Source organism: Lygodium microphyllum, chromosome 22 (genome assembly GCF_053477565.2).
Source record: "Lygodium microphyllum isolate KBCC chromosome 22, Lygodium_microphyllum_v1.1.10, whole genome shotgun sequence".
NCBI classification, from domain to species: domain Eukaryota; kingdom Viridiplantae; phylum Streptophyta; class Polypodiopsida; order Schizaeales; family Lygodiaceae; genus Lygodium; species Lygodium microphyllum.
The window spans coordinates 128,183,733-128,327,911 of record NC_141156.1 but is presented as its reverse complement, the minus strand read 5'-3'; the positions used below and the strand labels follow the sequence as shown (position 1 = coordinate 128,327,911).

Genomic DNA, 144,179 nt, shown 5'->3' with positions numbered 1-144,179 from the left:
TTACTTCATTAACTTCACTTTTGAGGAAAAAACATCTCTAGGAGGGGATGATTTGTAATGAAGCAAATTATCAACATGAGAGTTGAAGCCTATTCCAAGTATAAACTTTGTAAATATTTGAGTCAAGAGAAAAGAGGACTTAGGGTTTAGTATAAAAAGGCAAGAAGTGCTAATGTAGCAGCATTCTTTAGCATTATCAAAATTTCATCCTTCTTGTCTTTCACATACTTGTACTTGGTTGATAGTCCATGGATACTTTGTGCTATGGTAATGGAAGAAGTTCCATGGCATGGCCATGCTAGAATCTCCATTTGGTTTATTTCTTGTTATCTGCAGCTTAGAATATTTTGATTTCTTGTTCATTTCCATTGTTAGATTAGACTTATTTAGCATTATCAAAATTTCATCCTTCTTGTCTTTCACATACTTGTACTTGGTTGACAGTCCATGGATACATTGTGCTATGGTAATGGAAGAAGTTCCATGGCATGGCCGTGCTAGAATATGTTGGAAATGAACAAGAAATCAAAATATTCTAAGCTACAGATAACAAGAAATAAACCAAACTAAGATTCCTGGAACTTCTTCCATTACCATAGCACAATGTATCCATGGACTGTCAACCAAGTACAAGTATGTGAAAGACAAGAAGGATGAAATTTTGATAATGCTAAATAATGCTACTACATTACCACTTCTTGCCTTTTTATACTAAACCCTAAGTCCTCTTTTCTCTTGACTCAAGTATTTACAAAGTTTATACTTGGAATAGGCTTCAACTCTCATGTTGATAATTTGCTTCATTACAGGATGTCTGTCCAATCTTGCTCTTGTTCACGGTAGGGGATGTATTTGTTAAGGGGTCTTATCATAGGAGCACAATTCATGTCTCCTTGGAGCATGCTAGAAATAGCATCCAAGTCAACATGCATAGTTTTCCAACTTTCCATTTCTATTTTTATTGCTTCACATATATTACTTAAGAAGAGCAAACTATTGCCGTAGTCCTTGATTAGTCATGCATTTTGCATCCATGGGTGACCATGTAGTAGATCTTAATCTAACCCTTTCATGACCATGAATTTTTTTGTGAAATCAATGGCAATTGTCTTAACAATCCAATCCTTCAATACACTGAGACTTTGAGTCCATTAGCCACCATAAGGTTGAAATGCACACTCTTGATTTGTAGGTTCCCCCATGCCTCTAAAACTTACTTATTAACAATACTCACTCTAGCTCTTCTATCAATAATACCCTTTCTCAAGTAGTCACATAAAGACAAAATTGGGAGAATCACATGACATCAACTCCTTCCTAAAATGTGCTGACTTTGAATGCTCTTGGAGATGAAATTGAAGCTTGAAAGATGGTGTTGTTCTTTTGTAGACTATGAAATGATTGCTCCAAGGGCTTGATCTTTCCCTCTATCTAGATTTTGAATGTTTTTTAGAGGTTTTGACTATTCCTAAGTAGCATCACTAGAGGCATTATCACATTGTTTAAGGCTAGTATAGGATTGACACTAGATTCCACTTCCTTGTATTGGAACTTGTCACTTTTTCCACCATGATTTTGTCTTAGCTCCATCAAACTTTAGCTCATTGTTTATTCTATTGGATTTGAAGCTAGTCTTTCAAGGTTATGTTCTTCTAATGGATTCAATGATGATCCTATGTTGGATAGCCATATCACGCTCATGGCATACGTGGCTTCTTTATCTCCTTCTTTCACTTTTGCTTCTTGTACCCATTTCTTGACCTTGTCAATTATTTCAAGTTGGTGTTCATCATTCGGGCATCCTTTTATTTTTTTCCATGGCAAAGAGGATCCATTGTTGCACTTATTGTAGTGTTCTTGTCAATAATGCGGTGTCCACTAGTTTGTAGTTTCACATTGACTTAGACTCACTTTTTAATCTTCTTAAAGCTTTTCTTCCCTATAGTTGATCCATTTGTAGTGGATGGTCCAAGTATGCTTATGCTTACCTTTTTGCCCTTTGCCAACATGATGGCATTCACAAGGATGGGTGCAATGTCCTTGTTATTTATCATTTCTATGCCAAAGAGACTAAAGGATACTAATGGGACTATTTCTTTACTTGTGTTGGATTTTCTCTTAGCACTATCAGAGTACATGTGTGATATGCCACATGTATAGCATTGTTGATACACTCAATTTTCTTTAGATACCTCTAGTTTTTTATTGGCACTTCATGGACACGTGTCTAGGTTGCCCATAGTCCTAACATTGGATGGTTACCTTAGGTTGAATTGTCCATCATCCTCATCCATGCCCTAACATCATGATAGGATTACATGGTTTCCCACAATTCTAACATTGGATGGTTCCCTTAGGTTGAATTATGCCTCATCCTCATCCATGCCCTAGCATCATGATAAGAATACATTGATAGTCCATAACAACCCCGGGGGGTCCATTAGGGTTTACCATATGGTACCACGTGAGTGTAAGGGAGGGGGGTTATTTAAGGGAAGGAAGGTACATTTTATAAGGTAAGGTCCCATAAATAGGGGGTAGATAAGGGGTATTTTCATATGTTTCTTGCACGCAGGTGGCGTCTCCTTATTACTACTAGTGAATCCCTCGTGATAACAACAACCTTGCCTTTTCAAATGTAACATAGGGGTCATATGCTCCTCTTGCTTGATTAGTTTTTCAATATAATCATAGGTGCTAACAAGACTATTGCTTTACTTGTGTTGAATTTCCTCTTAGGACAATCAGAATACATGTGTATTATGCCACATGTAGGGCATTATTGATTCGCTCAATTTTCTTTAGGTACTTCTAGTTTTTGTAGGCACTTTGTGGACAACTGTCTAGGTTGCCCATAGTTCTAACATTGGATGGTTCCCTTAGGTTGAAATGTGCCTCATTCTCACCCATGCCCTAACATCATGGTAGGATTACATTGATGATCCATAAGGACAACATTGCCTTCCTTGTCAAATGTAACATAGGCATCATATACTCCCCTTACTTGATTGGTCTCTCAATGTAATGCATAGGTGCATACTTGGAAGAATGACTATTGGACTAGGAGATCTAGATATTCTTGATGAAGGTTAATCTCAACCCTTTCTATCACTGGCTTTTGCTCAACAAGTGCTAGCAAAGCTAGTCGTTGAGACCTTGGATAGTACACCCCCTATTCTATTATTAATATGTGCTATTCATGTAAGGATTTGATTAGGATAGCCTTCTAGGGGCTCTATAGAAAGCTATCTCATGCCCAAAGCATCCATATTTGGCACATATTCATGGGGACCTTGAATGCTTAGAAGATAGATGGTCACCTGAACTTTGTATACATTGGATATTTTGATGGTATAGTCATGGTTGCTTCAAGACATCTACAAGCTTGGACATCTTTAGCCTACTATTACTTTCCTTTTTTATATATGTTTCTCTCTTGATGCAAGTCATCAATATGGATGGCTTCATCAAGGATCTCATTAATATTGGACCTATCTAAAGTGGATTTGCTAGCCATGGCTTCATAAATTCTTTTTTCTTGGAAGCAAGAATCCTTTTGTATAGGCTTCCGACCTTGGAGACATAGTCTCTTATATTTTGTCCTTGTGTTAGTTCATGAGTTGTATGATGAGGCTATCCCCATATCTAGCTTCTACAAATTGCATGATGAATCAATTCTTACATCGACAAAGAATTGGAATTTATTAGTTGTCTCTAACCTCATGAACCATGATCTTCCCTTATCATCAAGGCATAGCTTAAACCTTGTGCCTTTTTGGAATTCCAGGTGAAGTTATTAGCTTCATGTATTTGTTCAAATTACTCTATAAAGCTATAACAACCATGTTTTGATAGTGATGTGTGAATATAGTTAAGAATGCCAATGTACTTTTTTTCCTCTTTAGGAGGAATTTTCCCCTAGGCCTTGTATATATACCTACTCAGTTTTGTGTCATACTTAGTCTTGTTAATACTCTCTATTAATACTTCTCAATACACTTTTGGGTAGTGCTTTCTCAAGCTTCTTCTCCAAGTTGTGTACTTTCTTTCTTGCAATCCTAAATCTAGCAATTAGGATCAAAGTTGGCTTCAACCTCTTAGGAAAATTCATCAACACCCTCCACTTTTTCCCTCCCTTTACACTATTATTAGTAATACACATGTTATTTTGTCTTTTTCACTACAAGATATAGGCCTTATACCGACGTTAAAAGTGACAAAAATGTTCATAAAGAAATTTTCCCCCATCGTCGCAAAAAGTGTCGTTATTGGTGATGCCATAGAACAATCGGTATCAGCATCGATATTTGCGTCAATATCCGACGCAAATAATAATGCTGATAACAATGCTTTGCGACGCATTTTACGACGCTAATACAGGTGTAGTAAATTTGTGACGCTAAATAGAAACGGTAACAAGGGAAAAAAAATTGTGGCAGGGCAGCAAGCTGCCCTGCCACATATAGCACTATGTGCTTTATTTGGGCCATATAAAATATTTTCAAAAATGTGTACACTGCTCGTATAAATAAAAACAAAGTGTACTTAAATCATAACACTGATACATGAAATAAATACATGATCGCATAATGAAAGCGACCGGTACCATCATGGCAAGATACTACTACTACATAGAAAATGTCTACACAGATCACGTGACCAAAAAAGAAGGGTGTGTAAGCTCCAAGGATCCAAGGGCGAGCTATAGATCATCACTATCTGAAACCTCATCCCGTCACAAAGGAGCATCGAACGAACTCTGCAAAAAAAGAAACAACTACACATCAGTCTACCATACAATAATGCATTCTAATTAAACATGGTAACTACGGACAAGAAAGATGAGTGACTTACAGGGCTACCCCGTCCATACAATCGGTCGATCAATGCAGTGAGACTGTGTCTCTCTGCATATCGAGTCTCAAGGCCGGTGGGATCACTATTTGTAATGGAGTGGTGCAAAGAAAACAAAATACAACTATTAGAAACACAAGTGTCAGTACAAAGGATATTGCAAAAAAATAAGCAAGAAAAACTTACAAAGTCCTCCAAATATGTCCTGTGGCCGCCACTCCCAAGATGATGCACCACTCCAGCCTCTAGTCGTGCCCTCGCCGCCTCGCACTTTGCCTCCAACATCCTGGAGAATCTATAGCCTCCTCCTTGAGTCGGCCCCAACATCTACCTCTAGCCACTCGAGCTTTGAAGCCCCACTCTTGAGTGCCTTGCATGCATCCGATCGTCTGTGTGACATATATGCATGCATGCACTTCATCATCCAACCCGTAGAAAAACTATCTGATGTGGCTGGTACCAGAAACTTTTCATGCAAGGATGCTACTATGTAGTCCTTGCTCCCCTCTGGCATGTTCTTCCAATGATCCAAGACGTGCCAAAAAACTTGTTGGCACAACTCTCTCATGTGAGCCATCACCCTCCTCCCCTCATCATTCATGATGATGGCTCCTGACCTATCATCTACAAGGTAGGCATACCATTATAGGGTATGCCTAAGATGGGTTCTCTCCCACCTATGACCACACTCCTGAGCATATCCAGGAGACCCCTGTACATCTGATGTACCTACCGGGGTAGTATCTGTTGGAGTAGCACCCATAGGGGTGCCACCTGCGGAAGATTGAGCGAAAGCCAAAGTGAGTGGAGTAGACATCCCCACAAGTGTGACAAATCCCGAAGGTGACACAACTCCAGTAGAACGACGAGACAGAGACACCGTGTCCGTGTCTCCACAGCAACCACCTAAGCCACGCTCTCTTGAATTGCCACGAGAGCAAGGAGTAGCACATGTATCCCGAGCCGATTGCGGGCTCACTGTATCCGAATCTCTGCAGCATCCCCCTGAACCACTCCCTCCGTCTGGCCCAAGTCTGCAGCATCGACCTCGTCTGCTAGAAACTGAAGCATCAGATTGTGCCAAAGTAGATCTAATAGAGCGGCCTGACGGTGTCTGAGACAGCTTTTGGTCTGCCATGTCTCTAAATCTCGCCATCTAATCTAGAGACATACGCATGAAGATCTCCTGCAGCTCCTCATCGCTCATCCCTTGACTCATCTTGATGATCTAAATATCCACAAAGGTCACTTACACAGACAAAAAATGATGTTAGCACAATCAATATAAATCATACAAAGCACGGTAATATAAATCTTTAAAAAATGATCTTACTTAAAATGCATATCTTATGTACCCTTATAAGTGAATCGTCAACGAATTGAGTAGGTGGATGCTCCAAGTATGAAGTATCCTATGGTCCCATGTCAATCTCCTAACACAACTCCGCATACACTGGAAGGTCAATAGACATGTCACTATAAAAGGATGAGTCCACCTCATTCTCAAAGAATTCTTGGACTCCTATATTTTCATCATTGTTACCTGATGCTGGCTCCTCTACATGCTCCAAGCTTTTGGTGGCCTCCACCCCTTGCAATATCAACCCCTCTATTTGCATATTGTCCTCATCTATGCTCGGAACATCTCTTTGATTATATATTCTCGCACTTCGGGGAGCTAAAGTTATAACATACCACCATTGAGATTGTCGGGGGTTTGGATAGAAAATTACATGTTCACAATCACGTACAAGAGAGATTTAACTATTGTGACATGTACCATGTCGTAATACAATTAAAAAATACATGAGTTCATGCACCTGTTCACAATGGGCCGGCAACACAAACATGTCGCATAAATCGATCCATTATTTTTCGGAATCTATTTCAAGAAATCCAGATGGACCTCATCGAACTATTGCTTCAGCTCCTTCAAGTACCACTTTGAACCACTGCACATCGAATAGGATCATGGAGAAGCTATTGTAATCCACCGTGACAATACTTTGCAAGTTTTCAAAATACTCCATCTCATCTATAACCGTGTTTGGATCCGTTGCTCATCGTCGTCTCTCTTGCTTGAACCTTGCCATGATACCACAATCTGTTGTGGAGCGCATTTTGTCAATACGCTCCACGTGGAAATGCCGTCCGCGCAACCATGTTGCACTATATATTTTGTACTGTACATTGAAACACTCAATTAGTTGTCGCATATAAAATATAGATACAACGAACCCTAAACATGTCATCACCTTTGAACTACATCCCCTCAAGAATTCCCACTCCTCGGTTGAGACCTCCGCCCCTTCGCGAGACGTTGCAGTCAAAGCTCCATGCAACCATCGCATTGACATAAACTGCGGCATCTCCTCCATGCCCTCTGGATATCGAATCAGTCAATGGTGTGTACTATGTCGAAATTCAGATCGCGCTTCCTCTCGATCTTTCCTAGCTTGTTGGTACCTAGCGAGCCACGTCTCCATAGAGGCATGGTGCAACATACAAAAGCGATTCACTTTCTCCTCTATTGCAGCATACATTCTTTTTTCTACCTCATTTCCAACCACCACATCTCTGGTCAGTCTATCATCATCCTTCAGTGACCATAGCATATTGTTGTCTGAAATCCACCGTTGGTAACCATTGTGAAATATGCACTAGTGCCTCAGACACCAACCAACCTTTAGCCATGCTACCTTCTGGCCGAGCTCATTGTCGCGCAAAGCCTTCATGAAGCACTCCAAGAAGAACATCCATCGCATATGGACAGGTCTAGCAATCTCCACTTCATCTACAAGATGCACAAGAAGGTGGATTTGTATCATGAGCATGCTGGTAGGCACGTATTTCTCAAAGAGACTGACCATCTCCACTACTCCCCACCTCACGGATTCAATAGAGGACGTCTTAATCTCGTTCTGTGAGATCCATCGCACTAAAGTCGACAACATGTAAATTGCCCCGCGTATTTCTGGAGTAAGGCATCCTGTGATCGTGATCAGTAGTACAAACTGCCACAAACGAGAAAGCATTATGAACAACGACTACACTCCAAATAGCAAAATACGCAAGCCACTTACAATCCATTCATAGTACAAACCTGACATATCTTATGCCAATCATGGGATTTTAGCCCTGATAATTGGTCGTCTTTAGAAAATGCAAACCTGAGAGAACGCATCATACCCGTCGGAATGCGGATAGACTTGACTATTTGCTTCACAATGCGCTCTTCTTTAGTGGACAAAACCCAAGAAGTGCGAGGTAGTTGGAAGCGACCATCAACACTCGACTGCGGCCAAAGCGCCTCCATCTTGCCTACATCCTTCAAATCCATTCATACCCCTATAGTGTCTCTCTTTCCTATGATGTGTTCCCATAGCAAGCTGCCCACGTTCTTGAAAATATGCATGGGATCCAACAAGTGGTTGATCTATAAGTGGGTCCAATATGGCAACTTGTAGAAAACTAAGAACGGTCGTATTCCATTTGGATGTAACTCCGTGTGGATCATTTTCAGCTCGTACCAGCTTTGGGCATTCATACGTGCTGGAGATCGTCCAAGAAAACCTTCCTTGAGTTCATGACCCTCTAGCAAGAAAGGGGCGTGTCCTTGATATACCATCTTCTTCATGGTTCGTGACACCTTCGAGAGTCCGCATAATGGACATGCATGATAACCTGAGGTAACCAAACGTGTCCCAACACCTCTATCCAATGAATACAAACTTGAACGAGCTATGATAGATATTACCAACGAGAATGGAAGCCTACTTACCTGAGCATTCTCCAAATCCCGAAAAGTCATACATCGTCCACATGAGAATGGCTTGAATATTGGTGGACCGTCGACCATCGCGCTTACTAATATCTTGCACAATGACCCCCTCCCCCCACAAAAACTTAAGCTCATCGACTAATGGATGAAGATACATGTCTACATTTTTGACTTTATAGCGGCCGGGAATGAGTAAGCTAAGGATGAGATGTCCTTTCTTCGTAGAAAGCCATGGAGGGATATTGTAGTTGACAAGGACTATAGGCCACACACTGTAAGAAGTTTAGCACAGACCGAATGGGTTCATGCCATCCATTGCAAGACCAAGCCGAAGATTCCTTGGCTCTCGGGCAAATTCTAGGAAGATAGAGTCAATGTGGCTCCATGCGCATGAATTCATAATACTTGTTGAACTCCATTTATGGACCTATTCTGCGCATGCCACGTTGTCAAGCTCGCCATGCCGGACGTACAAAACACGTGGTTTATGCGGGGGATAAGCGGAAAGTGTCTAAGAACTTTTTGAGGGATGGTTTGCCCTTGCAAGTCCTATCAATACTTGTGAGCACCACACTTTGGACATGTCTCGTATTCTCCTTGAAATAGTATGCAATCGTTGATACATGTATGGATGTTGTTGTAGTCCATGCCAAGCTTTCGTAAAACATGTCGTGCATCATCACAAGACTCAGGCATGGTATTTGCAAGTGGTAATATATGATACTTCAGTAACCTGAAAAAAAAATCATAAAACACCTTGAAAAAGCACAAATGTTTTTAATGATAGTGCCGAAAAGAAATCAACGAAGGGTACGTACAAGGTACCTGATCAACTCGGTCACACTCGCATCGCTCCACCTGTATTTTGCTTGCACACTTAGGAGTGCAAGCAGTGTCTTCAGGCGAGATACTCGCACCCATCATATAATGGTATGGATGCTTCCTCTTTAAGTGGATTAGAAGTCCGACATCCATGGGCATCAATGCATCGATCATTGCCTCCATCTCAGGCTTCAAGATTGTAGATAAGTCTCGAAGGCTACCTGTCTCCTCTGGTATTGGTAGTATAGATTGGGTAGTACCTTCCAAGTGGTGGATTGGCTTAGGCACTCCATCCATCGCACGCCCACGAACTCTTCTAACTGGTCGCAAAGGGTGTACTCCTCCTTGGGACGAGACGTCACCTCCCTAGATAGAAAATTTGCCAGCCACACCCAATCTTTTTGTATATGGTATTCAATTAGCTTGCGAATACAATGCATGATTGATATAAACTTTTCTTACCATTTGCTCAAAATCTAAGATCGCCTGATCAATGATCTCAGATTGAAACTCGCCAAAGCATCATACGTGTTCTATAGACAATCGACGTTTTCGTCTAATTGCCATTGAGAGCAAGGACATGGGACACACTGATTAAGATACGCCTCATGATCTTGAACATCACAACCTTCATTATTTTTCATTTTGTCTACGTTACGACAAACAATTTGTTTTTGTTATCATTCTTTTTTTCTTTCTTAAATTGTTTGAGAAGGGATTTCTTCTCTTGTAACTCAACAAAAATTAACATATGTAAAGTCTCCACCCATCCACAAATTAACATATGTCGGAGTGTTTCTCATCTCATGGAATTGCACTGGACCTCACCGGACCTCGCCACCACACTCTCTTTGTTTTTTATACATTCATTCTCTTCTCTCCTTCCATCTCTCTCTCTTTCTCTCTTTCTTTATTGTGTTGTATGTTTATTCCCTCTCTCTCGTTCCTTCTTTCTTTTTCTCTTCCTCTGCCTCTCTCATTTCCTTTAACAAAACATCTCTCTGTCTACTACCAATTTCCTTTGACAAAATATATATCTCTCTCTACCACTACCAGTACCTCTACCACTACCACTACCACCACCACTATAATAAATAAGAAAATAAGAAAAAACAACAACAATAACAACAACAACTACAAAAAAAAAAACTACTACTACTACCACTACTACAACAACAACAACAAACAAGAAAACTAAACAACAATAAACAAGAAAACAAAAGAAACTATTACTACTACTACAACAACAACAAACAAGAAAACCGCTACTACAACCACGACTACGACTACGTCTACGACCACGACTACGACAAACCACTACCACTACCACTACCACTATAATAAACAAGAAAAGAAGAAAAAACAACAACAACAACAATAAACAAGAAAACTAAACAACAATAAACAAGAAAAGAATAAAAAACTACTACTATTACTACTACAAACAAGAAAACTACTATTACTACTACCAATACTACTACTACAATCGTGACTACGATGATTACGACCACGACTACGACTACCACAACAACTCTCTCTCTCTACTACTACCATTATCATGACAATAAACAAGAATAGAAGAAAAATCAACGACAACAACAACAACAACTACTACTACTACAACAACAACAAACAAGAAAAGAAGAAAAAACTATTACTACTACCACTACTATAACAACAACAAACAAGAAAACTAAACAACAATAAACAAGAAAAGAAAAAAAAACTACTACTACTACTACTACTACCACTACTACCACTACTACCACTACTACCACTACTACCACTACTACCACTACTACCACTACTACTACTACTACTACTACTACTACTACGACAACGACGGCTACCACTACCACAACAACAAACCACTACCACTACAATAAACAAGAAAAGAAGAAGAAGAAGAAGAAAACAACAACAACTACTACTACTACTACTACTACAATAACAACAAACAAGAAAAGAAGGAAAAACTACTACTACTGCAATAACAACAACAACAAACAAGAAAACTAAACAACAATAAATAAGAAAATTAAAAAAAACTACTACTACTACAACAACAAACAAGAAAACTACTATTACTACTAGTAGTACTACTACTATAATCACGACTACGATGACTACGACTATCACAACAACAACAAACTAGAAGAGAAGAAATTAAACAACAACTACTACTACCACTACCACTACCACTCCCACTACCACTACCACTACCACAAAAACAACAAATAAGAAATTAAACAACAACTACCACTACTACGACTACGACTACAACTACAACTACAACTACAACTACGACTACGACTACGACTATGACTACCACAACAACAACAAACAATAAAAAAAGAAAAGAAGAAATAAAACAAAAACAACAATAACAACATCTCCCTCCCTCTCTCTCTCCCTCCCTCTCCCTCTCCCTCTCCCTCTCTTTCTATCTTTCCCTATTATATTTAATGTTTTCTTCCTCTCTCTCTCTCGTTCTTTCTTTCCTTTTCTCTTTTCCTCTCCCTCTCTCAATACACATGATTTTTAACAAAAACAAGTAATAGAAAAAGAGAAAAAACAAAAACAAAGCAAGAAGGAACAATGCACTCACCGTAAAGGCTCGAGGATGGATTCGATGGCTCCTCTTCGCCCTCCATACACTTCCTCCTCTTCTTCGCGAACGGCGGCGGCGATGGTGAGAAGCTTTCCTTCTCCCTCTTTCTCTCTTTCTCTCCCTCTCCCTCTCAAATGCAAGATGGAGTTCGCTCTCCCTTTCACTCTCTCTTTTGTTTGTTCGCGCAAAATAACGCGCTCGGGTTTTGGCCCGCGTTTTTTTGTCTGAGCACCGTCCCTATTAGTGTCACCGCTATTTTGCTTCGAAAAGCGTTGTCGCTATGCCTCTGTATCCTTGTAGTGTTTGTGTAGACTTTTTGACACTAATCAATTGCGCAAGTAAGAACCCTTATAGTCTCCTTTACTATGCTACATAGCATAAATTTGTTTTGTGCATATTTTCCTTTATACATGTAACTTTTGCATCAAATATAGTCGATGGCCATGGCTAGAAACAATTTAGTCGATATTATGTTGGCTATTGAGGATAAGTTGGATAGAACCAACTATCTATATGTGAGCTTTTATGATGTGTCACATATTGGTTGCAAAGGGCATTTGGAATATTGTACATGGAATTGAAAGACATCTTACTGTCTCAAAAGTTGCAAGTGCAACAGAAGCAACAAAAACAAATGATGTTAAGGATGTTGTAAGTTCTAGTTTTACTCCACTTAATGTTATAGCACCAGTACCACCTATTCTTGATCAAATTCATTTGGATGGCAGAGATATAGAGACTCATGATTTGATTGCATTGTTTGTTAAATGTTCCATGATCTGACATATTCTCACACGTAAGATCTATTGATGCTTGGGATACTCTTACACACTTGTATTAAGGAGGAGATGAGACCTGTGTTGCTTACTTGTATAAGCAATTAAATAGTGAACATATAGATAAAGGTGACTCCATGGACAATTTTTTGACAAATATCAAAGATATTAAAGACTAGTTGATTGTTGTTGATGAGATTTTTCCAAGACATGTTACTTGTGCAAATTGTTCTCAATGGTTTTCTTGATTATTATCAAAGTTTTGCATCTACTCTTTGTTTGATGATGAATGAAAATTTGAATGCTTTATTATTTGATGAGTTTGTTTATGTTTCTCTGTAAGAAGAATAATCTAGACAAAATACATACATTGTGCATGTTGTAGACAAAGCTTTATAACTAGTTAGAAAGATAAAGATAATGCTCCTTTTCTACTAGTAAGCAAAAATCTGTAAATTCTATTCACACTAAGAAGGCTAATAAGAATAAGAAGAAAAAAGAGAGCCAATTTTTTGCACATATTGTAAGGATGAGAAGAAATAGGCTTGTATGGCACTTTGTCTGTATATGCCTCTCCTTTTAAGTCAAAATCTACAAACATTGTACAATATACAAAATGAGCATATTGTGCACAATGCAATTATGATGCTTCTTCACATGATTCTTACATGTCAGTTGTGGATTCAAATGTATGGTACTTGATAGTGGTGATATGAAGCATATTACTTCTACATAGTGTGTTCACTTGTTTTGAGCCTACCCCTAAGGGCAATACAATGACATGTGTCAAAAACTTTTCTAGTCCTATCAAAGGAGTTAGAGAATTTATGTTATGGCTACTATTAATGATAGTACTTTCACACATACAGATGCTTTATATGTAGCATATATTTTAAAAAGTTTATTATCAATTCCTATACTTGCCAAGATTGGCTTGATTGTGAAGTCTATTGATGATAGATACACAATTCATCATCTCTCTTATGGTGATACTACTATCACATCTGGTTCACTTTATCATAAGCTATATGCTCAATAACTATGGGAAATATGTGCAATTATAGATTTGCAGGTAGTTTCAGATGCAAAACCTTGGCATGTGTGCTTTGTCATCTGAATTTTACTAGTTTACTATGCCTATGTAGAAATCTAATATGGTTCTTCGTTATCTACTCTTGGGCACCTAGTAAAAGATTTGTGAAGGTCATATGTTGGGTAAAATACAACATGCTTCATTTCCAAAAGATGGTTCAATCAGAGCTATTTACAAACTGCAACTTGTGCATTGTAATGCTTGTGGTATCATGCAAATACCCTCTTTTGGCAACCATTTATAGTTCGTGACTTTCATTAATGATTACTCTAGGCATGCATATGCATATAGTTTAAATGTTAAGTTCGAAGTATTTTTGTACTTCAAGAAGTTTGTTAGCATGGTTGAATTTTCTTAAGATGTAAAGTGGACACTCTCTATTCTGATTGGGGGAGGGGGGGATGAATATATGTCCAATGAATTTAATGCACAACTCCTTGAACATGGGATAAAACACCAATATACAATGTTGTATATGCCATAGCAATATGATGTAGCTAAGAGGAAAAATAAATCATTCATGGAGGTGGAACAATGAATGATTAAGAGTCACGGTTTGCCGCATAGTCTTTGGCTTGGAGGTATCACTAAGGCTTTTTAATCTATCACACTATATGAGGCTTGGCATGGTAAAAAGTTGTTTGTGGCTCCCTTGTAGGTTTTTGATTGCTGGGCTTATTCTTTGGTATCATTGCAACATTGCAATAAATTGGATGACAAGTTTGTAAAATGTATTTTTGTTGGGTACAATAATAAAAGCAAAGCTTATAAGTTATACCATCTAGAATGTAAGCACATCTTGGTGTTGAGATATCGAGCTCCACTCATGATATGCCAGGGTGACCATTGTGCATTTATGTCACCGACTTGTTAGGTGCAGATGCGGTTGGTACACCGCCCATGAATAATAGCTAGATGATAGCTATCCTTATCTACTCTAGTTCGTGGCTCAGTTAGTATGCCACCTTAGTTAGTTAAGTTTGGTTTGAAACCCACATATAGGGTTCTTCTATTTCTTTTGTACTTGAGTTCTTTTGCCTTACACAACTAAGAAGAGGAAAACTATTTTCAGCCTCCACATGTGTGTGTATTCCCCCATTGTGCAAGCAAGAAACCTACAAGCGAGACTCCTTCCTTCTCTCCCACAATCGTAACATGGTATCAGAGCCTGGTTCGTGGTAAGGAGCTCAAGAAAGCAAACCAAGTTCGCGGCGTTCTGGTAAGAGGACCTGTGTTTGCTTTCATTTTTCGAGTTTGGGAGCAAGTCTCTGCAAGTAGCACAGCCGGAAAGTGCAAGAGTGCATTGTCTCAGATTGAGACGCCCTTCGTGGTGTAGCAAGAGGGCAGTATATGTTGTGGGTGAGGACTTTAGCCCTCAGTTTCCCTATTTTTTAAATTCAAGGCCATTTCGGGGCCTGTTTTGGAGGCGGAAGTTTTCTGCATGCACTCAGGAAAAGGCCCTGTTTTTTTGCTGTGCGACCACTGTTCTACAGGTCGGTGAAAAGTTACTGTAGGAAAAAAGAAATACCTGTCGGATGTATTTCATGTCTCGAATATCACCAAGAACCTGGTTTTTGTTGGTCAAATGGTGAGCAGGGCTTGCAGGTCAGATTTAATTCCCATGGATGCTTTGTTGAGGATATGAAAAATAAAGGTCGCTTAATAGCAAAAGGAAAGAAGAAGGGCAGAATGTTTATGTTAGATGCAGACATGCCTGAATTGAGTACAACAATGTTTGCACATGGGACCGGTGTAGTTGCAGATATTGATATCTGGCATAAACGCATTGGTCATGTTAATGTACAGTGACTTAAATCAATGCAAGCCCAAAATATTGTTGCAGGATTGCCTAAATTCAAGGTTGCAGAAATGCATAAGGTATGTGAAGCCTCTCAATTTGGAAAATAGGCAAGGAAACCATTTCCTAGACTTGTTCAAGAGAGTAAGAAGCCATTGGAATTAATCCACTCTAATGTGTGGACTACTAAAGCTGCATCTATTGGAGGCTGTCATTATTTTGTCACTTTTATTGATGACTATAGCAGAAAAGTTTGAGTGTATTTTATGAAAAAGAAAAGTGAAGTTTTTGGGCATTTCAAAACTCTTAAAGCTATGATTGAAAAAGAAACGTGCTTGCAAATAAAATGCCTAAGGTCAAATGGAGGGGAAGAGTACCTCTCAAATGAGTTTCCAAGGTTCTTGCAGGAGCATGGCATAAAGCAGCAATATTCATGTAGTCATACCCCACAGCAAAATGGAATTGCAGAAAGAAAAAACAGGCATATTGGAGAGGTATCTCGTGCCATGCTCAATGAAAAAGACGTGCCAGATTTTTACTCGGCTGAGGCAGTTGCTACAGCAGTCTAGATAATGAACAGGACTCCCACTGCAGCAATACATGGGATGACTCCAGAGGAGAGGTATACTGGTAGGAAACCAGATATTTCTCATTTGAAAATTTTTTGTTGCATTGCCTATGTTCACGTGCCAGATGAGTTGAGATCCAAGTTGGATCCAAAAGCTGAGAAGTGCATCTTTATTGGTTACTCTCTACAGCAGAAAGGGTATAGATGCTATAACCTTCTACTCGTAAGTTTACAGTGAGCAGAGATGTTATTTTTTATGAGATGAGTAGCTGGTATAAACCAGTAAATGTGATTGATGGTGTAGATGCACAAAATGGTAATGCTGCACAGAATTCACAACAGCAGTCACAAAATATTAGTGGACCTGGAGTGTCCTCTAGCAGTGGTTCACATTCTTCGCCATGGACAGGTAGATTGAGATCAGGAGAATCTCCTCAAAGCAATACAGATAGTGGTATGCAGGTTTCACGAAAAGGAAAAGACAAGGTAGATCGGCCCATGTTTGATGTGAATGCAGGTCACTCTTATGTGGATGGTGAATCCAGTGGCTCAGAACAGAGCATTGATGATGAGTTAGATATTCCTTCTATTGTTACACCTAGAGTAAGGAAGACCATGGATGTTTTGAGAGCACCTGGGAGTGAACCTACTTTGCGCAGGTCTACCAGAGCTAGATATCCTGTGGATAGGCTGAAATATGATGGATTTACGGCCATTCACTATGCCTATATGGTCAAAGTGATACAGGAACCAGAACCCACTTCTTTTGAGCAAGCCATGGAAAAAGAAAAATGGGAGAAAGCCATGGATGAAGAAATGGATGCATTGGAAGCAAATGCTACATGGAAATTGGTACCTTTGCCTAAAGATAAGATTGCAATTGGTTGTAAGTGGGGTTATAAGGTGAAGCACAATGCAGATGGTTCTGTGAACAGATACAAGGCAAGATTAGTAGTCAAGGGGTATGCACAAACATATGTCATTTATTATAAAGAAACATTCAGTCCAGTTGCAAGGATGGCAACCGTAAGAGCAGTCATTGCTATGGCTGCATCAAAGGGATGGTCTTTACATCAGATGGATGTAAAGAATGCCTTCTTGCATGGTGATTTGCAAGAAGAGGTCTATATGGAGCAGCCACCAGGTTATGTGCATGTTGTTCGTCTTGAGTTTGTTTGCAGGTTGAAGAAAGCCTTGTATGGCTTGAAGCAAGCACCTAGAGCATGGTCTGACAAGATAGGACAGTATCTTAACACTATTGGATTTCAGATTTCCAAGGCGGATTTCTCACTTTATGTGAGAAAAACAGAGAAAGGTATTATGCTGCTAGTCATTTATGTTGATGATTTGATTATCACAGGTGATAGTGATGAAGATATCCTTCATGTGAAAATGCTATTGAAGCATAAATTTGAGATGAAGGATTTGGGAGAGCTGCATTATTTCTTAGGCATTGAGGTGATTAGATCACCAAGTGGGATATGGCTCTTGCAGAGGCAGTATGGATTGGACATGCTGTCCAAATATGGGATGACAGGCTGTAAGCCTATTTCAGTTCCTTTGGAGTAGAATGTGAAGCTGAGCACAGATGCATGTGAGCTTCTGGAAGACCCTACTATGTATAGACGCATAGTAGGAAGTTTGATTTATATGACTATTACGAGGCTAGATTTGAGCTATGCTGCTGGATTGGTAAGTCAGTTTATGCAGGCTCCAAGGAAATCGCATTTGGATGCGGCTAAACGCATACTCAGGTATGTGAAGTCCACATTGCAGTATGGACTATTTTATGACTCGGTGCCCCCCTTTCAACGCAACACGCACTAGTAAAATTCATGGAAAAGAATGCTTTATGCACCATTCACGATGCTGATTTTTCTTTTGTTTGAGCACATAGCCATACACGATTTGCATTAAGCATAATAATTAGAAGGTATCAGAAAAACCTCCTGGATGCATGGCACCTATTTTCCTTAGGTTGTGACCAACAATGAGCGTGAGAGGATGTCCTAAGCTATAGGTTAGTCGTTGGGTCCTAAGGGGAAATTGTAGTGAGGAATGGTACATCCTGGAACGTAAAATATTGGTACCTTGAGAGGAGTATGTGTGGAAATGTTCTATATGTCCAGCAGCGCATCAAAGGGCCAATCCCTGCGATGTAGGAGAGCTGCAGTGGGGCTCCGACTATTAGTCGGTGGAGTGCCTCCAAATGTGTGTGATCGTGGCATTGCCAATGTGTATGGGTTCTCTCTCTGAGGACTTTAAGGGAAACGTTGGACTATAAACTATAAACGCATGAATTAAGCTTTAGGGCAGTTTTTCCTTCAGCATTAGATTGACACTCCTAGTCCGCGAGGCCATAAGGGTGTTTGTGTGTCATGAGCATGAGGTCCAGCTAGTGCTATAGCCAGTGCCGGCCCATTTCAGGTCCCATCATGAGGATTGGAGCATCGACTCCTAGACGGCGGTTGCGGCTGCTTAGGCTGCCATTGAAATCTAGGCTGTTGAGCCTTAGGTTTTGTTGTTATGGACTATGATTCATGAAATCTGGGAGGTGGCAGCCACGCACTACCCCCCTCCTTGGACTTGGTTATGAATATTTCTACCGGTGGCGTTGCGGACAGTGATGAGGTCGTGCAGCCCTTGCTGAAAGCTGTGACAATGCGAACGTTGCCTATTGCAAGGTGGATGCGCTGTGACTCATAATCAACATTGCAGTGAGTCTGCTTTTTGAAAGTTCGCCCTAGCAGTGACTCCATGCCTGCGTTTTTAGCATTTGGCAACACGTAAAAAATCATTGGGACAGTCTCAGACTCGATAGAAACAGTAGCTTTGCACTTGTCGAGAAGTGCGTAGGAATGGGTCCCATATGGGCTTAATTTCGCATTAGTGGGTTGAAGTGGTGGTCTGCCAAGTTGAGTCCAATGATCATGAGTTAAGACATTGAAGTCTACTCCCTCGTCGATCAAAGCATTGAAAGCGCATGTTTATTTTGCAGCGACCATGATATGGAGGTATGCGGGCTCTACGGCTTCCTCATCCTCATCATCAATCTCAGTGATTGTGGGGCCACTCGTATCTTGACAGGTGGTTCTAACATCGGGGGCTCATGTAAAGGATGGGTAGGAGGGTAGTACTTCTTGACACAACTGCCATTGAAGAAGCCTATGCCCTCACCGTCTAAGGTCTCGAGCTCGACATTGCCTGTGTAGCTGATCGCACAAACTTTGAAAGGTCCAAGACCTCTAAATTTCATTTTGTGCTTATGCCCCTTAACTAAGTAGAGGAGCACTAAGTCGCCCTATTCAAAGTCATGCTGCTTAACATGCTTGTCAAACCAACTCTTGCATCGGGCCTTCTCACATATAAGCGCATGAGTGGCTAGAAGGCAAGTCTCTCAGAGGCGTTCGAGTTTGACCAGGTGTTGCATCCATGCCTCCTTCCCTTCGCATCGTTCTTGAAGTGCTATTCTCAGGCTAGGAACTAAGAATTCTAATGGTAGAACTGCTTCAGTTCCATAGGTCAGCCTAAAGGGGGTTTGACCGACAGTCATTTTATAAGCTGTGCGGTAAGCCCACAAAGCTGCCATCAGCTTGTTGTCCCACTCACTGCCTGAGGCTGAGACCACCTTGGCCAGGACATTGACAAGAATCTTATTCGTGGATTCTGTCTGACCCTTTGCCTGAGGGTAGTATGGTGAGGATTTGCGATGGATGATGAGAAAGGTGGACATGAGATGCACTATTACTTCGTTGATGAAGCGCGTGCCTTGGTCACTGACCAATTCGATGGGGCAGCCGAATCGCGAGATCACTTGATCCCATAAGAACTTGGCAGTCATCCTAGCGTCGTTTTTTCGTGTCGCTCTTGTCTCTGCCAATTTCTTGAGGTAGTCCGTGGCCACAATGATATACCTGGCCTGTGAATACTGTGCCGCAGGACCGATGGATCCTATGAAGTCAATTCTCCATTTTTCGAAGGGTTGTCGTGCAATAACTGGGTCAACTCCATCTGATCCTTGCAAATTGGGACTTTTGTCCGTTGGCACTCGTCATAATGCTCAACAAATCACGCTGCATCGCTAAAAAGAGTGTGCCACCACAGTTGAGATTGCAACACCTTTCATGCTGTCGTATCTCCGCTAAAATGCCCTCTAGCAATGCCTTTGTGTGCCTCTGAGAGCACATCGTGCATCTCATGCTCACATATGCATCTACACAGCAATCCGTCTTGCCCCAGCCTATAGAGTTGGCCTGCAATCAGCTGATAGGGCTGGATCTTAAGGATTAATCTCCTAAGTCGGGCTTTTTCTATCGGTCGATCAGGCCGTCCGTGTTCAAGCACTTGGACTATGTCATCCGCCCAATATGGCGTTAGATTAGCCTTGAATAAATCTCTCTCGCTGGACAGGTTAAATAGATGGGCGTCGGGTAATTTGTCAACAATGCCTTGTCCAGCGGCTTCTCCCATGGGAATACGCGACATATGGTCAGAAATGTAGTGTTGCTTTCCTTTTCGTACAACCACGGAGAAGTCAAATTCCAAGAGCAGAAGGAGCCACCAAGCTATGCATCCTATAGCGCAAGGTTTGTTTACTAGATAGAGCAGGGCTTGATGGTCCACAAAAAAGGTAAAAGGTGTGGCCAATAAATAGTGCCGAAATTTCTTCACAGCAAACACCATGGCTAATCCTTCTCTTTCTATCGTCGAGTAGTTCATTTCCGTCTCAGTGAGTTGTCTACTAGCAAAGCTCATTGGATAGTCTAAGTTGTGTTTGCCAGGTTGACACAACACTGCCCCCACGGCAAACTTAGAAGCATCGATATGCACGTGGAAAATAATGGTCCAATCTGGGGCTCGTAGAATTGGTGCTGTGGTTAGAGCCTTTTTCAACTCTTCATATGCTCGTTGGCATGCCTCGGTCCAAAGACGATCAGCAGCTTGTACAAAGTTCTGGCGATCAATGCATAGTTTAGTACAAAAAACCGCCGATAGTATCCCGTATGGCCTAGGAAGCATTGAACTCCCTTGTAGTTGATTGGGGGTGGAAGGTCAACAATAACCCTGACTTTCGAGAAGTCAGTGGCAATGCCGCTCTTCAACACCACGTGCCCTAAGATGCATCCATGCTTTACCCAAAGCTGGCACTTTAAGGGGTTTAAGGAGACACAATATAAGCGACCCCGCTCAAAGACTGCGCGGAGTTTGTCTAAGTGCTTGATCCAGGTCGAGTTGACACAGAGGTCATCGACAAAGACTTCCAACTCCTTGCGAAGCATGTCTTTAAAGATGGTGTACATGAGGCGTGGGAAGGTGGCAGGGGCATTAGTTAACCCGAAGGGCATGACTATGTAAGCAAAGACGCCCTATGCAGTGGCAAAGGCAGTCTTGTGCCTGTCCGCAGGATGCACTTGCACCTGGTTGTACCTTGAGAAGCCGTCCAGAAAACTGTAGGCTTCCTTGCCTGCCACTCTCTCAAGCATGTGCTCGGTGTACGGCAATGGATAGTTGTCCCTCTTAGTAGCAGCGTTCACCTTCTTGTAATTGATGCACACTCGGATTTTTCCATTCTTCTTCATCATGATGACTATGGGTGATACCCAGTCTGTGTGTTCAATTTTGTAAATGAATCCTGCTCTCATCAGCTTATCAATATCCTCTTTGACAGCATGAGCATGTTTTGGATTCATAGGGTACGGTTGCTGCTTAACCGGCATTGCGTCTAGCGTCATGGTTATGTTGTGAGTCACGACACTCAGATCTACCCCCTTAAGCTCTTCTAAGGACCAGGTGAGCACGTCTATGTACTCTCGCAAGAGAGCGACAATACTCGTTTCTTCTTCCTCAATCAAGTCATCAACAATGAAGACCGATCAGGGTGTTTCCCCTTCCTGGGCTAGGTTCACCTGCTTGACCTTGGCTGGTCCCTCGATCGGTTCACTCATTTTCCCTTCACACTTGGCACCTAACAGAACTACTACCCTATCCCCTTTTTTGAATTTCGTAAATCATTTAGGGAAGTCCTGCGGTTTTCCTTGTTCTTCCGTTTGTGTATTCCTGAGTTGTTTTGCCTTTTTCTGCCTTAATCGTCTGCGCCTCAGGTGGATGGGTAGGTCCCCCTTGGTGCGTCTAGCCGTGGGCGGCCTAGGGATTTCTGGATCACTATCTGAGCTAACCTCCGACTCAAAGTCGACGAACTCCCCGTCCTCGCTAGAAGAGGTGGTCTCCCTTGGTGGGCGCAGTTCGGACAGTGATTCTGTCCTAAGCACTGATGTCGTTCCTGGCTAGGCTAGGCCTGCTTGCTCAAGGTCTATGGCTCCTACATGTTCCAACCAGGCACGATCACATTCCATGCACATGACTCCTCGCTCTATCCTGAAGATACTCTTTTTCTGCGGCTTGGAGTCTCCTCATATTTGCTCTATTTCTTGTCATTCAGTGTCGTATTCCACGGTGTCTACCTCACCCTCACTTTCTTCACTGAAGGATTGGCAATCTTCGTATTCGTCGTTAGAATCCTCTTCATCAAACTACTCGTCATCTCCTAGGGCTTGGTATATCTTTTCTCGTTGGTCAGGAACTAGGGCCCAGTTATGCATGAGGTTTAAGTCATGCACTCTGGTCCATTGCCACTTGGATTCATCTAAGAGATCCTTGAGTGGATTGAAGTTTGCAGCTGGATTGCCAGTTAGCTTGTCCGATAAGTATTCCAATATCTCCTGGAGTTCCCTTTTGTTGATTGGGACTTGGAAGTTGACAGGCTTAGGTTTCCCACAAAGGGTTCCTGCCATCATGCAGACTGGTACGGAGGGTGTGTCATTAGACTTGCCGATTGTTTTGATGGCTTGCTCATACGCCTCATGATCTGAGAAAGGCAGGTCGATTGTAGCAAGGACGTGCATCCAATCCCGCTCGTCCTCTAGGCATGGGAGATACTTGGTCAAGGGCCCATAGGACTTCTTGACCTGGGTGTTACCCTTGAGCATAGCAGAGATGGCATCTAAGTTGACTGGTGAGGTCTTTCAAGTGTCCATCTCTATTCTCATGGCATCCATTCTATTTCCAAGGAAGGTCAAGCCATTACCTCAATCTTCGATGACTCTAGCATTGCGCATCCAGGGTCGGCCTAATAGGATATCGTAGTCCACTCCCTTCATGACTATAAAGTCCATAGAGAATTGGACACCTGCGATCTTCACTGGCCAATTCTTAAGCACCCCGAATGGCTTGACTCTCATACTGTTTGCTAATGTGACATTAAACCTAGAAGTTTCGACAGGCAGGTTTCCCCAAGTCTGAAGAACCGCGTGGCTAAGCACACTAACCCCAGCTCCTGTGTCCACGATTCCCTTTCTAGTTGTATCGCCTAGGGCTAGAGCCAGTAAGACCACATGCATGTCGAAACCTTCCCAAAGGCATTGACGTGTAAGAATTTAGGCATAGAGTGCAGCGTCAAGCTCGATATTTGTGTCTCTGCATCATGGTCATGAGGGTCTGACGTGACCTGCTCTCATGACCCTTCAACCCACTGCTTAAGATCTTGCCATAGGGTGGGATGCTGCCTAAGTAGATCTCCCAGGCTAAGTGTTACAGGGATAGTCACCAACGTGGTCAGGAGATCATTGGGTGCTTGTCTTTCTCCTAACCTGGAATATCCTGGCCAATGGCCGTGACTGATATGCGGCCCTGTAGCATCAAGGCTTGGCCTTAACGGCACTGCTTGTGGTGCAGTTGCTTCTCCCAACTTTGGTTGAGAAGGTGATATTGGCATGCTTATGCTGGAGACATCATCAATCTCGTCCTCTATGATGGGCTCAGCGTCTTTTAGATGCTCTTAAGCCTCCTTCACTTTTTCTATGGCCTCTAACTGTCGCTTTGAATGGGGGTATTCCCCTACCTTAGCACTTCCCTTTTCGGCCTTCTTAGGGGCTGAAGTCTCTGCCTCTGCGTCAGAGACCTTCTTTCCAACAGGCAGAGTTATAGCACTCTCCGTTTTTAGTGCGATTTTAGCTTGCGACCTCTTCTTCTTCCGCCTACGACTTTTCTTCCCTATCGAAGCTGCGTCAAGGTTGCTAGGTCCTGGCAGTGATATGCCGGCCTGCTTTGTCTAGGCACGGGTCATGACCCGCAATGGGATAGCCTCCCCATCGAGGTTCTCGACCCCAAACAGCCCCAATGGGACAGATGGTACATTGGCTGAGCTACAAGACGGCTTTCGCTTTGGGCAATCGATGAAGAGATGAGTGATTCCGCACTCAGCACACCTTTGGTCAGCCTTGTCTCTATTTTGCTGCTCCCTTTCAGGGCACCGTGATGAGACATGACCTGGGTGACCACAAGTCCAATAGGTGATTGGATCCTGCGTCTACCCTCCTAGGCCTCTACCTCGTCCTCTTCCTAATGCCATCACCGGCACGGGGCGATAATCCATGAGGACAGCATTGCCCTCATCGTCATGCGAGACGTAAGGGCATATGTAAGTTTCTTCCTCATTTGGTTCTTCCACGTAGTGGACTGGAGCATCGCTCGATGGATGGGTCACATAAGGACCAGGTGGTCTGGGTATGCCTGTAGGGTTTATGTCCATCCTAGGAACAGCTAGCTTAATGTCGTTAGGCATAAGGAGGGCCAATGGGGCTCCCCTTCCGAACAATGGCTGCGGCCTATTCGCTAGATAAGGCTGGCCATAGGGTTGCGAGTACGGAAGTCTTCTTGGTAATGTACAATGCGCGATGTCATGACCAAACCTACCGCAGTTAGCACAAGATCTTGACCTAGGGTCTTGACACTCGGATGGCAAGTGGTTTTCGCCACAGTACACGCATTGGATGTGTGGGTGCGTTGGTCGTCTCAACATGTCTTGCAACTTGGCTAAATCCATCTTTACATCAGCCAAGTCTTGGTTCATCTGGGTGGCCTTCCCCTTATCTTGGGATGATGAGACTGATCGCTCACTAGAGGCTGACACTCTCTCTGAGCTTCATGAGTTTGTCTCTTCTAGGTTCGAGCTCCTAGAGCTCCACTCTTTCAGCTGATCATCGACTCTGATAGCTTCCTCAAACACTCTAGCTAGCATATCTCATTGCAAGCTCGAATTGCCTGCCAAAGCCTTATATAACTCCTCGTCTCGAATTCCGCTGATAAATACAGTCGAAACTGCTATTTCAGTCGGTCACTCGCCCATAGGGATTCTCTTGAAGAGACTCCTCACGTGGGTTACGTAGTCGCAAATGTCTTCCTTCTCTTTCTGCTTGACATTCATCAAGCGTACTAGCAGATTATTGGAGTATCCAGGCTTGGCAAATCTCTTAATGAAGAGATCCTTGAGGCCACTGAAGTTGGCTCGTTCTGCGGCATCTAGGCTTGTATACCAAGTCCTTCCCTTGTCACCTAAGCAGAGCCCGAACGCTTGAGAGCATTGAGTTAGGTCGTTGAGGCCGTTGGCTTCACAAACTTGCTCGAATTGCTCTACAAAGCTGTATGGATCGTCATGGGGTTGGTATTTGTCGAGTTACTTGGCAACAATAGGGATTTTAGATTGGCTCCTTGAGCCTTTTGCTCTGCTGCCATGTTATCTAGCAGTCGCTTCATGAGAAGCTCGCTCAACGTCAAGTCTCCTTCTAAGGGTCTCTTGTGATCTGTTCGATTTCTACCTGCTAAGTTCAGCACTCAATGTACCTCACGCAACTCCGTGCTTTGCCTTTGGCTCCTAGCCTACTGGTCTCTATTGTATTCGACTATGCTTTGCAAAGCCTTGTGGTCTAGTTTTCTCTCTTCCTCTAGGTCTGCGATGATAGCATCTGTCGTCCTACCACGGTGCTCGTACCGAGCGTGTCCATCGTAGTTGCTGACCAGCCGTCGCTGAATAGCCTCCATGAAGATGTTCAAGTCGAGTTCCTCATTAGACCTATTGTATGAGCCTCCTTCTGCCATATTCTATTGTCGTGCTCCACCAAGTTGTCGATCAAGTTGAGTAGATTTGTCAAATCCACGTCGTTGCTTGCTTGGTCCTACTTCACGCGTTGATGATTTGTCTACGTCTTGGGTCCTCTCCTACTGGTGGGTTCCTTGAGTGGTTTATCTGAGTGAGTTCCTTCAGTTATTGAATACAATCCTCAATTTATGGTCACTCAATGTGCATGTTGCTTCTCGTACACTTGTGCTCAATCAGGCTTTCAATTTTCTTAAGTGCATTCAAGTGAGGAAATTCAAGGTGAGTGCAACAAACAATCTCAAAGTGTCTTACGCACTCTCGCTTTGTTTTGGGCTTGATAGACTTGTTGAAAGGTGAGAAGGATCGAAGCTTGCACGCGAGCTATAGCAAGAGAGCAAGAGCAAGAAAGAGAGAGACAAGAAATGGGAACTCCAACAGTCACAATGTGTGACCGGGCCTTCCTTTATTTACTAGTCACTAAAATGAATGTAAAGAATAAAGTGACGTGACGGGCGCCCGCCACCTGCAGTGTGTAGTGGCGGGTACTGTTAATGTAGTAATACACAGGGCCGCACGGCGGAGGCGCCTTTACCCCAACAACCTCCCACTTAAAGGCAAATCTACCCCAGTGAGAGAGAAAAGAAAAGTAAAAAGACAGTACAATTGTACATAGATACAAGGGATGAGGAAAGGCAACATCTCATCCAACGCCCATCAATCTCCTAAGGAAGGCAAAGTGCTTAGTAGTGAGGCTTTTCGTAAGCATGGCATGACTCCAAAGGAGAGGTATACTGGTAGGAAACCAGATATTTCTCATTTGAAAATTTTTGGTTGCATTGCCTATGTTCATGTGCCAGATGAGTTGAGATCCAAGTTGGATCCAAAAGCTAAGAAGTGCATCTTTATTGGTTACTCTCTGCACAGCAAAAAGGGTATAGATGCTATAACCCTTCTACTCGTAAGTTTACAGTGAGCAGAGATGTTGTTTTTTATGAGATGAGTAGCTGGTATAAACCAGTAAATGTGATTGATAATGTAGATGCACAAAATGGTAATGCTACACAGAATTCACAGCAGCAGTCACAAGATATTAGTGGACCTGGAGTGTCCTCTAGCAGTGGTTCACATTCTTCGCCATGGACAGGCAGATTGAGATCAGGAGAATCTTCTCAAAGCAATGCAGATAGTGGTATGCAGGTATCACGAAAAGGAAAAGACAAGGTAGATCAGCCCATGTTTGATGTGAATGCAGGTCACTCTTATGTGGATGGTGAATCCAGTGGCTCAGAACAAAGCATTGATGATGAGTTGGGTATTCCTTCTATTGTTACACCTAGAGTAAGGAAGACCAGGGATGTTTTGAGAGCACCTGGGAGTGAACCTACTTTGCGCAGGTCTACCAGAGCTAGATATCCTATGGATAGGCTAAAATATGATGGATTTACAGCCATTCACTATGCCTCTATGGTCAAAGTGATACAGGAACCAGAACCCACTTCTATTGAGCAAGCCATAGGAAAAGAAAAATGGGAGAAAGCCATGGATGAAGAAATGGATGCCTTGGAAGCAAATGCTACATGGGAATTGGTACCTTTGCCTAAAGATAAGAATGCAATTGGTTGTAAGTGGGTTTATAAGGTGAAGCACAATGCAGATGGTTCTGTGAACAGATACATGGCAAGATAGTAGTCAAGGGGTATGCACAAACATATGGCATTGATTATGAAGAAACATTCAGTCCGGTTGCAAGGATGGCAACCATAAGAGCAGTCATTGCTATGGCTGCATCAAAGGAATGGTCTTTACATCAGATGGATGTAAAGAATGCCTTCTTGCATGGTGATTTGTAAGAAGAGGTATATATGGAGCAACCACCAGATTATGTGCATACTGTTCATCCTAGGTTTGTTTGTAGGTTGAAGAAAGCCTTGTATGGCTTGAAGCAAGCACCTAGAGCATGGTCTGACAAGTTAGGACAGTATCTTGTCACTATTGGCTTTCAGATTTCCAAGGCAGATTTCTCACTTTATGTGAGAAAAACAGAGAAAGGTATTATGCTACTTGTCATTTATGTTGATGATTTGATTATGACAAGTGACAGTGATGAAGATATCCTTCATGTGAAAATGCTATTGAAGCATAAGTTTGAGATGAAGGATTTGGGAGAGCTGCGTTATTTCTTGGGCATTGAGGTGATTAGATCACCAAGTGGGATACGGCTCTTGCAGAGGCAGTATGGATTGGACATGCTGTCCAAATGTGGGATGATAGGCTGTAAGCCTATTTCAGTTCCTTTGGAGTAGAATGTGAAGCTAAGCACAGATGCAGGTGAGCTTCTGGAAGACCCTACTATGTACAGACGCATAGTAGGAAGTTTGATTTATATAACTATTACCAGGTCAGATTTGAGCTATGTTGTTGGATTGGTAAGTCAGTTTATGCAGGCTCCAAGGAAACCGCATTTGTTGCGGCTAGACGCATACTCAGGTATGTGAAGTCCACATTGCAGTATGGACTACTTTATGAGACTGGGGTTCAGATACAGTTGTATGGATACACTGATGCTGATTGGGCTGGTAGTATTTCTGATAGACAATCTACCAGTGGATATGTGTTCTCTTTTGGGAGTGCTGCAGTCACTTGGAGCAGCAAGAAACAGCCTATAGTTGCCTTGTCGAGCACAGAGGCTGAGTATAAGGGCGCAGCAATGGCTGCATGTGAGGTAGCTTGGTTGCATAAGCTACTTTATGATATGCATCAGCCTACAGATGGGCCAGTTGTCATTTATTGTGACAACATGAGTAGTATACACTTAGCAAATAACCCAGTCTATCATGCTAGAACAAAGCACATTAAGGTGCATTATCACTATTGCGGGAGAGGGTTTTACTAGGTCTTATTGATCTAGTTTACGTCAGCACAGAGGATCAGGTAGCTGACATATTCACGAAGGCATTGGGCGCAAAGAAGCTATGCAAGTTCAGAGACTTGCTTGGTGTGCAGGAATTGGGATTGCGCTCGAGGGGGAGTGTTGAGATATCAAGCTCCACTCGTGATATGCCAGGGTGACCGTTGTGCAATTATGTCACCGACTTGTCAGTTGCAGATGCGGTTGGTATACTGCCCATGAATAATAGCTAGATGACAGCTATCCTTATCTACTCTAGTTCGTGGCTCAGTTAGTATGCCACCTTAGTTAGTTGAGTTTGGTTTGAGACCCATATATAGGGTTCTTCTATTTCTATGTACCTGAGTTCTTTTTGGCTTACACAACTAAGAAGAGGAAAATTGTTTTTAACCTCCACCTTTGTGTGTATTCCCCCATTGTGCAAGCAAGAAAGCTACAAGTGAGGCTCCTTTCTTCTCTCCCACAATCTTGACAATCCCAAGTCTCATTCTTATGCAAGGAGTCGATCTCAGACTGCATAGCCCTCTCCCAGGAGTGACTGTCACCCCTGCGTATAGCCTCATCATAAGTGAAAGGCTCTCTTGCATCTGTAACCAAAACATAATGCGTAGAGGGCTGAAATCTATCAAGTGGACGTCTGTCTCTAGCAGATCGTCTCGTTGTAGGCTCTTCTGCCTGCCCAGCTGCATGTCCAACACCCTGACCATGAGCATCTGCTGCGGCTGTAGGCTGTCCAACTAGCTGTGTAGGAGCTCTAGGCTCCTCCTGAAAGATCACTCTGCGGATCTCAATCACCTTCTCAGGCTGCCTGTGCATCTTGTCTTCATGGAAGACTACATCATGGCTGCGTACTATTTTCTGCTCCTGCGGATCCCATAGGTGATAGCCCATCTCTCCTGAATCACCATAACCAAGAAAGATGCATTTAATACTCTTTGGATCCAACTTACTCCTCTTGTCCTTGGGCACATGGCAGAATGCCTCACATCCAAAGACATGGAGATGCGCATAAGAGGGTGGCTTACGAGCCCAAACTTCATCTGCAAACCTGAAAATCCAATCCACTAGAAGGCAATCGGTTTATGACATGCACTGCCGTACTAACTGCCTCAGCCCAAAAGCTCTGTGGTAGGCCTGCATGGCTAAGCATAGAGTGGACATGCTCTTGAATAGTCATGTTCATACGCTCAGCCAAACCATTCTGGGCAGGGGTGTAAGGGGCGGTCAACTGACGCTTAATACCCCTGTCATCACAAAACTACTCAAAAGCACATGAGACATATTCTCCCCCATTGTCAGTCCTAAGGCATTTCAGCCTATACCTAGTCTGGTTCTCAACAAGAGCAAGCCAACGCTGAAAGACTGCCAAGACATCAGACTTTTGCTTTATGGGATAAGCCCACACTTTCCGAGAAAAATATCAATGAAGGTAACAAAGTACTTCATGCCACCCATAGACATATACGGCATGGGCCCACAAACATCTGAATGCACCAAAGCCAAGGCCTCACTCATGCATGGCCAACCCGATTTCTTATGCGTAGACCTATTCTGCTTACCATAAAGACAATGATCACACGAGTCAAAACGTGCATAGTCCAAAGGCGGAAGATACTGCAAACCAGATAACATTTTCATTCCCTTCAAAGACATATGCCCCAAACGGGCATGCCAAAGTGATACATGTGGGATAGAACCCACTGCCAAAACATGGTCTACAGAAGACCTAGATACAACAAGAGGATAGAGGCTGCCAGCCTTGGCGCCTCTAGTAAGCACAAGTCTGCCTCTGGTAATCTTCCAGGCAGAATCCCCAAAACAGACATGAAACCCTACATCATCCAACTGTCTTGCAAACATAAGACTGTGCGTAAGCACAGGTACATGATGTATATCCTTGAGCGAAAAGGAACTGCTAGTGGAAAACTGCAACTGAATATCTCCATAGCCCACAATATCAAGAGACCTGTCATCTCCAAGTCTGACTGATCCAGATACAGTACAGTAAGAGTGAAACCACTCACGGTAAGGCGTCACATGGAAGGATGCACCTGAATCCAATAACTAGCATTGTGCATACATACTAGGTGTCTCAGTCAAGTGTGAGGCATCAGAAGAACTAGCTGCAAGTATGAACTCATCACCACCATCGGAATCCTCAGTCTGCGTGACATTAATTTCCTCAATCTTGACGCTGGACTTCGCAGGTACTATGCTGCGATCAGAGGACTTCTCCTACACTTTCTCTTTCCCCCTATCCTTGCACTTCTCATTGCGCAACTCATGACACTGTGGTCTGATATGGCCCTTTTTCCCACAATGATGACAAGTGACATTAGTGTTGTGCCCACGCGACTTACTACGTAACTTTCCATGAGATTTAGACCGACCCTTCTGAGAGTCACGGCCACGGCCATTCCCACGTTCATTCCTGTCATTCCTGCCTCTAACTGTCAAAGCATGTGAAACACGAGAGGCATCCAAGTTTTTGCGATTAACCTCTTCCTGCAGAAGAGCACTCTCAACATCATTCAATTTCAGAGTAGCACTAGAGGCACGTAGGGCAGTGCGGAATACATCCCATGACTCATTCAGAGTCCCAAGCAAGAAAAGAGGAGTTACTTCCTCTCCAAAGGTGATATCCTGCGAAGTCAGGTTCTTTAGTATAGCATGGAACTGGCTCAAGTGAGCAGACATAGTCGCATTATTCTTCATGCATAGATCCATAAGCTGCTTCAACCAGTACATCTGACTTGCCGAACTTTTCTTATCATACAGATTCTTGATCTTATTCCATAGATCCCATGCACTCTGTGCTTCCTCAAATACATTGTAATGTACTTGTTCAGTGAGAGACAATACAATCGTGGACTTGCATAGCTCATCAAGTTCAAGCCAGTCATCATTGTTCATAGTTTCAGGTTGCTCCCCGCTCAACCAAAGTGGCTTAATCTGAGATTTCTGCACCAAGACCTGCCAAATTTAACTCTTCCAATAAGAGTAGTTGGTACCATCCAACTTTGTGATGTTAAATATAGCATTATCAGTTGAAGAGGACGCCATAATGCAGGCTAGAAATGCACAGACAGTCTAAAACTGCTTGCTGTTTTACTGCAGAAAGTGCCCAAAATCCACTAAAATGAGCTCTAAATGGCGAGAAAAGTGTGCCAAAAGATGCTGCCCACTTAGTACTAGGTGCGATACACCAAATCAGGATATTTCAGCATAAAAAATACTGCTCAGTCCACCAATAAATGCTTGCTGTAATAAATTTCAGAACTGCAATAATGAGAGCAAACTGTCCCAAAACTGGATCTAATATCAACTAGATAATGCTAGGTCCAAAGCCGGCATAAAGAGGACAAAGAAAAGCCAAGTGACAATGAAAATACATGAGCATAACACCGAGAGATGTCAAATAGCATCTGCCAGTAAGAGACACCCCCATACAATCTAGGCAAAATGTACCTGCAACTACCAAAACCTGACACAAATAGGTATCTGCTCAAAAGAAAGCGGATCCAAAACTGAGACTCAGATCATAAGCATCCTATGAACCAAGACATATACTCAATGCAACATCCAATTGTTGGAGTATAATCCCAAAGTCTCAATACATTTGTAGCTCAATGACATAGACTACTCCAATACATGTAACTGCTCCAATAGCATGTAATCCTTGCTCAAGGTCAAGTAAGCATGCAAGATGCTCCCACTGGCACAAAAGGCATACAAATGAGCTCAAGGGCTCAAGCAACCCAAGACAAAGTACCAGTGACAAGTGACCAAGTCAATGCGTCATACGCATCCCAAGAGCATGACATACATGAAGCAACTGATGGAAGCAACCAACAAGCAATACATAATCCCAAAATAAGATCTCTGTCAACTCAATGGCATCCGATAGCAACCAAGTAAATGATCAAACTGAGTCGGAAATGCTCAAATACATCCAAGGCAAAGCTCCCAATGTCGGTAAAGCATAGACGAACCAAGCGGCATATATCACGAACCAAAGCATGTAATGTATGAAGCCTAACTATCAAGCATAGACATGAGGCATAAGCGGTCCAAGAGCATGCCAAGTCGGTCCAAATGCCAGTGAATATCAACCAAGATGGAGCTTATGCGTAGCTCAAATACATTCCATAGATTCAAACATGAGCTCAAAGTCGTCCCCAAATGTCAGATACATGATGGCAAATCCCAAAGCATACATCCGGTACCAATAGGTAAGTGACAAAGCATCCAAAGTACCTTCAGCCCACTGTTATTACAGCCAAGTTTGACTATCAAAACTAAGAAATTTCAGCCAATATTTCAGGCCAAAATCATGGCATAATCATGTCATACATTCCCAAGGCACTAGGCATCATGTAGGCCGCATATGGGCATCAAACAAGGTAACCGGAGTAGAGTATAAGCATCAAATGCCAATGCCAAGTGTGGCTGCCCTGTTTCCAGAACTGTATAACAGTAAATGACAGTCCCAAATCAGCCAATATTTCAGGCCAAAATCATGGCATAATCATGTGCATACATTCCCAAGGCATTCGGGCATCAAGTAGACCGCATACGGGCATCAAATAGCACAACTGGAATGGAGTGTAAGCAACAAATGCTAATGCCAATGGTGCTGCCCTGTTTTCAGCCTGTTATGATAGTTTATGATAGTCCCAAATCTAAAGAAATCAGCCCCGAATGATCAAGACCAATGCGCAAAGCTTGAATGACATCAAACATGAAGTCTAATAGCCCTCTTGATCAAGGTAGAGAGCAAGAAGCAATGGCCAAGTGTGGAGCTGAAGTAGACGAGTGCTAACAGCCTGGAAAAAATGGCACAATCTGCCCTGTTGGTGCTGAACTTGCTGTTGCTCCACATGGGCTGAAAGGGGGTAATGGGGGGCTCAAGAAGGGCCTATCAAAGGCCTATGACAAGCCTCTTTGAGCCTTGATAAGTGTAAGGCACAATATGAGGGGAATAAGCTTTAAAGGTTTGAAGCCATGGCTTCCCTTGCTGTTTGCAACCTGTAGACTGAAATAAAACCATAAAAGAATGATCAAATACCTCAGTACCAATGCCTTGAAGGTGCCTCAATAGGCCAGGAAGGTGCTCAGGAAGTCGGGGAGTGACGTGAGCTCGAGGAGATCGGATATGGCTGCCGGGATGGAGATCCAATGCGTGAAGGGAGTCGATGCGAAGGTAGAGAAGCACCAAGTTGAGCTCAAGCAAGAAGAAGCCAAGCTCTGATACTAGTTGAAAGGTGAGAAGGATCGAAGCTTGCACGCGAGCTATGGCGGAAGAGCAAGAGCAAGAAAGAGAGAGACAAGAAATGGGAACTCCAACAGTCATAATGTGTGACCAGGCCTTTCTTTATCTACTAGTCACTAAAATAAATGTAAAGAATAAAGTGACGTGACAGGCGCCTGCCACCTGCAGTGTGCAATGGCGGGTACTGTCAGTGTAGTAATACACGGGGCGGCACGGCGAAGGCGCCTTTACCCCAACACTTGTTGGTCAATTTTCTGGCCGCCTTGACAGGGTTCAGGGTTTTTCTAATATGTTGCCTCGTTTGTTTTTGGCCAATCAAGTTTTAATTGCTCAGCGCTTTGCATCTAGGTCTCTGGGTCTCGCTGCTGCCTACTTCAAGCTGCTAAGTGGTTGCTCCCTACGATTTCGTCTATTCCGTGTGCCAGAATCAAGTTCTGAGCGTCAAAAGGACTTTTGACAGTTTGCGCTGCTGAGCTCTAGCCGAGTCAGGTCAAATTTCTAAGAATTTGATAAAAATTTACACTCGGCCCAGCTAGTCCGAATTGCAGGGTTCGAGTGGGTCACTCGGACGGGCCGAGGTACATGGGCCGAGGGCCGAATTCGTGACTCGGACAGGGTAGACTTGGATGGGCCGAGGTGCAAACTCAGACAAAGTCGCTCGGATAGGTTGGCTCGGACGGTTTGGCTCGAACGGGGCCAAGGGTTAAATTAGTCGATGGTCCGAATGGTCAACTCAAACTGGCCGAGTAGGTATGGGCTGAGGGCCGATTAGGATTTCGGGCCGAGTGGGCCGAACGAAAGAGAGCCGAGGGCTGATTCTGGGACTCGGCCCAGAAGCGACTGCTCGGACAGGTCGAACGGGGCGCGACGACGACAGCGAGAGGTCAATTTTACTCGATTCTTGCGATTTAATCAATCATAGCAAGCATAAACCTCCAAATCCTATCTAGGGGGATAGGGGAAGGGATTCATATACCTGAATAGAGCGGTAGGCTCGTCGATGGTGCAATCAGATCGAATCTCTCTCTCTCTCTCTCTCTCTCTCTCACTGAAATGGTCACAAATGAGCTCTCCCTTGGCCTCTTGGCTCTTATACCCCTTCCTGGGTATGGTGTTGATGTCCCCAATCACTCACTTGCCGATCTTAGGCATCACAAGCGAGCTTTTTACCATTTTTTGCACGATTTTTGCCCTGTTTTGCCATGTTTTGCAATAGTAAACCCTACCCTTCTCTGGTGCGATTTCCTAATCCTAACCTACGCTAAATGCAACAAGAATCAAAAGCAAAAAACTGAAATAATTTCTCCATGTTTTCTAATCATCAAACAAACAAAATATCCCAAAATACTTACTTGTTTTGAAGATCAAAAACACCCAAACTTCCTACCTATCTCAAGCTCCATTTCGGGGATGAATCCCTTACTTCGATGCTCAATATGAGGCACGCCAATGCTCAAGCTTGAATCCGTTGGTCCCGGCAAACGGAAACAAAATGTATTGGGAGCTCACGCTCAACCGCTAAGACCCACGGACCGCTTATTGCTTCAAGCGTTTCAAGCAAGCTCTAATGGCTATCTCTCACCTAGCCGACGCGTCGTCGATTCTATAAGTGCAGTGAGCTTACCTTGATGCCGATACAAGTTGCCTCCTCTCTCGCACACCCCGGTAGCTCCACGATCCTAGATGCGAGCTCAAGCATCCTCAAGCCTCCTCCATCTCCAAGCTCCATCCTCCGTTAGCTGCGTGCGAGAGAAAAGAGAAGAGAAGAGGAGTGTAAAATATTACACGGCGCAGCGAACAGAATCTGAGAAAGAGATAGAGAGTACACAACAGATAAGAGGAGAATCAATAACTTCTTTAACTTCAAACAACTGATACAAAGATGGCTCTGTCCACCCGTGCGCTTCCACTAAGTGAAGCTTAGATGGTGATCTAGACAGAAGATAGGTGAAGAGCTTAAGGCTAGCTGGAACAACAACTCTGACTGGGTGAAAGATGAGTGAATGATGGCTGCGAAGGGGTTTAGCTTTTATAGCCCGCGAAGGTCGTTAGGTCGCCGACCTACCATATGAGCCTCCACTAGTCGGCCAGGGAATATTCCAGGGAATATTCCCTTTACCATCGGGCCGGGGGCGCTGCCCCCGGACCCCCGCCATCCACGGCCCCCGGACCCCACAATAGGGGCCCCTTTTAACTCCCTTACCACGCAACTCAATGCAATGTGCCTCGAGTTACTACCAGCTTAAGCACTCTGTCTAACCCAAAGATTAGACCCACAACAGTCACCTTTTTGCCATCCGGTCACATAGACCTCATCTGATATACAAGTCAGGACTCAACCAATGTCCGGGCTCACATTTGGCTTCTCCTCATAATGGGGGCCTTACAACTTTGAGCACCATGGATCATTGGTAGCACCTAATGAGGGTGGGGCATTGATCATATCTAACACCCCCCCTCAATGTCCACCCATAGGTGAACTATCTCCTCGGCCCAATGCCGAGTCTTTGAAGATGAACTTGAAGCAGATCCTTCGTAAGTGCTTTGGTGAAGATATCTGCTCCATTCTCCTCTGTTGGATAGTAGACCAACTCCACTATCCCATCCTCCATCAAATCACGCACATAGTGATACTGGATCTCTATATGTTTGGTGCGTGCATGAAACACTGGATTTTTGGCAATGGCGATGCAACTTTGATTGTCACATCTCAGCACAGTTGGTTCTTCATCCTGCACTCCCATATGCCATAGAATCCTTCTCAACCATACGGCCTCACATGCAGCAAAACAAGTTGCCTTGTACTCTGCTTCGGTAGAAGACAATGCCACTGTTGGTTGCTTCTTACTAATCCAAGAGAAAATTCCTGAGCCCAAAGAGAAACAATAACCAGAAACTGACTTCCTGGAATCAATGTCTCCTGCCCAATCTGAGTCACAGTTCCCCGCAAGACAAGTTCCGAAACTGTATGTGATACCATAGTCAAGAGTTTTCTTCAAGTATTTGAGCACCCGCATCCCAGCCTTCCAATGACTCTCATGAGGTTTGTTTGAGAACCTGCTCAAAACACCAACAGTAAAACAGATATCTGGTCTGGTGTTACACAAGTAGATCAGACTGCCGACCAACCTCCTATACCTCCCAATGTCTGCTAGTGCTGATGTATCCTCGACGGATAACTTTGCATTCACCTCCATAGGTGTAGCTATCTCCTTGCACTCGGTCATGCCAAATGCCTTCAAGATCTACCATGCATACTTCTTCTGAGAGATGAATATCTTTCCTGGCTCTTGCCAGACTTCAATCCCCAAACAATAGTGCAGCAAGCCCAAGTCTGTCATTTCAAACTCAGAACTCAAAGCCTTTCGAGTTTGGTTGATCATATCTTCATAGTCACCTGTAATAAGAAGGTCGTCCACATATAGGACAATCACTATAGACTTTTTACCATCCCTGTAAACATACAAGTTAGCATCTGAGGCACATCTTTTGAAGTTTAGGTTTAAAAAGAACCTATCTATCCGCTGGTACCATGCTCTGGGGGCTTGTTTCAGCCCATACAATGCCTTCTTTAGTTTACACACTTTGTTCTCAGAATGGGGGGCCTCAAACCCTGGTGGCTGAGCCACGTACACCTCCTCCTTGAGGTCACCATTTAAGAACGCTGACTTAACATCCATTTGGTACACTGGCCACTTCTTATGGGCAGCCACTGCAAGTACCGTGCGAATAGTGCTCATTCTGGCAGTTGGGGCAAATGACTCTTGAAAATCAAACCCTTCAACTTGTGAAAATCCTTGGGCAACCAGTCTAGCTTTGTACTTTTCTAAGGTACCATCAGCCTTGTACTTTACCTTCCAGATCCACTTGGTGCCAATAACCTTCCGCTTTGCTGGTCGATCCACTAGCTCCCAAGTGTCATTCTTCATTATGCTGTCATACTCCGCCTGCATAGCAGCCTTCCATGATGGATCTGCAAGTGCTTCTTCTAAGTCAGTTGGCTCCTTTACTTCTCTCATAATCTCAACCATCAAGGCCATATTGACTATGTGAGCAGAAGCCCTCCTTTGCTTCTCTATTCTCTGAGACCTCCTTGGTCCGTCTGCCTTCTCCTCAACAGATGCAGGCATAGGATTATTGTGGTCATAGAGCTGCTTCACCCAGTGCGGCAATGGCTTTTCCGGTGGGGTGATGTCAGGTTGGTGAACTTTTTCCTCATCATCTGAAGATGATGCTTCCTCCTCCTTAAGGATAGGGATAGCTCTCGGGATAGGTTCATAGTGGACTACTTCTTCGCTTGATGATAAAGTGGAAGAACTTGCCTTCTCCTCCTCCACTATATGCGGCTCCTCCTTGAACACCACATCACGGCTCGCGATGATCTTCTTTGCCTCTTGGTCATATAATTTGTAAGCCTTCTGCTCATCACTATAACCCAAGAAGATACATTTTCTGCTTTTTGGTTGTAACTTGTTTCTCTTCTCATCTGGAACATGTGCATAACATTCACATCCAAAAATTCTGAAATGTGAGACAGATGGTTTCTTACTAGTGTAAGCCTCATGAGGTGTTTTTCCCTTGAGAGCATTTGTATAGCTCCGATTTAGAATGTAGACTGCAGTATTAACAGCTTCAGCCCAAAAATGGTTAGGCAATCCCTTGCCCTTTAGCATGCATCTTGCCATCTCCACAATGGTGCGATTCCTGCGTTCCACAACAACGTTTTGCTTAGGTGTGTGAGGCGTCGTCAATTGACGCTTGATCCCTTTGCTCTTGCAAAAGCCTTCAAACTCCTTTGAGTTGAACTCACCACCACCATCTGTTCTAAATTTCTTCACACTTTTCCCTGTTTCATTCTCAACAAGTATTAACCATTCTTTAAACTTACCAAAAGCTTGAGCCTTATCATGAAGGAAGTACACCCACATCTTCCTACTGTAGTCGTCGACAATCAACATAAAATAAGAAGATCCCCCCAAGGCCTGTGTAGGCATCTTACCACACAAGTCAGCATGCACCAACTCTAGAGGAGCCTGTGCTCTATTCTTGCTTTCTTGTGGAAATGCCTTTCTCTGTTGCTTGCCCATCATACAAGCTTCACATGCTTCCTTCAATTCAGTTATTGTAGGTAGGTGAGTAACCATACCTTGCTTTTGCATCTCCTTCAATACTGCAAATCCGATGTGTCCAAACCTTTCATGCCAAAGCTTACTTGTGCCCACTCCAGCGGTGGCTGTAAGAGCACTTAGCTCATACAAGTTGTTCCTTCTTTCTCCTTTGCCAACAATTGTGCCAACACTATCAATAATTTCTGCACCTGTCTTCTTGAACCTCACTTCATGACCAAGATCAGTTATGGCAGTAACTGATAAGAGATTTCTCTTGATTTCGGGAACATACAACACATTTGAAAGCTTTTTGACTTCACCATTTGCAGCAACAAAAGAAATAGTACCTGTGCCCGCAGTAGGGCATTTAGCATCATTTCCAACCGTCACAGTGATGGATTCTTGTAGAGGCTGCATAGAACTGTATAGACCTTTCTTGTTGGTCATGTGACCAGAGGCCCCACTATCCAACACCCAAGAGTCAGTGGTAGATTCTTCTTGCACCGAGGAGCACACTTCCTCAATGGTCGCCATGAATAATTCCAACTCTACTTCAGCCGTATTGGCTGTCTCTTTCCCTTTACTTTTAAGGGTACCATTCTTTTCATCTGCCTTCTTGACACGACAATCTGCAATTGCATGTCCTTTCTTCTTACAGTAGAAGCACTCTCCTTGAAACTTCTTCTTGCCGCCCTTCTTCTTTTTGTCACCATCATTTTTGGTGGAGGAAACACCTTTGCCTTTTGCATTGGCAGAGAATGCAACATCTCCATTGTTGCTTCCTTCTCGGGCTTTCAGCCTCAACTCCTCCTCCATTAATAATGCACAAAACTCCTCAAAAGTCAAAGCTTGAGGTCTCACCTGAGTATTAAGGGCAGTTACTAGTCCATCAAACTTTTGTGGACAAATCCGAAGACACCTCCGAGCTAGTTCTTCGCTAGTCTTTTGTATCCCAGCGCCAGCCATCTGGTCGCGCAGATTCTTAATCCGAGTGATGAATGCTTCAACCGTCTCTCCCTCAGCAAACTTCTCCGCTGCTAGTTGATTCTCCAAGTTTTGAATTCTTGTTTGGTTTCGTGTTTCATACTGACTCCTTAGTACATTCCAAGCCTCTGACGCTTTGGTTGTATGCTGAATCAGAGTCAAAACACTGTCAGAACAGCTTGTAACTAAGGCACACAATGCATCTGCATTCCTTCGTTTCCAAGCTCATAGAAGATCTGCATTCGGAGGAATCATCACACTAGGATTTGATGGGTCGGGGGTAGGCTGTGGTTCTGCATCAGTCCCCAACACAGTCTCCAGAAGCTCATAAGAATCAAGGATAGTTGTAATTTTGAACTTCCACAAGGTGTAGTTTGTACCATATAACTTGCCTTCGCTGAAGGTTGGTGGACGAATCCTCAGTGTTTGAATAGCCGGTACAGCAGCACTACCTCCTGCACCGCTTCCTGATGTGCCAGAACTGCTTCCCGGAGTCGACATCGTTTCTCTTTGATGTTGAAGCCTTTGCCTCTTGCACGCTCTCCGATCTCTAGAGCCCCCTGGGCTCTGATACCATGTAAAATATTACACGGCGCAGCGAACAGAATCTGAGAAAGAGATAGAGAGTACACAACAGATAAGAGGAGAATCAGTAACTTCTTTAACTTCAAACAACTGATACAAAGATGGCTCTGTCCACCCGAGCGCTTCCACTAAGTGAAGCTTAGATGGTGATCTAGACAGAAGATAGGTGAAGAGCTTAAGGCTAGCTGGAACAACAACTCTGACTGGGTGAAAGATGAGTGAATGATGGCTGCGAAGGGGTTTAGCTTTTATAGCCCGCGAAGGTCGTTAGGTCGCCGACCTACCATATGAGCTTCCACTAGTCGGCCAGGGAATATTCCCTTTACCATCGGGCCGGGGGCGCTGCCCCCGGATCCCCGCCATCCGCGGCCCCCGGACCCCACAATAGGGGCCCCTTTGAACTCCCTTACCACGCAACTCAATGCAATGTGCCTCGAGTTGCTACTAGCTTAACCACTCCGTCTAACCCAAAGATTAGACCCACAACAGTCACCTTTTTGCCATCCGGTCACATAGACCTCATCTGATATACAAGTCAGGACTCAACCAATGTCCGGGCTCACATTTGGCTTCTCCTCATAATGGGGGCCTTACAACTTTGAGCACCATGGATCATTGGTAGCACCTAATGAGGGTGGGGCATTGATCATATCTAACAAGGAGATGGTGAAGAGCTTCACCCTCTTGATCCCTCACTCTCACACGCTCACTCCCTCACACTTTCACACTCCCTCTCTCAAGAGCACACACAAGCAAGAAGATGAGGAGAAGAGAAGAAGAAGAGAGCTCTTGTTAGCCACACACCAAAGAATGAGCTTCCATTCATTTTTTGAACTTTATATACAAGCCCTAAAATCCCATGGGCACCCATCCCTTTTTTTACATGACCGGCCATTGTGGCAAGGTCCTTTTTCCATTTCCCTCTTCTAGCCTTATGCCTCTAGCCTACACCCATCTAATATTTTACAATTGGCACAGGAGGGAGCCTAGCGCTCTTTTACAAGGGTTTTCCAAGTTTTTTGAGGCGCCTTTCACGTAAAATTGCGCTTTTTGCCCCGGCTTAGCTTTGGAGGTCGCATGCGTGTCTTTGCTCTTTTTCCATGTTTTTTTCTACTTTTTCCTTCCTTTTTTCACCATCTCGACTTGGGGTTAACAGCAACCATGCAAGTCCAATGGTACACCTATACCATAGAATAAGGCATACTCCAATGTGGACTTGACATAGCACAATGTGCATTGCACTATATCTAAATGTGGCTTCTATGGAAGCTGCATAAATTGACACTCCAAACCAATTGTATAGTTTAGGTCTAGCCTAGTGATTGTTAAATAGATAAGGCTGCCCACAATCTTCCAATTCATAGCGACATCCTCAATCAAGTCACCCTCATGTGCACTAAGCTTAGCATTAAAATCCAAAGGCATAGAAATATGCTTGCAATCAACCATACCATACTTCTTCAATATATCTAATGCATACTATCTCTGTGATAACCATATACTCTCTAGAGTCCTAATTATCTCAATGTTAAGAAAATAGTGTAGCCTTCCCAAATCCTTCATCTCAAATTCAATCTTGAGAAGACCCTTCACATTGTCAATCTCTATCTCATTATCACCCACAATGATTAAATCATCCATATATATAGTAATGACCATAATACATGCATCACTCTCATAGAGTGAGTGATTCAACCTATGCTCTATGAAATCCAATGCTAATAAGATATTTTGCAATCTTGTCATGACATGCCCTAGGTACTTGCTTTAGCCCATATAAGGCTTTAGAAGCCTGTATACATAATCTAGATGACTCTCCTCTACATAACTAGGTGGTTTCTTCACATAAACTTCCTCTTGCGACTCCCCATGCTGCAAGAAGGCATTTTTTACATACATTTGATGCATGATCCAACCCTTTGCTACAGCCACTGCTATGACAGCACTTATAATGGCCATTTTAGCCACTGGAGCAAAAGTCTCATCATAATATATTATGAGTCTGCACATATCCTCTTTGGCAACTAATCGTGCCTTATAATGCTCAATAGATCCATCTAACTTATGCTTTTGACCTTGTAAACCCATTTTAGCCAATATCTTTCATACCTTCATGTAAGGGCACCAATTTCCATGTATCATTATCCATAAGTGCAGCCATTTCTTCATCCATAGTAAGTTCCTAATACTCATTATCCATTACATCCTCAAAACAAGTGGATTCCACATCTTGCATAACCTTAGCCATGTATGCATAGTGATGAGCTACATAGCTATCATATAACAATCGATACATTGGCTTTCTCACTCTACTTGACCTATGTAAACCTGGATCACTACTAGGTGCTTTATAATCATGTGCCTTCCACACACTAGTTATTTTAATAGAGCAATCCCAAACTCCTCATCTAAACTCTGATCCAAGCCATCTAAATCAACATTAACATGAGAGAAACTTGATGATACATTTGTCACAATAAGTAAATCCCCAACTTTCTCTTTACCTTTTCTTGACATCTACTCAAGAGAATCTTCAATAAATAAATAGTTTTTTACTTTCAGATCCAATTTACTATGCAACTTATCAACATATGCACATAAGCAATACATCCAAATACTTTCAAATGAGATAGATTTGGCTTTCTACTCGTATAATTCTCTTCAGGTGTCATAAGCAATAGGGGGGTGTCTTGTTCATAATGTATACGATAGTAAAAATTGCTTCAGCCCAACACTAATTAGGCAAGTTTCTTTTTTATATTAGTGTATGAGACACCTCTACAATATGCATGTTTTTTCCTCAACAAATCCATTTTGCTGTAGAGTATATCTACATGTATAGTGCCTTTGTATACCATTTTTCTACAAAAAATCAGAAAACTTATTGGAAAGATATTCTCCCCCTCCATCTGGCCTTATGCATTTAATATGCAACCGTCTCCTTCTCAACCAATGTTTTAAATATTTTTAAGTAAACACCTCACTTTTCTCACACGTAGAGTAAACCCATACTTTGCAAGTATGATCATTGATGAAAGAAACATAATACCTGCAACCACTCAAAGTTGCAATCTTTGTAGGACCCCACACATTAGAATGTATCAATTCAAGTGGCTTCTTGCATACATGCTTTTCATGTGAAAACGCATGCCTTGCTTGCTTTCCAATTTGACATGCTTAATATACTTTATGCATCCCGTTAACCTTGAACTTGGACAAGTCATCCACAATCTATTTTTACTACATATCTTTCAATCATCACTACACATTCACATGACCAATTCTCTAATGCCAAATTTCAATATTAGTCACAACACGTGAACCTTATGCAAATTTGGCAACATCCATTTTAGGTAAACTTACATCAAGAGTAAACAATCCGCCAGCAAATTTTGCTTTTGTAATCAACTTGTAATCATTTTTGAGATCTTCTACATAACAACCATCGAACTTGCAATACTTGTTCTACCATCTAACCAATAGAAACAAAGTTTTTTGTAATATTCAGTACATGAAACATATCAACCAAGTACCTAGTTTTGCCATCCTGCATACTCAAAGGAATATTCCCAACATGATTCATGGGGTGAGCTATTTCATCCCTTATCTCTACATAGCCTAGAGACTCTGGACTCTGCACATCTCTCTAAACCACTCTCCATGAGAAGTTATGTGGTTAAAAGGCATATAAATCTACATACCATACATCATTCTTTGATGAACCATCAAAGCAATCATAATATTCATAAAGTTTTGCATAGCAAACAAATGTTCACTTTTGTCATCATTGTTTCTGCTAGATGCATAGTTACCTTGTTGCTTTTTTCCATTTCTAATTTTAGTCTTTTTTTAAAATCAAATTTTGGAAATGTGGCATTTTCTAACTACAATGCTAGCACTCACTACTATCACTAGAATTCTATTGCCTATTAGAATCTACAACTTGCCCTCTTTGACTCCCCCTTCCTCACAACCATCCTCTGCTATTTTATTGTGCATCATAACCTTGACCACGACCACCACCTTGGACTTTGCCACGACCTCTACCTCTACTAGTAGAGTAAAAAACCTATTAAGACTTGTTTTACTTCGAGAAGAAGAAGAATCCAAGCAAAGGTCCTCCTCAAGTATTAGCATAGAAATCAAGTCTACAAAATCAAGGATATCATCCCTTGTATTCATAGAGATAACCTAAAGCTCTTGCATTCATCTCCAAGACTATCTAAGCATGTACACACAACATCATCGTCATCAACTACCACACTAATAGATTTAAGAGCTTCTATAATACTCTTGATCTCAAGGCATAATCATTAATGGAAAGATTTCCTCTTTTCACTTGATTCAACTCTAACTCAAGCTACAACTTTCTAGCCTTTGTATTTACTTCGAATAGCCTTGCCGAATTCTTCCATGCAATAGCAAGGGTTTCAAATTCATGCAAATAGCTTGTCATGCTATATGTGACACTAATAGACATCCAATACATGACTTTACTATGTGTGTGCTCCTAATATTTCTTAGCCTTTACATATTCTGCATTAGCATTTTGTCCAGGAACTTTAGATGTTACTGCCATGTCTCCTTCAATGTAATCCCAAACACCTTTGCCCTTCAAGAAATTTGTTATCCTAAACTTCCATGCTCAATATTGTGCACCTAGGAAGGTGATGTGTGCAACCCTAAGAATGAATCTTAAGGGATTGTGCAGTTCAATCTTAAGGACTAGATCTTAGTTTTTCTAAGTGATTTTTGTGGCCTATCAATGATGTACCTTAGGGTCTACTTCTAATTATAGTGGATAATATACCTATGTAATTATGTTTAAACTTACAAGGAAGTTTAAAGTGAGTGAGGTGTATGTGTCACCTAGGCTCTGGATGGAAAAGCCCAAGGTTATGACTTTTAAGGACCTAAGGTTGGATCTTAGATAGAAGTGTAGGATGGAAGGGTGGTCTTAGTGGAGGTCTATGTATGCAGAGTCCTAGGCTAGAACCCTAACTAACTACCTAGTAGCTTGATTGATATGGTGAATTCTATTCATTACTCTTAACACATAAGCGTGAATAGCCGTGATCTGATATATTATCCCTATGGTAGCTTAGCAAATCGCCTTGAATGCCCATGACTACTTCTTCAAACCAACCTATGTACTCTCATCCATTCACTACCACTTCATCCACCTATCTTTCTCATGAAACTTCAACCATATATTGTTGCAAAGATAAGGCATGCCTCACAAGGACAACCCTAACCACATGTTTGAAAGTAAGAAGATAATCATGAACCATGTCAGAGAGTTGTACCTATCTTTTGTGTGACAAAGATGATGATGCCAATGGTGCTTGATGATGATGGCAAGCTTCAACAACATGGATGTGCTCCTCAAGATCATTGCTAATCAAGTGTTAACGCTTGTACATGTGATTGATCCAATGTTGCTTTTCTTACTTCTCATCCTTCTCACTAATAAATCATAGCACAACATAGCATAACATGATGTAGAAAAGAAACACCATGTTTCTTTCCTTATATTGCTTGTTTTCCCCATTATCATATTGGGGATCAAGACACCTATGCCTATGCCACCTTGGATAAATTTCACATACTGTGACCATGCATGTGTACATTGTAGGTGGCAGGTGCCCATTATTGTTACTATATTCTTTATTCTTTTAGTAACTATTGAATAAGGGAAGGTTGGTCACACGTTGTGACTGTTGGAATTCCCACATCTTGTCTCTCTCTCTCTTGCTCTCTTGCTCCATCCACCATAACTCTTGCTTTGCTCTTGCTTCTACTTGGACTATACCTTTCAAAAAGTATCAAAGCCAACCATTGGAGTAGCTTCTTCATCCTTTGCTTTAGCCCATATTTAAAGCTTCGACTTAAGTTTTCATGGCAACCATTGTTTCTTCCTCCTGAGGTATGCATTAAGTCTTCCCTTCTTCTTGGCTTGTTCCAATGACTTGTTGAGGAGTTTTCTAGGATTTAGTTGAATCTTATGAAGTGCTTATTGAGCTAAGGAACAACCATCCTATCCATTTTGAGTGGACACAGAGCATGCTACAAAAGTCATGGACACCTATGGCAACTTGATAGTACTTTCATATTTTGCCTATAACTTTTGCATACATCTATCAGATTCAGTTGTTCTATAACTAAAAATGAAGAGCACAACAAGAGTTATAGATCTAAGCACTCATGGAGTTGATTTTGTACAATTTTTAGTTCTCTATTTTGCACAAAGCATAACAATTCTAGTTTGGAGAACAAATGGTAAATTCCATAATGCATGTTTAATGCTTTGGGGATGCTATTTTGGTGCCCATATAGTGTGGTTATTCTTTGGGATGCTATGTAGATTGTTTGGAGATTGACTAGTTCACTTTTGTAGAGGTTTATTGCTATCATAATAGTTTGGATAATAATCATACAATAGCGAAATTCATGCTTTGAATGCCTATTGTGCCTATATGGTATTTTGGATATGCTACATGTTTATGGTGATGTCTAGCATTGATGTATGAGCCCATATATGGTTATGACATGCTTTGGCACTTGGATTTGAGCTACATTTGATGTACTTGGGCTTTGGTTAGTTGTTTCAAACTTTTATACTTACTCACTTTTGGGTATTGAAGCTTCATTGGATACTTATACTCCTAGATGTATTTGTGATGCACTTGAGTATTTTGAATGCTTTGATGTATATGTCTTGAGCTTTGCTTGCTCACTTTGCATTCCTGATTTTCTTCAAGTGGGAGATACTTGTACTTACTTGGCAAAGCTTGGTTCTTTGAGAAAGTGAGACTCTTGGTTCATCTATATGCTCTCTTGTATACTACTACTGGATGTAGTTATCTTTGCTTGTGGGTTAATTTGATTTTGTATGCTTTAGATACTAGCACTTATCTTTGTCAGCATTTTTTTAGTGATATATATGCTTATGGGATGTATGGCTTACTGATACTTTGAGTTCACAATCTTTGGTACTGGTGATCTATGCTTAGTCACTGCTAGTTGCATTCTTTGTATCCTAATTGCTACTTGGATATCCCTGGCAGCAGTGGGAGTTTTCTTTCTTAGCTATTTGTCCATAGTTTGATTGGCACATATTTATGTCTTTATTTTAGCATTACTATAATTATAATATTTAGTATTGTCTTGAAGAGCTGACATTGCACTTTGGCAATCTATTGCTTGTAGTTGGTGGATAGCTCTATAAGTCTTGCCGACTGATTTGTAGCCATTGATAGTAGCCAATTCTCTTGGATTTTACATTGGTATATTGTCATTATGGTTGGTTCTTTGAATGATGGTGCTATTTTTAATCTTGAAAAGCTTGATGGCACAAATTTCACCTATTGAATAATGCAAATATGGCAATTACTAGTTCAAAAGAAGCACATCAGGCCTTTGAAAAATAAGACGATAAACCCCGAAGGCATTGGTTAGGATATTTGGGATGAGTTGGATGAGCTATGTAAATCCACTCTTATATTATCATTGTTAAAACAAGTTTATTTCAATGTTGTGGCACTGCAGGATAATGCTTGGCAATTATGGAAAAAAAATGCAATCTTTATGACAAGCAAAGACTTGCTTCACAAATGTATTGGTTGAAACAACTCATGGACCTTCTCATGAAGAAAGGCACTAGTGTGTTTGTCCATTTGAATGAATTTCATTATATTTTCAGCCAATTGACTTCACAAGGTATTGAATTCAAGTATAATCTCCCTCCCTTCTTATTGTTTGTGATACTTCTCTCGTCATGGGACACTTTTCATACTACCATGTGTGTTAATATGCCTAAGAATGGTTTGAAACTCTAGGATATTGAGGGTGCCTTGCTCATAAAGGAGGTAAATAGAAAGAATGTGGATGCAGCCTGTACTTCTCATGCATTGACTGTTAGGGGTAGACATGGTGATAAGAGTGATAATGACCATTGTGGTAGAGACTCATAGAGGTCTCAAGTCTTGCAGATAGTCTCATAGTAAGTCTTGTGGTCGTAAGGCCTCTCATACATGTCATTACTATGGGAAGTAGGGTCATAACAGGACATAATGCCATAAGATATGCAATGGTAAGTGCAAGGAGAAAGGCACGGGAAAAGTGCATGATAAGTTTGATGAAAACAACATTGTTCATAGTAAGCCCAATGAGAAATTTGAGGAGATGAATGCCTTGGAGTCTAAGTCTAATGATAATTACACCTTGATAGCTTCTTCTCTTGTTGCTAATCAATTGGCTAATGCCTCATCAACTTTTTCTCTATGTTGGTTGCTTGATTCGGGGGACTTCTTTCCATGTTATCCCACATAGGGATTGGTTTCATTTCTATCACAACATAACATATTCTGTGAGATTAGGAAATGACTTGGCATTGGTGATGTTAGACTATAATTTGCTTCATGTAGCACTTTTATTTTGCATGATATTAGCCATGTTTTGGCTTTGACTAAAAGACTACTCTCTACTGGACAATTGGATGATGTAGGATATCATATATCTTTTGGTGATTCTACATAGAAGATTACCCATGGTGGGGGAATCTTGTCTTTGCTCGAGATGCCAAGACTAGTAGCCTCTATTCCTTATATGTATCTAGGTCTATTGACCATATTTTGGCTATGGTTGATATAGCACATGTATCTTTATGGCATCATCACCTTGGGCATGGGCATGTCCTTTTGAAAGAATGAAAATGCTTTCTTGTTCATAGTATCTTCCGTCCCTTGGCTATGAATGTTTTGATTCATGTGATCATTGTCTTTATGGTAGGCAGACATGCAGTTCTTATAAGAACTCTAGCAATACATACTTGGGCGAGCCTCTAGCTCTTGTTCATTGTGATGTATGTAGTCCCATGCCCTATCAATCATCACTAGGTGGTGCGAAGCACTTTGTCACATTCATTATGATTACTCACATATGGTTTAGGCATATCTCATAAAGTAGAATTTGAATGTATTGGCTACCTTTCAACATTGGCTTGCTCTTGTTGAGTACCAGTCTGGATATAGGCTCAAATACATAAAGTTAAATAATGGGAGCAATTATGTCTCTAAAGCATTTGAGTGGTTTTACAATGAGCAGGGTATTAAGCGTGTATTGACCATCTCTTATACCCCACCCCAAAATGGTATTGCATAATGCATGAATAGGATGATTTAGGAGAGAGTCCGTAGTACACTTTGCTATATTTTGGGCTAAGATACTTAATGCTCCCATACACTTGATAAACAGATCTCCATACATTGCTATTGGTTCTCAGGTTGGAGAGGAGGTATAGTCTATAAAACCTTCGTCAAATGCTAATTTGTGTGTCTTTGGATGTGAGGCTTTTTGCCATGTCCCAAGGAGAAACACAATAAGCTAGATCCTAAATCAGTGAAATGCATCTTTCTTGATTATGGGAATGTAGGTGAGATGGGCTATCATCTATGGGATCCATAGGCTAGGAAGGTCATTCATAGCCATGATGTTGTTTTCCATAAGGAGAAGACACATAAGTAGCTTAAGCAAATAGTTGAGGTACATGGGGTGATATTTTAGGAGGAGCCTCTTATTACAGAACAATGAGCTAGACAACCTACATCTAATCTTCAAATGGCCCATGATCATGATGTTGGATAGGATGTATAGGCCCCATAGCTTGTTTTGAGGCAATCTACTAGAGATAAACATAAACTTGATTGATTTGTACCATCCATGGATTATGTTATGGTGATAGATGCTGGTGAGCCTCTTACCTATGATGAGGCCATGCACAGAGGTGATAGTCACTCTTGAGGGCCATGTAGTCAGAGTATGACTCATTGTAGAAAAATCATATGTGGAAGCCCTATGATCACTCTTCCAACCACCTAAAGCATCGAGGTGCAAGACCAAGATCGAGACATAATAATTTTAGCAACTCCTCTCTTTTGTTTAAGTCCAAAACTTTAAGGCTTATTGATAGCTTCACAATCCATGTAATGCTCCAAGAGTGATAGCTCCATGTCTTTGCACTACCATGTGCATACTCATATAGAGAGAAGATAATAAGGAAGAAGTGGAGAAGAAGCGTAAAGATAAAACTTCACACTCTAGTCCCTCACTCTCTGTCAACTCAATCCTCACACACTCCCTCAATTCTACCACTCACCACAAGGGGATGGTGAAAGAGAAACAAGAATGGAAGAGAGCTTCACCTCTATAGTCCCTCACCCTCACATGCAATCTCACTCTCTCCCTCTCCTTCACTCTCAAGCAAGCAAGCAAAATTGATTAGTGACTCAAGTTTGCACACATATGAATAGCTTAATTGATTCTTTTTTGTCATTTTTATCAACAAGTTGGGTTTCCACCCCCTCTTGAGCATCTTGTCTCGACTAGTCATTTACATTAAGCATACTTTTCCTAAGGTTGTTTGACTAGTCCAAGGTGAAAATTTGAATAGAGTACCTTATTGCAACCCTCATGTCCTTGCTAGTTGATGAGCATATGGGAAATAATACAATATATATGGGAGTGAGCCTAGCTCTCACAATTGATAAATATGTAATAAAATTATGAAGTGCCTTAGTATGGTTGGTTGAACTCAAAAAGTAATATATCTCCAAAAATAGTTTCTAGCACATGCACGTGAGTTGGCTTTGATTTTCCTTTGATTTTTTACTTTTCACTTTTTGCCATTATCACTTGCCCTTTCTAAATAAAACCATGAGATTGAAATGCATACACTTTCTCATGCAAATCATCGTTCAAAATTGCAATTCTAATGCAAATGGAGCCCAAAATGAACCTGAATAAAAAATTTACAAATGCTTGTCAAATATCATCCCAATCATAGGAGATGAAGTGGAGGGTGTTGACCACTTTGCCTAAGAAGTTGAAGCTTGCTTTGATACCAAATGTTGGATTTTAAAGATTGTAGGAATGTACTCATACAAGTTGGAGAAGAAGAAGCTTGAGAGCACACAACATAGGGTGTATTAGAAATGATCAATGTAGAAGATTTACAAGACTTGATGTTTCCTAGAGTGAATCGACATATATACAAACTTGAGGGGAAAAAACCTCCTCTTGAGGGAAAAAAGTGACGTGATGGTTCTAAGTGTGATCACACACATCACTACCAAAATATGCTAACAAGCACGCATAAGTTTAACCGTCAAATTTTCAAGTTTGTGTATTTGAATATCCATTTGTATTTCATCTTTGCTACTACATCCATTTTTGCAATTTTGACATGTTGGGTGTTAGACATGTCATAAACAAAATAGAGTGCTAGATAGACTAATCTAGCATTAGATACAAATAGACTTTTTGTATGTGAGAAAAACCTATGTAGGCATGATGTTATATTGTTTGCATATGTTTTTGATGTAGCTTACCATGCAATTTCCATGCAAGTGACTACGTCACACTCTTTTTTACTAAAAGGGTGTGTATTAAAAGCATATGTTTGGGATGACTTGTAAGAGATTACTTTATATTAATGTTAAAAACTTAAAGACGCAAATCAAAATGTTATGTGAAACTACCTTGCTCATGTTGGATTAGTGTGCAACTTTTAAGGGAATTGGAAAAGTCAATGTGAGCATTTCAAATTGAGCAAGTTTTGGTGAATTGTATACTTATAGCTAAATCTTAAATGTTCATTTATGCAAAATTATGCTTTGGCATGTATAGTGCATGGATTACTTCTTACTATACTCTGAAAATGTCATCTATGCCTTTAATGATTACCACCCATTTGTTCCTCGTATGATTGCATTCTCTGACCACATTTCAAGCAAATAGTTGAATCAGACTAGGAAGCTTAAGCACAATTCTACTCCATATGGCAAATAGTTGAATCACACTAGGAAGCTTAAGCACAATTCTACTCCATATGGCACCACTTGATTCGTCTAGCACGAGAAACAACTCTAATCTTATAATAAGCCTTGGATACTCATCTAAATTGGGATGAAAACCACTTGATTCCCAAAGCTAGCATAAGATAACCTTACAAGAAGCCGTGGATACTCATCTAAAGTGGGAGGAGTACGTGTGAGATGCTAAACTACACTTTACTCAACATAGCTTATATAATGCAAATGTTCCCCCTAAATCTTTATCTAAAGAAGTCATTGGATTTTGAAGCACAAACTTAGATAGAATGTTTGAATTAGTTACCAAATTAGTAGTGTGAATCATTGTGGATGGGAACACAAGGCACTTTTATGGGTTCTTGAATAGAATGTTATGTAGAAAGTGAAACAAAGCCCAATCATAGTACAATTATTATGGTATTAATCAAGAATCAAAGTCATATGACTTTGCATAAGGAGTCCTATGAAAATGTGATCAGGGCAACTACCAGTAAACATTTTACATTTTTGCATTGTCCACTATCTTATTCTAGTTTAATCTTAAAATGCTTTATTCTAGTCTCATAATATTCCAAACGAGGTCATCTAATTGAGTATTGTTAATTATATGAAATCATTTGAGACAAATCACAAGACCAATGATGTGACACACCATGATAAAATTTGAATTTTGTCAAATCCATTTTGAGGCAAAAGTTTAATGAAATATATTACAAATGTTTACAACAAAAAGGAACCTTCACAAACCCATTTATGCCCTATCAATAAAATTTAGTGAAAAGAAATCACAAATAATCCCATAATAAAAAAGTGACAAATAAACAAAGATAGCTTTGTTGACAAATTTTGAGGTGCACAAAGAGCTTCGTGAAACATGGCAGATTGATTATGATGGTGATTTCATATTTGCAACTTCTTTTCTTGATACTTCATAGCTAGCTAATGTAAAACTAGGCAATGGGTACTTTCAACTCAAATTAAACAATACTTTTGAAGAGAGAGGTTTAGACAAGTAAATAAATAGAGGAGATAATATCAATGAAATGTACACTACTTTATTACTAATGACACAATAAAATAGCAGGCTTTCTAATAAATAGTGTGAGAGATGAGTTTATACAAGTAAATATGTAAGAAATTAGATTCGAATTCTAATAATGGCTTCAAAGAAGAGGAAAAAATTCATAATAATAGAAGGTAAAATATCACACTAAAGTAAAAAATGAAGTAATCTAATCAAAAACCTCGAAAGTGTACGTAAGAAATCATCTTTGGATACTAATGCTGTTTCAAAGAGGACGAAACAATCTTAATTATTGAAAGTAAAAATCACAATAAATTTTCAAGTGAAGTAATTTAACCAAGAACCATTGGGACACTTCCAACCATGACAAAAGCATGTGGACTTTCCTAAATATAAGACAAACAAACAACTTAAGGTTTTGAGAGTCTGAGAGAGGCGCTCTACAGACAGACAGAGAATAAATATCGAAGGATCACGAGAAGTCTTTGATGCTCGTAATAAGATTCAGTTAGAGCTGTTTTTCAAAAGTCGGTCTGATCAATCAATTTATATAATTGAAAAATTATATTGAATCTTTAATAGACTTCTTCAAATTGGGTTCAAACCCACTTACTCTGTTCCACCCTGAATCTTTAATAGACTTCATCCTTCACTCAGATCATCACAGCATTGAGCTGGGTTGATTTGGGTCCATGCCCACTTACTCTGTTCCACCCATTATGTGATCGGAGCTGTTACCCACAGGCCGTTGACAGGTCCCCCTTTGTGGGCCTATCATGAAGCCTCTGTTTGTGGCCATTCAATTGGGCGTCTTGGCCTGTGTCTGCATATTCTCTTACTATTTGGGTCCTCCCGTGTACTGGGAGCTTGTTTCCAGAGTCAAGGATTACAACGCCGGCAGCATTCTTCAAGTCAACCGCGAGCTTCCTCAGGGTATTTGTCGATTGATATTCCATTTTTCATTACAGTGGGCGTAGATCTAAGATTAAAATGTACATGCAGAAAGCCCAAAAACAGAAGCTTATATGATGCAAATATCCAGAAATCAGGTGAAACCTAGGCGCATTTTTTTTCAGTTGGGTGACTTTGTTCTTGGAAAGGGACAAAAGATGATGCAAACATGTGGAAATCAAATGAAATTTAGGTGCTTTCTTTCGGTTGTTTAGTAGAATTATGCTTTTCTTCCTGGGGAAGAGGGAAAAAAGAAAAGAATTATGCTTTTCTAAAACTGTAGTTGCCACTCTGGACATGTAGATAATAATGCGAAGATGATGCAAACATGTAGAAATCAAATCAAATGTAGATGCAAAGAAGGAAAAACAAAATTATTTCTCTGTTAATAAATAATGCTGCCATTTTTGGACATGTAGATAACAATGTGAAAGGGGATGCTATCCATGACAACAATCAACAAAAGGAAAAGCGTGATGACAAAAGGGTGGAGTCCAAAAAAGAGAATAGGAGAATGAAGCAACATATGGGGTCCAATGTGTCAGAATTGGAAGGCAGCGGTGAAGAGAAAAAGGAAGACAGGCTGAAAACTGAAACACAGACATTGCAGGAAGTTTCTGCAGATTACAAGATCTTGTTAAGAAGACCAGTATGGGAGCGACCACCTGCTGGCAGCAGCATGCCTCCCTCTAAAGCTTTTGGCTTGACAAAGGAATTGGTGAAGGCAAGGGCAAATAATAATGTGATTGTTGTCACCTTTGCAAACTATGCATTTTTGGACTTTGTGCTGAACTGGGTCAAGCACTTGACTGATTTGAAGGTCTTCAACATCCTTGTAGGTATGTCTTGGGTTTAAGATTTATCTGTCTAAACAGCTGCAGTTTACATCTTGTGATGTATGTTGTTTCCCAAACTGTTCCTATCTAGGATAAACTAGAAGCTCAATATTTATTGCCAATTAAGATAAGGCATCCTTGTGTAACAGCTAGACTCAGTAGAAATCCTTATTCTGAGGATGATGCCAAATATTTTGCAAAGGCCCTACGTTTTAGGGCTATTGTATTTGAAAGAAAATGCTAAATAGATGTTTGCTCATGGATATGAAATGACCAAGCAAACACTTTATCTCATTTTCTCTCTTGTCCTTTATTTTCAACGTTATGTGATATGTTAACTGCTCATGAAAGCCACTTGTTGCGTTGCTGGACTCCCATTAGCCAATCTGTCAATTGGGCCTCTATGAACATGTAATATTGAGCTGTTTGAATGAGCAGCCACTCAATCATTTCTTAGGGGAGGTGTTACTGCTGAGTGGTGTGCAAAAGAATGCTACGGTGAGGGAACCTTGCTCCAAACCTCTAGTTTATGTCCATTCTTGAAACATCCACCTAGGATTAACTTGCATATGAGACATGATACAAGCTATATCCACAAATATATAAGGAATGGACATTGGACTCACCCCTCAACCATAGAGCCAAACAGCTCACCCTCGAGCCTAGGAGGTAGTAACACATGGAGTCATGACCACGTCCCAAGAGCTGTTGTCCCATACCACGAGTCCAGACTATTCCGGTGTATGGATGCGTCACCTTACAAGCCAAGAGTCGAAGAGTGGTGATCACCCAATGATGAGCACAATAGGGCCTTGAGTTGGACTTGGCTGTCCTAACCTTGAAGTGCCCTTAGTGCATTCGCACTAAGTCACTTTATGACCAACGTGACCAATGCTACTAGTGTCTATCTGGCTTGTAGACCAACGCATCTATACGCACATCCCTGTGTGTACAGATGGGTCAGCCTACAAGCCAATAGTCCAGGTTAGTATATGCTTGCTAGTGCAAATAGTGTGATGAATGATTATGAATGTGTGAATGAAGGAAAAGCAAGTTCTTTATCAGATGGTGATCCTGTGGTGGTTGTCATGGGGATAGAAATAGTATTGCAGTAGATTGCTGCCTTCCATAAGAGGGCAGCCATCTTTTATTTTACGGGAAGGACTCCTTTGATTCCCCGTATTAGAGCATGGCTGCAATCAATGCTATTAAATGATGAGGCATGTCAGATCAATACTTTAGGGCAAGTGTAGGCCCCTCTTGTAGAGGAGATTTATGATGGCCCTAAAGGGTTTTTTGAGATTCTCTTTTGTTCTTCGGATGCTTGGGCATAGATAATGCATCATATCCCTTTGTTTCTCGATGGTTAGTTGGTTCATGCCATTCCATGCAGACCCATGGAGGAATTTTAGGATATTCTTAGATAGGCATGCCCGATTTGGGTAGAAGTGGTTGATTTCCCTTTTCACCTTTAGCGGCTTCTTCCACTTGTATTGAGATCTCTTGGTCAAGTCTTGGTGGAGCCTCACTTGGCCTCTCGGAATAGGAACAGAGCTTGCATGCTTTGGGATATCGGAAAATCTCAGCCTTTGCTTTGAGGCGCTAAGGTTGCATACATTGATTTTTGAGCTAAAATGGGAAACTTTTGCAGGACATTGTTCTAAATGTGGCTAGTTGTGCCATTTTGTCTCTGAATGTGATCATGCTCTAGATGTCTTGCAGTGTGGTTTGGATCTTGAGGTGGATATGTGAGAGAGTGAACCCCAAGTTGTGCCGCAACAATCTATTCCCCCCTTGCGCCTCTTGGTTTGCATGTAGATTCTTGTCGGACTGGGGTTATTGGTGAGTTGTGCCCTGCTAGTTAGGGTTAGGTGTCTAATGATGCTCCTTGGGTTTCTATGGTTAAACATCATGCTTGCCAGGAAGCTTGTTTGATTCTTGTGCATTTGGCCTCTGATAATATCACACAAACCTTTCAATGTAGGGATAAAGGATTCTACTCTAAACCTCAACCTCAATCATCTCGTATGCCTATTATTGCAGTGGTTAGTAAAGGTGCCTCGGATTCTACTTTGAGGTTTGGTGCACATGGTAGGCTGTTGCCCTTTCAAAATGCATTCCGTGTTCAACAGCATTAGTTTCCTTCTCGTGCTTTGTGTGCATGGATTACAAAGGGTGGATCTTGTGGATGTCATTTGTAGTGAAATGGAGGTTTCAAGCCGCTAAATCTAACAGGAACTGTAGAGTTGTCACCAATGGTGACAGTGCCCCCTCTAGAACGAAGATCCTGAAGCCAATCGTGTCTAAAGGTCATATGAGAAGATGCTCTGCTGTCCATGAGCCAAGGCTTCTCCTGAGTGGTAGAAGCTAGGGCTGTATCCTCCTCAACAAAGACATGCACAAAAGCAGACTCTGTTGTGGCTGGGGCCGCCTTTGAGTCCTCCTTGGGCTTCAGATGGGGGTACTTTTGCCAACACTTCTCCTTGGGATGAGTGCCCTTCCCACAGTGTGGGCACTTGGGCTTCATCTCCTTCGCATCCTTCTTGTCCTTGGCCTTCTCCTTTTGTTACTTCTACTTCTTGCCACCACTGGTACCTGCAGTAAAAGCCTTGGTGGAGCCACTGGCACCCACCTCTCTGAGATGCTCGTCATGCTCCAAGACAAGCGGGGAAAGTTCCTCCCATAGAAGTGTCTCGCGGGTCCTCGAGGTGATGGGGCTGGTGTAGAAGACATCATACCGGGGTGATGGCAGCTGAGTCAAGAGAATCATTGCTATATCCTCGGACGAAATCACCCAACCAAGAGAGGCTCTCTTGCCTCGTATGTCCTCCATCTTCGTAATGTGCTCCTTCATGGAAGAAGAATCATCAAGACTGAGCATCCGCAACTTCTTCTCCAAAGAAATCTTGTGGGCGAATGTCTTATGCTGGTATAAAGATGCAAGCTTCTTCCACACTTCCGCCGCGGTCTTTAACCTGTGAACATGAACAAGAACCGGGTCGTGAAGACTCATAAAGAGAAAGGAACGGGCTCGAGAGTTGAGCCTATCCCACAAGGTTGCATGGTCAATAGAAGCTCCATCTGATGAATCCACGGGGGGACGGTCAATGGGTAAAGAAACAAGCTCCCATAGGTCGAATGTATCGAGGATGCACTCCACCTTGCACGACCATAGGGAGTAGTTGGAACCATCCAACTTGTCTTCCTTCGGAAAGGAAGGGAGTATGGGCACCTGTATCGAGGGAATCAAGGAAGGCATCCAGACATCTGAAGCAGTCTTCACCGATGGAACCTTCACTGTAGATGGAACCCTCTGAAAGTATGGACAAAAGAAGGATGGGTGCGAGGAGACTTCTCCCGTCGTCGATCACGAAACTCCTGATAATCCCGTCTCCGCTCGGAGGAATGATGAGAAAGAAGCTCATCCTCTGAGTCGTCAAAGCCTGAAAATTGGTAAGACATCTTCCAAATCTGCAAACACCAAACACACCAAAGAAAACTTTGCCGATGCCGAAGGATGACCACTAGAAGGGTCATTGTAATGAAAGAGATCTAATTGTCCTAACTAAGGGGAAGGAGAGAGAGAAGGATTGTAGGAGAAGAGGGAGAGGAGAGAGAAAGGCAAGAAGAAGAGAGAGAAAGAGGGAAAAAGGAAGAAGAAGAGGAAGAAGAAGAAGAAGAAGCCATGGAAGCTTGAGAAGGTGAAAAGAGAGTTTCTTGATAATTTCTGTGATACCTCAAAATACCCTCTTACACCTTATATACCGTTGGTGTGACTGGTATGTTCCCATGCCATGTTCCCGTGATTCCCGTTGATTACAAACCAATCCGTCTCATAAAGTTTTTGTCCTAAAAAACAAGGGATGTGGTCATGGACTGTAAGGGTGTGCTGTAGGAAATCAGCCATAACTTTGTGTGAGAAACTCCGAATGGGGCAGTTGAGGTGTCGTTACGGAGCCCATGAGATGTACTTTCAGCCCATGTGGGTGGGGTGGGGCTGCAATTAGGTCAGGACCAAAACTGTTAAAAAATAGAGGGCTGTCCAAGAATTACTAGTGTGCTGTCCCAGATGGTATGGCTAGAGAAAAACAGCCATAACTTTCTCTAGGGAACTCTGATCGGGGCAAGTAAGGTGTTGGCACAGAGCCCTCGAGGTGTACTTTCAGTCCATGTATGGAGGATGGGGCTGAAAATGGACCAGGACCAAAACTAGTGCAAAACAGGTGGCTGTCCAGATGCAGACTTCAGCCCAAAACAGGTGTCATGGTTGAGTTCCAGCCAATACGGTCTCCTTGAGGTGTGGAAATTCATCCAAAATAGATGTTGGGCGCCAAGAGGCTTTCTCTATTGGTAGGCCTTGCCATTTGATCAGGTATTCATGTATGGAACGGGTACGGAGTTGCTTTTCACGTTGCCGAATGACCGCTTCAGGAATATACTGGATAAGGCCCTCCTCATCTATGGGTGGTAGCTCCTCTACATGATCTTTGGGAGTGCCAATGAAAGGTTTCAATTGGCTCACATGGAAGACATCATGGATCTTAGTAGTGGGAGGGAGTTGGAGACGGTAAGCCAAGTCCCCGACCTTCTTAATGATTTTGTAGGGCCCATAGTAACGGTGTGCCAACTTGTTGCAAGAACCGTCCTTTAGTGTAGCATAACGGGACTTCGGGACCTTGAGGAGTACCAATTCACCCTCTTGAAAGTCAAGGGGTCTTCTTTTTGCATCGGCATGGAGCTTCATGTGCTCTTGAGCCCTTTTGAGGTTTACCTTGCATTGTTGAAGTAAAGCTTGCATGCGGTCCAACTCTTCTTTTCTAAGGGGGTTGAACTTTTCATTGAAGATCACGGTAGGAAGGGGCACCCGATAACCATACAATGCTTCGAAGGGAGAGACTCCAATGCTCGAATGAGTGGAGTTGTAAGAAAATTCAGCCAAGTGTAGCCATACATTCCAAGAATTCTGCACGTCATGACAAAAATGTCGCAAATAAGTTTCAAGCCACTTATTGACTCTCTCGGTCTGCCCATCCGTTTGGGGATGATAGGCTGTAGACGGAGCCAATTTGATCCCCATGGAGCTGAAAATTGTCTGCCAAAACTGACTCATAAATTTGGTGTCCTGGTCATGTACTATGACGTGGGGTAAGCCATGCAACTTAAAAACATGCTCCATAAACTGAGTGGCAACTTGAGATGCTGTAAACTAGGATTTTGTAGGGATGAAATGGGCTGCTTTAGTGAGTCGGTCAACTACCACATATATGCTATCCCAACCCTTCTTGGTTGTAGGTGAACCAGTGATGAAATCCATGGTAATGTGGGTCCATTTTCCTTCGGGGATAGGTAAGGGCTGCAACAATCCACCCGGTTTAAGAGTGCTATCTTTATTTTGTTGAGAAGGCACACATCTAGACACAAAGTCTTTAACATCCCGCCATAGGCCTTTCCAATGGAAGCTTTTTGAAACTCGGTCATATGTTTTGAAGACCCCTAAGTGGCCAGCAATCGGTGAAGAATGCATCTCTTCAAGGATCCTTTGGGTGAAAGGAGAGGCATGGGGAATCACAATACGGCCATGGATCCAAATGAGGTCGTTGTAGAGCTAATATTGGGAGTTGTCATCCATGACACCTTGCTGTAATTTCTGGAAAAGAGGGCTGAATTCAGCATCAAGCAAGTATGCCTCTTGGAGCTCTTCAATCCAATCATGGTGGAGTTCAGTGATGGATGAAACCTTGCATGCCCACATGCGAGAGAGTGCATCAGCCACTACATTGTCCTTGCCACGGGTGTGGGTAATCTCAAAGTCATAGTTTTGTAGGGTAACCATCCATCTACGTTGTTTGGGAGTGAGGTTGGGCTGAGTCAAGAAGTATTTGAGCGCACGGTGGTCACTTTTCACCTTAAATCTGCTGCCATACAAGTAGTGATGCCACTTTTTGATAGCATGAATGACTGCCAACATCTCCTGATCATAGACATGCAACTCTCTCTCTTTATTATCCAATTTTCGGCTCTCAAATGCTATTATCCCATGTTCTTGCAGCAAGACTGTACCAATACCCCGTCCACTAGCATCACACTGGATCGTAAAATCATTTGAAAAGTCGAGGCATACGAGGATGGGGGCTGAAGTGAGCAAGTCTTTCAGTTGCTGAAAACTGCGGTCAGCCAATTCATCCCATAGGAAAGCCTCTTTTTTCAGCGTGCTTGTTAACGGGGCTGCAATTGTGGCATAATGGCGAATAAATCTCCGATAAAAAGAGGAGAGGCCAAGAAAACCACGCAAGGAGGTAGTGGTAGTGGGGGTGGGCCACTCCCAGACACATTGCACTTTCTTAGGATAAGCTTGGATGCCTTTTTCACTAACAATGTGTCCCAAGTACTCAACCTCTGTTTGCATGAAGACACACTTGCTTTCTTTGGCAAATAGCCAGTGCTCTCTTAGTACATCAAAAATTTGCCTGACATGCTTCAGATGCTCATGCAGTGACTTGTTGTAAATGAGTATATCATCAAAGAATACCAACACAAACTGGAAAAGCCACGGCTGCAATATTTTGTTCATTAAGCTCTGAAATGTGGTAGATGCATTAGTGAGCCCAAATGGCATGACAAGGAAATGGTACAAGCCACGGTCAGTCCGAAAGGCTGTTTTGACTTCATCACCCACCCTCATTCTGATTTGGTGGTAACTGGATCGCAAATCAATCTTGGTGAAGTAGCGTGCTCCCTTAAGTTCATCAAGCAAGTCATCAATTCGAGGGATGGGGTATCTATTTTTGACGGTGATCTTATTGAGATCACGGTAGTCAATGCACAACCGGAAGGATCCGTCCTTTTTCTTAACCAATAGAACCGGGGAGGCATAAGGGGAAGAGCTAGGCTCTATGAATCCCATTTCAGTGAGCTCCTTGACTTGCTTTGCTACTTCCTCTCTCTCACATTTAGAGAGTCGATATGGGGGTTTATTGATGGGCTTGGCATGGGGCTCCAAGTCAATCGAGTGATCTACCAATCTTTGAGGGGGAAGGGTAGTGGGGGGCTGAAATAGGTCCTCATATTCAGCCAAAAGCGCTTTTAGTGCTGCATTGTGCTTCCCCAAGGTGTGTTGGTCATCATTATCCTTATGCAAATGCAAGACAAAGATTTGGGAGCGTTTCTTGAATTCCTTTTTGAGTTGTCTTGTTGTTATAAGCTGAAAATCTGCAATTTCTTTGATTCCCTCCAAGTGTACAAGCTGTCCATGCATTATAAACTCCATATACAGCTGAGAGAAGTCCAGAGAGATTTTTCCCAACTGCTGAAGCCAATCACATCCCAAAACAACATCCACGGGGCCCATATCAAGGGTAATTAAGTCCACCTTTGCTGTGTAATTTTCGGCCAGCATAAGAGACACTTGTGTGCATACATGGGAGCTCACTTCCTTATTTCCATTAGCCACTTGAACCCGAAGAGGTTGCTGTAATTTAGTGGGAACACATGTCAAACGGCCAAGAGTCGATTTATTCACAAAACTGTGCGTGCTGCTACTATCTATGAGGATGTATACACTCTTGCCATCAATGTTACTATGTACTCGTAGGGTGTTCGGGCTCCTAGAGCCGGTCCATGCATCCATGGAGATCGAGCAAGTTGATATAGTGGTGAATAAGGGGTGCCAAGGGTCATTCCCAAGCATGTTATCAATGGGGCAGCCACCGGGGTCAAAAGGGAACCTGTCCGGTGAGTCATAAAACTGATCGGTATCAAGATCCTCTTCATATTCAGCATTTTCAGCAAGTGTCATCATGGGACTCTTCTAACTTGTCACTATCTTCTAGCACATACATGCTGTTAAACTTGACAATGGCGTTCTTAAAGGGGCATTTGGATGCATGATCAGTTGTGTACTTATCCCCGCATTTAAAGCACAAGCCTTTGGCTTTTCTATCCTTGACAACTTCAGGAGGAATGAATTTTTGACCGTTAGGACTGAAGCCATTCCTTGTCTTATTTTCAGCATACTTTGGGTCACTTTTGGAGGGTGGTGCTGTCCCAAAACTGCCAGATTTCCTTTCAGCATTAAAAGTGGGGTAAGTAGGGATTTTGGGGCTGCCATTCCCTGCATTGTTGCTGCGATAATTATTAGCATATGGGGGTTGCCTGATAGGGTATCTTTGCTGTCCTGCAATGGGCTGCATGCCCTCATTGCGATGGTATTTCCGACCATAGTGTTCAGCCAATTCTATGGTTACAAACAGGGTGGCTGGCTTTTGAGCCATTACATCAGCTGAGAGATGCGCATCTAGCCCATAAATGTATTTATGCAATTTGGCCTCATCATCATTGACTGCCTCAACATACATGGATAGGTTCATAAATTGGTTGGTATACTCCCTCACGGTGAGATTTCGTTGATCAAACTGGTACCATTGCCTAGCCAAGCGTTCTTTTTCCACCGGGGAGACAAAAACTTGGATCATATGCATCTTGAACTCTTCCCAATCACGAAACTGCTGATTTTCTCTTTGAACGAATCTCCACCATGTGTGGGCAAAACCTTCTAAATGAAGGGAGGCAAAAATAATCTTTGCCTCATCGGTACGGGGATAGATGAGAAAATAGGCTTCCAATTTAGAGGTCCATTCCTCTAGTTCAGCTGGGGATGAGGACTGCCCATTGAATTTAGTAAACACAATCTTGTCACGTAGCTCATTTGGGCCTTGCTGCCCATGAATGCCATGTGCTACATGCTGTCCATACATGCCTTGCTGTTCAATCCCCGGCTGTCCAAAATTTCCATGGGGGCCATGCTGCCCTTGCATTACATGAGGACCAAATTGTCCATTAGGACCTTGCTGTCCAAAATGTCCATGCTGCCCATGACCATATGCATGCTGCCCATTGCCATGTGCATGCTGCCCATGTACTCCATGCATTCCATGCTGCCTAAGATTTGCATTGGAGCCATTCCCCTGAGTGTGCGAATAGCTTCTGTTACAGGGGAGGTGGGGTGCCAAGGATGGGCTTGAAGGATTCGTAACGGGGGAGGGAAGGAGGGGTTCATCATGTCGGGTGGAAGGCTCACCGGTCTCATAAGTGCTATGGGGAATGCCATGGGTACCACCGAGACCTTGTGGGCTATGCCCGGTCTCCAAGGGGGGAGGGCGGTTAGCCTCACAGGGAGGGACATACTCCTTGGGTCGATCCGGGGGGGGGGGGGGGGGGGGCAATGGCGGGAATGAGGGCGCCCATGTGCTCTATGAGTAAGTCCATCTTGGCCATCATCTCGGAATGACGGTGATCTTGGCGGGTTTCCATCTCCCTGTGGCGTTGCTCCATCTCTCGATGTCGTTCAGCATGATGGGTCTCATGTTGGCATAAGGTTTGGTTGAGTAGAGATAAGCGGTCTATCTTGGGGGCACCCTCTTCAAACATGTCTTCACGATCCTCCTGGGCTGAGCTAGGATCGTTCATTGAGGCACGGGAGTCCCTTATTTCATGCTGAAAGTCCTCCTAGGCCTTTGCTTTACCCTTGTGGCCTGCCATCCCAAGTGCAGTCCACGAGGTCCCTTGTTACAGAAATGACGATATCTTGAGCTAGAAAGCTCTGATTGCCAAACTTTTTGATTCAAGTGAAAGCCCTCGATCCCCTCTACGAGACTATGTAAAAATATCTCTGACAGTAAATGATCAGGGCTTTGGTGTAATCACTTTTTGTGGGCTGACTGTGTAGGACTGCTGCCTGTCCCACAGTACCTCTGGGCACAAAACTGAGTGTATCTCCCAAACCGTAGGGCGGAATGGGGAGGTTTTTAGTTCAAATCGAAGGGGAGGATGCCCTCTTCGAATCAAGCTATGGAGCCCCCACTCAGTTACACAAGAAGGCTTTGCTGTAATCAACTTTTGCGGGCTGACTGTGTAGGACTGCTGCCTGTCCCACAGTACCTCTAAGCACAAAATTGAGCGTATCTCCCAAACCGTAGGGCGGAATGGGGAGGCTTTTAGTTCAGATTGAAGGGGAGGATGCCCTCAAGCTATAGAGCCGGCACTCAGTTACACAAGAAGGCTTTGCTGTAATCAACTTTTGTGGGCTGACTGTGTAGGACTGACTGTCTGCAATACCTCGTAAAGACTCCCTTAAGGAGCATACCTTATCCCAATGGTGAGGGTCTTATCCCAAACATCCAGGGCCTCAACGGTGGCTCTCAATGCCACATAGAGCCATACATCCTTTGCATCCGCAGTTCATTGTTGAGACCCTTTTCCATAACTGCATACCCTGTCCTTCTTGCATGCATCCACTTTACATTACCAAGTGGTTCATGACATTACCAATGCATGTAGGGGGCTGTAGACTCAAATGATCAGGGCTTGGGCTATTCCATCAAATGTACCTGCACCTGCAATAATTCTTTGGGCTCTGGATCACTGGGAGGTGGACAAAGTTCCCCTTGGGCCGGGTTGTGCACCCCTTCAGGGTCTTTGATGGCAAGGGGGGGGTCACCCCTCTTTTGTCTTGCCACCTCGCCTGGCATCGGGCTTTTCCTCACCCGGAATATACATGGCAGACATTTATTAATTAAACACCTAGCATGAGATGTATTTCAGGAATCAAAATTTTGGGCTTTTCATGAAGTGCATGGAATTGGAATGGGGAATAGGGATAGAGAGCTTAGCGGCAGTGATTCACTGCCTACTCACCCTTATACAATGGATCTTTTAAATCAATTCTTGGCTCAGCCAATTCACAAGAAGCCAAACGGGTTATGGGTAAGCAAAAATATAATCTCAATGAAGCTTCAGCATGAGTAAAATCCATTCCAATGCCATAAGATCAAAGGGAAATGACTGGGATTAATATTCAGCATGCATACAATGTCTGGGACTCCTATTATCTACTTGGACTCATACATTCTCTCAAACAAGTGGATAGGATTCAACAAGAGGCTTAAACGGAGAGAATGAGAGCCAAGAATCGGTTACCTTGAGTCTTTTGGGAGAAGAAGGCAGCCACTAATGCCACTTCAGTCCTTCATGAGAGCTCCAATTTGATCCCGCATGCTCCATAGCTCCAAAATGGTTGTGCTCCGTCAAGAAAGGGTGAAGTCAAACTTGGGGAAGGATGGCTCAGGACCTTCCCATGAAGAGCTCTTGCTGAAATTGAAGCTCTACTCCCATAGCCATGGCTGCCCATAAGTGCATGTCTTCAAATCTTGCTTCTAATCTTCTTCCCGTCTTGATGGCTGAAATCTTGAGCTAGGCTTGAAGAGGGACTCCCGGGGACCAAGAAAAAACCAATATCTTCAAGATTTTTGAGCTTGATGCCAAGGTTCCATGGCTGCCATGGACTGCACAAGATCAGGGTTTCTTGAAGTGGAAAGAGGAGTCCAAGAGCTGAGGAGGAAGTCTTCAATGTTGCCCCAGAGACTTGCCAAGAGCCAGGAATGAGATCCGGGGAGGAGAGGAGGGCTGGGGAGCTGTCCAGCAGGCCAGGAAGCAGCCCGTTTTTTGTGCCGCAAATTTTGGGGCTCCTCCTGGAGGGTTGGGGATGACCACCCAGCTCAGTCCTGCTTGATCAGTGGCTCCTGAGCTTTAGAAGGTGAAGGGGCAAGGCTGATGCTTCATGAAAGAAGGGGGAGAGCAAGATTTGGGGCTGGTTTCCTCCATGGGAGCTTGCAGGCAGCTTGTGGAAGGAGGAGAGAGAAGGTCTTCTTGAAAAGTAACTGAGCTTTTGGCCTTCTCTAACTGTGCTACCCTCCTTTTTGCCCAAAACCCTCAAGAAACTTGTATAAAAATTAGTGACGACCTGTCAAATTTGTCTGCCCGCCTCCAGATGTGTCCATGGTTCTTGGGAAAGCTCCAAGAAAGGCTGCCATAGTCTTCAAGAGGGCTGACAGCCTGCCTGAGTACTCCTGTGTACCTGTGACAGAGATGTAACTGGAGTTTTCTAACTGTGGGAAACTGTGAGAGCCCTAAATCTATGGGAAAAGAGAAGGATCAAGGACAAAGCTCTGATACCACTTGTAATGAAAGAGACCTAACTGTCCTAACTAAGGGGAAGGAGAGAGAGAAGGACTGCAGGAGAAGAGGGAGAGGAGAGAGAAAGGCAAGAAGAAGAGAGAGAAAGAGGGAAAAAGGAAGAAGAAGAGGAAGAAGAAGAAGAAGCCATGGAAGCTTGAGAAGGTGAAAAGAGAGTTTCTTGATAATTTCTGTGATACCTCAAAATACCCTCTTACACCTTATATATCGTTAGTGTGACTGGTATGTTCCCATGCCATGTTCCCGTAATCCCCGTTCATTACAGTCACCAACCACCAAAACACAGGCTGTGGAGGCCTACAAACACCTGGAGCTGCAAAACGCAATTATGTCTGATGAAGATCACCTAGACAGAAGCTGCCGAGCACCAACACGCAGCCTGGGAGGATGTTGCCAGCAAGAAGAGGGCCGACAGAAGGTGGAACGACCTCCAGAACAGCAAAACGCAGCCAGGAGGAGTGTCGCCCAGTTGTAGAGATGGTCGCCTTGCAGAAAACGCACCCAGGGGAGGAGTGTTGATGACATGGCAGCGTCAGAAATTGCCGCCTGCAGCAAACGCAAGGGTTGGAGCCGCCAGCTTGAGCCGCCTTGGCTGTTGGAGAGAAATCGGCAGCAGCAGAAGAAGGGGATGGTGTCTCTCTGTCGGGGAAGATCCCCCGTGCTCTTAGTTAGGCGATGATACCATGTGAGAGTGTGCAACGGAAGAAGAAACACGAACACAGAGGAGAGAGAGAGAGAAAGCAGAGAATGAAGGAAGACAATCTGCATTGACTGAAATGAATGTTGAATACACTGAAATGGACTGATCAGTCCCTGCATGCAGCCCGAAGTGTCAGTGAGGGCACCAGATCAGGCTGGAAACAAAGGCAGCACCAATGCCAGTGTGGGGGAGAAGGGAGTGTGTGCTGAATCTGCAAAACAGTATATGTGGCTGATGGGGGGGAGGGGACTGCTATAAATAGCCCCCCCAGCCACTAAACTGGCCGACTGGCCCAAATCTGGCCGACTTGGCCAAAACTGGCCGACAGCACCAAAAAAGCCACTAAAGGTTGACTGCCACCCGAGAAGGGAATGCACAACAAAAATCAGCAACTCCTAAACTGATAGAGCTCCTCTGTCTCCTGCTAGACTTTGACCGGAGCTCACAACCAGGAGATGACAGACTGACATTGAAATAGAGCAGGCTAACAACATCTTCCATGCGCTCTTGCTATCCTGCCCCAAAAATAGCTGATATATCTCTGCTTTTGCTTTCGCTAAGTAGTCTCGTTACTTCTTCCGCACAAGGTGTTTGAAGAATGCCTTTGCTTGGCGATGTGTCTGAGTGCCTAGCTCCACTTCTCTCTGTAAGCGAGCTCGGGTGACTCTACACTCCTCATCATACCAGCTATTTTGGGGAGCAGTTACCTTGTACATTCTTCCAATGATCTACTCAAGTCCAATGTATGTAAACTGGTCTGCAGAGAACCATTGTAGATGTGTGAGGTGTCTTCTGTAAAGTAGTATTTGGGATGTTTAGGGAGGCATGGTGTTTCATGTTTCATATGTACATAAGAGAGCATGAATGTCAAAATAGCATGATCTGCTGCTATGCCTATTGGTCTCTTAGATATCTTAAAGTTTGGGATGTCTGGTATCAATGCTAGTGAGCCTATCAAGTAAGTAGTCCACAGTACTTGCCGCTCCTTTGTGATTCCAACATGTCAAATTGTCAGATCCTAGCCATTGTGGCAGACCATTAAAGATGGCTAGTCTATGTGCCCTTCCCAAAGTCAATAGGTGTGTCCCATAGGTACTCACTTCTTTATCCTGGGCTCTCCTACGTAGGCCTATTTCATCTATGTCAATCTCTTTGAAGATGGCATTATCATGCATATAATAGTCACTCTGTCTATCTCCAGTGCGTGCATTGAAATCTCCTACTAATAGTATGTCCCCAATGCTAGCATATCTCATGATATCCTCATACAGTACATCAAAGGGAGATCCATCTCGTGTGGCATAGGTAGAATTCGCAGGAGGAAAGTAGCATATTGCGATGAATATATCTCGTGGTCTTCTGCATGTATCTTAATCCATAAATATGGTGCATCATCATCTCTTTTCATTACTTGCACTATCCCTTTGAGGTCTTCTCGGTATACTATGGTCACACCTCTAGAACCCCTAGTGCTTCCCGGTTTTCTAGCTGCTGGACGAAATGCACTTTCCCACCTGTATCCCCACACGTCTGGTAGTCGGCTACCTTTACATTGGTGTGTTTCTGTGTACATTGCTATATCTATGTTTCAGAAGCTATCTTCAAAGTAACCAGTATCCAAGCATAGGGCTCCATTACAATTCCATATTGACATCCGAAGTGTCTCATAGGCCTCGTACCGTCATGAAGTCCTTTTGTCAGTGATGATGACTCGTCCATCCCTATAAACAGCCCACTTTCCCTCTTTGCGAGTCTCCAATACCTTGGGCATGTGTTCTTTGCGATGCGCTATTTGTGTTGGGTAAGGTTCTCATCCAAATAAATCTTCTCATCCTTGAGGACTCTCCTTTTGGAGAGGAATGCCTTTTTTTTCTCTATGTCCCCAAAGCGAAGAATTAGAGCCTTGGACTTAGAGTCCTCTTTCCCCACTCTCCAAGCACTGACGATAGGTATGTCTGAAGCCCCAATTTTGTCAGCAAGTGTCCTAGCATCTTCCTGTGGGCTGCTCTTCTCCTCCTATCCTACTACCCGTACATGTAAAACCCTAGCCCGTCTCCTAGCCTCTTCTTCCAAGGTAGCATTCATTACTTCAGTCTTGTTCACTGATGTTCCCTTATTCTTTTTTACTACCTCAATCCATGGGCTGGCTTCTTCTATCCGCTTCTGTGTTGTCTTTGCCACTTCTGCCCATGAGTGAACCTCCCTTTCACATGCTTTCAAAGCCTCTCTCTTTTTGTAGTTCTTCTTGCATGTTCATTTCTTTTTTCTTAAATGTATTCGATTCTTCCCCTAGTTCTAAGATTTCAGATTTGTAGGCATCTACCACTTTCAGCATTTCAGTTTTCAACGTATGCATTTCGGACAACATTTGTGCCTGTAAGTCATTCTTAATCTTTATCTACATGTCTTGCATTTTTGCCCTCCGATTTACTAGTTCGGCTTTGACCTGCTCTCATATTTCTTTCTCCAATTCTTGTCTCATAATTCGTAGTTCATAGCGAATCATGAGATGAATTTCTTCGTATTTCTTTTCATTCATGATGCGTGAGGTCTTTCCATGCCTGTCAGATGCTGGGGAGACGGTCCAATCACGGACCCTACGGCCATATGTCTTGTACCGTGTGTTCTTAGAAGGGGTGTTGAACATTGCTTCCATGAACGGTTATGTTAGTTCTTGATCAGATTCGTCTCCCAGATATTCATTTTCCACGGTTTGATGCTTGCATTTGTCTACATTATCCATCTCTCATACACTATGTGCAAAGCCACTCAGCTTGTACTTTGTACTGTCAAATCAGAGCAATTTCTGTGATTCCTGCAAATTTCCAGGGTTTCCCTAAACCTCACTAAATTTTTGCAAGCTCAGTAATCTTTTACGAGCCCAAATGCTTTCACATTGTTTATAGTCACTGCAGAAATACAAATTGCAGCCCCAGTCAGTGCATTACTACATAACTCTAGGACATGATCAAAATCAAAGTCAATGCATCATTGCCTAGTCCACAAGCCAGTGCATCAATACATTCACCCAGGTCTGCATTCATGTCATTCTGAGTACATTCGTGTCATATCAATCTGATTACATCTGCAATCTCAGTACATTGGCATCTGGGTCTGTGTCAATACCTTGCCAATACCTCTGCAACTTCCAGGGTAGCTAGAGTCTCCTTGTGCAGAGACGTGACTTACAAGGACAGTGGCCGTCTCTCCGCGTAGAGACATGCCCCTGTAGAACAATGCCTTTGTGTTAGTATTCACATCAGTGCTGTGGGAGCTTACGCCAGACATGTCAGCACTTGGGACAGTCATCCACATCAGCGTCCTCACGCCAGCGTCTAGGCAATCGTCACAGCATCCCGTCACAGCCACGCGATCAGAGAGAGACGTCACAGTAGCCTGTCACGTCAAAGCTCCCGTCACGTCACAGCATCCCGTCACAACCACGCGATCAAAGCTCCTGTCACGTCATAGCATCACGTCACGTTCCGTCATGTCACAGCATCATGTCCCATCACGTCACAGCATCAGAAAGAGAGGAAGATCAGGGGTAAGGGTTCCGAAAGGTACTTGATGAAGTTTCATAATTATTCACCAATGGATGCAAAATGGATGGAGGAGGATGACTTGGCAAACCATCCTTAGTTGTTGCAGCTTTACCTTGATGCTTTCCAGTTAGAGCCGACTTTAGTTCGGGCTGAATCAAGTTCAGTAGAGTAGAGGTTCGGAATATTGCCTGATGCTCAAGGGGGAGGTAGCATTTTCACTCCTCCAGTTATGGACAGCTCGTAGTGGATCTCAGATGTATTCAACATATATTCAAGGTATTGCGTTGACAGTATGCTTGCCATGAGGTCACTACTTAGTGTACTAGTCACTGTGAGATGTATGCAAATGAGTACGAGTTTCACCTGGGCATTGGAACTATACTTTTTCATAAGCTTATGATCAATTTGGCATGAATTTTGCCTCAATTTTGAGACAAAAATTCTGATAAGTTTAAGTTTAGTTTTTGATTAGCTTAAGAACCATTTATGGTCACTTTTTGGATTAATTTTGCATCAGTTTTTGCATTGATTGCTGGTCAATTTTTACAATGAGTTTGTGATTACTTTGGAGTCACATTCGTAGCAGTTTGTGATCAATTCTCAGATCAGCAAGTGATCAGTTTTTGATCAGATTATGCTCAGTTTTCAATGGTTTACATCTAGTTTCATGGACAACAGCATATGTTATGATGCCATTGATGTTTTAGCCATGGTTTATGCTTGGTTATGCTATGCTATGGTTTGGTTTTGTCAAATGAGTTGAGCTCATGAGAAATGGACATGTCACATGATAATTTGGCTGTGAGTCTTATATTATGTTATGTTGGTTGGTAGTTTTCAGCATATGTTGGGTATATGAAATGGTTGAACAACAATGCGCAATGTTGTGTTGACTATGATGCCCTTTGGAAATTCCAATGTAGTACTTTACTTTTGATGCATTTGGTAGTGCAATCGAGGATGATTGCAAGGATTTTAAGGGTGAGGGCTTTCATGAGGACATGTATTTTTGAAACCTCACTTAACATGTGGATTAACTTTTAATCACATGATTAAGTAAATGTTGCACATGTGAGGTGCAACTGGGGTTTAAGTAAATTTACGAGTTTGGGACTCTAGGAAATCATGGGATGTCAAAGGCAAAAGTTGCTATAAGTTATGCTACACAGGTACTTGGTGGTATCTGGTGCCAATCGTTAGCCTAGGTCATTCATTCGGCCATAAGTGTTAGTTGGTGACACTAGAGAAGTGGCGTTTAATGGTACCTAACGCCAATCTGATGGTCAAAGATGGCGCAGAGACACTTGGGAATGGAAGTTGCCTAGCCAATTTAATTATTGGTCAGTTGGATTATTTTTCAAGGCACCGAAATAATTATTAGATTACATTTTCAGTATTTAAAGACAAAAAATTAAGATTTAAATATGGATAATGTTGGAAAAACCATTTGGAAAGGCTGTCACTTATCAAAAATGCCCATGCAAGACTGAAAAACGTCTTTAGAGGTTGGAGAGAGGCATAGGGAGGAGATGCAGTTGGTTTGATTTGCAGCCATTGGAGGACCTTCTAAGGTAGCCAGGGGCAGGAGAAGACCAATCAACAGTAGGTGATAGCATCTATAGGCTGTTGAGACAAGGCAGTAACAATAAATGATTGATTTTCTTCAGTTCTTTTAATCTACAAGCGTTGTGGTAGGGCAGCAGCTGCATTTGATTGATTTTCAGTCATTCTTTGTGACAAAACTCTGAATTTTCTCTCTCTATAACTTTCTCTCTCATCTCCTAGCCATTTCACAGCCTTACTTCGAAGATCTCAACATTTGAACCCTTGGAGGCTGAGAAATTGCAAATTTCTCTGTTGTAAACCGTAATTTACAGCAAAAATTAGGGTTTAGCAGCAGCCTCGAGAAGCGTGCCAAAAATTGGAAGCTCCAAGACTTCGATTTTTTAGGGCTGAAGGTGAATTTCAGCTAAATTCAGATGGAGGACTAGCCAACCATTGAATTTGGGGCATTTTTTATCTCCATCAAAGCGGGTGAAGGCCAATTAAGTGCCCGAATCAAGGGGCAAAATAGATTGAGGACTTGCTAGTCACTTTGGATAGGAAGAGGAGTTTGGATTACAAAGGGTATCGAGAGAATCCCATTGTAAATCAACTTTTTCTTTAATAAAGCTAAAGAAATAACGAAAGGGGTGCCAATTTTGGGGCCAATTGGGTGTGCATTGTCAAAGATCAGTAGGTAAATTTGTATTTTCAGATTTGCATTAATTGTTTGCTGCTGTTATTAAGTTGTAACGAGGGATTTACCACCTATCCATGGAAGGAAGGCTAGTTACATGATGCCTCATCCTCACCTAACCCTCCCCCATCCTCAGTACCACTTCTTTCTTCCAGGCTTTCCTATTAGCACCCCTTCCTCCTCATCGGCTCCTCCCCCTCCTACTCCTCCATCTTCCCTTGCTTCCCTTTCACCCTTGACGGATGCTCCTTCTTCACCGAGCATTTCCATCCCTTTAGCCTCCTCTCTGGAGTCTTCTAGGGATCCTTCATTGTTAAGAGAGGATCCTTCCTTAGATCTAGAGGATGTCCCTTCACTTCAGGAGGGGGAGTCCCTTTCTTCAATGGGTGCATTACAAGTACCGAAGACTTCCTTGTCTCCCTCGCAGTAGGATGATGTTAGCAGATATGTTAGCTCATGTGTGATTTTGCGCACGTAGAGGTTGGACACATTATTCAGGATATTTCAATCATTTTTTATGGTCTTCATTTTGGTCATACTTAGCATTTATTGCTAGCCGACTTGATCATATTGAGGACATATTTTTGTCCTATATATTCAGGCTCCTCCTCCTCACTCAGTCACTCATCTACCATAACATGTGTAGTCAAGTTTTGCAAGGAATTAGATAGTTTGATGGATCACAAGACTTTGAAGGCAGACATCCGATAGCGGCGGGCATTGATGAGAACTAGGCCTTGCTCATGGTTTAAAATTCAAATTTCATATATACGGTTGGAAAAACCTTAATATAAGCATTCTATACGACCGATGATCAAAAGCTTATCTCTTGTCCTCTATGTTAATCATCATTGAAGCTTTCTTTGTTGCTTGTGAGCTAGGTTGTGGAGACTGGGAAGTGGTTTCCAACTGGGCTTGTGAGCTTATTCTCCTACATCTTGTCTACAACTTGCCCATCTTATCTTCTCTCCTCCTTGGGTTTTCCTAGTTTGAGAGGTAGAGAGACAGAGAGTTTGTGTTAGAAACTAGAGAGCTTGAGAGAGAGAGAGAGAGAGAGAGAGAGAGAGAGAGAGTGGGCGTGAGGGACAAAGGAGCAAGAAGTGGGTTGGTGAGTTCTCTAGATCCGACTATTCACTTGATTTATTTTGCTTGCTTGATATGTTATGGATTTAGTCCGACTTCCAAGACTAGGTGAGTGAATGAAAGTAGATGGTAGGAGAGCTTGTGGGGTGAGAGACCTTGAGATGTCTGGGCTAGAGAGGGCACATGAGTGATATTTGTGTTTCCGTCTAGATCTGGCACATAGGGGAAGTGGTCTTATATTTGGTCTCTTTGTCAAATATCTTTATAGACTTTATGGGTTGCCCAACGAAATAGTCAGTGATCGGGATCCTAAGTTTATTGGCCATTTTTGGCAAACAACTTTTCATAAAAAACCAGAAACTCGATTATCCGTGTCATCCTCGGAATATCTTGAAACTGATGGATAGACCTAAAGGACAAATCAAACCATGGAGGATATACTACGTGTCTAACGTGTCTATGTCTCCTGTAGGCAATCTAATTGGGAGTGTTACTTTTCTCAGATTGAGTTTGCTTATAAAAGTACTACGCATTCGGTTGCTAGTTATAGTCCATTTATGCTTACGTACGGTTATGAGCCGAAACCATTGATTGCCACAGAGCCGAGGGGGGTGAAAATGCAGTCCATAGTTGACTTTCTACACAATATGCATCAGATGGTAACGATTGCTAGAGAAAGCATTAAAATGGCCTAGAATCATGCCACATTTTATGCTAACCAACACCGTACTCCTCAAGAGCTCTAGGAGGACATGTGGGTTTACCTTAAAGTCGCAAAGGACTCCAATTCAATGACTACTGAAAAGTGCTATAAGTTGTCTTCAAAATATTATGACGCTCTCTAAGTTATCAAGATAAGGTGGTGTCTTAGACATTGTGAATTGGTTATGTGTCATTCATGTATCTCATGGTCCAAGCTCTCCATGATAACCACAAGATGCTCTTTAGAAGAGCACTGGCTGTGATACACCATGTAAAGTGATGCTAGGGTTTGTACTAAGAAAACATAGAATGTACAAATGCGACTAAAGCACAAGAACTCAAACAAGAGCGCAATAAATACAGAAACACAAAACACAAACAGGGAGAAAAGGGAACTTTGAAGTGAATGAATCAATGATGTAGATTAATGTAAGAATGTACATAATGCTCAAAGGCAGAGCAATGGGAGTAGTCGAAGAGTGACGTCCATAGGAGATGGATCCCAAGGTCTGTAACCACCCAATCGGAGCTGAATGTGAAAGGGCAGCAGGTGGAAACCAAAACACAGCAGCCTGGAGGGTCGGAACTGGTAAACACAGCAGTGTATTGCCTGAAAGAGTGCACAGCTGGTCACTTGCAGTAGTATGAAGCCAGACAACAGCTGGCAGGGGGTAGTGAGATGCTAGGCGGCCTGCACAGCAGCCAAATGCAGGCGGGAACTCATCTAGGGAGTTGGATAGCAGAGCAGCCTGGTGCAGCAGTAAACACAGCAAACAGGGGCAGTGGTAGGGTAGGCACCGGCTGAGGGAGATGTGGCAGCAGTCAGGAGGGTTGGTCAGCCATTGAATGATGTGGGTTGATGGTTGGAACTTGCAGAGGAGTGATAATCTGCAAAAAAGGGATGAACTGAGTGGCTGAGCAGCCTCCTATTTATAGATGTGGATCCTCCGAAAATTAGGGTTTTGGCTTACGGGACACAAAAACTTTAGTAATCTTGGGTTTTGAGGCTGTTTTAATGAGCTAATGAAGAATTAATGTGTAATGCATCTTTTTTAATTTAACATCATGTGAGATGCCCCAAAAATCTTAAGTTTTAACATTATCTCAGGTTTCTATGATGATAAGCTTGGCCACAACTAGAGGACTGTGATAGGTGGTAGAAAGGCATATAAGAACTTTAATTTATAAAGCTCCTGACATTTTGGCCAATCACCATGTCATTCAGGTTGTCAGGAAGAAACATGGAACTGGGTACAGCTGCAAAATGCAAGCTTTACTTACTGTAAAGTCACAAGCAATCAATCAGCACATGTGGACCTGCTGCTTGAATGCAATGGTGGCTGAAAGCACCCCCCACACCACCACATCATCACCCCCCAACCAACAACCACCCCCCAGACCAAACCACCACCTCAAAAAATAAAAAGAGAAATTTCTATTGATAACTCCTCAGGAGAAAACTCCTGATGTAAAATACACAGAAAAGCCTTGTAAAGGGCTGCTAAATACATCACAAATAGAACGGTTGGTTGAACAACCATACTGGTGGGCTATAATGCCAGATCATGTGTGGTGCTAAGTGAAAGAAAGTGCCGGAGTCCCGATGGGACTATGTATAAACTGCTACCTAGATCAGGCCTTGTTTAGTCCGCATGTAGAGACTTGTGCCCAAAATGCAACGGCTGAGAACACAAAAGCTGAATTGCTCACCGATTACTACAAATGCATGGATGATCTACACATTATACAAGTGATATCTTCTGCGAATCTGCTTTCGACTTCATGTGCTAGACCAGCACTTGGGTCAGTCTGCATGCATTTTATGCTGAAGGTACAGAAGAGACTTGAGTCCAAAATGCAAAAGCTGAGAACATGAAAGGTGAACTCTTTACTTATGACTGCTTGAATGCATAGATGATCTACTCATGCTACACATTTTCTTCCCTCAGGTTCCACATAATCTGGCATTGAATAAGTGCTATCTGGTACTACATGGAGATGATGAGACAAACGCCATGCGGCTGTAAAGATAGTAACTTTGTGACATTATTCTCTAGTATGGTTGGTATCAATTTTAAAATTTTCACAAAATGGAAAAGGAGAGAATTCAATGTTTATACTGATATTATTATTCTATTTTGTGAGTTAAAGTCTGCTATATATTCTCTAGAGCATTACAAAACATGTATATGTGATCGAAGGTTGTAACCAACATGTAAAAAGACACCTCAACATGCAAAAGGCATTCAATTTATAGTTGAAAGTTGTAATCATGCAAATGACATCAAAATCTACTATCTATTTTCTTATGTGCACATAGAAGATATTTGTGTGCTATGCAAGCGAACTGTGCCACAAAATGTGGTTATCCTGGATAGGATCCAGCTCTGGCTTGCTGCTATACAACATTGAGCCCTGTTTTTATTTTCTTGAAACGTCATGAAATCAATCAATCACAAGCAATGTAAGGCTGAATCCTGATATTAGCGTATATTACTGATTGTATGTAATTTCTGTTAATGATGAGAAAAGGTGCGATGGATACACAAATACTTGAAGCATTATACTGGGAAGGGGTGCCTGTATTTGACATGGGCAGCAATGCAAATACCATTGATGTTGGGTGGGGAAGTCCCAGTTTCCACAAGATGGGAAGGGAAAAAGTTATACTAGTGAACCGGTTTTTGGCAATGGGATATGAACTGCTGATGTGTGACACTGATATGGTTTGGATACAGGTAAATGTTGATACAAGTTGATACCAAGTGATATGCCTTGAAACGGAGTGATAACTTGAATCTGTGTGTATGCTGGATATTCTGGTCACTACTAAAAAAGTTAAGGATTTAAAAGGTGTCTTCTTGCTGTTGTTTCACTAAGAATTGGAGTCATTGGTGATCTGTTTCCTGCATATGGTCATCTCTTTTAGTTCTTGTAATAATATTTGAATGATGAATTACTCTCTCACCCATGTATTAAGTGAAAGTGATTTATGCATCAGATAGTAATTATGCAAGTTGAATGGTTCTGACTATTGTGGGCCTGCCAGACTTTTAACATACATCTTCAGCAGGCAAATGGCACATGCTCTATCAAAATTTATGGACGTTTATAAACAGAAAATAGACATTAAAATGGTAGGCTTGTGAAGTCTTAACCTAGTTTCACTCTGATGTCCTGTATGAATTCATTTTTCTCATTTGCTCTGTCTCTAGCATTTACGGAGTTCAAGAAGAACAAGTTGTATTCAAGTTTGTTACTAATTGAAACATTGTGAAAACAAAAGTGCTAGCAAAGTGCACAAAGAATATGAAATAATTGAAAACAAAATGAATGCTAAGATAAATGGAATGAAAGTGGAAGAATAGATACAAGAACCTCTGCACAAGCGAGGTATGAGATGCAATGGATCCCTTAGTTAAAGACACTGTGAATACCAGGGTAGAGTGTGTGTGTCATCACTCGAATGAAACCCTGGATTTGAGCAGGCAGCCAGTAGTTGAGTATTAACTGTGAAGAAAATCAGTACTTTTTGGCCACAGGTAGCAACAAACTGCTCTTTGGGGGTGTGGAGGCTGCCTTTGTTGATGCAGAGGATGTGTGGCAGACTTGATTCTAGAACAACAGCAATGGTAGCAGAGGCAGCTGTGTGGGTGGCAAGAGTGACAAACCCAATGTGAAACAGCTGCATTTTGGGGGACTGGCAGCAACTCAAAGGCTGCAGCAACGTCAAACTTGCCTGCAGCAGTTGTGAGGGCAGCACACGCTGTATGTTTCAGCAAGACAGCAGCGTGTGATGATGTGGCAGTAGCATGGAATATTGAAGCAGTTTTGGATGTCACCTTGAGTTGGCACTGGGCAGTAGGGGCTTTTAGTTTTGGTGCAGGATAGTGGAATGCAGCAGCAACAGATGTTGCCATGGGAATTGGATAGGTTTCCAGGCTGCAAAATGGTTGCTATGGCTGATGGAGCTGGTGTGGAGGCTGAGATGATGGTGATGACGCCGAGGCACAATGATTGGCTGAGACAAGGATGAAGTGTGATGGTCCTCCTTGGCCCCTTTTCTATAGTCTTGTTGGACTTTTGTCTACCAACTTCAAATTAAAAAAATTGTATGCATGTCCTTTTTGAGGCTGTTCTAGAGCTAAATAGATAGGCCAATAATTTTTAAATAGCTAGCAATATTTTGGCCAGATTTCTCGTTGCTTAACATCCTCTCTTATGCCCAAAAGGGGAGCCCAACAAGAGGATGTGAGTGAGAAGTGCTGTAACTGAGGGTGGAGCAAACCTTACATTAACTCAACAATAACCATAGCATTGTGAGCTTTCCATGATAGACTAGCTTAGGATGGATTATCTACAAAGACCTTAAGATGTAATGTCCCATTGCACTAAATTTGACTGGCGAAACGAGTCTTGTCACTTAATGCATTCCTAGTTGTAGTGACTAGAATAGGACTAGAGGAGGTAGCTCATAGGAGTTGTTGGCCCAGGCATGTGGCAATTGTGTGATTAATTTAATGGAAAATGAATGAGAATGAAATAATTAATCGATACACAATGATACTCGATCATGAATGAGAAGCAATGTATCAATGAGTAAAAGAGAGTACAATGCTTAAGGTGATCTCATTGAATAATAGAAAATGAAACCCTAACGGCTTAATTGTCATTGAAAACCCTAAACTAAAACCCTAATTCTAGTGTCACTTAGTGTTTAGGAAACTAGGGGCAACAACTGCATTTAATGATAGTCTAAATGCCTAGGGAGCTCGGATCATGGATCAAAGGGCATCAATGCATAGCCCACGAGATGGCCTACAAAGCACCCTCCATGAAATGGGTGGACTGATCTAGAAAAGATAGCAAAATCTTAGAAAATGAAAGAACATATAAGATCGTGGTTGCACAAGTTCATCCAAGTGGATATAGCAATCGATGACAATATAGAGTATGACAGATCATGGAACAAATGGAATCAAGTTCAAGGCTTGCCAAAAAGCTTGGAACTTTGGTCGAGGAAGAGCCTTTGTGAAAAGATTTGCCAAGTTGTCTTCAGTGGGTACATAAGACAACTCTATTTCTCAAGCTGATATCCACTCACGAACGTAATGGTAATGAACTTCTATATGCTTTGTGTGGGCATGGAACATTGGGTTCCGCGCAATGGCCAAAGCACTGTGGCTATTAGTGTAGATAAGTGTTGGAATGAAGATGTGCAAGTAACTTGCGGAGCCAAACACACTCCACTGTGGTTGTGAACAATGCCTTGTACTTAGCTTCACAACTGGAAGTAGCAACTGTAGTTTGTTTCTTGCTAAACCAAGAAACAAGAGATGCACCCAAGAAGAAGTAGTTGCCACTATAAGAGACATGAGAATCTGCATATCCAGCCCAATTATTGTCAGAATATCCATGCAAAGTGAGTGAATAATCAGCCTTGTAGAAAAGGATAAGATCATGGGTGCCTTTAAGATACTGAAAGACATGCTTCACTTCTTGCCAATGAAGTACGAAAGGGCTGTGCATAAATTTGCTCAACTGGAAAACAACAAACTGAAGATCGCCGGGCCTCATGTAAGGATCTGCTATCATCATCAGAAGTGAATCTAAAACCAGGCTCCAAGGGAGTAAACACGGGCTGTCATAATGATGCCCCCCTCAATGGTGGCAAGACCAAGATTTTTCATGGCAAATGCTTGCTGTAAATCAGCCTTAAATGTTGCAATTTGACTAGCACTGGTCCCAGTGACAAGCATGTCATCAACATAAAGCACAAGAATAATAAAATCAGATCCTTGATGTCAAATATAAAGAGTAGCCTCGGTAGGGCTATTCTAAAATCCAAGATGCAAGAGATGACAATGTATGTTGGTATACGAAGCTTGTGGAAATTGCTTTAAACCATACAAAGCCTTCTTGAGGTGACAAACTTTGTGCTCAGAGCCTTTAATTGCAAATCCTTCGTGCCCTGTCTTTCAGCAATAATTACATGTCTTAGGTTTGGTAAGTGTACCCTTGGAAGGATTGGAAGAGGATGGACCAGCATAGAAGGGTGTCTTCGATGTTGGAGTGGAAGAAGGATGACCAGTATGAAACGTTGCTGATTTTTGATCAGCAGTCTTTTTTTAGCCTTCGGTTTGGGTTTTCCACGATGGTGGGTGGAAAAGGTGTGTTCGGTCGCCATGGTAGCATTGTGGTTGAGCTCGCTTTGTTCTTTCCACAGTTGCATTTTGTCTCTAGATGGAACAATCCTGTGAGATCCATTCAATCCGGTCGGATCCGTTTGATCTGTCTAGGATCGACCCGTTTGGTTCGGACTATACTTGTGCAGGGACCGTTGTCTAGGGTCAAATCAAACCTTTTCTATCCGTTTTTTAACCGTTTTTCTTGCCCATTTTTTTTCAAAATTTTCCTCTTTTGAAATTGTTTTGGGTCTTTATAAATAGCCCCCTCCCACCTCAATCTTCACCCTCAACTTTCAAGCGCGTTGCCTTCTCCACTCAAGCCTCATTGCTCAAGCCTTTTCCTCAAGCTCATGAGTCATCTCCCTCTCTTCCTCTTCCTTCTCTTTCCACCTTCTTTTCCTCTTTCTTTCAAGTTCCATCTCCCTCTTCCTCTTTCTCTTCCTTCCAACTTCCAAGTTCCATCTCCCTCTTCCTCCTCCTCTTTCTCCATTACCACTTCCTAGTTAATTCATACCACATCCTCTTCCACTGCTCTTACTACCTTCTCTATCTACACCTTGACCTCTCTTACCACCTCCATTTCTTCACCATGCCTAAAGCCCTTCATGAAGCCTTCTCTCTTCACGCTTCACAACTTGAGAAAGCCATGAATCACACCCATGCCTATCGTTGGACTTGCAAGTATTGCAGCAAGGTCCAAATGAGCAATGTGACATGGCTTCTCATTCACTTGTCCAAGATAGGTGGAGAATGTGGTTCATGCCCGAAGATCCCTCGAGCGATGGCCAATGAGATCATGAAGAAATATTCCCTCATTTCAAAGGCATCGGGCAAGGTATCCTCTAGTGTGGCACAAGTTCAAGAGGAGATAGTCTTCCCTGACATATGCATACCCACGGCCACCCCTTTGGCTACACCTACGGCTACTATGGAGGGATTCATAGATCCTTGGAATTCCCCTTCCGCTTCAGCTACCTCTGCCGCTGCCACTCATGGGTCCAAGAGGCACAAGAGACAAGCCATACTTGTTGAGACAACGGGATGTGTTTTGGGCCCACTCTCATTCCTTTAAGAGCGACAAAGAAATGTGAAAATCAAGATTGCACGAATCATCATTGAGTGTAATCTTCCTTTCCACATTCTAAGAGTGGATAGATGGAGAAAAATGGTGAAGGCTATCATTGCCATGGATCCATGCGAGGGGTGGCATGCAATTACCTACAACATGTGCACAAAGAAGCTAGATGAGGAGAGGGAGAGGATCAGTAAGTCCCTCGAGCCCATTCAAGCCGGTTGGGTGAAGTATGGGCGCTCTATCATCTCCGATGGATGGAGTGACCAAAGGAAGAGAGGTATTATTAATATACTTGTCTCTTGTCCTCTTGGCACTTACTTTTTGTGTGCCATGGATGCGGGCGTGAAGGGGAATAGAACAACCGGTCTATTCATCTACAAGCACATCCTGTTAGGGGTAGAGTCATCCCCTGGACAGGCTGTGTGAGGGTTTCTGCACAGTTAGGGTTTGGTACATTATGTTTTCCTGGCCAGGCAGAGGACACATCAGCAGCAGGCAGTACAGTGCCACATCAGCAGGGTGCCACGTCAGCAGGCACCACGTCGGCGGCTGCAGTCGGACTGTTTTATCATTATTTTATTCAGTCGGCTGCATTTACTGCAGCCAACCTGTGCAGTCATTCTTTATTTTCTGGCTGTAAATAGCCAGTTGGTGGCACACTCGGTTATTCATTATTCAGATTCAGATCTTGAGATCTGTTGGCTGTGACAGATTGTGCTCGGGCTGATGGAGATCAAGGTCATCAAGTCGGAGACACACGTAGATATTTCCTCTGCCCCCGTGTATTTTTTTTGCACTCTTATACAGCATACTACACTGCAGATTTTCTGCGTTACACTGTCTCTTTTTCTCTCTCTCTCTTCTCTTTGTGTTCACTCTCTCTCAGTCTTTGTCCTACTCTTCCACATCGCTGCACTTTGACATGGTATCAGAGTGGTGAAGACGGATTGACTGAGTGTTGAACCTATCTGAAGAGGAGATTTCAGCGCGACACAAGGCTGCGTTTCCAGGATTCGAGGGCAAGCAGGAGGGCTGCGCATTGGATCAAGGCTGAAGCGAGCGTGGGCGTGCGGGAAAGGAGTCCAATTGGTGAATTTGCTGTTTGAAGGGGAGGAAGGCTGCGTTTGAGGCCTTCCATTGCAGATTTTACCTTTTCATCGCCTCCGGTGGGTGAAGAAGGTTTGGGCAGCGGAGGAATCAGCCCTAGAAGGCTGCGTTTACATAGTCAGAGGGGGCTAATTTTGCATTTGTGCAGGTATTGTAGGTTAACATGTCTACAGAGTCTGATTTGGAGTTCAAGGTGCTCATGGACAAGAAAGTGCCTATCCTATCGGCTCTTCCCATGGATCAGAAGCTTGATGGTGACAATTACCGCATTTGGCGGGTAATGATGTTGGCCATTCTGGAGTCTTATGACTTGGCGGAGCTTGTGATGGAGGAGATTGATAGGCCCTCGGTGAGAGATGAGTCCAAACTCTCTTCCAATGCTCGTGCGGAGTTGACCAAGGCCCAGTCTCATTGGGACAAACTGAATGCCAAAATTCAATTTTTTCTATTTCTCTCTTGTACCATAGCCGTGATAGCTCACATTGAGCACTTAACGGTGGCTCGAGAGATATGGCTGGAGCTCGATCAGATGTACAACTGGATGACCCTGATGACGAGGGTTTCTTCGGAGATGCAGATGCGGACCTTGTCCGTGAATAAGTCTTCTTTGCTTGGGGAACACAACAACAAGCTTCGGCAGCTTCAGATGCAGGTTCAAAATGCGGGGAAGCCTATTTCCTCCGAAGACATGGCGATCACTTTACTGTCCCAGTTGCCGCCACGATTTGGTACCTTTTATTCCGCTCTTATTGCATCAGGGCGGGAGTCTACTCTTCGGTGGGAAGAGTTAGTTCCTATGGTCTTGGACCAAGAGGAACAATTGAAGGGACTGAATGCTTCCAAATCGGAGGCATTGGTTGGTCAAGCCTCTCAGAAAAAGGGAAAGGACCAAAAGAAGAAGGAGGACAATAAAACCAAGAAGGACAAGGAGAAGGAATCCACTTGCTATATTTGTGGTAAGACCGGTCATTGGAAGGAGGATTGCCCTGACAAAGACAAGAAGGACACCAAGAAGAAGGACACGAAGGATTCTGGAGCAGTGGCTGCACCCTCATCAGCTGCTTTTCTCCATTTAGTGGTCATTGAGGACCCTACATCGACGACTCCTGATGCTGCTATGACAGCTCCCCTGGCTCAAGAGTGGATTGTGGACAATGGTACTTCACGGCACATGACTCCTCCTTCCGTTGGTGTTGCCCAATTGCGGCCTTCATGTGGGCAAATTCTCATTGGAGACAGCTCTTTTGTGTCAATTGCTGCATGGGGTGAGATGCAGCTTATTCCAAATGGACGTGGTGGTATCCACACTTCCAAGGTGTTGCATGTGCTAGGCTTGGGGTATCATTTACTTTCGGTCCATAAGATTTGTTCTCTTGGTCTCTTGGTGGAGTTTGATAGTGATTCTGTTTGAGTTCTTAATCGTGGATTGAGAAAGGTTCTCTCAGTAGGGTAGGAGGAGAATGGCATCTACAAATTGAAGTCTTATACAGCTCTTACCTCACTTCTTCTTACTTCTTAGACACAGTCCGAGCTATGACATGCTCGGTTTGGCCGCCTGAACTATGAGTACCTTCGGAAGGCGTCGCGAGGGTCCTTTGTCTGAGGATTGCCGGACATTGTGGTGAGCCATTAGCCATGTGTCTCCTGCATTCGTGGGAAACTGCATCGGGATGCGATTCCCAACAAAGCTTCGCGGAGGTCTACTTCACCTTTGGAGCTTGTATCTACAGATTTGTGTGGCCCGATGAGGACCGAGTCCTTGAAGGGGAGCTTGTACTTCATGTTGATCGTAGATGACTACAACAGGATGACATGGGCCTATTTTTTGACTTTGAAGTCAGAGTCTTTCTCTCACTTCAAGGATTGGCTTCTCTTTGAGGAGAACCGCTCTGGTTGGCAACTGAAGACCTTGTGTTCAGACAAGGGCGGTGAATTTGTGTCTAATGAGTTTACTCTTTTTTGTGCCGATAGGGACATTTACTAGGAGTTTGCTAACACCAACACTTCTCTAGAGAATGGCATTTTGGAGCGGAAGAACCAAAGTGTGATCGAGATGGTACGCACCATGATGGAGCACCAACAGACACCTCAGTTTCTGTGGGCCGAGGCCGTGGCTACCGCAGTTCACATCCTCAACCGATCTCCCACTTCGACCGTTGATAGGATGATCCCTTTTGAGGCCTACTTTGGGACTAAGCTTGATGTCTCTTATTTCAGGATCTTTGGGTGTGACGCCTATGTGCACATCCCGAAGACACAACGTGACAAGTTGAAGGCGGCTTCCGACGACAGGTTTTTGTTGGCTATAGCTCCTAGTCCCAAGGTTATTGTCTATTTAATCCCGTCAACCGGAATGTCTACACAAGCCGAGATGTGCGGGTCGTGGAAGTTCCGGCCACTGAGGGGGGTGAGGAGCATCTCGTCCTTGGAGATCCAGGGGAGAGTTGGGCTCTCGAGACAGTTCCTTTGGAGCTAGAGTCTCTTGATGGAGATTCTTCTTTTGATTCAGAGTCTTCTCTTCCACCGGCCACCCAAGTGGAGCTTTTGTCGGTGGATGCTCCTGAGTCTTCAGTAGATGGAGAGCGACGGGGAGAGGTCCGGCCTCCTCCTCATTGGTCCCGTGACACCCTCCAAGATTCAGGGATTGAGGGGGTCCCTGAGGTGTGGAACCGCAGGATGGACCGGAGAGGTCATGGAGGCAACATGCACATTCTACGGAGCTTGTTTGCTCTAACTATTGTTTGATGACCCGTGTTATGCAGGATCGAGAGCCCACTTCAGTGAAGGAGGCTTTGCAGTCTGATCATTGGTGGAAGGCTATGGAAGCCGAGTTGGAGGCTATTGAGAGGAATGGCACTTGGTCTTTTGTGCCTCGTCCCTTTCACAAGAAGGTGATTGGCGTCAAGTGGGTCTTCAAGACCAAGTACCTTAGCGATGGTTCTTTGGACAAACACAAGGCTCGCCTTGTTGCTAAAGGTTTTGCTCAGCGCCTAGGCATTGACTTCCATGATACTTTTGCCCCCACTGCTCTTATGGCGACTATTCGAGTTGTTCTTGCCTTGGTTGGCCATAGGAGATGGCCTGTCTATCAGTTGGATGTGAAGTCGGCCTTTCTCAATGGTGATTTGCAGGAGGAGATCTATGTTGAGCAGCCTCCTGGCTTTGGGTCCTCGGATGGGAAAGTCTCTACAGGTTGAAGAAGGCCTTGTATGGCCTTAAGCAGGCTCCGCGTGTATGGAATGAGAAGATTAACTTGTTTCTTCAATCGAAGTTGGGATATGGGTGCTCCAAGGCCGATCCGCAGCTTTATGTGCACACTTCCGAGGTTGGTCGTGTGTTGTTTGTGTTGTATGTTGATGATTTGATTTTGATAGGGGATCATGCATAGAAGGTCCGCGAGACCAAGACAGCTTTACATCAGACGTTCGAGATGACGTATTTGGGGATTCTTCATTTCTTCTTGGGTCACGAGATGTATCAGTCTCAGAGGGGGATTTTCATCTCTTAACAGAGATATATTCAGGAGCTCTTGGTGACTTTTGAGATGGAGACTTGTCGGACCATTTCTACTCCTATGGATCCGAACTGGAAGGCCACTTCACACTCTGATTCTCCCGTGACGGATGCTTCCCACTACCGTCAGTTGATTGGATCTTTGATTTGGCTTCTCAATACTCGTGTTGATCTTTGTTTTGCTATGGGTCTTTTGGCCGGGTTCATGAGTGAACCCAAACAGGTGCATTGGCAGGCTGCCCTGAGGATTCTTCGGAATTTGAGGGGGACCTCTAACTTAGGGATTTCTTATCCAGCAGGTACAGATGCTACAGATCTTGAGATCTGTTGGCTGGGACAGACTGTGCTCGGGTTGACGGAGATCGAGGTCATCAAGTCGGAGACACACACAGATATTTCCTCTTCCCCCATGTATTTTTCTGCACTCTTATACAGCATACTACACTGCAGATTTTCTGTGTTTACACTGTCTCCTCTCTCTCTCTCTTCTCTCTATGTTCACTCTCTCTCAGTCTTTGTCCTACTCTTCCGCATCGCTGCACTTTGATACATCCAGTAGGCCATTATAGAGGTGAGTCTACATTTTTTAATATTTTATACTTTATAAATTATCTTTCATGTTTTATGCTTTTTGAATATTATTTTTTATGCTTTATATTTTATCATTTATGTTTTAAACTTTAAACTTTTATGCTTCTTGAATCTTGATTCTTAAATATCTCCACCTCTCTCTATATATCTATCTTCACCTCCATACGTGATTACCTACCTCTAAGCCATACTATATTCTAAATTTCTATGTGTTTGTGGGTGGGACTAAGCAATGTTGTCCAAGTTGTCACCAACAATACTTCAAATTTTTGGAGGATGGAACGATTGCTTGAGGAAGAATTCCCTTTTGTAGTGTGGACACATTGTGCCACACATTGCCTTAACCTCCTCACGAAGGATAGACACAATTTGAAGTGGGTGAAAAAAATCATGATGGATGCAAATGCAATCATTAATTTCATCACAAAAAAGGTAAAACTACTTGCTATTTTCCACATGTATAGTGATGTGGAATTAAAAAGCCATCAAAAACTCGCTTTGCCGTCACATAGTTGCTCCTTGAGTGACTCTATGACGTGCAAAGCAAGTTGTAAAAGTGTATGTGGTCTCCAAGAAATTTAAAGCGTGGATGAATGAGGAGCCCATAGCAAGCTTGGAGGAGGGCAAAGCCATTCAACAACTTTGTCTAAAAGAATCATTTTGGGCTAAGGTACAAGCCATGGTCACTGTGATCATAACCTTGTATAGGGTTCTTTGCTTGACAGATATGGAGGGTGCCACTATAGGCCTCCTTACTCATTTCATGACAGAGGCCGTGGAGGAGATTAGGGCTTTCACCGTGCTTGATGTTGGAATTCCACGGTAATAATTTGAAATTAGATTTATTTTTAAAATGCAAAATGAATCTCACTAATTTTAGTGCCTATTGGTTTTTTTCATAAATAGTGGCATAGTTGATATTTTTGATGATATCCCACGAAGGGATGACATCCTCTACCTTGGTGAAAATAGGTGGAAATGGATGAAGAGGCCTATCCATGGCCTAGCAGCTCTCTTGCATCTAGCTTAGAAGAGCCTCTCTCTCTTTATGGACCATGAGCGAGCCTTGGATAGGGATGCTTATCTGGCTTACAAGAGCCCCTCTCTCTTTATGGACTAGGAGCGAGCCTCGGATAGGGATGCTTATCTCTTGACGGCTTTGCATAAGGATGCGCATGGTTCATTCCTCCAGGAGCTAATCAACTATCGAGACCAAAGGGGAATGGCCTTTGCTAGCACCATGTACTGGAAAAGGGTCTCTTTAGTCAAGCCACTATTTTGGTGGGAGTCATTTGGGTATTAGCTACCAAACGTGCAGAAGGTGGCTTTAAGAGTGTTGGCTCAGGTTATTAAATTTAAATCTTATCATTTTATTTCTAGTAAAGATTCTACTTTTCCTATAAATGTTTCAATTTTAACGAGTTGAAGTCAGTTTATTAACTTGAATAGGATTGTTTATCTGGTGCATGTGAGAGAAATTGGTTAGCCTATTTTCTTATATACACCTAGACTCGAAACAAACTTAGCACCAGGTAGCTAGAATGACTTATCTATTATTGTTCTAATTTATGTATGCTTAGAAACATGCATGAGATGCCGATGACACATCAGGTAATTTTGAACTTGAATACATACTTATTCTAAAATTTAAATTCATGAATGTAAATTCTTAAGTCATATTATTATTTATATACCTCAATTTCAATTTTTCGGGTGAATGTAGATGAGTTCAAGTTAACAGGGGCCACACTTAAAAGTGTGAATAGAGAGAGAGACGAAGAGCAGGATGTCATTTTCAGAGAGCTCTACATGCTGGAGGAGATTGACCATCGAGTGTCACGTACTCGTAGGGAAATACAGGTCACTCCTCGAGGCATTGCAGTTGGTAGCAGCACACAAGTAGCAATCAGAACTTATGTGATACACGGTTTTGGAAGCTCTTTTGCTCAGATTGCATGTGTTTCAGAGGATGCTCCTGTTCAAGAGTCCAAGTATGATCAGCATGGCAATCTTCTTAGTGATGGGGATTTTGTTTCACATATGTCAGACTCATCTAGTGATGACTATGAGTCTCATTTGAGTGACTGGTCTAAGGATTCATCCGAGTGGTACCCTTGACAGTCTCTACTATTTAGATACTTTTTCTGTCTAGACATTTGTATCTCTTAATTTTTTGTACATGAGTCTTGGTTATGATACTTGTTACTTGTGACTTGCCCAAGACTCTTTTTTAAACTTATTATACATGTCTTCAGACTTATAAATGAAATTGAAGTATACATTTTGTCTTAACCACTTGTTATGTTCATGAAGTATTGTTGAAACTTGGAACTTGACTCTCATGTGTATTTGTGCTTTCTAAAGGTTAAAACTAAGACTCTCATATTAAAACAAGTAATATTTACTACACTATCCCTTAAATTTCTATGTATTTTTTAATGACCGTATGAAACACTGGATTTTATCCGGTATTTTTTTGTCTATGTTTGGTATTGTACTAAGTCCACAGATTAGGCGAGTTGTACGCGACTACCTTCGTTCTTCCTACAACAAAAGAGACATAAGTTGGGGTGAAATTGTAGGTGATTTGGTTACCCATAGTTACCAGTTGCAAGGTGGTAGCAAAACCTTGATATGACCCTAGTAAACCATTAAGAGTGATGGAAACAAGCTGATTATCGGGAACTTCTTCATCAATATTTAATAATTTCTTAGCAAGATCTTTGATGCCAATGAGATAGGCATCCATATTACCTCCTCCTTCCATGCGAACATCTTCCAATGGCTTATGTAGGTAAGCAACACATGCTTCATTGCACATGATGCAAGCTTATCCCATGCTTCCTTGGATGTCTTACATGATTGGATGTGTGGAATGATGCAAGCTTATCCCATGCTTCCTTGGATGTCTTACATGATTGGATGTGTGGAATGATGGCTCTCTTCACAGATTAAGCAATTAGGGCATGCGCTTGGGCATCATGGCCATCTCATTGAATCTGATCTTGGGTTGTCAAAGAAGAAGATGATTTGGCATCATGAGAGCCACCTCGCAATGTGGAGATGGGAGGTGGTGCCGATGTTGGAGAAGCCGGTGCCGTTCGCAATATGCCATAGATTCTTTGCGACAAGAACATGTCACATCATGTAAGCCCACATCAAGTAATTGATGCCATCGAGCTTGTCGTTGATGCCAAGCATGCCCAACAAATCATTATTATTACTAGCCATTAGTGGAAATCAGCAATAAAATGATATTTTCCAAGTGAAGAAAGAGAATATATGCCTGAATAATAATAAATCCCTGATAGAAGAGATGCTGTCTACATCAATGAAGTCAAATAGTATGAAGAATAATAATTTTTTTCTTGCTGTTTTCTTGCTGAGGAGAGAAAAATATGTAGAAAATAATTATTTTCAGAAACTAAATATTACCTGATCAAGGCAGTATTAAGCAATATGCTGAAATCAGACATTAATGGCTGAAAGTGCTCTAGTACTATGGACAGCAGCAGAATATACTGAAAATTCGCCCAATAATACCTCGAAATAATAAAATTTGTCTTCAATGTCACAAGAAAAACAGGACCAGCAGCCAAATAGTATGATTTTTTTAGCACGTCGAGGACCAAGAAAATGAATTGAGGCAAAAGCCCCAAATTTTGCATGCCTCGGTGGTGGAATTGGTCAAAAGCCCCAAAATTTGACCCAAAAATTGAAGAAACTGGATAAAATATACCAAATTCTGAGAAAGCCCCAAATTTGGTGGCAAAATTGGAGTGGAATTTGCTCAATTTGATGAAAGGCCCCAAATTTGATGAAGATCGATGGCTGATTTCGTCAATTCGATGAAGAATTTGGTAGAATTGATGGCAATTCCCAAATTTCTAATGAAGTTTGGACCAGATTTTGTGATTTTGATGACAAAGCCCAAATTGACAGAAATTTTTGCTTGGGTAGGGCAGATGGCAGAAACAAGCATTTGCTGGAAAAAAATGATAGATAATAAATATTTTGTAAATGAATATTGTGACCTTTAAATGAGTCAATATTATAATCGATTTGTCGGCCGTGAAGAAGACAGATGGCAGATTTGATGTGATGACGTGGCATTTGGGCTCCAGGCGACTAGCATGGTAGACTGTTGGTGATCAGGGCAGCGACTAGGAGACAATGTCATGGCAGGTTGGCGTATGAGTCAGTGAGAGCGTGGCAAACTCAACGCGATGGGGTTAGTTGGTCAGGGGCTGGGTGGCACACAATCCAGAGTGGCTTCTGTCAAGAATCGCGTGGTGGGGGGACTTGCTCGAGATGCTGCGCCAAACACACACAGAATGCACAAGGAGAAACTCACTCAAGAGGCAAGAAGAGAGATGGAGGCCAAAACGTTTTCTTGTTGGTTTCTTCTTCTTCTTCTTCGACACACTTTACCATGTACACAAAGTATAGATAAGATACAACATAAAGGAAAGTGGCCTACTAAGTCAAACAATGCATAACCGACTACACTAGTCGACTGACGCTATAACTATGCCAGTTGTAAATAGGTGTAACAACCTGAATATAATAAGTAATGAGTCAGTGGCCATGTGAGAGTCATAATGACCACCGACGTGCTAAGTGTAGACGTGTGGACCCATCTAACCAGGCGGTCCATCATTAATGTCCACATATGTTGAGCTTGTCATCTCAACACTCCCCCTCAAGCTTAACTGCATCTCTGCAACTCCAAGTAAGCTTCGAAACTTTTGAAGCTTCTCTGTACCCAATGCCTTTGTGAAGATGTCAGCTATCTGATCCTGTCAATCTCACTTACTAGTACCTTTTCTCTCACAAAGTGGTAGTGTACCTCAGTATGTTTTGTCATGGCATGGAACACAGGGTTCCTAGCCAACTGTATACTGCTCATGTTGTCACAATAAATGACAACTGGACCTTCCACCTGCACATCTAAATCAGCCAATAACTTTTGCAGCCATACTACCTCACATGCTGCAACAACAGCACCTCTATACTCAGCCTCTGTACTCGACAAAGCAACTGTAGATTGCTTTTTGCTGCTCCAAGTAACTGCTGCACTACCAAGAGAGAACATGTATCCGTTGGTAGATCTTCTATCAGACATACTACCAGCCCAATTTGCATCTGTGTATCCAAACACCTGTACATCTGTACCTGCCTCATAGAAAAGTCCATAATGTAATGTGGACTTCACATATCTCAATATGCGTCTGAGTGCATTCAAATATGGCTTTCTAGGTACTTGCATAAACTGACTTACAAGACCAACAGCGTAGCTCAAGTCTGGCCTTGTAATGGTCATGTAGATCAAACTCCCCACTATCCTCTTGAACATAGTAGGGTCTTCTATCTCATCCCCAACATCAGCACTTAACTTTACATTCTGCTCCAACGGGACTGAAAGTGGTTTGTATGCTGTCATACCATACTTGGACAACATATCCAAGCCATACTGTCTTTGGGACAGCTATATACCATCATCACATCTGATCACCTCAATGCCAAGGAAGTACCTTAGCTCACCTAAATCCTTCATCTCAAACTTCTTCTTCAAAAAGACCTTGACTTCAGCAATCCCACTATCACTATCACCTGTAATAATCAAGTCATTCACATAGATAACTATGATGACTAAACCTGCATCTCCCTTTCTCACATAAAGTGAGTGATCAGCATCAGAAACATAAAAGCCAATATTGACAATATACTCTCTGATCTTGTTAGACCATGCTCTAGGTGCTTGCTTGAGCCCATAGAGCGCCTTCTTCAACCTGTACACATACGTGGGATGCTCTAAATCTTCATAACTTGCTGGCTGATCCATATACACTTCTTCCTACAAATCACCATGCAAGAAGGCATTCTTCACATCCATTTGCTGCAACCTCCAACCTTTGGCTGTTGCCAAAGCAATCACATATCTGACAGTTGCCATCCTAGCAACTGGACTGAAGGTTTCTTCATAATCTATGCCATATGTCTGGGCATAGCCTTTTGCAACCAGCCTAGCTTTGTACCTACTAATAGAACCATCTGCATTGTGCTTAATCTTATAAACCCACTTACATCCAATAGCTTTCTTGCCCTTCGGCAATGATACTAGATCCCAAGTCTTATTGGCCTCTAATGCAGCCATCTCCTCATCCATTGATGCATCCCAATGAGTATGACCAATAACATCCTCAAAACAAGTGGGCTCAACATCCTCAAATAGTTTCACCATATAAGCATAATGGTGAGCTGCATAACCTTCAAAGCCAAATCTTTTAACAGGGTATCTGACCCTGCTAGATCTGCGTACCACCGGATCACTCAATGGAGCCTTTACATTACTATGAGCTCTCTGTACACTTGGTGTCCTGACAGAAGGAATACCAAGCTCATCATCCAAGCTCTTTGAGCCACTGGAGTCTCTATTAAGAACTGCATCAATGCCATTTGACACTTTATTCTTTCCTTTGTCTTTACCTGTAGTGCTACTAGATGCACCTGAAGATGTAGAGCTACTCCTTAGTCTCCCAAACCAAGGACTACCAGATGATGTCTCTGGTCCACTAAGAGTCCGTGATTCTTGCTTTTCAGCCTGCACATGAGTGTCATAATCATCCAATGCATTACCACTAGATGCATACCAACTGCTCATTTCATCAAAGATGACATCTCTGCTCACTCTGAACTTACATGTGATAGGGTTATAACAATGATACCCTTTCTGCTCTAAAGAGTATCCAATAAAGACACATTTTTCTGCCTTTGGATCAAGCTTCTTCCGTAGCTCATCTGACACATGAACATATGCAACACAGCCAAATACCTTCAAGTGCAATACATCAGGCTTTTTGCCAGTAAAGCATTCTTCAGGAGTCATCCCATGAACTGCAGCTGTGGGAGTTCTATTCATAATGTAGACAACAGTATGGACAGCCTCAGACAAAAAATGTTTGGGCATATTCTTTTCAGCCATTAATGCCCGTACAACTTTTGCAATATGCCTGTTTTTTCTTTCTGCAACACCATTTTGCTGTGGGGTTTACCTACATGTGAACTGTCTCTCTATCTCATGAGACCTCAGAAAATCACTGAACTCATTTGAGAGTTACTCTCCCCCTCCATCTAACCTCAAGCACTTTACTTTCAAGCCTGCTTCTCTTTCAACTGCAGCCTTGAAAGTTCTAAAGTGCTCAAACGCTTCACTCTTTTCCTTCATAAAATATACCTACAGCTTTCTAGAACAATCATCAATGAATGTGACAAAGTATAAACTGTCTCCAAGAGATACATTTTGTGTAGGCCCCCAAATATCTGTATGCACAACATCAATGATATTTCTGCTTACATCTCTGTCATGTGAAAAGGATTGTCTTGCCCGCTTACCAAACTGACATGCTTCGCATACCTTATGAAATTCTGCAATTCTAAATGTAGGCAAACCTGTAACCAACCCTTTGAACTGCATTAATTTCAGTCTTTGTACATTTGCATGTCCAATGCGTTTGTGCCAAATTTCAATATCTGCAACAACACCTTTTCCTTTAGCATACATAGCAGCATTCATAGTAGGAATTCTAGCATCCAGAGTAAACATACATCCAACTCTACTTCCCTTTGCAACCAACTTGCACTTGTCATTGAAGTCTTCTACAAAGCAGCCCTTTGCATTAAATCTGACTTGTAGCCCTTGCTCTACCATCTGACTGACTGACGCCAAGTTATTTGTAATAGATGGCACATGTAATACATCTGAAAGACTCTTTGTCTTACCATTATGCAAGGACAAGGAAACTTTTCCAATGTGTGAGATGGGTGGGATGAATTATCACCCGTCTGCATATAACCTGTATTTTGTAAATCCTACATCTCTCCAAACCATTCTGCATGGCTGGTCATATGATTGGATGCACCTGAATCAACATACCAAACATCATCATATGTTCCCTTTCCTGTATCAGCATTCAGCATATGCTGCATAACAAACAAACGTTCATTTTTGTCTTCATTCTATCGTGAAGACGATGCATAGTTTCCTTGCTGCAACTTACAACTGCGAATATCATCTTTCTTAGCATAACATTGGGCTGTAATATGACCAGTTTTGCCACAGTAGTGACACACAATACCAGAGTTGTTAGAACCTCTGTTCTGCCATCCATCTCTTCCTTTAAAGCTCCCCGTGCCTCTAAAGTTACCACGACCTCCTGAAACCTGCATATCGCCAAATTGCTGATTCAATCTGTTTTGTTGGTTGTCACTACCATGTCTTGTACCACGGCCTCTTGAAGAAGACTTGCCACGTCCTATTCCTGAACTGGAGTAGAAAGCTTGGACCTGTTCACCACTTTTTTCAGATGTCTCACTCTGCATATTGATCTCTTCAGTGATTATAAGGGAGACCAACTCATCGAAATCTGGAAATGGCTTTCTGACATATACGGAAGTTACAAAAGACTTCCAAGCCTTTTCATTGTTAAGTCCACCCAAGATAGACGACACCAATTCATTATCATCGGGCATTGTATCAATCACTACCAAGGCATCTGCAATGCTCCTTACCTTCAGTGCATACTCATTGATAGACATATTCCCTTTCTTCAATGCATTCAACTCTTGCTTGAGTTGAATCTTTCGTGCCTTTGTATTTACGGAAAACATACTTTCAAGTATGGTCCAAGCTGCATATGAATTCTCTGCATTTCTAATATGCCCCAGCATATTATTGTTAATTACTGCAGACAGCCAATACATGATCTTTTTATCTTTTGCATTCCATTCCTTCCGTGCCTTTGTCTCTTCTGCAGTTGGAGGATCACTCACCTCCGGCTCCTTTTCTTCACCTGAACAAACTCGTAGAGGCCTTTTCCAATAAGGAAGTTCATGACACGGAACTTCCATGAAGGGTGGTTGTTCTTGTCGAGCTTCTCAATGATGGGATTTCCACTGTTCTCTGCCATTATCACAAAACTAATACCAAACAGCAAGCAAATCTTCTACAATCCTCGACCTGTAGTGCACAGCAATACACCAGACAACCTTTTTCACTGTCTGCTCAACAATACATACCATCTGTAACCAGTTTACAGATAAACCTTGTGTTTATTCGCTGGTAAACACCTTTGAACTTACAGATTTGAAATCTGTAATCTATGCACCTGTATACGGCAGACACAGTTGAAATTGCAGGATACCTCGAATTGCTGTTCGCAACCTTGCGAGTCTAAAACGGGGCCTGAAATGACCTCGGATGGCCAAAATAGCAGCGGAATAAGTCCTAAAAGGCTTGTTTGCAGAATACACAGCGCTCTTCGCGCACACCAAATCTCACTGCAATTTGAGATTTTTGCTCTGCCTTGCTTCCGGTGCCTCCACAGGCACTGTCCAAGAGAAGTAGAGAATGGAAGAGCTTCTTATCCATTGCTTGCTTGCTCGAATCCTTGGCTCCTTTCCTTCGCTTTAGCCTTCAAAACCAGCCTCAATCAGTGGTGCAGCTCTGATACCATGTCAAGAATCGTGTGGGGGGGGGACTTGCTCGAGATGCTGTACCGAACACACACAGAATGCACAAGGAGAAGCTCACTCAAGAGGCAAGAAGAGAGATGGATGCTAAAACGTTTTCTTGCTGGTTTCTTCTTCTTCTTCCACACACTTTACCATGTACACAAAGTATAGATAAGATATAACATAAAGGAAAGTGGCCTACTAAGTCAAACAATGCATGACCGACTACACTAGTCGACTGGCGCTATAACTATGCCAGCTGTAAATAGGTGTAACAACCTGAATATAATAAGTAATGAGTCAGTGGCCATATGAAAGTCATACTGACCACCGATGTGCTAAGTGTAGACGTGTGGACCCATCTAACCAGGCGGTCCATCATTAATGTCCACATGTGTTGAGCTTGTCATCTCAACAGCTTCAAGCGATGAACAGCTAACAGGTCCACAATCATCAGGGACATGTTGGGAATCCAACGTGTTGACGTGACTGACATGGCATGGTTTAACATGATGAAAGCGACTACAGGTTTGTTGGCGTGGCAGTTTGGGATGATGAATAGGGCAAAGGCGATTGATGGACAGGGCGAAAGGTCAGCACTTCAGTTGGCTGATTAGTGACCAGCAAGGCGGTGTCACATGGCGATTGGAAGATGGCAGGTATGACATGACAAACTTCAGGGCACAAATAGGGGTTATCGATAATGCTACAGGTTGTCTTTGGCACAATGTTTACGTAAAAGATGCAGGGTGGAGCCTTGAGCAATGGTCAGTAGAGAACACGCGAAGATGGTGGCACGGAGTGCAGTTGCCAATGAGAAAATTAGAGTTAGTGTGAGGGCAATGGCTCAAGGGGCAGCCAGCCGAGCGGGAAGAGCTCAATGGCAATGGCTGGTGGCAATGTGATCGCGAACGATGGTAAGGGTGATGAAAGTAAGTGACTTTGATACCACTATTGACCTAGATGTGGAGCAATTGTGTGATTAATTTAATGGAAATTGAATGAGAATGAAAGAATTAATTGATGCACAATGATATTCGATCACGAATGAGAAGCAATGTATTAATGAGTGAAAGAGGGTACAATTCTCAAGGCGATCACATTGAATAATGCCACACTTGCATGCAAAAGAGGCACAAAGTGTCTTTAAATAATAGAAAATGAAACCCTAACGACTTATTGCCATAGGAATCCCTAAAATAAAACCCTAATCCTAGTGTCACTTAGTGCCTCTAAGTGTCACTAGGGGCAACAACTGCATTTAATTACAGTTTAAATGCCTAGGGAGCCTGAATCATGGATCAAAGGACATCAATGTGTAGCCCATGAGATGGCCTACAGGAGTATGCTTGGGGGACTGCCCCAAAGTGTCCACTTAGCAAGGGAGTGTTTTCTAGCTAGGTGGCTCCTCTAGGCATGTAAGGGTAGGGAGTCAGTTGTCGCTTGTTGGGAAATTCTTTGTGAATCATGATAGGGCTACTTGAGAGTAGAGGTAAGATGCATGGTTAAGATTCCCAGCAATGAAGCACCAAACTACTTTATTGTGGTTAGGGCATCGGTGGGATACTTGACCATAGAACACCAAATGGATTGCTTGAGGATAAGGTACATTGTGCACAAGTGGAATGTGTAGCAACAGAGTACTAATAGGATGACAAGAAGCACTTGACTCATGAAGTGGATGAGTTACATATGGAGGTAAGACTGTAGAATGTGAAGAAGGTAAATTAGAATGGTAAAAGAAGATGCTCCTACAAGATTTTAAGATTAGGGTAAGAGGATAGGTTTAGAGAAAGGGATGCACCAAAACCATGTTGAACAGATGCACACTAGAAACTTTGGGATGAGTGTGACCACAAATTTCGGGTCTAGGTTTCCATGGTGACTTGCAGCTGCTTTGTACACAATAGATGGAGCAATGAATTAGGGTTTTGATTTGTACAAACCATAAGGAGCAAACAAATTTGCCACAAGGTTTGTCTGTGATGAAGTTATCCTTCCAAGAGTGGACTGTCCTCCCTAGCTGGGGACTGCAAAATCATGCTGATTGAGTGTTGTCATGAAGGTGTATCTCCCTCTGGCTTTATTTTGTTGGAAGACATGTTGTACATTGTCTTCCGGCATGTTAGGTGGAGATTAGAGTGCATTTGACACTTAGCCACTTGAAAGTTGAGTTTGTTCGCATTGCACACTTATGATCAGTGGGTGCATTTCTCTTCTTGTGCCACGTGGCAGTAGGAGTGCCTCATCTAGCTGGTTGGAGATCATGACTTACTAGGTTGGCCTGTTGGTGGTCACTCTCTATTTAGAGCTGCCCAGTATATGCCTCCTACATTCATGCAGATCATTCATTCAGCCATCATCATTCTCCCACAGCTTCCTCAGTTAGATCTTCTGCAATCAATCTGGTGCCCTCACTAATACACCTCTGTAGAATGCAGGGGCTGATTGTGTGCAACCATGTATTAATGTTTTCAGATCTGTGTTTCTTTTATCCCTGTTCTTTCTCCTCCCTCCGTTTTCCTCTTTCGTTGTGTGCACTCATACATTTCAAACAGATCCAAGATGCTGGTAAGGGGTACAGAAGGTAGAGAAATATATGGAGGATCATGGGTATAGCAAATGGATCTGAATTTGTTTTGCCTATACCACTCTGTTAGAGCTTAGATGAGAGGAGATACACCCCATTGGAGGGTAAGAATGGCTCTGATGTGAAGATCACTCCAACGAAGAAGATGGAAATCTCCCCTCCACAATGGAGACCAAACATTATTTCACATTCTTTGTAGCCCAAATGCTCACAGTAGCTTTGTCAAGCATCTGGCTTTGATACCATGGGAAGACTAGAGGGATAACAAAGTGCACAAAGAATATGAAACCCTTGAAAACAATGAATGCTTGGATAAATGGAATGAAAATAAAAGAATAGATGTGAGAACTTTGCACAAGTGAGACATGAGATGCAATGAGTTAAACATATGGAGTGGTAGGACTGTTGCCACTTGCTGAAGAAGCTAAAACAAGGATGAAAGCTCAAAGTAGAGCGTGGAGCACAGTGGGCAATGATGTGGTTTGGACTATCTAGAGCTATCATTGAGTCAAAGACAATGTGAACAACAGAGTAGCGTGTGTCAAATGGATCCCATATGTGAGTAGGCAGCTAGCACTTGATCACTAACTATGAGGAAATCAACTTTTTGCTATAGGTAGCAGTCCAGGCAGCAGAAACTGCATTTGGCAGTGCAGAACCTGTATCTTATGATGCAGAAAGCTGTGGCAGGCTGGAACAAGAGTGATGCTAGCTGAGGCAGCTGTGTGGGGAGGAGCAATGAACCTGTGTGAAACAGCTGCGTTTTGGGGGCTGACAGTAATGCCAAATGTCATCTGGAGCAGTTGTGAGAGCAGCAAAGGCTACATTTTGCAGTAGGACAGCAGTGTTTAATGATGTGGCAGTAGCTTGAAAGCTTGGAGTAGTAGTGTATGTCCCCTGGAGCTGGCAATGGGCAGCAGGAGCCTGCTTTTTTGGGGGAGGACAGCAGCATGCAGCAGCAGTAGATGTCACCAGGGCGACTAGGTAGGTTGCCAGGCAGCAGAGCATTGCTATGGCTGATGGAGCTGGCATGGAGGCTTGCGCACTGCAGTAGAGAGGAGTGATGTTAATGACACTGAAGCACAATGTTGGCTGATACATCGGTGAAGTGTGGCAATCCCCTTGTGCCCCTTTATAGAATCTCGTTAGATTTTTGTTTTACTTTTTTACATTATAATAATTTTGGCCTAATCTTTTGTTGTGTAACAAATGTTCATTTTGCCACATCAGAATCCCATGACAACACATGGTTATAAAGTAGTTACTGTCATGTGAAATGACATGCCTATGTGCTTCCAACAGCTTCTCAATCAGAACCAATATAATGACTCTCTTTAGGCTATTGAATGTATATCACAAAAGGTTCACATCCTATACTTTGAAACACTAAATTCGTTGGATAAAATTGTGTCTTAGCTAAATAAACATTGGGAATAGTTATAACCTGATTTAATTCAATTCTTGTGAGTCCTGCACCTTTTTTAATCAGGAACGTTCAAAACAAAAAAAATTTCCTTTAAAAAATTGTAGGGGTCTTGAAGATTATTGGAGTATGTCATGATATGGTATTCAAGCTTATAAGGAAACTTACAATTGGCAAGACATAATAACCTAGTTTCAAAAGGGACAAAAATTTAAGTGCGTTTGCTTCAGAAAATGGTATTTCAAGTTACTGTTTGCAATAGAGTATTGTAACAACAAAGTAGAGCATGAGTAGAAGAGTAGGTACCCACATATGCCACACAGATGGTACACTGGAAATTCAGTTGAAAGCAGTAGCTAACTTGATTTTACAAAAACAGGTCTGAATGAAGCAGCTATTGTTTGCAATATAAGTGTTTCTCATGCTGGGCAATATTCTTTGTTTTTTCATGTTCTTGAGCCATTGATATCGTATCCCATACATGTCAGAGATTCAAATTTGGGTTTTCATTTATCAGAATACTAGATGGATGAGCTATTGAATGAAAGTGAGAAAAAGACACCCTTAATTTCTGATGTCGTCCTTCTTTGTTAAATGTTGGGGTTTGGTTCCTTGTTTGAAAGCAGGACCCTCTTCCGTACCTAGCTAGGTTTCCTACAGCAGATGTTTTGGTTTCGAGTGATGAGGTTGCAAGTTCAGTGGACGATGAGCAGCTAGAAAATTGGGAAAGAGGTATGCTCAGTGTCATATTTGGCAAGATTCTGATATAAATTTTTATTTTGGTTGGCCTTCTGTAATTATATTCCAGCCTTTCTGTACGTGCAACTTCAGCATTTTTAACTTACAAGTGCTTTAAAATAGTGAAAACAGTGTATCATGAACTTTAGTCCTTTTGCTCCATCAACGTTCCTTAATCACAGAATTCCAGACAAGTAGGTTAAGAGATACAGCAAATTGAGCATAGGCTGAGGCACATTTGCACAATGTAAACTATTTTGTGAATAAGGACTTGCTTAAGTTTTATATACATCTCTAGATTGTCTTTGTCCAAAATGGGTTACATAGCATTGCATTCAAGATGATCTATATCAAGCATCTTGATCCTCTTGCTCCCATATTCGTGTATGTCCATTCTCTGTCTCACACTCTTCTACTTGTCACTGGGATTCCTTTGTTGTAACTGAAATATAGAAACAAGAAGCTAAATAATTCGTAAGAGCCTGGATGACTTCTTGTATGCATGCACAAATGTGCAGCAGCAGTGTGCATGAAGGCAGTCAGTCATCCCTATGATACTTCAACTATCAGGAGGTTTAAAGGGAGGAAGAGGGCTCACAAGTGAATGGTAAAGGAAGGAGTAAGAGGGATACAGAAGATGGGAATACCAAAATCATAGGAGGATGAGAGGATGGTGTAACAGTTAACCGTGTAAGGTGTTGTGCATCTACATTCACAATGCTCTTTATCTCTGATAGTGTCCTTCTGTACTAGTCCTAAACATGTGGGACATGCGAGCCCAGTATATTCTGGGGTTAAGGTCTCATCAAAGACCATGAATGTCTTTAGTGAGATTGAGCATCAAAGAAATACATTAAGTAACTCAACCCCAACTTCCAAGCTTATAGACTCTAGGGTAGAGCATTGGAGAAATACTGATAACTCAACCCCAAGCTTATAGGTTCTAAGATCTTCCAAGATATTCTTCAAAATTCCATTCTTCAAGTTTGGTTTAAAATGTCTATTGTCTCACCTTTATAGGTCCTAAACTGTTGGTGATCCGGAAAAAACTTCATCTTGTGATTTTATAAAAGCAGCACATTTACGTGACTAGACGAGTATTATGAAATGGAAAGGGACAAACAGCATTGCTGGCTTTATTGCTAGAGCTAGCCTTCTCTCAATATATGCCGTGGTTACTTTTGGAGATTTACCATAACAAGGATAGATGCTCACGCTTGTTATGCACAACCATGTTACTGTCATTTAAAAAAGGCAAAGACAAGGACTGGTACTCACATTTGTGTGCACAACTGCCTATCTTCACTTAAAAATAGCCATTAAACAAGTACCATCTCAATAAGGGACTTCAAGCATTTATGCAAGGTCCATTCCATGCCTTTTGGAGAAGAAGGTTAGATGGCCAAAAAGGTATCACTTTGATGGGGAGTATTGCAACTTTGGTTGAATGTTGGTTACCCTTAAGTTCCAATCACCTTTCTAATTTGACCCTTTCAAATCTGTCATGCATTACGCGTTTTACAATTTTGAATATCTCATGTTCCAGACATATCTTATTCTGCTGCTCGAACAGGATCGTAGAAGGCTATTTAAAATCTGTGTACATCTAGGTTCTAATTTCTAAAGTTCATGTCAATGGCTGTGCACACTGCATTTTGGACTTCTTAGTAATAATTCAACATTGCAATCTCATCAAATGGGGGTTCTTTGACTCAACACTTTGTACTGACACACACTTTACAGCTTATGGCGCCTACAATATTGGCATTTTTCTTTGGCGTCCTTCAGAAGTGGCAAAGTGGTTTGCTGAGGAATGGAAACTCCAACTTCTAGCAGATGACAAAATATGGGATCAGAATGGGTTTAATGAGCTGATGAGAAAAAAGCTAGGTCCTTCTGTTGTAAATGAAAGTGGGCTCTTTTATGCTTATGATGGAAAGTTGAAGCTTGGGATACTTCCTGTCAGTATTTTCTGCAGTGGTCATACTTACTTTGTGCAGGTGAAGTGGAAATTCAGTATCACCTTCGAATTTTAAGCAGATTATTCTAATGATCGTAAGTTATTATATGTTTCATTGATTGGAGCAGGCTTTGTATGAAAAGCTAGACCTTGAGCCCTATGCTGTGCACACGACTTTCCAGTTTGGTGGAACACCGGGCAAGAGGCATCGATTAAGAGAGGCTAAGCTGTTTCATGACAAACCTCATTATTATGATGTTCCAGGTAAGTTCTGGGTAAGACCACGTTGTTTGTTGCTAGTGTTGTTTTTTCCTCATTGCGTCCAAAATGCTGAAAAAGTTAGCTTTCTGAAAGTAAGATGATGCAAATATAAATAATTCAGTGCCCAGTTATATTGCTTAAAGATTGTTTAGCTTGCAGGTGGATTTCTATCATTTCCATCTTCCATACCAGGAGAACTATTGTCAGGCGGTCCTCACACAATAGAAAACCATTTTAAGCTGATGAACTATCAGGTAAATCATGTGAAAGCTTGTTGCAGGTCCAAATTTGTATCACTATTGTACTTTCAATCTTCCTCTCTTTTGAAATTGAAAATACTTTTCTTTCTGATAATACAGATAAAGCAAATACGGACTGCCTTGGCTATTGCTTCAATCTTGAATCGTACTTTGGTGGGTTGTCAAACCTGTAATAGCTTTATTACTTGGATCTTGAATAATCTTTGATGGATTCTCAAACTCATCCTTACCTTCAGTAAGGATTTGCATGCATAGATAGGGTTTATATGTGCAACACCGGGGATTGTTTACGATCCTAGCTGTAATGTGCATGTGTGAATTTGAAACTCCTTTGTTCATCTGGAAAAATGTGTTGCTTAAGTGGCAGGCTTTATGTGATTACGCTAAGGAGAAGGGTTTTGTAAGCATGTGTCTAAGATGGATCTGTCTATGGTGTTGGAAATTTGGCAGGTAATGCCTGAACTGTGGTGCCGACTTGACCGTTTGTGGTTTGGACACCCTGGTGTACTACCAGGGACAAAAACTAGTCAGCCATTTTTGTGTCCTCTAGATCATGTGTTTGAGGTAAACTTGCATAATATTTCAATCAGTATTTTGTACATGATGCTTGAAATGTGGTTATGTGCACACGTGTGTTTATATGGCAGATTATTAGCAGTAGTGTGGCATGTTCTATTGGGCATGGATGTCCAACTTGCAAATTTCTTTGACTTTGTTTAATTCCTCTGTTTCTGAGACTTTTAAATGAATACACCTGTTAGTGTTGGATTGCAGAGAGTGCAAGTTTCTGTAAGAGGAAGGCATTTTTCCCTGAGTTCTTTTGTCATCCTGAACTGCTGCTTTCAGTACAGTTAAGATAAGGGATAAAAGAAGAAATGATTGCATTTCTTGTTTAAGAGCTGTGTCTGAAGCTCTTTTGTGATCACAATTATATCAATTATTTACTGGGTTAGCTGCAGGCTTTAGCTGTGCCTTTTTTGTCCTTTGTTCTTGTTTGTGCAGGTGAATCACATGTTAGAGAAACTTGACGAGGATGCTTTTGGACCTGCAATAAATTTTAGAGAATATTCCTTTCTGGACAATCCAAGGCTCCCCAAAGAGGTTTGTTTCACGCAAACTATCCATTGGGGCACTTGAACCTTAGTCAAACAACATACGCAAATGAAAATCCTCTTGAACACACATTGACAACATAAGAAATCTGTCTTCAGTTCTGATACATTTGGCTTTTTGTCTCTCTGTGTTACAATTGTCTTGCTGGCAGTTTAGTTGACATTTTTTCGTAGAAACTGTGATCATCTGTTTAGAGCTGATGAAGATTTATACAGTATTGTTGTAACCTTGGGATTTTAAAAGGTCTGTTCTACATTGGGCTTAGTGGGATAAGGCTGGATAGTAAAACACATTTCGGTGACCTCACCCACAATCTGCCATTTATTTAAGTGTTTGTGACATCTTTGTTTCTTCCACAATATCCTTTCTACGAGGTACTTTGATGACTTATCTATCTGGCTGGAAAAGTCTTAAAGAACCTATCTGAGGGCAAGTTCCGGATAATATGGATGTACCATATCACAGATCAAATGCTGTGCAACAGTCTTTTTATTTTCTTTTTGAAGATCAGAATATTAGTTTTCTATGTACTTCTTGAGTGAGTCATTACAACTTAACAATAGTTCTGGACATACTCCACATGAAATGACAATGGTGGCAGGTAAAGAGTTCAAGACTTAAAGTTAAGCTGTGCAAGAGAGGCTCTACAGGATGTGGTGAAGAGGTTGAAGGAAAGCCTTTAAAATTCAAACTGGCGAAGAATAGTACAGACAGTGAGGTTAGTTGGTGTCCAATCATCTCTATTTACCTTTTTCCCTGGGACAGGAAGGAAAGTTACTGTTTGTGTATTCAACAGATTTTGGAGTCTCTTTCTCATTTTAATGGGGTTAAAATTTTGGAGTTTTCATCAATGGATGCTGCATTTCAAGGCTTCACAAACAAGGTATTGCATGAGGTTTACCATTTCTTTGTCGAAGTACTCGTGATTGATGCTGCTTATGAGGTAGTCAACTTCAAGTTAACTGTAAGGGTGTTGTGATAGGAAAAGGAATACAAATTTAGAGCGCGAGTCAAAAGATATACTGGTATATGGTGCTGTGCTCAAAATCTGCAGCGTGGCCACATCTATTATGATATCTTCTGGGATGAAAAACCGGATTGGAGGCCAATTCCTCCTGCTACACCTGAGGATGACCATCCACCTTTGTAGGGGAGAATGGGTTTATATGATTAGGGCACCATTGCTGGTTTCGTAATAGCAGTGGTGTTTATAATATTCCCATCAAAGCAGTCAACTCTTTTCAAATACGTGAGACAGCTTGATTACTCTTTATCTGGAAGGTAACAAGGAAATGATTGCGAATCATCAAAGGCTTCAGTTACTCTTGTCTGAAAGCACGGAAGAAGATCGGCTTTGTTCTCAACATGGCATTTTACCATGTGGGCTGAGTTGTGTATCAATACACTACTCAATTTTGAGTTTATATTCACAAAAAAATTTCGTCCCTGTTACCAGGGTTGTATACATGTTTTGAATAAGTTAATGAAGAGCTAAAATTGATTCGTGGGTTACAAAATTCAGTAATGATGGATTTTACATAACAGAACATTGTGTAAGAACTTCTGAGGAGGGATCAGTGAGATTGGTGGCCTGACAAAACTCAAGAGTACAAGTTAGCAAGGCATCTTGAAGAGTGGAAACAATATGGCATTGGTTGCTATTGCATATGGGCTTGCCAATGCAATCCTACGTCACACGCCTAGGACCATAAAAGTAAACAAAAAAGGCATAGTTAGACCATGTCCTTGGAGGGTGAGTGCATGATAAGGGGATGCATCGTACGATCACTGAAATATAGGCAGCAGACAAATTTTTATACAATCAAACAGTGACTTTTTAATAGATTATACATCTAGTATCTGTTGAGCAACCAAAGTCATTAGTGCATCAACATTTAATTGTATTGCATTAATTCCTAATTTTGGTCTCCATTAACAGTCCTAAAAAGATTTATTTGTATTTATTGACACTTATTGCACATCATAGGACAAATGCTCCAAATCCCCTGTAATAGGGCATGTTATGGTCATTCTTCAGAACCCCCTGCCCCCAAAAATTTTTCTCCACATTCAGTCAGCTCCCTCTTCATGTTGGAGCTGTCTGGAGGTGCTGCCCAGCCTGCCACCCATGTCAGCTGGCAGCCACCCAGCCTACTGCTTTACTGCCCACCTGCATTTTCTGATCTTGCAGCTGCCATCTGTGCATTTGCTGCCCATTCTGGGGATCCAACAGTCATTTGTCATTAGGGAGTTGTTGCCATCATTCTCCGCCTCCATGTTTTGCTGCAGCTGGCCTTCCTCAGCAAGCAGCTCTGCCTTTTCCTCTACTGAAGTTCTGCCCGTAGTCCCCTGATTGCAGCCATTCATTCGGAGAGAATTTCATCAATATTTTTGTGTTTCTTCCTGTTGGCTGCCCAGCAGTTGTCTTGATAGCAGTCGTCATTCTGGAGAGATTGTAGTGCCATCATCATTGATAGCTTGTGTGCTGTCCTTAATAATCTGGTGTCTATTCCAATATCCCCCTTCTTGGAGGACTGGATTCTGCTCCCTCCACAGAGTATTCCTTCATAGGTATTGTTGCTCGATCAGCTAGGATAGTGCAATCATCTTCGAGCCCCAATCAGCGTCAACCTGATTTTGTTCTCACTACCAGGCCTAGAGACATGGTACCCTTAGGAGGGATTTGTTCCATATTTTTGTAGTGATATATGTGGATATACTTTGGAATGATTGGGGCCCTTATTTCCCTCACTAGAAGGTATTTTTCCCCCTATTTTGTATATGCGTCCATTGACTCTAGGTCAAATTGAGCCTTGAGAATCTTCTACATTGATACTTCTCAATACATCTTGGGTTGTGCCTTCTGGAGCTGCTTCTTCTCCAAGCATGTGTGCACATTCTTGCAGCCCTAAATCCAACATGCCAATAGAACAAAGTTGCAATATAGATGCAGAATTCAAAACAAATTTACATGGACCTTATATTGGGCTCTTTGAACTCAACCACTTCTTTACATGGTATCAAAGTAGAGGTGCTTCAAGAGCTAAAGATCCTCATCCTTTAGTGAAGGCGAATAAGATTGTGGGAAGTGGTAGCACTCACAAATCTAGATTCTCCTTCAGTTTGTTGCGTTATCTTGGAAATAGACTATCTTCTTCTCTAGCTCACCCTTTTATTACAAGTTTGACACACTAGTGCTATGGTTTCTTTCCACAAGATGATGTATGGATCATTGGGTACACTAGGTGCGGCAAGAATGATCAATTCATCCAACATTGTCGTCCTCATCGATATTTGCTTTCTACCCCACAAGAGTATATGCATCAAACCAAGTGCTCATTGTGCCACCTTGCAGTTTTGGGCAATAGTGAGCAATCTATATTGATTATTAGAGTTTATGCTCAAGGCAACAAGATGCATGTGACATCACTAAGCCCTTGTGAGCAAAAAGAGGTTCTAAGACCTTATGAGGCAATGAGTCCTCTTGGGGACCACTACAATGAGTTGTAGTTTCTCCCATCTACTTTTAGGTTCATAGTTTGCTCCATCAAGGGACGATGGATGTTTGTGCAACATGTCACAAGCCAAGGGATGACTATGATATTTGCTCAAATATCTTTCGTGAATAGCACCATCTGAACCCTTAGGATTCATGGACTTAGCTAGCCAGGGGGCTTCTAAATCTACCTCACAACAAAACATTACGGCCTTGACTCACTCAAATCGACTTGAAACTAGCATCGCACTTGGTTTAAAGAGAGTGGGAGACAAGAGAAACTTGAGCATTGACCTCTTTGCCTTGACATAATCTCACTTTGGCCCCCTAAAATGATGCTAGTATGGTTCTAAGATTGGACCCTAGGTAGTTAGTGTTTGGACAAATATCTATAAATCATTAGAAAAGCACTCAACTAATTGGGTCCACTATCCATGGGATAGCATCCTTGTAATTATTATCCACTTGCTTTCCACCCAATGCACCTATCATTATAGTTATGTAATTAAGGATCCTAGCATGTTGTGAGGATATACAAAAACGAATTTATTAATTATTCCATTACATGAGGTTCTTGAATGTCCCTTAGACATAACACAAAAACAGTTGAAAATAATATTTTCTAAGTAGTTTAAGTACTTTTTAAATATTAGGTGTAGCCAATCTCAATATCAGAACAATGGGATATACCAACCCATGCCAAGTTTCAGGAGGCTCCATCTAAGACTAATATTCATTAAGGAATATAGCAATTCATATTGGATTCTAGCCTCAATTGGTTGAGATCCCATCATTGGATATTTTGACCCCTTTCCAAGTCCACCCTTACCCTCATCTAGAATTAGGGTCTCTCTAATGCACATATACTTTGCATGTGGAGGATTCCTTCTCCCATGATAGATAGGTATGGGATTAACATTAACACGACTAGAGCCCTCATATGTTGCCAAATTTGCATGTGAGGGAACCTTCCACAAATGTTTGACCTCATTGTCCTAGGTGTCAATCCATACTATAGGCAGTAATAAATCCGGCCAAGTGATGAAGCCAAGCTTAGCAAGACTTAGAGGGAGAGTACAATGTGAGTACAAATTCTTCTTTATTACATATTCCAAATCTATGATAGTCCTCATCACCCATATCCACGAACAATCATGATAGTTCTCTTCAATCACATCCACAAATAGCCATACCGAGGCACAAGCATTTTTATCAAACAGTAATTTCACTTTAAACAATCCACTTGTATTTACAAACATTTCAACTTGATACCATTGCATGATCCCAATCTTCAATCACAATGCATCCATATGAACATAATGTACTGTTCAAGAAGACATTATATCTATAATATATCTCCCTATCTTAATTATCCTTAAGGATGCCATTGCGTAATCATTATCTTTGCATAGAATTGCACTAGGAGGCAATAAAAAAAGTATCCATTATTCTTACCATCCTTTACTACGCAATTGCAAGTAATCTGTTATTTTGACACACAATAGTTCGTCAACATGAATTAATTAGAATCCCTAGGATACTAGACTCAAGTCCCTTTCCCTTGTATTAGTTCTACTCTCAACAATTCAAGGCTTGGCCCTAGGGTGATGTTAGAGACTATTAACTACGCACTAGGGTCATTATAGATGTATTTAGGTGTAAACCCTCTGATCTTTACACTATATCTTATAGTAGGCCTTGTTGTCATTATCTAGGAAGTGACCTTATTGCCATCTATTTAGCTAGCTCTTCTTGTCATTTCACTTAATTTGCCATATTTCTTCATTTTTAGTCTTTGCCCTAAAAACACAACTACAATATGACATGTCAATTGCCATCTCACAATAAGAAAATTCATGTTACCTAAGGTCCAAATAGCAATAACACATTGGATAGTTTGAGAGGTATGCTTGGAGATGGTCTAGCATCATATACTTAAAGATGTTGGATGCTAAGCACTCCAAATTCGTGTGGAACCCCTCTCTTGGCACCAACATTGTCATGACCACCTTGTTCGAGACACCTAAGGAAGTATTGATATTGATGGGGGTGATAGGTCCCCTTGATTGAATGATAAGTCGGAGGGGAGGGGGAGACATGATTGAAAAGAGAGGGAAAAAGATGATGGAGAAGTGGAGATATAACCTCTTTATCTCTCTCCCTTCTCTCCATGAGACATGATGCCATAGCTATGAAAGGTGCTACCATTAAGGCTATCGAGATTCAATATTGATGATACTGCCGTGAATGCTCTCTCTCTCTCTCTCTCTCTCTCTCTCTCTCTCTCTCTCTCTCTCTCTCTCTCTCTCTCTCTCTCTCTCTCTCTCTCTCTCTCAGAACACTACTAGCATGAGCTGCCGTGAATATTGTCTCAAACACTAAATACATGATTGAAGTACTACAATAGTGAATGTTGTGTGAGAGATGTCTTGTATCAAATTGTGATTATGGGTTATTGTAACTAAACATGGATGTTGAAGACTGATATGTTGTGCTATTGAACAATGATATCTCCTACTTAATAGTGATGTCAAATAGTGACATGGCATCTAAAAAGCTTGAACAAATGAAGTTTTAAAAAAATGTCGGTTTATGAAACTACACTTACTTGGCATTGATCTAATGCAACCACCTTAAATTGCAATATTGAGACATAGCAGTAAAAAGTTTGATCATTCAAGATGACATACATTGAATATATACTACAAATTTTAAATCTGGATTTCTAAAACACAAAGTGAGCATTGCATATCGTAATATTGTGACCAATACTTATGAATGTAAAGCTGAAAATTATACTAAACATGCCAAATTACCCAAATAATGTAACCATTTCCATCATGCCCAATGCACATATGAGGGATGCCTCTGAGGATGAGATAGCATACCCTACAATGGAAATTATATTTTGTACTTTGCCCAAAACCACAAGGTATGAAACCTACAGTTCCAAACATCAAGAATGGATAGTCCCCCCTAGATCAAATAGACTTGGGGAAACCCCAAGGACCACTAATGAACCTATGTACATACACATACAGATCATCATTCGTGTAGTGCTGCAAATCATGAGGAAAGAAATGAAGAAAGATATATGTGAAAAGGTTTGGGTTGAATTGCAAGGAGAGATGAAAACAATGCACGAAGAAATAAATGCAACTATGGAAAAGAGAATACAAATGCAAGTGGCATTAGATTTGAACATGGTGAGAATTCGAATGCAAAAAACTATAGATGCCTATGGGATAGAAATCTTGCAATTTAAAAAAAAAGCTAAATGCACATAAGGAACAATAAATCAAAGTACAAGGGAAGCTGTCGGCCATGCCTAGAGGGATGAGACCACACGTTGGCTAAGATATATAGATCTATCTGAAGCAGGCATTGAATGACTCGGCCGAGAGGCATGGCATAAGATCAAGAGGTCAAGCTGGTTTCGACATGGATATACCACATTCGATCATATCTTCACTCTAAGGGCTATTATTGAGGAAGGTCAAGCATGCAAGAAAAAGATATTTTGTTGCTTTGTGGATGTTTGTAAGGCATTTGATGTGATACCACGTGCCAAACTCATTATAGAATATTGCATCCCTAAGGAGATACAATGAGTATCTATGCTCTATATGAGACAATGATAGGCAAAGTACGGGCACTAAGGGTATCTCAAACTCAATTAGTAGCACTATTGAAGTGAAATGAGGATGCCCACTCTCACCCACCTTGTTTGGGCTCTATATAAATGAGGTCTTAGATTATATTGGTAGAGAGGGAGGGGTTGGAGCTAGCTTAGCCAGAGTGTTGGTCTCAATATTTCTTTATGCAAACGACATTGTGCTTATATCTGACTCACTTGAGGGACTACATAGATACTTGCATGCACTATCAATCTTTTTCAAAGATAGAGAATTTAAGGAGAACCTTAAAAACCAAGGCTATGATATTCAATACCTCAACCACTTGGGTGATGAGATATGAGCACCAATTTCCTTTTGATGGAGAGCCACTGGAGTCTCTTAGATAGTATGCATACATGGGAGTCACTTTCAAAGGGCCATGATTTTCTTGTAGAGAGATATCGGAGGCTCGACTAGCATGAGCGTATGCAACATTGGTGTATTGAAGAGACTATGTGCACACATACAATTTCATGGACCACACACAAAATTATGGCTCTTTGATACACTAGATACACCACCCTCCTCCATGGGGAAACCATTTGGGGCCCAAGCCTCTATTACTTGTGAGAAGACAACCCCATTCATAGACAATGATGGACCAAAAAGGGAGTTTTGCAATGGGTTGGAGCATATGGAGTAAATATTGGTCATGCTGATATCATGTATGATACAAGCAAAGAGCTCAACCCCACATGAGATCATTAGAGCATTTATGGAGAAAGCACATGTGGTGGTTGAGGCGTTGCTCCGGGCATTGACTTTCTTACATAGATTATGGGAGCTACCCCAGAATAGATGCCCATGACCAGCACTAGCTTCATCTAGATAGTTAAACACACTACTATGCTTAGATGGGTATATGGATGAGTTTGCATGGTTTGGATATTGATAGATTACCCCCTATGACTATAGTCTGTATTGGGAAAATCCACACCTCAACACATCACTTAAGGATTGAGACAATTGGGAGGGTATAGAGATTGAGGACTACATGTGCCAACTTTGTGATAGAGAGCCAGAGATATAGGAGCATTACAATTGTCAATACATAGTGATATTTGAGGCAGATACCATTGTTTGTTTTGTGAGGGTTTGGCTCTATGTTCAACAAACAATGCAATTTGAGGATCAAAGATGTTTGGCATGCTTCCTTTTGGAGTTGCAAAAGCACAAAGCTACTATTATATGAAATCGAAGCCCTCCATAGCCATGCACAATTAGACATAGGGCTATCTCACTGACTTTTTTGCTACCATATAGTCGATAGGCTACCATTGCTCATATGCATAGCCAGTAAGACTAAGTCATAAAGGAGCTTCACCTTCAGGGGGTATTTCCTTAAACCACTAGTACTTAGGCGAATAAGACTCCCAGGCCCACCTAGAACAAGGCTTAGACACCCTTACCATAGATAGATTAGAGGTATCATTGAGCACCACAAAAGAGAGATGCTAAGGCACAACCACAAAGAGCTAAATTTACACTTGAGGGAGATACTTCACTAAGGAAAAGAACATTTCTATCTTTCTTTTTCTTCATTCCTAGTACTATCACTTACATTTGCATCACATACATATTCTTACAGAGTATATCGCCTAACATCTAGTCTCGTAGGCATATCTTTTATCTTTTAAGATGAGAGATGCATTTCTTTGTATCTTTTAGTGTAGCCTTATAGGCCACATTGGCCTTTTAGAGCTATTAATATACTCTTTCTTCTCTGTGTGTCTATGTATGTGTGTGTGTGCGTGGCAAAAAGAAAGATACGTGCACTCTAAGTATGGGTGGTAGGATGGGTTGAGAAAGGCACCCCACATGAGGATGCAAAGTCACTAAGCAATAAAATGGGGGCAACAAAGGTGCTATCATGGATGCATGGCGTATTGGTAAAGATGGGGATAGTTGAGGAAAGATTCTAGTCCTCAAATCTATAGATATAGAAACGAAGAAAGATTTCTTGACACACAAGAAAGAACTCAAAGAGGAAAAAATATACCTTAATCAAGATCTTACTCCGACCCAAGTAGCACATAGGAGAGAGTATATGAAAACAAGGAAAGTATGATCTATATCATGATGGATGAGTGATTATTATGGAGTGCTGTCTGGATGACGGTGTGCAACCTATGAGACTCTCTATATGCATCACTTTATCAAGACATCATGAGATTCACAAGTATTGGGAATGTATTACTAGTAGGAGATCTCAATGCCCACATAGGGAATGACCAATATTCTTTCTATGACACAAGTACTAAGATGTTTCTAGAGATTGCACTGGATGAGGTGGGGTTTCTCAAATCACAAGATAGAGAGTTGATGAAATATGGAACACACCTATACTAGCATTGGGAGTGCACATAACCTAGCTATCCTTAATGGACTATCACAGTGACCAAGATCATATGGTTCACATGCTAGAATAATAAGAAAGAAGTGACTATTGTGGATTACTTGATTGGTTCACTGAGCTTAATACCAAATATAAGGAGTTTTGAGGTCTCAAGTAGACTGATTGGCTTAGAAATAGACCATGCTATCATGACTTACACAGTGGCATGTGGTCATGTATAGGAGGCACAGTCATATGTATCTAGATTCCTATGGTATGAATTTATGGAGGCAAATTCACATGTATACAACAATACAGTCCAAAACCCATTGATGGTGTTACAATTGCAGACTACATTGAGTTCACAAGACATCTAGTTGAAATACTACATACTTCAACAACCCATGCCTTCCCACACACAATGCCATCCACTATGCCACCAAGATGCTTAGCTGTAAAAAATGGTTGGTACGATGATCATTGTAGAGAGACACACACATGTCTCTAGAAAGAAATGGCACTTGGCATATGCACGCATAAGCATACTTGTGCACTTTTCAAATACCTAGTGCAGAAAATACAAGGAGAATACTTGGCTAGATTGGACACAAAGACATATTCGATGTTTTTGGGACAAGAGAGAAAAAGAGCATGAAAGGCTTGATGAGAATTGACCACCTATATGAATTACTAGACCTAAGGCATGGTTATGCTTGTACGATTTATGATGTTCCAAGTGAGGACCCCCTACCCCTCCCATCGGTCTCAAGGACAACATATTACAAAATTTTTCACAAAAAAGAAAGTGAAACATGACAAATGGAAGTTAAAGAATGGAACATCTAATGATCATGATGGCTTATTGGGGCTAAACACTTTGCACATGCTTGCAATATCCTAGCACCAATGTTGGCTCATATTTTCAATAGAATAGTTTGTGAGGGGTTTCCAACTAGTTGCTCAGACCATACGATTATACTACCTTTAAGAGTAGAGACCCTATGATGGTAATTACATAACAATTTTGATTGAACACATGCTAGTTAAGATATACCAATCTATTGTGGAGAAAGCCTTGAATGATTGGGCTGAGAGGCATGGCATAACATCAAAAGCTCAAGCGGGTTGAGACAAGGCTATACCGCATTTGACCATGTCGTCACTCCACAGTATTAGAGGGGTTTTTGTCGAAAGGTCGAATCCACCGGGGATCAGAGGTAGAAGGAAGTAGAGATAGGAGAAGGAAGAGAAGATAAAGAACACACAAGAGGTAAACACAACAAGGACAAGCTCAAGCGGGTTGAGACAAGGCTATACCGCATTTGACCATGTCCTCACTCCACGGTGTCGGAGGGGTTTTTGTCGAAAGGTCGAATCCACCGGGGATTAGAGGTAGAAGGAAGTAGAGATAGGAGAAGGAAGAGAAGATAAAGAACACACAAGAGGTAAACACGACAAAGACAAAGCACAATGAATTGGATCAATATGTATTGAAAGAACCTGGAATCCTTGCACTACTCAAAAGCAATCTCAAGGCACTAGTTCTCTTGGAGCTTCTTCGTAGAATAAAACGTGCATCAAAATAACAACTCCTCTGTTGCTCGGAACCCAAATTTGATGGCTCCGTTGGCTTCGAAACAGGGGTAAAACCCCAAGACACCTCCCAGGACACCTGGTCATAGATCTCCCAGATCACTCATTCTTCTAGTTCAAAGTGCAGTTTTCAGTCTGTCAACAGCGATCGCAACATGCACGATTTCGCCAAACTGTCTTTTTTATGAAAAATCTCATAACGGGCTGAAAAAGCAACTTGCTTTTTGCATGCCATCCTAATCTAGAAGCTTTCCTAGCTTTTTTGGATATTTACAATAAATAATATTTGTCCAAAGATCTAGTAATTTTGGACCATCTATGCCACGGGCACTAGCACTAATGCCTCAAATCACATTGACTCTCTACATCAATAAAGAAGTTGGATGATGATGCATTCCATGATTTTTCACACTGTGTCTGCATAGCATCACGACAACGGTCTATTATTGAGGAAGGTTGAGCATGCAAGAAAAATATATTTTACCACTTTGTGAATGTCTATAAGGCATTTGATATGGTACCACATGCCAGACTCATGAGGAGATTAGAGGATATTGGTGTCCTGAAGGAGATATAATGTACTATGTATGCTCTATATGGGACAATGATAGTAGAATATGGGCACCTGTTGGGGGTAAAGGCGCCTTTGCCTAGCCGCCCCCGTGTATTACTACACTGGCAGTCACCGCCCACTGCACACTACAGGTGGCGGGCGCCTGTCATCGTCACTTTATTCTTTATTCTTTTAGTGACAGTTTGAATAAAGGAAGGCCCGGTCACACATTGTGACTGTTGGAGTTCCCATTTCTAGTCTCTCTCTTTCTTGCTCTTGCTCTCCCGCCATAGCTCTCGAGTCCAACCTTCGATCCGTCGCTCCCTTTCAACTGGTATTAGAGCTTTTCTTTCCGACTCTTGAGCTTGGTTCGTGGCGTTCTCAGCATCCCATTGACTCCCTACTTGCATTGGGTCTCCTTCCCGGCAGCCATATCTGACTCCTTCGAGCTCCCGTCACTCCCCAGCTTCCCGAGCACCTTCCTGGCATTGTTGGGCACCTTTAGGGCATTACATAAGAGGTATTTGATCATTTTTCTTCAGGGTTTACTTCATTTCTCAAGTCTCACAAGCTATAAACAAGATTGGGGCAACCACCATTGAAGCTCCCTTGCTTCATATCTCACTTGCCTTTGAACAAGACTTGCTAGAGCTTGTTTGAGGCCTTTCTTGGCTTTAACCGGACCCCTCCGAAGCTTGGCCACCATTTTTTGCAGCCCTAGGACTAGCATTTACAGTTGGCGGAATCGTGCAGCCTCCCATATGTGTCTTCAGCATTGATGGTCACAACAGCAGCTCTCCTCCTCCATTGGCACTTGGAAAGGCTCCATTTCGGGCATATGAATATTCTTTGATGCTTGGTTTTGATGGTTGACGTGTTGACATAGCATTTGGACTGATTTAACACTGTTTTGGGACTCTCATAACAGTCCACAGGCAGTTTATGACAGTGTTACACTGACATTTGATGCTACAGCTTGTTTGGCATTGTCATTTGATGCCCGGTTGGTCCCGTTTGATGCTCGGATGTTAGGGGAATGTATGCCTATTGTTTGGCAACCATTTGGAGCTGATTTTGGTGCTGAAATTCTCAATTTTGAACAATAAATCACTACTGTACACAGTTGGGCTGAAGTCATTTTACTCATGTATACTTATGCCTATGCTTTTTGGGCTATGTTTCGGGCATATATAGTGATGTATTGATACTTGGGGCTCGACATAGAGCTTGGTTTTGACTCGGGATCATTGGTTGAGCTTGAGCTTGCATTGCAAAGCATTTGGATGCTCCATCTTGGATGTACTTACGGCATGTATGTTGCTTATGTCTGACCGGTCATGCTTAGCCTATGCCATTACTACATGCTAGTTACATTGTTTGGAGCCCATTACTGATGGAGCTTGGTCTTGGCTTGACCTTGGATTCTCGGAGCTTACTTGAGCTATTTATTGGCTTTCCAGAGTTGTATCTTGGGATGTACTTGATGTCTTACATGCTTATGGATGCTAAATACATATGGATGCTCTACCGCCTACATGTTCAGGATGTACTATTGATGTATTGTCTTGGACTTATGTCATTGGCACTGGTTCTTGCCTTGGCTTGAGTTCTTGAGCTCGTACATACGGCTTTTGTGCCAGTGGGAGCATTCTTGAATGCTTATCAAACATTGAGCAGGTGGTACTTCTATGCATTGAGTCGTTACATGCTATTGAGCAGTTACAGACACTTGCGACTTTGGGACTTCTTACCTTTTGGGATGATACATCATATGTCTTGGTTCACTGTATGCTTATGAGCTAAGTCTCAGTTTTGGATCTGTATCTTTGTGAACTGACACCTACTTGTGTCAAGTTTTGGTAGTGGCAGGAACACTTTGCCTCATTGCCTAGGGGGTGTGCCTACTCACTGGCAGATGTTTGTATGACATACTTGGGTGTTGGATTCATGCTTATTGACCGTCATATGCTTATGCTATGCTCGGCTTTGGTCTTGGCAGTATCTGATTGCCTTGGGATCTGATTTTGGCACTATTAGCTCTCCTTTACTGAAATTTAAAGTTTATTATAGCAAGCATATATGTATGGACTGACATGGATTTTTCATGCTGAAACACTCTGAAATGATGTACTTTCATTAGCACTTGGTGGGAAACAACTTTGGTTCCACTTTCTTCGCCATTTTTCCTCGATTTTGGTGATTTTTTGGTCATTTTCTGTAGTAAACAGCAAGTAGTTTTGCACTGTCTACAGTCTTCCAGCCTGCATTATGGCGAGTTCGTCCACTGATCATGCTATTTTCAACATCACTAAGCTTGATGGTACGAATTACTCTTATTGGAAGAGCCAGATTTGGCAGGTGTTGGTGCAGAAATTGCAGATCAAACCTTTGAGGTTAAGCGGGCATCCGCCTACAACTATGCCAGATGAGGAATGGCTTGAGTTTGATGAGTTATGCAAGTCCACTATTGTATTGTTTCTCACAGAACATGTTCACTATAATGTCTTTGAGGAAGAACAGAGTGCATGGTAGTTGTGGGAAAAGATAAAAAATCTCTATGACAAGAAAAGTCGAGCGAGTCAGATGTATTGACTGAAGCAGCTTATGGATTTGCACATGAAGGAGAATGTGACTATGTCTGCTCACTTGAGCTAGTTCCATGCTATACTCAATAACTTGACTTCGCAGGACATCACTTTTGCAGAGGATGTCACTCCTCTTTTCTTGCTTGGTACTCTTAATGAGTCATGGGATGTATTCCGCATTGCATTATGTGCCTCTACTGCTACCTTGAAATTATCTGATATTGAGAGTGCTCTTCTGCAGGAAGAGGTTAACCGTAAGAATTTGGATGCCTCTCGTGATGAGACAGCTCTCTTGATATTGTGGGCATTGGTGATGTTAGGCTGCAGTTTCCTTCTGGCAGCAGTTTTGTTATACAAGATGTACGTCATGTACCTGCTTTGACACGCAGTCTCATATTAGCTGGACAGCTTGATGATGCAGGATATCATGTATGTTTTGGAGACTCTGCATGGAAGATCACTCGTGGCAGACTTGTGATTGTGAGAGGTGCCAAGGCTGGCAGCCTCTACCCCTTGATTGTATAAGCTTTTTCCCTTGATCATGTTTTGTCTATGGGTTCTATCCCACATGTATCTCTTTGGCATGCCCGTTTGGGCCATATGTCTTTGAAGGGAATGAAAATGCTTTCTGGTTTGCAGTACTTACTGCCCCTTGATTATGCATGTTTTGATTCATGTGAGCATTGTCTTTATGGCAGGCAGACTAGGTCTACGCATAAGAAGTCTGGTAGGCCACGCATGAGTGAGCCCATGGCATTGGTACATTCGGATGTCTGTGGGACCATGTCAGTCTATGGGTGGTGCAAAGTATTTTGTTACGTTCATAGATGATTTTTCACGGAAAGTTTGGGTTTATCCCATTAAGTTGAAATCCAATGTCTTGCCTGTGTTTCAGAGATGGCTTGCATTGGTTGAGAGCCAGTCTGGGTATAGGCTAAAATGCCTAAGGACAGATAATGGGGGTGAGTATGTCTCACATGCTTTTGAGCATTTATGTGATGAGAGGGGTATTAAGCATCAGTTGGCAACAGATGCTACCTACTACTGACAGTTGATTGGGTCCTTGATTTGGCTTCTTAACACTCAAGTTGATTTGTGCTTTTCTGTAGGTATGTTGGCCCGATTCATGAGTAAACCCAAGATGGTACATTGGCAGGCTACTATGAGGATTTTGTGAATCCTTAGAGGGACCCCCGAGCTTAGTATTCATTATCCAACAGGTACTGTCAAAGATGAAATCTGGTACAAAATAGTACCAAAAATGCCAAAAAAGTACCAAGAGATGGGGGGTCCTTCGAAAAAGTTTACATGAGGGTTACCACCAAGCAAAGGGGGGCCCTCTGCTACTATAGTGAAGAGCCTCCCTCGCTTGGTGGTGACCCATACAATGATTGGTGTACACGAGGGTCACTACCAAGCGATGCACGGGCCCTCTGCTCCTATGAGAGACCTCTCTCACTCGGTGGTGACTCATAGGGTGTTCGATGCACACAAGGGTTATCACCAAGCAATGTGGGTACTCTGCCATATATCAAAATATTTCAAAATGTGCAAAATTGTTTTGAGGAAAATGTACCAAAAGTACCAAAATGTTCTAAAATGATCCAAAAGTTTCAAAAGGCACCGAAATAAATACAATGCTAGACCAATAGAGTATAGTAGTTACCAAAAGAAAATGATGATGCCAGAAGGTAAGGAAAAAGTACCTATTGAGCTTCCACCTTTTGGGCAAGAAGCAGTGAATCCTCAATTATTCCAAGTTGATGGAGCACATGCTTCAATGTATTCAGATTGGCCTCCACTTCATTTAGCTCTTTAGCATCAGGTAGACCTTGCCGGTGTAGCTCCTCCAGGAATTGCTCAACAAACATGGTTATGCCGTCCTTAATTCTCTTAGCCAGGGCATTGGAGCCCTTAACCCTCAATAGGCTCCCCCTCTTTTGTTGGAGAGATGCCCTAGCTCATGTAACCTACTCAACTTTTGTGTGCACCTTGTCATAACCCTCTCAAAAATGCCCTACAAATTGGAAATGTAATCTAGTTCAAAAGGTCCTCACTTGAAAAAGTTACCCTCCTCAGTGCACATGTTGTTTGCCCCCTACGTGCAGTCGATCTTTCTACTCGACCCATGTTGGCCGCCCTGAAATATGCTATTTTCCCTCCTCCAATTATCCAATTTCTTTTCCAGCCCTCTAGGCTTGCTTTTACACGTCTAGCACGGTCGCCCTAAACTGTGCCCATGCAATCTTATGCATGGAAGGGTCCTCTTTCGCAACACTAAACCTCTCAAATGCGTAACACTTGACAAACTTTGCCGCGATTCCCCATATGGTGGGGGGGCTTGATAAACCTTGTGGAAGAGCAATCTACAATCCTTGAAAAATTCAGGATGTAGATGGTTCAAGTATATATTAGCATTCTTTCGATGTTGCAGCTTGAACACTATGAGCCATTGTTCGTCGGGGAGATTTGTTGAGATTGGCAATCACGTTCATGTTTGTAAGAGAAGATGGGCTGAGGACATGCAGGCTGCATGAATCCCATAGGCATAGAGAGAAAGACTGGCTCCTATTCAACATTGTACTTGCTTGCCATTTTCATATATGATGAATGCAATATCATGATGCTTTCCCATTTTAGTTAGTGTCTTGTTCATTGTCAATCTTATACACAAGATTGTGTTTATGAGTCCAAGCTTCCATCTTGGAATCGAATTCACTTGTGTAACATGTCAAGTCTTTGTGTATGTCATCATGATCTTAATCTTAATCTTCCATCCACCATAGCATCTATCATGCTCTAGATCGCGCATCCTTTGTCTGGCAGCCATAGCTAGATAGGACCTACAAATCAGCAAAAAACTAGCCGATCTACTTTTGTCGATCAACATTTAATATTTGTCATTGAAGGAAAAAATGCCATTGAAAAAATCCCAAATGACAATGACAATTGTTTGGTAGGTGTAGGTGTTGAGATATCGAGCTCCACTCGTGATACGCCAGGGTGACCGTTGTGTATTTATGTCACCGACTTGTCAGTTGCAGACGCGGTTGGTACACCGCCCATGAATAATAGCTACATGATAGCTATCCTTATCTACTCTAGTTCGTGGCTCAGTTAGTATGCCACCTTAGTTATTTGAGTTTGGTTTGAGACCCATATATAGGGTTCTTCTATTTCTTTGTAAGAGAGTTCTTTTGGCTTACACAACTAAGAAGAGGAAAACTGTTTTCAACCTCCACCTCTGTGTGTATTCCCCCATTGTGCAAGCAAGAAAGCTTCAAGTGAGACTCCCTCCTTCTCTCCCACAATCTTGACATGGTATCAGAGCCTTGTTCGTGGTAAGGAGCTCAAGAAAGCCAGCCAAGCTCGCGGTGTTCTGGTAAGAGGAGCAGTATTGCTTTCATTTTCTGTTTTGGGAGCAGATCTCTGCAGGTAGCACAGCCGGAAAGTGCAGGAGTGCATTGTCTCAGGTTGAGACGCCCTTCGTGGTGAAGCAAGAGGGCAGTATATGCTGCAGGCGAGGGCTTTGGCCCTCGGCGACCTTGTTTTTTTTATTTGAGGCCATTTCAGGGCCTGTTTTGGAGGCGGAAGTTTTCTGCACGCACTCAGGAAAAGGCCCAGTTTTATGCAGTGCAGCCACTGTTCTACAGGTCGGTGAAAAGTTACTGTAGAAATTGCATCGTATGCTTGTGCACAGAGACATTGGGAGTTACAGAATCATCCTTGTTGCCTGTTGATGCAAAATCGTCACTAGGGAGTGACTGTGTGGTTAAATACATCTTTCGCCAGTTTTGCAGATTTGCCCTTGTGAGGGTGAAGCTGTGTTTTTTGCAGTGACAGAATTTTTTGCAATATTCTGTAATGGCATCTGATTCTCTCTCACAGATTGTCACTGAAAAACTTGACAAGAACAACTTCCAAGCATGGAAGTTTAGAATGACGAATTTCCTTATGGGAAAAGGATATTGGGAATTTGTTGCAAGAAATGAAGAAGAACCAGTTCTTCCTGATGTTCCCAATCAACAGCAAATGCAGGCATTCAAAACATGGCATGAGAGAGCCAGGAAAGTTATGTATTGGCTGTCTATCAGTATTTCAGACTCTATGATTGTGCATATTCAGGATGCAAGTACGCCAAAGGAGGCATGGGATACTTTGTCAAAAATGTATAGCACAAATACGCAAGCCATGAAAATGCAGCTCAAGCAAGAGTTACATAATGTGCAAAGAGAAAGTATGAGCATCAACGACTACCACATGAAGGTGAAGAAGATTGCAGATGCACTTGCTTCCATTGGGTCGCCAGTGGAAGATGATGATTTAGTTTCCATGACCTTGAATGGTCTAGGAAAGGATTATGCATAGTTCCGAACATCCATTTCCATCCGTGGAAGATTTCCTGATTTTGAGGAGTTGATTGCTCTTCTAATTTCTGAGGAGCAGAGAAATGGTGGTGCATCTTCTTCAGGAGGAACTTCAAAAGAAGCTGTCTTCTACTCAAATGCTGGAAGAGGTAGAGGCAAAGGTAGAGGAGGCCGTTTTGGAGGCCGTGGTAGAAATCAGAATATGCAGCAAACTCAAGAAAACCAGTCCTATGGAGGAGGACGTGGTAACTCTAGAGGCAGGGGGAGCCAAAGAGGTCGTGGTGGATGGCAAAGAGGCCAAAATGCAAACAGTAATGTTGAATGCTACTACTGTGGTAAAATGGGTCATATGGCTAAAGACTGCTATAAAAAGCAGAATGACATCATGAATGGAAAACTGCAACAAGGAAATTATGCATCTTCTAGTAGACAGGGTGATGGAAAAAATGAGCATTTGTTTATGGTGCAGCACATGAACAATTCTGTGACAAGTGCAGAAGAAAGCAACGATGTATGGTATGTTGACTCAGATGCATCAAACCACATGACAGGTCATGCAGAATGGATGGAGGATGCAAGGAAAATGGAAAAACCAGGATTTGTGGAGACTGGTGATGATACTGCACATCCTATTGTGCAGATTGGAAAAATTCCCTTGTCTATGCAGGATGGGAAAAAGAAATACATGTTGGATGTATTTCATGTTCCGAATATCACCAAGAATCTGGTTTCTGTTGGTCAAATGGTTGAGCAGGGCTTGCAGGTCAGATTTAATCCTCATGGATGCTTTGTTGAGGATATGAAAAATAAAGGTCGCTTGATAGCAAAAGGAAAGAAGAAGGGCACAATGTTTACGTTGGATGCAGACATGCCTGAATTGAGTCCAGCAATGTTTGCACATGGGACCGATGTAGTTGCAGATATTGATATCTGGCATAAACGCATTGGTCATGTTAATGTACAGCGACTTAAATCAATGCAGGCCCAAAATATTGTTGCAGGTTTGCCAAAATTCAAGGTTGTAGAAATGCATAAGGTATGTGAAGCCTGTCAGTTTGGAAAAAGGCAAGGAAACCATTTCCTAGACATGTTCAAGAGAGTAAGAAGCCATTGGAATTAATCCACTCTGATGTGTGGACAACTAAAGCTGCATCTCTTGGAGGCTGTCATTATTTTGTCAGTTTTATTGATGACTATAGCAGAAAAGTTTGGGTGTATTTTATGAAAAAGAAAAGTGAAGTTTTTGGGCATTTCAAAACTCTTAAAGCTATGGTTGAAAAAGAAACAGGCCTGCAGATAAAATGCCTAAGGTCAGATGGAGGGGGAGAGTACCTCTCAAATGAGTTTGCAAGGTTCTTGCAGGAGCATGGCATAAAGCAGCAATATTCATGCAGTCATACCCCACAACAAAATGGAATTGCAGAAAGGAAAAATAGGCATATTGGAGAGGTATCTCGTGCCATGCTCAATGAAAAAGACTTGCCAGATTTTTATTGGGCTGAAGCAGTTGCTACAGCAGTCTACATAATGAACAGGACTCCCACTACAGCAATACATGGAATGACTCCAGAGGAGACGTATACTGGTAGGAAACCAGATATTTCTCATTTGAAAATTTTTGGTTGCATTGCCTATGTACATGTGCCAGATGAGTTGAGATCCAAGTTGGATCCAAAAGCTGAGAAGTGCATCTTTATTGGTTACTCTCTGCAGCAAAAAGGGTATAGATGCTATAACCCTTTTACTCGTAAGTTTAAAGTGAGCAGAGATGTTGTTTTTGATGAGATGAGTAGCTAGTATAAACCAGTAAATGTGATTGATGATGTAGATGCTCAAAATGGTAATGCTACACAGAATTCACAACAGCAGTCACAAAATATTAGTGGACCTGGAGCGTCCTCTAGCAGTGGTTCACATTCTTCGCCATGGGCAGGCAGATTGAGATCAGGAGAATCTTCTCAAAGTAATGGAGATAGTGGTATGCAGGTATCACGAAAAGGAAAAGAGAAGGTTGATCAGCCCATGTTTGATGTGAATGCAGGTCACTCTTATGTGGATGGTGAATCCAGTGGCTCAAAACAGAGCATTGATGATGAGTTGGGTATTCCTTCTATTGTTACACCTGGAGTAAGGAAGACCAGGGATGTTTTGAGAGCACCTGGGAGTGAACCTACTTTGCGTAGGTCTATGAGAGCTAGGTATCCTGTGGATAGGCTGAAATATGATGGATTTACAGCCATTCACTATGCATATATAGTTAAAGTGATACAGAAACTAGAACCCACTTCTTTTGAGGAAGCCATGGGAAAAGAAAAATGGGAGAAAGCCATGGATGAAGAAATGGATGCCTTGGAAGCAAATGCTACATGGGAATTGGTAGCTTTGCCTAAAGGTAAAAATTCAATTGGCTGTAAGTGGGTTTATAAGGTGAAGCACAATGCAGATGGTTCTGTGAACAGATACAAGGCAAGATTAGTAGTCAAGGGGTATGCACAAACATATGGCATTGACTATGAAGAAACATTCAGTCCAGTTGCAAGGATGGCAACCGTAAGAGCAGTCATTGCTATGGCTGCATCAAAGGGATGGTCTTTACATCAGATGGATGTAAAGAATGCCTTCTTGCATGGTGATTTGCAAGAAGAGGTCTATATGGAGCAGCCACCAGGTTATGTGCATGCTGTTCATCCTGAGTTTGTTTGCAGGTTGAAGAAAGCCTTGTATGGCTTGAAGCAAGCACCTAGAGCATGGTATGACAAGATAGGACAGTATCTTGTCACTATTGGCTTTCAGATTTCCAAGGCAGATTTCTCACTTTATGTGAGAAAAACAGAGAAAGGTATTATGCTACTTGTCATTTATGTTGATGATTTGATTATGACAGGTGACAGTGATGAAGATATCCTTCATGTGAAAATGCTATTGAAGCAAAAGTTTGAGATGAAGGATTTGGGAGAGCTACGTTATTTATTGGGCATTGAGGTGATTAGATCACCAAGTGGGATACAGCTCTTGCAGAGGCCGTATGGATTGGACATGCTGTCCAAATATGGGATGACAGGCTGTAAGCCTATTTCAGTTCCTTTGGAGCAGAATGTGAAGCTGAGCACAGATGCAGGTGAGCTTCTAGGAGACACTACTATGTACAGACGCATAGTAGGAAGTTTGATTTATATGACTATTACCAGGCCAGATTTGAGCTATGCTGTTGGATTGGTAAGTCAGTTTATGCAGGCTCCAAGGAAACCACATTTGGATGCGGCTAGACGCATACTCAGGTATGTGAAGTCCACATTGCAGTATGGACTATTTTATGAGACTGGGGTTCAGATACAGTTGCATGGATACACTGATGCTAATTGGGATGGTAGTATTTCTGATAGATGATCTACCAGTGGATATGTGTTCTCTTTTGGGAGTGCTGGAGTCACTTGGAGCAGCAAGAAACAGCCTACAATTGCCTTGTCGAGCACAGAGGCTGAGTACAGGGGTGCAGCAATGGCTACATGTGAGGTAGCTTGGTTGCATAAGCTACTTTATGATATGCATCAGTCTACAGATGGGCCAGTTGTCATTTATTGTGACAACATGAGTAGTATACACTTGGCAAATAACCCAGTATATCATGCTAGAACAAAGCACATTGAGGTGCATTATCACTATGTGCGAGAGAGGGTTTTACTAGGTCTTATTGATCTAGTTTACGGCAGCACAGAGGATCAGGTAGCTGACATATTCACGAAGGCATTGGGCGCAGAGAAGCTGCGCAAGTTCAGAGACCTGCTTGGTGTGCAGGAATTGGGATTGAGCTCGAGGGGGAGTGTTGAGATATCGAGCTCCACTCGTGATATGCCAGGGTGACCGTTGTGTATTTATATCACCGACTTGTCAGTTGCAGACGTGGTTGGTACACCGCCCATGAATAATAGCTACATGATAGCTATCCTTATCTACTCTAGTTCCTGGCTCAGTTAGTATGCCACCTTAGTTATTTGAGTTTGGTTTGAGACCCATATATAGGGTTCTTCTATTTCTTTGTAAGAGAGTTCTTTTGGCTTATACAACTAAGAAGAGGAAAACTGTTTTCAACCTCCACCTCTGTGTGTATTCCCCCATTGTGCAAAAGTAGCTCTCTTCTTCTTCTTCTTCTTCTTCTTCTTGCTTGCTTGAGCTTATGCTTGAGAGAGGGAGTGTGAGAGTGTGAGGGAGTGAGTGTGTGAGGGTGAGGGACCGAGGAGGAGAAGCTCTCCATCTTCTCCTCTCTTCTTCTCTTCTCTTCTCTTCTCTTCTCTTGCTCGCGGCAATGGAGCTTGGAGCGTGGAGCTTGAGGATGGAGCTTGCTTGAAGCTTGCACTTGGATCGTGGAGCTACTGGAGTGTGCGCGAGAGGAGGTAACTCGAACGGCACGGAGGTAAGCTCACTACACTCGTAGATATGGATGGCGCGTCGGCTATGTGAGAGGTAGCCATTAGTACTCGGCTTGGAACGCTTGAATCAATAAGCGGTCCGTTGGTCTTGGCGGTTGAGTGAAAGCTCCCACAGAAAGTGCGGTGAGTGTAGCATAGGGAGACATGTCTAACCATAGGTGAGTGCAACCTCCCTAGGCATGTCCCACCCTTGATGTGCCCTAAGCATGAAGTGTCAAGATTGTGGGAGAGAAGGAAGGAGTCTCACTTGTAACTTTCTTGCTTGCACAATGGGGGAATACACACAAGGGTGGAGGCTGAAAACAGTTTTTCTCTTCTTAGTTGTGTAAGCCAAAAGAACTCTCATACAAAGAAATAGAAGAACCCTATATATGGGTCTCAAACCAAACTCAACTAACTAAGGTGGCATACTAACCAAGCCACAAACTAGAGTAGATAAGGATAGCTATCATGTAGCTATTATTCATGGGCGGTGTACCAACCTCGTCTGCAACTAACAAGTCGGTGACATAAATACACAACGGTCACCCTGGCGTATCACGAGTGGAGCTCGATATCTCAACACTCCCCCTCGAGCTCAATCCCAATTCCTGCACACCAAGCAGGTCTCTGAACTTGCGCAGCTTCTCTGCGCCCAATGCCTTCGTAAATATGTCAGCTACCTGATCCTCTGTGCTGACATAAACTAGATCAATAAGACCTAGTAAAACCCTCTCTCGCACATAGTGATAATGCACCTCAATGTGCTTTGTTCTAGCATGATAGAGTGGGTTATTTGCCAAGTGTATACTACTCATGTTGTCACAATAAATGACAACTGGCCCATCTGTAGGCTGATGCATATCATAAAGTAGCTTATGCAACCAAGCTACCTCACATGCAGCCATTGCTGCACCCCTGTACTCGGCCTCTGTGCTCGACAAGGCAACTGTAGGCTGTTTCTTGCTGCTCCAAGTGACTGCAGCACTCCCAAAAGAGAACACATATCCACTGGTAGATCGTCTATCAGAAATGCTACCAGCCCAATCAGCATTAGTGTATCCATGCAACTGTATCTGAATCCCAGTCTCATGAAATAGTCCATACTGCAATGTGGACTTCACATACCTGAGTATGCGTCTAGCCGCATCCAAATGGGATTTCTTTGGAGCCTGCATAAATTGACTTACCAATCCAACAGCATAGCTCAAATCTGGCCTGGTAATAGTCATATAAATCAAGCTTCCTACTATGCGTCTGTACATAGTAGGGTCTTCCAGAAGCTCACCTGCATCTGCGCTCAGCTTCACATTTTGCTCCAAAGGAACTGAAATAGGCTTACAGCCTGTCATCCCATATTTGGACAACATGTCCAATCCATACTGCCTCTGCAAGAGCTGTATCCCAGTTGGTGATCTAATCACCTCAATGCCCAATAAATAACGCAGCTCTCCCAAATCCTTCATCTCAAACTTCTGCTTCAATAGCATTTTCACATGAAGGATATCTTCATCACTGTCACCTGTCATAATCAAATCATCAACATAAATGACAAGCAGCATAATACCTTTCTCTGTTTTTCTCACATAAAGTGAGAAATCTGCCTTGGAAATCTGAAAGCCAATAGTGACAAGATACTGTCCTATCTTGTCAGACCATGCTCTAGGTGCTTGCTTCAAGCCATACAAGGCTTTCTTCAACCTGCAAACAAACTCAGGATGAACAGCATGCACATAACCTGGTGGCTGCTCCATATAGACCTCTTCTTGCAAATCACCATGCAAGAAGGCATTCTTTACATCCATATCATGTAAAGACCATCCCTTTGATGCAGCCATAGCAATGACTGCTCTTACGGTTGCCATCCTTGCAACTGGACTGAATGTTTCTTCATAGTCAATGCCATATGTTTGTGCATACCCCTTGACTACTAATCTTGCCTTGTATCTGTTCACAGAACCATCTGCATTGTGCTTCACCTTATAGACCCACTTACAGCCAATTGCATTCTTACCTTTAGGCAAAGGTACCAATTCCCATGTAGCATTTGCTTCCAAGGCATCCATTTCTTCATCCATGGCTTTCTCCCATTTTTCTTTTCCCATGGCTTGCTCAAAAGAAGTGGGTTCTGGTTCCTGTATCACTTTGACCATATATGCATAGTGAATGGCTGTAAATCCATCATATTTCAGCCTATCCACAGGATACCTAGCTCTCGTAGACCTGCGCAAAGTAGGTTCACTCCCTGGTGCTCTCAAAACATCCCTGGTCTTCCTTACTCCAGGTGTAACAATAGAAGGAATACCCAACTCATCATCAATGCTCTGTTCTGAGCCACTAGATTCACCATCCACATAAGAGTGACCTACATTCACATCAAACATGGGCTGATCAACCTTCTCTTTTCCTTTTCGTGATACCTGCATACCACTATCTGCATTGCTTTGAGAAGATTCTCCTAATCTCAATCTGCCTGTCCATGGCGAAGAATGTGAACCACTGTTAGAGGACGCTCCAGGTCCACTAATATTTTGTGACTGCTGCTATGAATTCTGTGCAGCATTACCATTTTGTGCATCTACATCATCAATCACATTTACTGGTTTATACCAGCTACTCATCTCATCAAAAACAACATCTCTGCTCACTGTAAACTTACGAGTAGCAGGGTTATAGCATCTATACCCTTTTTGCTGCAGAGAGTAACCAATAAAGATGCACTTCTCAGCTTTTGGATCCAACTTGGATCTCAGCTCATCTGGCACATGTACATAGGCAATGCAACCAAAAATTTTCAAATGAGAAATATCTGGTTTCCTACCAGTATACCTCTCCTCTGGAGTCATTCCATGTATTGCTGCAGTGGGAGTCCTGTTCATTATGTAGACTGCTGTAGCAACTGCTTCAGGCCAATAAAAATCTGGCAAGTCTTTTTCATTGAGCATGGCACGAGATACCTCTCCAATATGCCTGTTTTTCCTTTCTGCAATTCCATTTTGTTGTGGGGTATAACTGCATGAATATTGCTGCTTTATGCCATGCTCCTGCAAGAACTTTGCAAACTCATTTGAGAGGTACTCTCCCCCTCCATCTGACCTTAGGCATTTTATTTGTAGACCTATTTCTTTTTCAGCCATAGCTTTAAGGGTTTTGAAATGCCCAAAAACTTCACTTTTCTTTTTCATAAAATACACCCAAACTTTTCTGCTATAGTCATCAATAAAAGTGACAAAATAATGACAGCCTCCAAGAGATGCAGCTTTAGTAGTCCACACATCAGAGTGGATTAATTCCAATGGCTTCTCACTCTCTTGAACATGTCTAGGAAATGGTTTCCTTGCCTGTTTTCCAAACTGACAGGCTTCACATACCTTATGCATTTCTGCAACCTTGAATTTTGGCAATCCTGCAACAATATTTTGGGCCTGCATTGATTTAAGTCGCGTACATTAACATGACCAATGCGTTTATGCCAGATATCAATATCTGCAACTATACTGGTCCCATGTGCAAACATTGCTGCACTCAATTCAGACATGTCTGCATCTAACGTAAACATTCTACCCTTCTTCTTTCCTTTTGCTATCAAGCGACCTTTATTTTTCATATCCTCAACAAAGCATCCATGAGGATTAAATCTGACCAGCAAGCCCTGCTCAACCATTTGACCGACAGAAACCAGATTCTTTGTGATATTCGGGACATGAAATACATCGGACAAGTATTTCTTTTTCCCATCCTGCATAGACAAGGGAATTTTTCCAATCTGCACAATAGGATGTGCAGTATCATCACCAGTCTCCACAAATCTTGGTTTTTCCATTTTCCTTGCATCCTCCATCCATTCTGCATGACCTGTCATGTGGTTTGATGCACCTGAGTCAACATACCATACATCATTGCTTTCTTCTGCACTTGTCACAGAATTGTTCATGTGCTGCACCATGAACAAATGCTCATTTCTGTCATCACCCTGTCTGCTAGAAGATGCATAATTCCCTTGTTGCAGTTTTCCATTCATGATGTCATTCTGCTTTTTATAGCAGTCTTTAGCCATATGACCCATTTTACCACAGTAGTAGCATTCAACATTACTGTTTGCATTTTGACCTCTTTGCCATCCACCACGACCTCTTTGGCTCCCCCTTCCTCTAGAGTTACCACGTCCTCCTCCATATGGTTTTCTTGAGTTTGCTGCATATTCTGATTTCTACCACGGCCTCCAAATCGGCCTCCTCTACCTCTTCCAGCATTTGAGTAGAAGAGAGCTTCTTTTGAAGTTCCTCCTGAAGAAGATGCACCACCATTTCTCTGTTCCTCAGAAATTAGAAGAGCAATCAACTCCTCAAAATCAGGAAATCTTTCACGAACTGAAATGGATGTCCGAAACTGTGCATAATCCTTTCTTAGACCATTCAAGGTCACAGAAACTAAATCATCATCTTCCACTGGGGACCCAATGGAAGCAAGTGCATCTGCAATCTTCTTCACCTTCATGTGGTAGTCGTTGATGCTCATATTTTCTCTTTGCACATTGTGCAACTCTTGCTTGAGCTGCATTTTCCTGGCTTGCGTATTTGTGCTATACATTTTTGACAAAGTATCCCATGCCTCCTTTGGCGTACTTGCATCCTGAATATGCACAATCATAGAGTCTGAAATACTGATAGACAGCCAATACATAACTTTCCTGGCTCTCTCATGCCATACTTTAAATGCCTGCATTTGCTGTTGATTGGGAACATCAGAAAGAACTGGTTCTTCTTCATTTCCTGCAACAAATTCCCACTATCCTTTTCCCATAAGGAAATTCGTCATTCTAAACTTCCATGCTTGGAAGTTGTTCTTGTCAAGCTTTTCAGTGACAATCTGTGAAAGAGAATCAGATGCCATTACAGAAGACTGCAAAAAATTCTGTCACTGCAAAAACCACAGCTTCACCCTCACAAGGGAAAATCTACAAAACTGGCGAAAGTGGTATTTGACCACACAGTCACTTCCTAGTGACGATTTTGCATCAACAGGCAACAGGGATGATTCTATAACTCCCAATGTCTCTGCGCACAAGCATACAATGCAATTTTTACAGTAACTATTCACCGACCTGTAGAACAGTGGTTGCACAGCATAAAATTGGGCCTTTTCTTGAGTGCGTGTAGAAAACTTCCGCCTCCAAAACAGGCCTCGAAATGGCCTCAAATCAAAAAAACAAGGTGGCCAGGGGCTAAAGCCCTCTCTCACAGCATATACTGCCCTCTTGCTTCACCGCGAAGGGCGTCTCAACCTGAGACAATGCACTCCTGCACTTTCCGGCTGTGCTACCTGCAGAGATCTGCTCCCAAAACAGAAAATGAAAGCAACATTGCTCCTCTTACCAGAACACCGCGAGCTTGGCTTGTTTTCTTGAGCTCCTTACCACAAACAAGGCTCTGATACCATGTCAAGATTGTGGGAGAGAAGGAAGGAGTCTCACTTGTAACTTTCTTGCTTGCACAATGGGGGAATACACACAAGGGTGGAGGCTGAAAACAGTTTTTCTCTTCTTAGTTGTGTAAGCCAAAAGAACTCTCATACAAAGAAATAGAAGAACCCTATATATGGGTCTCAAACCAAACTCAACTAACTAAGGTGGCATACTAACCAAGCCACAAACTAGAGTAGATAAGGATAGCTATCATGTAGCTATTATTCATGGGTGGTGTACCAACCGCGTCTGCAACTGACAAGTCGGTGACATAAAGACACAACGGTCACCCTGGCGTATCACGAGTGGAGCTCGATATCTCAAAGTGGGGACAAAAGGGGATAGGGGGTTAGGAATGGAGCCAACCAACCTCAGCCACTAGACATGCCTAGCTTAAGGAGCCCTAGGTGCAGTGATTGTGGCACTCATCGAGTGAGGTGTGTTTTTTTGCTTTTGATTTAATCTTCTTTTCCTTTCTTGCCCTCATCTTTGTACTTTTTCTTATCCTTTCTTTTCTTTTGCTTTCTCTACTCCTCCTTTTCTTTTTTTTGTTTTTCTTTTCTCCCCCTTTTTTTGAAATGTGCACGAGGAGCTAGTCCTCAGATTCTGGGTCACGAGAGGAGGAGGTTGGGGGCTTAAGCGATTTACTAAGGAAGTTCCTACTTTGCATATAGTATTTTAGGTTCATTCATACATTCAAAGGAGTTGTGGACAAAACTGGATGACTATACCTAGTGAATTGGCTATCATTCATGTCCTCTAGTAAGGCCATGCAAAAGGATGGGAAGAGGGTGGCTCGCATCATTAACCTAGTCATGGCACAACTATCTATGCTGGCATTTAGATAAAAAATAGGGGGCAAAAGGTGGTATTCCACATAAGTAGGCAGTTGCTTGAGCAAAGCCCTAAGCAACCTAAGGTAATTACAAGTTTGTGATAAAGGCAGGATCAGGGCACGAGGAAAATTTGCTAAGGAAGTGGGTGATTGAGGGTCTTAGGTTGGTTTTAGAGAATACAAGAGCTACCTTCGATGCAGTAGCATTTATGTTGTAGATCTTAGGGAAGTCGTGCAACCATGGATGTTGAGATTGAAGTCCACCCCTACCCTTCTTGGATATGGCATGTACACTAGGTTGCTTCTTTCATGGGGTAGGGTGCTGCAAAATGACATCCATGCATCTATGTTCCCATCCCAGATTCTCCTCCTCCATTTTGGTTATGATTCTTATCCTTTGATGGTCCTGGGCACCTCCATAACCTTGTCTTCCCAGTAGTCATGTGCCTCTGCCCCCAATAGTGTTGGATGTGTTTCTCTTTCTGTGCTCCACCACTCCCCAAGCCTTTGGCCCATGCTAATAACTTCCTCCACCACTTTAGGGGATAACACCCTGCTTAGTGTGGGTGGGTAATGGAAGGTGAACTTAAAGGGCTTTCTCTTGTTCTCCCATTGCTCCCACACCGGGAGTTCTAAGTTTTAGTTGATTGGAAATAATTCTCTCTCTACAGAATGGGGGTTTCTGAGGTTGCTAGGGGTCATGCCCTTAGTCTTCATCGTGCATGCTCTAGCATCCTCTTCCTTTGTTTCATGGCCTCCTCTTTCCTTTCAACCATCGTATCCTCAAGTTGTACTTCCCTACTGGGCTTGTGGTCTCGAAGAGGGCAGTTGGGGGACCCGTTCCTCATCTTGTTGCCTTACTTCAAAGTCTTGCCCCTCTTCTTCTGGTGGCATCTACTACTCTTTGCTTCTCATTGGCTCTTGTAGTTGTTGTTCCTCCTTAAATCTTAACAGTCCCACCTCTTGGACCGTCAACCCTATCCTTAATAGATACTCATGTTGCTCTTGTTGGCTCAGGCTGGTTCCCACCCTTTGGGGTTGGACACACAATCCATGCTTTATGGCTCTATGGGTGATCTCCAACTTCCTCTTTAGAGTTTCAACGGCCTCATCCTCTTCTGACTGTGCAACGTCCAAGATGGTATTGAGGAAGGCACATTGTTGGGCTTCCAATCTAGTGCTAGCAGCCTCTACCCTTGCTTTTCCGCTAATATTTTGTCACCTTTTACGGGCTAGACAACTTGCTAGGTCTTTTACTCTTCCTTCCCTCTTGTTCACCCACACTTCAACTTCCTATTTCATATTTCTAGGCTCTCACTTTTCCTTTGGGCTAAGGCCGTTATCGTTGGCTCTTGGCCTCTCGATTTTTGGGTCACCCTTTCCTTCTCCTCCTCCAAGTGCTCGATTTATCTTTCTAGTCTTCCTTGGTCCTCTATCTCGCTTAACAATCTGCACCTCATTTTCTCCACCTCTTTTTGATGCTCTTCTCCTACTTGAGCTCTTTCTGCTTCTCCTGCTACAAGTTGATCCATGGCTTCTTGAACTCTTCTCATTTTCCCTACCAGGTCCTCGTGTTGCACAATTAGTAGCTTGTATTGTCTTTGTAATCCAAGCAACTCTTGTGCTTCTTCTGTGAGACTTTGTTGCAGCATGTCTTCATCTCTCTCTTTGGTTGCTTTTAGCTCTCTTATCTCTTTTTGATATTCGGCCACTTGGCAAGTCCTCTCTAATTGAAAGGCTGCAAGTGCCTCTCTTTCTATTTTCAAGTCGATCACTATTGTTTTCTTTTCTTCCTTCTCCTTCTCTAGCTAAGAGAGGAGCTCCTTAACGTATTCATCATAATCCACTAATGGTGGAACTATTGTAGGAATGGACATTGTGGATGCTTCTACTTTTGGCTTCTTCAGGTATTGTCTTGACTCGGGATCTGTAGTAGCTACCAGTCTTTTTGTTCTGATTATTGGGGCTTCTCCACTTGGGTTTGGGGCTTTCTCTTGTGCCTTATTTACTAGGAATTGAACCCATGCCATGAGATTGATCCCATCCACTGTGGTTGAGGTACCTTGGGTGGATGTGACAGCTGGGGTAGTAGACACGGGAATAGCTGGGATTAGATACAATGGGCTCTTGCCCTTGCCTTCTGTTGCTAGCGGTGCTATGGTTTTTGTCACCTGGGAACTAGTTCTTGGGCCTTCTTCTCTTCTCAGGCTCATGGCATCCAACTCTTCTTGCCTAGAGGGCTGCTCTACCGACATGCGTATTGCTAGAGCCATGTCTTCCTCCTCCTTTCTTCATAGCTCCTTTTCCTCTTCATTTTCCCTCCTCTTTCTTTCTTCTTCAGCTCTCTTAGACTCCTCTTGGATCCTTCGCAGTTTGGCTTCTTTTTTCATTTGACCCCCTTCTTCGGCCTTCTTTAATACTTTTTGTGCCTTCTGCAAGTTGGCCTTCTCTTTTTTTGTCATTCTTTCCTAGGCTTCTTGCTGTCACTTCTGGGAAGTTTTCTTCTTTGGCTTTTTAAGCCCTCCTTGGCTGGATTGTGTCTCTGTTCTTCCTTCTTGCTTATTGTTCTCTCGCTAGACTGTTCCTTCTCCTGAGGGAGTCTCCTCTCAGGTGTCTCTCCTACTTCTTCTTTGCCTACCACCTCTCCCATTGCCTCTTGGATGAGGGTCGTTAGTACTCCACCAAACCCTATGAATGAGGCTTTTGAGGTAGGTTTCTTTCTTTTTGTTCTAGCTTTTGATGCTGGGGATTCTCCGCTAATTGGCCTGCTCCCCAAGGCTAGTGATCTGGCAGATTGGTTGATTGTCTTCTGCACATAGCCATTTCGATTAATTTCATCGGATGAATGGGTTGCTAGGCTCTCCAATAGAGGCACTCCAATCCTATGCATGAGCGAGTTGTACCTTTGGCTTGAAAACAATGTATGGATGACCTTGCCTGGAGTCTCACTTCAGGATCAAGGGGATATCCTGGATGTTGATGCTACCATTTGTTAGGAATTGGTCCTTGTTCATGTTGAGCATGGCATAGACCTCCCTTTCTAGTCTCCTCTCCACCTTGTGTGCTAAGCCTAGTGCCTTCTCCACCAAGGCCTTGCTTAGCTCTACCTACACATGCTTGGCCTCTTCACCTTTGCCCACAGTTGTCAGGGTGCCGCATGCTCTATCAAAGTCATAGGTTCTCAAGAACTCTACGCACCAATTACAGTGGGCCTCCTGACCAAACTTCTCGATGTACTTTGCAGGTTGCATTGTTCTACGATCCTTATGGATGCTTCCTCTTTGGTCACTACCTTGTCGATGTTATGAATGGTCCTGAACTTTAGCTTATTATAGGCTCAGTTCTCAAGGGTGATGCTGTATCATCTTCTCTCTTCCTCTGTGAACGGAAGTTGATGGGTGCGGTCTTGCTGCCCTACCATATCTATCTCGTGTCGTAGCACAACAAGCTTCCATTAGTTCATTTGATCGTTTTCTCTACAAGAGGACAAAGGGATTGCACAACACATTTCATTTCAAGGAACTCATTTATCCAAGCAAGAATTTCCTCCTTATTCTTTTTAAAATATAAAACCACTTTTTAGTTTTGAGGTTCTCTTATTGTTTCGTTTCCTTCCTGTACTTGTTTTTTTTTTTTTTGTGTTTTGATTTTCAATTGATTTTCACCTTATCCCCTCCCCTCCCCAAATGATGTAGATCCTTTTGAGGATTATAGGTTGAAGGGTTAAGGGAATTGAGCACATGCTCAAGGTGCCTTATTTCCACATGAGCCAAGCGTAGAAGTGCGGGATGTATTGCAAGGTAGCATAGTGGACCATGTCAAAGGGGCGGATGCCTACTTGAGTAATGTAGGTGAGACCATTTGTTAGGAAGTCACCAAAGTCAATTTTGCTGGCAAGGTGTAGCTCTTATTCTGTAACGATGTGATCTAAATAGGGGTGGGTCATGACATGCTCTTTTAGAGGTCAGTTGCAAGTAATGGCCAATACCCTATAGCAGGTGGGAGCTACATAAGTTGGGTTGTACTCAGAGGTTTTGAGCATGTGTGTCTACTCAACATTGGTCATAATTTGGTAGCCCTCTTGTTCCCATTGAAGCCGGAGAGAATACCATTTTCACAAGAAAGAGGAGTTGTTGTTGTCTTGGGTTTTCAACTCTTCAATTTCCTAGTTTGTGGATGAGATCGTGCTCTTATCATAAGATGTGATGAATCATTGTTTGCACGCTTGCTTGCGGGAAATTTCATTGGCCATTAACGCTTCAGCTATGCTATGGGGGACCTTAATGAGCATGAATTCTAATTCCTCCCAGGTGCAAGGCAATATACACACTTTTGTTGCTAAAGGTTCTTCTAAAAGACCGAAGTCTAACCACTCGCTGCTTTTAGCAAGTGGGGTAAATGTAGCATCCAAACGTCGAATGCAAGTGACCAAGTGATCCTCTGTATTTTCAACTAAGTCAGAGGCCAGGATAAGGATGGATCGCCGCTCATAAGAGGGTCTAAGACTTGTAGGAGGTTGGGGTTTGATTGGGCTAGACAGCTTAGTGATTGGTGTTTGCAACTTCAGGTGATCATGATGATTGTCTATGCCTATAATGTCTTCTTTGCCTCCTAGGTCTCAAATATGAGTTTCTAGGAGTGCGAGGTCATGTTTGCTTATTTCTAGGTGGTGGCCCTTGGTGCTTAGGTACCCATTTGAACTTGGATTCATTGGCCTTAGTTACACTCTTGGTAGTTTGTGGGCATTGAGGCTTGGTGAGTTGTGACAAGTCACAACCCCCTCCTTAGACCGGGTTGTTAGTCCATCTATTGGTGGCTTAGAGGCCTTTGATGGAGCCATGATGCATTTGCTAAAAGCTGTCATGATGCTTATGTTGCTGATGGCAAGGTGGATGTGCTGCAAATCGTAATTGACATTACAATGTGCATGCTTTTTAAATGCACATCCCAATAACGATTCCTTACTAGCATCCTTTGTGTTTGGTAACACATAAAAAACCATGGGTATGCTCTCAGACTCAATAGAGACTGCAACTTTGCACTTTCCCAAAAGCACATATGAGTGACCCCCAAATAGACTGAGTTTAGCATTCGTGGGTTGTAGTTGTGGTCGACCAATGAGAGTCTAATGATCATGAGTTAGGATATTAAAGTATGCGGTTGTTGGGTGGTGACTGTTACATGTAGGTGAGTAGGTGCTACTCCTTCTTCATCTTTGTTCTCCATCCCTGTAATTGTGGCAGCTCATACATTCACAAGGGACTCTAGCATCGGAGGCTCGTGCAGTGGATGTGTGGGTGGATGGTACTTCTTTATGTGGTTACCATTGAAGAAGTCTATGCCCTCTTCGTCTAGGGTCTCGAGCTCTACATTGCTGATTCGGTTGATGGTACAAACTTTGAAAGGCCTCAATCCCCTAAATTTTATCTTTTCTTTATGGCTTTTCACTAGGTATAACAATACAAGGTCACCTTGGTTGAAGTCTCACTGCTTGACATACTTAAACCAGCTCTTACATCATGACTTTTTGCAAATTAGTGCATGGGTAGCTAGAAGTCGAGTCTTTGATAGGTGTTCTAGCTCAGCTAGGTGTTCTATCCATGCCTCCTTTCCTGTTGAGATGGCAAGCTCAACACATGTGGACATGAATGATGGACCGCCTGGTTAGATGGGTCCACACGTCTACACTTAGCACGTCGGTGGTCATTATGACTCTCACATGGCCACTGACTCATTACTTATTATATTCAGGTTGTTACACCTATTTACAGCTGGCATAGTTATAGCGCCAGTCGACTAGTGTAGTCGGTTATGCATTGTTTGACTTAGTAGGCCACTTTTCTTTTATGTTGTATCTTATCTATACTTTGTGTACATTTGTAAAGTGTGTGGAAGAAGAAGAAAAAATCAGCAAGAAAACGTTTTGGCCTCCATCTCTCTTCTTGTCTCTTGAGTGAGCTTCTCCTTGTGCATTCTGTGTGTGTTCGGCGCAGCATCTTGAGCAACCCCCTCCACCACGCGATTCTTGACATGGTATCAGAGCCGTGCCATTGAGAGAGGCTGATTTCGAAGGTTGAAGTGAAGGAGAAGAAGCAAAGTTCGAGCAAGCAAGCTACGGGTAAGAATCTCTCCCATTCTTCCACTCCTTCTCTTGGATAGTGCCTGTGGAGGCACCGGAAGCAGGGCAGAGCAAAAATCTCAGATTGCAGTGAGATTTGGTGTGCGCGAAGAGCGCTGTGTATTCTGCAGATAAGTCCTTTAGGGCTTTCCCGCAGAGATTTTGGGCATTTGAGGCCGTTTCAGGGCCCGTTTTAGAGCCGCAAGGTTGCGGACAGCAGTTTCGGGGTACACTGTGACTTCGACTGTATTGACCGAACGTGGGTGCGCAGGTTACAGATTTCAGATCTGTAAGTTCAAAGGTGTTTACCAGTGAGTAAACACAAGGTTTATCTGCAAAAAGGTTGCAGATTGCATGTATTGTTGAGCAGACAGTAAAAAAGGCTGTCTGGTGTATTGCTGTGCACTACAGGTCAAGGGTTGCAGAAGATTTGCTTGTTGTTTGGTATTAGTTTTGTGATAATGGCAGAGAACAGTGGAAGCCCCATCATTGAGAAGCTCGACAAGAACAACTACCCATCATGGAAGTTTCGTGTCACGAACTTCCTTATTGGAAAAGGCCTCTACGAGTTCGTTTCAGGTGAAGAAAAGGAGCCGGAGGTGAGTGATCCTCCAACTGTAGAAGAGACAAAGGCACGAAAGGAATGGAATGCAAAAGACAAGAAGGTCATGTATTGGTTGTCTGCAGTAATTGACAATAACATGCTGGGACACATTAGAAATGCAGAGAATGCATATGCAGCTTGGACCATACTTGAAAGTATGTTTTCTGTAAATACAAAGGCACGAAAGATTCAACTCAAGCAAGAGTTGAATACATTGAAGAAAGGGAAGATGTCTATCAATGAGTATGCACTGAAAGTAAGAAGCATTGCAGATGCATTGGCAGCGATTGATGCAATGCCCGATGATGATGATTTGGTGTCGTCTACCTTGGGTGGACTTAACAATGAAAAGGCTTGGAAGTCTTTTGTAACTTCCGTATATGTCAGAAAGCCATTTCCAGATTTCGATGAATTGGTCTCCCTTATGATCACTGAAGAGATCAACATGCAGAGTGAGACATCTGAAAGAAGTGGTGAACAGGTCCAAGCTTTCTACTCCAGTTCTGGAAGGGGACGTGGCAGGTTCTCTTCAAGAGGCCGTGGTACAGGACGTGGTAGTGACAACCAGCAAAACAGATTGAATCAGCAATTTGGCGATATGCAGGTTTCAGGAGGTCGTGGTAACTTTAGAGGCAGGGGGAGCTTTAGAGGAAGAGGTGGATGGCAGAACAGAGGTTCTAACAACTCTGGTATTGTGTGCCACTATTGTGGCAAAACAGGTCATATTGCAGCCCAATGTTATGCTAAGAGAGATGATATCCGCAGTGGTAAGTTGCAGCAAGGAAACTATGCATCGTCTTCACGACAGAATGAAGACAAAAATGAACGTCTGTTTGTTATGCAGCATATGCTGAATGCTGTTACAGGAAAGGGAGCACATGACGATGTTTGGTATGTTGATTCAGGTGCATCCAATCATATGACCAGCCATGCAGAATGGTTTGGAGAGATGCAGAATTTGCAGAATGCAGGTTATGTGCAGACGGGTGATGACTCATGCCACCCAATTTCACACATTGGAAAAGTTCCCTTGTCCTTGCATGATGGTAAGACAAAGAGTCTTTCAGATGTATTACATGTACCATCTATTACAAAGAACTTGGTGTCAGTCGGTCAAATGGTAGAGCAAGGGCTGCAAGTCAGATTTAATGCAAAGGGCTGCTTTGTAGAAGACTTCAATGACAAGTGCAGGTTGGTAGCAAAGGGAAGTAGAGTTGGACGTATGTTCACTCTAGATGCTGGAATTCCTACTATGAATGCGGCTATGTATGCCAAAGGAAAAGGTGTTGTTGCAGACATTGAAATTTGGCACAAACGCATTGGACATGCAAATGTACAAAGGCTGAAATTAATGCAGTCCAAAGGGTTGGTTACAGGTTTGCCTACATTTAAAGTTGCAGAATTTCAGAAGGTATGTGAAGCATGTCAGTTTGGTAAGCAGGCAAGACAACCCTTTTCACATGACAGAGATGTAAGCAGAAATATCCTTGATGTTGTGCATACAGACATTTGGGGGCCTACACAAAATGTATCTCTTGGAGGCAGTTCATACTTTGTCACATTCATTGATGATTGTTCTAGAAAGCTGTGGGTATATTTTATGAAGGAAAAGAGTGAAGCTTTTGAGCACTTTAGAACTTTCAAGGCTGCAGTTGAAAGAGAAACAGGCTTGAAAGTAAAGTGCCTGAGGTCAGATGGAGGGGGAGAGTACCTCTCAAATGAGTTCAGTGATTTTTTGAG

The 144,179-nt window shown here is 42.4% G+C and overlaps 1 protein-coding gene and 1 pseudogene across 1 annotated transcript; one reads left to right on the top strand and one right to left on the bottom strand.

Annotated features, from left to right (window-relative positions):
• Positions 1-54,421: 54,421 nt before the first annotated feature.
• On the top strand, positions 54,422-107,871 carry XEG113 (xyloglucanase 113). The gene is made up of 13 exons (XM_087662886.1): positions 54,422-54,921; positions 55,359-55,778; positions 78,607-78,812; positions 102,701-102,806; positions 104,556-104,812; positions 104,901-105,036; positions 105,193-105,287; positions 105,393-105,446; positions 105,744-105,857; positions 106,296-106,394; positions 107,008-107,124; positions 107,203-107,289; positions 107,389-107,871. The coding sequence occupies exons 1-13, from the start codon at positions 54,765-54,767 to the stop codon at positions 107,554-107,556; spliced, it is 2,016 nt and encodes a 671-aa protein (XP_087519012.1). The 5' UTR covers positions 54,422-54,764; the 3' UTR covers positions 107,557-107,871.
• On the bottom strand, positions 70,020-71,820 carry LOC148017605 (uncharacterized; annotated as a pseudogene).
• Positions 107,872-144,179: the final 36,308 nt, after the last annotated feature.

Bases quoted from the DNA above. Each gene is read 5' to 3' on its own strand.
- XEG113 (XM_087662886.1), top strand. From the start codon at position 54,765: ATGAAGCCTCTGTTTGTGGCCATTCAATTGGGCGTCTTGGCCTGTGTC. The intron at 55,779-78,606 runs GTATGTCTTGGG...TGATGAGAAAAG, and splicing joins GGTCTTCAACATCCTTGTAG to GTGCGATGGATACACAAATA. The intron at 105,858-106,295 runs GTAAACTTGCAT...TTGTTTGTGCAG, and splicing joins CTCTAGATCATGTGTTTGAG to GTGAATCACATGTTAGAGAA.